The sequence below is a fragment of the Diceros bicornis genome, chromosome 22 (assembly GCF_020826845.1).
Source record: "Diceros bicornis minor isolate mBicDic1 chromosome 22, mDicBic1.mat.cur, whole genome shotgun sequence".
Classification (NCBI taxonomy): domain Eukaryota; kingdom Metazoa; phylum Chordata; class Mammalia; order Perissodactyla; family Rhinocerotidae; genus Diceros; species Diceros bicornis.
Genome location: NC_080761.1, coordinates 18,640,346 through 18,762,241, shown reverse-complemented (window position 1 = coordinate 18,762,241; position 121,896 = coordinate 18,640,346). Strand labels below are relative to the sequence as shown.

Below are 121,896 nucleotides of genomic sequence, written 5' to 3'. Positions count from 1 at the left end.
TGGATCAGATGGCAAAAGCTAGCATTTTGTATGGAATTAGGAGCAATGTACCTGAGCTACATAATCAAGGCTCCTTTCATTTTTATCAGCAGGTAGATCACGTGGCCACACTCCAGTGGATGACTTAGTCACTAAAGGAGAATCGGAGCTAAGCACTGGCCATTAACAAAAGGATGGAAAGGTATATGTGTCCAGTGGCTGAAATGCCCCTGGAAGTATCTCATTAGGGCCAGAAAGGAAGCCAGCAACTCGGAGAGAAGAGGCTCTGGCTCAGGTGCTATCATTTATGAAGGCTGGGCCCCTCCCTTCACCCTACGCTCTCTATATCCACTCACGCCAGTGCCCTGAGCTTCATTACAGGAGGCCTGCCTTTCATCTAAGTAACAGATGGCAGGGGGTAGGCAGGCATACCTAGCAAGGATTTTCAGTTCCACTTAAAAGAAGAAATTTAAAAACGGTCCTAAAATTTCTTCAGATAGGCTCATGCCTACATAAAGGACTGACCCTGAAATTGGGAGTGTGCAGGATCAGTGGGCTGCCTGGCTGGGCTCAGTCCCCTACTCAGATAGGAATTTATTGAGGACATAGGAAACCTAATTCTTATTGAGAGATGATGACATTTGGACCAGGGTAGTTGCTTCTCCCCAAAAAAGCATGTAATATTCTTCACCGCTGGAGTGACTCATCCTGTCTTCTCTTGAGCCAGCTGATGACTGCATTCTGCATGCGTCAGCCATGCAGCTGGATCTATAGTTTTGTTCTCCTAGCACGCTTTGTCATCCTCCTTCTTATGGTTTCTACTTCCTGCCCTGCTTTCCCTTTGGGTAATTTCTCCTCTTAAATCAGGAGGCCTTAGGAGAGGTATTCAATTACAAGATGTGTACATGATCCAGTCCTAGCCAATCACGCCATCCCCCTGGCCACAGTGACTGGTTTAGCAAACATCACGTGACCCAAGCAGGACCAAAGTCTCCATGGGACTTTTCAGTTGGGCTAAAATGGAAAACTGCTTTTTAAAAAAACTGTTTAAAATAAAGAATTTTAAACATATGCAAAAGTAGTGAGAATAATACACAACTCCCTATACCCAAAACCCAGCTTCAATATTTATCAACTCATGGACAAGCTTGAAAAAGGATAAACTGTCTTTTTCCACTGGGGCTGTTGGACCGAGGAGGATGGTGCTGCCAAGAGGCATCATGTCTGTCAGTGGAGAGAGCCTGACTTCAAAATAAACCCACAGAGAGCGGAAGTGAGGCAGAGCCCCGAGGACTCCATCTGAGCTCCTGAATCCAGCTGAGCCTGAAGCCACTGCCACCGCTGTACTTCTTTCCGCTTAAGCCAGATTTAGGAGAATTTCCGTCACTTGCAAAATGTGTCGTCCAATATGAAAACCTTAAAGGAACACTTGATAAATAATTTTTAAAATCTTGGGTTTATTTTTGAGGTATCTGGGAAATATAAATTCATGGAAAATCTTTAAGAGGAACAAAGGAGAAGGGGAGCTCTAGACATGAAAACAAGATCATCAGCATTTTTATTTCACTCTGTTCAAAGGATAACTTCAATCCCATTGAAGTAACAGCCATCTACTAAAAAATTTGAACTAAATGACACAAATATTAGTAAGAGATGCAACAAAGGGTGAACATTTTTACCCTTAAAAAACTCACAAACAAAATAATCAAGTCCCCAAACCCATTCAGAGTCTCTGATTCTGAATTATCTTCAAAGCAATGGATGAATGAATATAATCGCTCCCACATTAGCATTATGCTATGCCACTCTTGGGTATGCAATGAACCATTTTCCTGGCTGTTCCTTCACCATCCACTTCGACAGGACAATACTTAAACTTTTGCTTTGCTAGTTCTTGTACTAGATCTTCATACACTTGTGAAAAGACATCCTCTTCAGATTTTGTTCCATCTAGGTAAACTGAGAAGGGCAAAAGAGAGCAGTTCAAATGCTAACAGGATTATTAGTAAAGGATGCTTACTCTCGCACCTGACATCTCTTGGGAATACCAATAGGTTTCACCAAAGAACATAACTTAGAAAGAAATTAATAGCCATTAGAGAAAGAAATAGATCATAGCCAGGTACAATAGGTAAAAAATTTTGGTTTATTACAGAGAAATTCACACCAGCTGATGTGAAAATTATTAAAGAAAAAAGAAAGAAACAGTTAAGTGGCATTGTGCACGTGACACTTTAGGAGCACGGAAGAGGTGCCTTCCCAAAAGAATCATTTAAGGGAGTAGTACTCCAACCTACTTATGCAACAGGATCACCTGTGAAACTTCTGAAACCATGCAGGGGTCTGGGCTCTGCTTCATGTACTGAATTCGAATTCTCCAGGCCCGGGAGACATGTTTTTAACAGAACTGACAGAGTCAGTTTTGGAGATAAAGTAGAAGTTATGTAGGTTAAAGGAAGGAAAGGGCCTTCTAGTCAGAAAATCGCAGAGGTAGGGAGGTAGGTGAGAACTCTGCCTGTTAAGGAAAAGATGCAAAGTTTGGAAAGGCTAGAATGTGGGGAGGCAGAACAGTGCAGAGAAGAGACTTGAGAGCAAGGCTGCGCCTTAGTCTTTAGAGATTCTGATGTCTGGCTGTTTTGGTTTTATCCTGGAGAGCTGGAGATTCTTTGAGGGTATTTAAGCAAGGTAGGAGCATGGTTAGATTTGGATTTTAGATTGAGAGGGAGAGAGGGGCAGCAAGAAGAGGATGTCCCTGAAACCAATGGTCCAAACTGGAAGTGGTGTGGCGAGAACGTCAGCCGCGGCTCCGGGGATGGGGAGGACGGGTGGAACTGGACTGAGGAAGGGATGATAACGGCTGCCAGACCAGGAGGAGGCCCCCTGTGCTTTCTGACATAGCTCCCATGGAGGCCACGGAGCTTCTCACAATATGGCCAATTCCTTTTATTCTGAAAAGTATACATCAGTTCTGATTCCTCTGCCCCCATTCCAAAGCATTCTCTCTCCAGCTTTCTGTATCTTCTCCGTGTTGAGCTCTGGATCCCAGCAATCTGTTCTTAGCCCAGGCCCATAGATCCAGGCATCTCAACCCCATTATGTGCAAAACAGACCTGCAGTCCTCCCTTACAATTCTGCAACACCTTCACTTTCTTCTGTTTTCTGAAATAACACCTGCCAGTTCCCAAGGTGTTGTCCTTGACACCTCAATTTCTGGCACCCTCCGTATCTATTCTATCACCCAGTTCTATTGAGTACATACATCTAATATTGCACCCTCTACACCCACCCTCCACAGAGCCAGAAGGATCTTACTAAAATAAGAATTTGATATCTACCACGTCCTTGCTTAAAACCTCTCTGTAGAGGGCCTCCCACTTCTCTTAGGATAAGAACCCAAGTCCTTAAATGGCCTATGACCCTTCCTGTATCACCAGCATCACTTCTCGCCCATGGTTATCTCTACCACAAACACACCAACCTTCTTTCAGGTGCTGCTCATTTCTTCCTGCCCCCTGGCCTTTTCATGTGCCAGCCCCACTGTCTGGAGTGATATTCTATCCCCCCAACCCACCTCCTTTTGTCCAGTTAAACCTATCAGAGTGTGTGGTTTAAATGTGGCTTCCTCAAGGAAGCCTTCCCTGATTGCTGGGACTTGGGCAATCCCTTGGAGCTCAGTGTCACAGTCAGCCCAGCTAGAAGGACAAGCTTGTGCAGCTAGTGTGTTTGTCTGTTTCCCTGGTAGAATGTAGGCTCATAACAGCAGGGACTGGGTCTGCCTTATTTCCCTTGATATCATGAGGGCAGTGCCTTGTACCTGGAAGGCGTTCAATCCATATTTGTTGAATGACCAGCTAGAAGGTGACAAGCTTTGACAAGAGCCATAGAGAGAAAAACATAAACCAGGAAAGCCAGTTGTGGAAGGGGGGGAGCCCAGCGTGTTCTGCCTTAGAGTGTCCTTTATAATCTAATACATGAGAAAAATGCCTCCTAAGGTCCTTTCTTTTGTGTACTTTGAGGCAATGACAAGTAAAAGGCCCTCCATGGAGGGAGAAAAGGGTACTTACCAATTTGCCATGTGACGTCCTCTATCTCTTGTCTGTGCTTTAGATACATGGGCCACACATGGCCATCAAAGTACCCTGGGGGGTCTGGAGGCTCGTAGACCCTGGTACTGTCAAAACACGTAGGAAACTTTACATTGACGGAAACACACAATTGATAAAGTAAAATAACGGTTAGGATAATGGAAAATCACTTGGAGATTGAATCTAAACAGGATTAAGACTACACATTTTAGACTCAACGCCAGTTACAAAGACATTTCAACAGATTTAACTCTCTGATCCACAAATTAACTTTGTAATTCACTGACTATCACTCATAATTATCTTTTTTTCCCCTCTAGTGCTTTATAAAAGAATTAGGAGACAAATATCAATGTAAATAATGATAGAGATACTGATATGTTGGCTTAAGCTTTAAACTAACCAGTGTTCTTTGTGGCTGTGGCAGAATACAGGGTCACTAATTTAAAATCATAATCAAGATGGGATTGCTTCATATGAAGATTTAGGGAGATGAGCCCAATAGCTTATATAAGGGCCTTTTCTCAGAAAAGTAATTTGCAGTACTCCACATGGATGACCATTTATGGAAAAACGTTTTGCTCTTTGTGTGAAAGAATCGAGGCTTCCCTTGTCTGAAAAATGACATATGTACATCGCTCAATAATGTTGTTTCCTCCTTTTTCCTAAATTTTGTCTTTTGAGTTGCAATCCGCAAAGGTGATTTCAAAACTTACCTCCTCCTCCTCTTACATTCTTCATATGGAATGGTCAGAAAATAGCTTCTATTCCATATGGTGTCAAGGGGCCTAAAATAACAGTATATTTAGTTCACAAGGTTTTTTCTCCATTCATTCAGTGTCAATATTATAGTGAAGAAGGCTTACTTGTAATTAAAGAGAAGGAAACCTTCGACGATTAAAATGGGAACTTCCTCAGCACTTTCCCAGTCTGTTGATACCGGAGAGTGTCTTGATCTTTCCACCCAGCAGGAAATGGCGCACATCATTTTTTCCATGTTAAGCGCTTCAAGTACTTCACACAAACAAATAAATATAAGAAATCAATACAACAAAAGTTTTATGATGCAGCTTTTTATGATGAGTATATTCAGGGATCTATAAATGTATAAAATAACACTTTTATTTAACCTTCAAAACACCTAATAACAAATGTTTTAGATAAATTTAAACTCTAATATTGATAAATTGGTACGTTTGAAACATTTTTATTATGGAAAATTTTAAACATATAAAAAAGTAGAGAGTAAAGTATAATGAACTCCCATGTCCCCATTACTAGTTTTGACAATCATAAACTCATGGCTAATCTTGCTTTATTTAATAAGACAAATAAGAGGTGGAAAAATTATTAAAAGAATTTACAAAGGTCACGAATATGTCATTTTCAGAACTCTAAAATGTGCATATTTTTAGAGCTTACAATTGTAATTCTAGAAAAGCATCCTATCACAGTGATTCTCAAAGTGTGGTACCTAGACCAGCCGTATCAGCAACACCTGAGAACTCAGAAATGCAAATTCTCAACCCTACTCCAGAACTACTGAATCCAGCCATCTAGGTTTAGGTTTTTTAGTGGGAGGTTTTAAAATTATGGATTAATTTGTCTGATAGATATAGGGCTATTAAGATTTTCTCTTTGTTCTGGTGTTTTTGTAAGTTGCATTTTTCCAGGAAATTGTCAAGTTCATTTAAGTTTTCAAATTTATTTGCATAAAATTGTTCATAATATCCTCTTATCTTTTTAATGTCTCTAGGATCTGTAGTGATATTACCTGTTTTGTTTTTGATATTTGTAATCTGTGCCTTCTTTATTTTTCTCTTGATCCATCTTGTTTTACCTGTTTGGGGTTCACTCAGATTCTTGAATCTGTAGGTTTATGTCTTATGCCAAATTTGAGACATTTCACACCATTACTTCTCTGAATACTTTTTCAGCACCACATTGTTTCTCCCCTCCTTCTAGGACTCCAATAATATGAATGTTAGATCTTTTGTTACTCTCTCACGTTTCTGTTCATTTCTTTTCAGTCTATTTTCTCTCCATTGTTCAGATTGAGTAATTTTTATTGTTCTGTCTTCAGGTCCACTGATTCTTTCCTCTGTCATATTTATTCTCATGTTGGGCCCATCCAGTGAGTTTTAAAATTTAGTTATTGCATGTTTTCAGTTCTAAAATTTCTATTTGGTCCTTTTTCACATCCTCTATTTCTTTATTGAGGCTTCTATTTTTCACTTGACTCAAGAATGTTCACAATCGCTTGCTGAAGGCTTTTTATGAATGCTGCTTTAAAATCCTTGCCAGATAATTCCAACATCTGTGTCATCACGGAGTCAGTGTCTTTTGCCTGTCTTTCTTATCGTTTCTCATTCAAGTTGACAGTTGCCTGGTTCTTGATATGACGAGTGATTTTCAGTCTCATCCTGGAAATTTTGAGTATTATGTTGTGAGGCTCTGGATCATATTTAATCTTCCTTTTTTGCAGGCAGTCACCCTGTTCAGGTGTAGTGTCCAGGTCCAGGTGGCGGTGGATGTTCAGCTCCCTGCAGGGCCTCATCAATACTGGAGGCGGGGCTGCCATGGGGGGAAAAGGGGAAAGCAGAGTGCTAGTGTGGCTTTCCTGTGGCTCAGTGAGGATGGAAGCTCAGCTCTTACTGGGTCCTGCGGACAGTAACTGACACTCCCTGGGTGAGAAAAGTGGAGTGCCAACTCGCCCCACCTCCCGTTGCCGCATTCTGCCCTCTGCTGCCGGGCGGGTGTGAAAGCTCAGTTCCCAGCTGGGCTCCACTGATGTGACCCCTGTGGATGCTGTGGAGGGCCAACCCCCACCCTCCTGGTGCCAGGTGGGCCCAGTGGTATAGCGCCCTACTGGCCCTGCTATCACCACGAGGGGAGCATGGTTTTTCCTTTTGTGTTTGGTTAGAGTAGGGTAGACATGATCAAAATGATTTTCTATTCTGCTGGGCCACTTTTTTCAGTCCTTTGATTATAGAGAATAGGTTTCTTGGGAGTCTTCGTGTGTACCTACTGATGGTTCCATGCTGCACACTTCTCTAGCACCCCTTCCCGGATATATGCGAGGCAAAAAGAAAGCACAGGGAACTCACAGCCATGTCATTCCTCAACTCCCCTCAGTCCCTAGTCAGTCTGCTCTCTTCTTTTCATCTTTCAGAGTTTTTCCTTGTTTGTTGTATTCCATCCAGGGTTTTCAGTTACAAGAAGGAAGAATAGTGAGGAATGAGGCCAATCCATCTTGGCTGGCACCAGAAGTACCATTAGTTTTAACATATTTTCATTATCATTCTTAAAAATATTTTCTAATTTTCACTGTGATTTATTCTTCGACCCGTGGGATATATAGAAGTGTTTTGCTTCAGTTCAAATGCGACAATGTCTGGGATTTGCTTCAAAATAATATAGAAGGAGAAAGTGGGTGAGGGTATACATGAAATATAATTGGCCAAGAATTCATCGTTTTTAAAGCTGGATGGTGAACTCCTGAGAATTCATTATACTTTTTTGCCTACTTTTGTATATGTTTAAAATTTTTCATAAGAAAAAGTTTTTAAAAATCAGAAAGAAAGATACTGATTAATTTTCCAACACTTGGGAATTTTCTACTTACTCTTTTGTTATTGATTTCTAATTCAGTTCTCTATGATTAGAGGATATCTCTGTATCACTTCAATCCATTGAAATGTATTAGGACTTGCTCCATGTCCTTGTGTATGTCTTCCATTTTGGTTAATGTTCCATGTGTTCTTCAGGAAAAAAATGTGTATTCAGCTGTTGTACACGTTCTATATATGTTAGTTTGGTCAAGTCTGTTAATTGGGTTGTTCAAATCTGTTATACCCTTATAATTTTTGTTAGCTTGTTCTATTAGTTACTAAGTATTAAAATCTCCCACAATAATTATAGACTTGTCTATTTCTCCTCTTAGTTTTGTCAGTTTTTGCTTAATGTACTTTGAGGTCATATTATTAGGTGCATACAAATTTTATATTGTTTTATCTTCCTGTTTAATTGATCCATTTATCTCTCTTTTCTCTAGCAATACTCTTTGCCTTAAAGTTTACTTTGTCTAATTTAGTATAGTTATACCAATTTTCTTTCAGTAGGTGTTTGCATGGTATATCTTTTTCTACCCCTTTCATTGTCTACTTTTCTATATCCTAATATTTAAATATATCTCTTATGAGGAGCTTTTTTTTTTAAAATCAGGTTGACAATCTTTGGTGTATTTTAGTTCATTTAATTTAATGTAGCTACTGATATATTTGGTTTAAATCTATCACCTTACAATCATCTTCTAGTTTTCTACCATCCTTTGATTTTTTAGTTCTGTTTTTTACTTATTTTGTATTTATCAACTATATTTTAATGATTCCGTCTATTTATAAACTTGATAGCTATACATTTTTAAACTATTCTTTTGGTGGTTATCATAAAGATTTCAACGTTACCTTGACTTACTTTAAATGTGTACATTTACCTAAAAAGTTCAGATTTTTCCTTAAGATAGATTCCTAAAAGTGGGTCACTTGAACACATGGCATGAATATTTTAAGTTCTGTGGGACGTATGCTCAATCTCCTTTCCAGAAAGGTTGTACCAATTTATACTCCCACCTATGACAGTTTTTGTTTTATTGAGCCTGTGCCATCGTTAGATAATTATCATTGCTTTAAAAATCTGTTTACTAGCTAAATGGGAAAAAAAGTAAGTTATATTTCTTTGACTACTTCTGAGGTTGACTTTTTATTGTACATTTATTAATCAAATAATCTTTTGCTTCAGTGAATAACTTACTCATATCATTGGACGTGTTTCAGTTGGGATAGTAGTGTTTTTCTTATCAGTTTGTAAGAACTCATTTTAATTAGGAATAATTCTTTATTAATTGTTGAAAATAGTTTTTCCTTGTTTAACTCTTACTTTGTAATAATCCTCCTTACTAACCTTTAGAGGAGGGGAAGAGGAGAAAAAAACATTGCTGGCTGCAGCTCAAGACACAAGAACAACCAGCCAGTCAAGAATTTTGCCTCTTAAGACTATCATGTGTCTGTAAGAATTGATTGCACAACATTTCTCCTCCAAGGTTATTAAAGTTAAAAATAAAGAACATATTTTATAACGTTTTAAGAGAACTCTCTCTGTCGCTAGCTTGCATAAGCACTCAATGATCATCTTATAAAAGCTGATAAGACCATTAAATATAGTTTATTAGCATGATATTCTTTACAGGAAAATAGACTTTTTTTCTGACGGACTTTGATCCTTTGGCTTCAAAGCAGTGTTAGACTGGGCAAAGGAGTGAGGTGAACCCATGTAAAAAATATTCACTAACCTTTTTGAGCAGTGAAAAGAAAAAAACAGCTTTCCAGTACCTTGGTCACTGGAAAGGTAAGCTCAGAGGATGGGCCTTAGAGCGTGCTCCAGGCAAGACCGGGGGAGGGGGAGGGGGGTAGAGTTATGTATGCCCCAGGCAGGGACGGGGAGAATAACTGCGAACCCACCCTGCCCCAGCTTCAGAAAAAAAATCTGTTGTTCTAATGTTTTCAGTTTTAAATATAAAACTGGGGAAAAGGTATCACTTATTTAAACAGCCGAACATAAATCAGAAACATGTACAAAAGCAGGTTTAAAGTACAGCAATATATTTAAGCACATTTTGAGACTGTCTTCATAGACAGCGAAGTTATTTGGGTTTGAAAAAGAAAATGAACAACAGCGCATAATGTTTACAAGCTCAACTACTTACCATCATACTGCAGAAATCCATTTTTATCTATCTCTATCTCAGACTCTGGCTGGAAAAATAATAAAGTATCTATCAAAACTGTGCCGTGCAGAAATAATACAATTATAGAATGAAGAGGCGATAAAACTTGAATAAACGCTCGTTGATGAGGATTAATAAAATCAAAGATCAGCACCAATAAGTGGTGCCATCTAGTGGATAAGTAACACTACTGCATTGAGCCTCCCTTCATGGCAAAACCTGTATCACTCAGCAAAGGCTTTTTGGATGTAATTCAATTACTTTGCTACTAGAACTTTTTTGTGTTAAATAAATTATCTAAGAAGTTTTGCAGATACCTTAAAGAAATCATCCTGAGATATGACACTGCAATTTGGGAGATGTTTCTGCAAATTCTTAGCGAGTGTTGTCTTCCCACCATTTGTCACACTGAACCGAAAAAGAAAAGAAAACTTGAAAATACCAGGAAGGAAGATGCATTAAAAAACATAAAACATTTTAAAATGATCTTAGAAAACGGATATTTAAAAAAATATTTAATATTTAAGAAAAAATTACTGCTTTCATAAATAATGCTTTTTCTGTTGGTAAAACCATAGGATAAGAAGATCTGATGTACTAAATGACGAGAAATAAGCTGGGAAACATGGAGGAGAAAGGTACTACTGAGCAAGTGAACTGGGTAAAACTAACACTTAAAAATACAGCTACTGCGTTGAAAGCAAACGAATTTTTTTGTGTATGGTGAGACAGTCACAGGATTCACATGCAACACAGAGAATACGAGCAGCACGTTTTAGTGCCAGTATATAAAACTGCACATGGTCCTGTGATTTTGTTTCAGTGTAGAGGCGGCTTATTGCAAGCTCATCTATCCTGAATTCACATCTCCTGGGTGGTGCCTGCTTTTCCCCTAATCTCTCTTCACTTTGGGGCTGGACGGGAGGTCCACTGTAGTTTATCATATCCGGTCAGTTATTTGTTCTTTCTGGCTGGACTGTGACATCGAGGACAATGGGGACCCTGACTATCTCCTCTGTGTATCCAGTTTTCCAGCATCTGGCACTGTGCATAGCAGAGGGGAGGCACTTCTACAGTCAGTCATTCAACCCAAGAGTTCTTTTACCTGGGCTGAGGCTCTTCCAAAGAGTCTATGGACAGATTTGGGGTCCTTGTGAACTTGAATGGGAAAGAAATTACATCTTTATTTTCACTAAATTCAAACAGAATTTTAGCATTTCCTTTAGTTATAAATATGTCACAAACAACAGTATTATTAATAGTACCTGTGACTTTGTCACCAATAGAAATCACAGATATTTCCATATCATGTTGCAGTCGGGCAGACATCTTGAAGTATTACTGACACTCATTATTATTTCAATTTTACGGCAGGTTTTAGACCCACCACTGGACATTGTTATGAGTTAACAAAGAAGTGTATATATTGCAATGCTACAAGTTTGTTTTTTAAAATATTTTTATAACTATATTATCATAACTAGTTTCCTTTGTATTCCTGTATTTTATTTTGTGCATTTAAAACCACTACTCTGAGAAGTCAAGACTTCACCATACCACCAAATGCCCACAGCACAAAAAACTCCTGACTGCACGTTTACTTGCAAGAACTTGTGCTTAACCCCAGATAAAATGAATCGCAATGATTATAATCTAGAAAAGGGAAAAAGAGCTAATATTTATTCACTGAAATTGTTTATGGGATATAATTCAATTATTACCCAAATACCTTATATCTACAAAGTAGAAGGAACTTGAGTCACAAGTTTTTTTTCATTTAACCTTAGAACACACATGGGTAGGATATAGGAGATCTCCTTGAAAACAGGGAAAAGGGAATAGGTGTTACCCTGTACATCGAGAAAATACTGTTATATATCTTTCCCCCTTTAAAAAAATGTCTATAATCCATATTGAATGTCCATAGTTCAGTTACTGAATTTTGGCTTAAAATAAACAGTAAACAGGGGTAACTTTATTACAGTATGAGCAATCTAGCTAGAAAATGTGTCATTTTCTAGACTTATTTCTTTGTTAAGATCATGTAGTCGAACCATTAGTAATTAGACCCCTTCTCACTGACTTAACCGGAGCCAATGAGAAATAAGCACCCTATTTTTGTAGATTTGGAGGAGATGGACCAGCTAGAAGGCAGTCCAGGTCAGGGGGACCGGAAAGGAGGGAAAGTGCTATTTAACAGTCTGAGCCTAGGATCTATACTTGGAATGTAACCATCCTGGTCAGGTGACACCTTAGAACTCAACTCTTCTCCTCCAGCATGCTCCAGCAGGCTCACAGCCTCCCCGCACGTGCCGTCCACCCTCAGGGGCAGCGTGCCCCGACAGGAGTATCTTCTAGCCTAGGATCTGGGGAAGGAAAATGGTGACTACTTGGGGCCACTTCCTCCTTTGTTCACAACACCCAAATAAATGCAACTCCTGGCCCCTTGATTTTTTATGTGCCAGGTGACAAGACGGGTCATTGTATTTGGAACATGACAGTTGGCTAGGGAGAAGTTAAAAAGGCTGTCTGTAATTACTCAAAAAAGTGGAGAATCCATACTGCAATAGGTAGATATTAATATTCCCATTTCCAGTTGAGGAAACTAAGGATTGAAAAGTTATATACTCATAAAACTTGCCCAAGGGAACACCTAGCAAGTAATAGAGATGGGATACCAAGTCTAACTCCACCGCCCAAGAATCTTACGTTTTTTTAACATCATAGAATTTTACAAGAATCTGATGAAGGTTATAAACCCTTTCTCCAGAAAAACGAACATCTTCACACATGCACTAAATTTTCAGGAGGTTCACGGATGCCCCTGAATCCTTTAGAACCCCTACTATCCCTTGCAGTCTCAATTGAATCATCACTTCACAGGGCAGCAAGCGGTGAGTACATGAGAAAGATACAACATAGCGAGTTTGGAGGAAGGAAGAAAGGCAGGAACTGCAGCTGAGTCTGGCAGGGGCTTCACAGCAGCAGCAGCAGCACTAAACTGAGATCCTGGCACTTGCTGAGGAACAGGCAGTGAAGAGGAGGCTTTCTCAGGGAGTTATGGGTAGTGCCTCATGCACATGGCAGGTTTCTAGACAGAGGGCACTGTACTGGAATATTGAGAAGAGGGGACTTTTACTCACACACACGCAGAAAGAAAGTCAGAGTGGATCCTGTAGTGGACTTGGTCGCTGCCTCCCCAGGTTCCACCCGTTTTTGAGGTCTGGTTGGAATCCACCCCACTCTCAACTCCACAGTTGAGAGGGCCCCACTGGCCTAAACCAATCAAGGTCACCCCATCCCTTTTGCCACAGTGACTATGGGTATGTGACACAGCTGGTCCAGTCAAAGGGAGACCCACAACCTAGGGGAAGAGAAGCACTTTCTTCCCCCGAGCTGGTCACAGCTGGCAGCCCCTTGTGACCAAAAAGTAGAGCCAACTCTAGGATGAATTCAAACGGAGGAAGATACAGAGAAGAGACGGAGAGAAACTGAGTCTTTGGTGACACCACTGAGCTCCTGTATCAAACCTTTCCTGCAGCCTGCCTGCTCCTAAAGCTCATACATTTCTTTTATTATTTATGGGTGGTCTTCATATACCAGGAAATTCAGATTTCATTCTAGATAATTGGGAACCACTGAATATTGTTCATCAGGTGAAAGACTAATTTAAAAATTTTATGTGAAGATTAAACTGGTAGAGGTACGTAGGAAAGACTAAGAAGGGGAGCCTGGAATTTGGGAATGAGGGCCTGAATTAGGATTGTGGTTGTGAGTGTGGAAAGGAAGGGACAGATAAGAAAAGCAATGCAGAGAAAAACTGAACTTCAGTTCTGATTAGCTGGGAGCAAGACAAGGCAGAGTTCTGACATTTAATTCATTCAATTTTACTTCTCATTACTTACTATAGTAATATAATACAATGATCTCCCCCAAATTACAAACTTGTAATTTCAGTAGTCTCAAATATTTTATTAACTGGACCACACATAACGTGAAAGTACTCAGAAGGAAGATGAACCTAATACAGTAGCAAAACAAATAATGTCCTTTTGTGTTGTTGTTGATGCCTTATTTGCGTGCCCACCTCTGGTACCATAGGTACCATGTGATTTAGGACACTTTTGAGGGAGAGGGGCAAACGACTAATAATTATGTCAGGGCAACAAGGACTAGCTCAAGATATAAGGTCACCCTAAGGATGGGGAAAAAGGAGTGGAGGTGAGGTGGTTCCTTATTCCTCATGTGCAAAGCTGGGCATAACAGGAAAGAAATGATAGGTGTTCTCCTCCTTTCACACTGGAGGAGCAGCCACACGGGGAATGACAAATCGCCCCCAACCAAGGTCCCATCTGACCAGGCCTTGCCTCTGGTGCCTGCTCCAGAAAATAAATGGTAAAGCAGGCAAACCTGCTTTACTGACTCGCCCGTTTCTCTGCTTTTAGGAAACTCTCCCATCTCCTGTTGGCATTTACGTAGCCAACGCTCCACTGTTTTAGATCTGACAGTGGCCGGCTCTCTTCTCCAGGACTCAGGAATCCTTCTCCATGCTCCTCCTTCCCCAACTAGGTCCACATGGAGACACCCTTTGGACATCCTGAGTATGTCGACCAGCTGTCTGTAGCAAAACTACTCACCCACTGATTCCAATGACAAATGTTTTCATAATTAGCTTTGAAAATCACGTCTTCCTAAAATATCCTAAAATTAAAAAAAAAAGAAAATCAAATGCTTACCATTTAGATGTCTAAAAGGGCAAAAGAAAGATCCTAAACTAGGAGGGCCAGCTGAGGGGGAAAGATGACTGCGACCCCTGGGTTACCCCATCCCTGGATTACCCACACGCCACGGAAGAGCTTCACACTGCACGGGCTTCTCTCTGCCACACGCTCCTGCTAAGTGCCAACAGCTGGTGTGCGCCCAGGGCCTGTAAGCCGAAGCCAAGTGAACTGAAAGGCCCCCACGGCCAAGCATATACCTCTGAAGATCTGTTTTCAAGGGCGTGGGGGAGTTGTCAGGCCACAGAGCACACTACAGTTTCATGCTCCCCTTGGCTTAGCCACGGCGTCTCTTCCCTGCAGGATTCAATTACCCAGGGATGCCCATTCGCCCCATGGCAGGGAACCTGCAGAGCTGGCTTGTCTCTTCCCTTCTGAAATGGGCAGAAAGTCACTGCTGGCCAGAGGCAAAAGGAAGTTAATTCCCTTTAAGGGCGCTATTTCCTTACCCAAAAGCCTAGGTCTAGGGCCACAGTAGACGAACTTTTTCAGAAATGGGCCAGATAGCAAATATTTGAGGCTTTGTGGGACAAGAGGCAAAAGGAAGGTTATTATGTAGGTACTTATGTAACGAGAGAAAACAAATTTTCACAATTTTTTGATGAAAGTCAAGACATAATAAGAATTGAGTATAATTCTTTTTCGTAATGCATGTCTACTAATGAGAAGAGTGGAATTCCTTTTTTATGGGAGAACATTCCCTTATTGGATCTCAAAGTGAGTGTTCCCCATCATGAAACTGATTGCAAATGTTCAGGTGGAGGGCCAGGTTTTAGCCACAGGTCAGCGTCTGCTGACCCCTGGTCTAGAGAGTGGAGGGCAGTTTTGCACATGCCCCCTAAGGCTCACCAAAGCAGTCTTGTGGATATTCCAAGGACCATTTTCACCTCCTCAAGTGAAAACGTGAAGCTCAGCTGCAGGGAACCTTAGAGTAGTGGTTCTGAAGGTGGTCTCTGACTGATGCTGCTCTCTATTTCCCAATGCTCTGGCTGGGTGATCAGGAACCCAAGCTGCGGCAGGTGGGGTGAGTGGTGGCTGAGCTGGAGGCTCCCAATTCCTACCCCTGACTTGTGTCCAGGCTCCCTTGGGAGTAAGGAGTGGGGAGAAGAGCCTAGTGGAGATAGCGTTGTTGTTCCTTGGCTTCTTCTCAGTTTATCCAGAATATTCCAAATCCAATTGCTTAACGTTTGGTTCTACTTTCATTAACAAGCCTACGTAAGACAAGACTTCAGTAATGACTGCAATAAAAATAAAATAACAGAACAAGTTGGACATCTGAGTTTCACCCGGAATTGCACTGTTGAAGATACATCTCCATCCAAACTGCCAAAGTGTATTAAGGAACAACTGCTTACGATGAGTATTGTAAAATAAACTTTTACATTCTAATTTTTCTTCTTTTGAATTTTATCTTACCCTATTCTTATTTTTAATATGTCAGTGCAAGGCTGCCAACCACCTTTTTTGGGAAGGGAAAGGCTGCCCTTTATCTCGAGATGGTGTCTTTCTTACTTTCTTGGTGGTAAATGTCCTTTCTCCTATGAAATTATGTTGGCAGTAGATAGTAGATTGATGTCCTCCTTTGGCCAAAAAAAAAAAAAAATCATAAAACATTGTCACTCCTTGCCCCCCCCTCGCCTATTTTTGGATAGTCTGTCAGAGCACACACTCTCAAGCCCAGAGAAGGCCAGCCTTAGCGATCACTTAGTCCACTCCTTCATTTTGCAGAAGCCGAAACTGGCCCAGACAAGGGAGCGTCTTGCCCAGGGTCAGAAAGCTAGTAAATGGAAAAGCCAGAAACGAAACGAAACCAAGCAAGTTAACTTCTTTCCTCTTTCCGAGCTGCTAAAGAGCGCTTTCTTACCAGCAGCAAAGCAAGGATGTCGCACACGTGCTGGCTTAACTGTGAGGCTCTTGTGTAGAACTGATGCCATTTTTATTGATGTATTATTGATGGGTGTGTATTTGCAGTGTACACTGAATGGCAAGCACTGGTCCCCTGTGCTTCTTGCCACATCTGTGCCTACATACACATGAGAATATTGTATCAATTACACCACATGTAAACAACGAATGTGGTTGTGGCACTGGAAACAGGCTTGAGGGGGTTATTTAGGGGGAAACTCTAGCAATTCAGAAACCAGGAGTGAGGGAGAGTCAAGAACCTACTTATAAAATCCCTTGGGCTCAAGAGGGAACTCCCATAGTCAAATGCAAGTTTTTACCAAAACAGGAACCCTCAGTTTTATGTTAATCAGTAGTCTCAGCCTGTCCAAGACAGTGTTTGGGTAAATGCTGTGCACAGTCCATTAGCAATGAACAGGTGACAATGTGGTGGGACGGGGGGAGAACTGGGAGAAGCAGACATAAGACGTGTGGCTGGGGTTAGGGTGGGCGTAGCAAATCCAGAAACCGTTTATTTCAAAAACGCTGTTGGATACACAAGGCAGCTTCAGATGAACTCCAAGTTCAGGCTGTTATTTCACTGCCTGTTGCCCTCTTTAAGAACTATTTTAAAATCACATTTAAAAAGCTTGCAATCAAGAGTTGCCAGGCTCCAAATACAGCAGCAGCAGACTCCATGAAGCAAACACAAGCTTAATCAACTATAAATCGTAAATCACTGCATGTCTCCGGAGGGACAACCATTTGGACCTTCCAGCCTCATCAATCCAGGGCACCCAATTAATAGGAATATATGCCACTTCCAATCTCGTGGGATATCTATGTACTCTATTCTCCCAGTAAGTGCAAAGCTTTCCTCAACAGCAGAGAGCCTTTGCATAGCGGGAGGAGAACAGACTAAGATTAGCCAAGAGCAAACCCAAAATGAGTAATTTTAATATTTTTATACTATTTTTTACCCTAAGTAAAATATGTGGTTGAGTGCTTTCTTCATAACTGCTATGTGTTTATTATATTTAATTTGTTTCACTACTAAACATGGTACATTTTAGATTCTAAACTGCAAACGGTCAGAGGTGGCATGTGCAGAATCAGCAGGTTATAAGGAAGATTTCAACTCCCTAATACAAATGGATGACAACACGCTAACAAAATATTGTGCTTTTCAACGCGTCTAATGAGCAGTCTGATATTTTTAAGAGAGAAACGTTTTCAGACTTCTTATTTATCTTACTCAATAGATATTTTGATTATCTTCTCCCATGCGACAGGGAAGTCTTTTCCTGCTGTTGTTTAAACTTTGCTCCCTTTTGGTAAACAGAAATCTCCCAAGGATGGAGTTTGTGAATATGCAACCCATGCCCCCTTCCGTCAGAATCACTAGATCTTTCACTAACCCCTAGTAGAAACTCGGTAGCTTCAGTTTACATAAACTCTTTTCCTTTCCGTTTTTCTTCCTCCTAACACACAACTGGTTTATAATATTGACAGTGCTATTGTAAACTTATGCACCCTGCATTTCCTGTATGCTCCAGCCTTTGCTTCCCAGTGCAGAGTCAATCTGCTAGGTCAGGGGTCCGCAAACTCCTGTGAGGTGCCAGGTAGTAAATGTTTTCAGCTTTGCGGACAGCCGCTCAACTCTGCTGCGGTGAAGTGAAAGCGGCCACAGACGACACATAAGCCAAGGAGCGTGGCTGTGTTCTAACAAAACTTTGTGGACACTGAAATTGGAATTTCATATAATTTTCCCATGCCACAAAATATTCTTTTGATTTACCTTTGGCCAAATAAAAATGTAAAAGCCATTCTCAGTTAGCAGGCCGTCGGCGGGCCATAGTTTGTCAACCCCAACGCTAGAGGAATGGAGATCAAGATCTGACCCTGTCCTAACAGGGTGACTTCTCCTAACAACCTGTACGTACTCTTGGAGGCAGACTCCCATTTTAAGGATTATTACGGGGCGTTAAGGCACTAGGCCATCACGAGTACACATGCTCCTTGGCAGGCCACGTATCAGCCCTTTCAGAGCGGTAAGAGTCCCAACAGGGTATGCGAGACGCAGCAGGGTCGGGCTCCAGCGCAGGAACCCTCTGGAAACACCTCCAGGCCCCAGCGAGACTAAGCGGCGCGGCGGGGCCAGGCAGGTACTCACCGGCCGCCGGTTCGAGTCCCCGCAAGCAAAGCGGCACAGGCGACGGCCAAGCACGCGCCTGTCACTAACTCCCCGCAACCCCCGGAGCTCGCTAATGAGAGGCCTAAAGCCCTTTGCTCCGCGCCGCTTCCGGGTCAGAGGCGGCCCAGACAGAGGGCGCCAACCGAGGGCTCCATTCCACCTGGGCCGGACGCGGCGACAGCGGCAACCCCGTCGGGCGGGGCGGGACTCCGGCGAGCGTGGCCCCGCGCGCGCCCCTGCAGGCTCCGGCCCTTCCTCGTCGGGGGCGCGCGCGGCCGGGTCGGCCGGGGAGCAAGCCCGCGACGCCCTCGCTCGGCTCCGGCTGGTTCCGCCGCCGCGCGCGCCGCCGTGCGCGCCGCCCGCGCTCCCGCCGCGCCGAAGCTGCCAGCCGGGGAGCCAATTAGCGCTCGGCGAGGCGGCGGCCACTTCCTCGTCAGCGCGGCCGCGCGCTCGGGACGGCTCGGGCGGCCGCGGGGCGGGGCGGGGCGAGCACTGCGCCGGGCGGCTCTGCCTGCGTCCGCTGGTCCGGCAGCCAGGGATCGGAGCTGGTCCTGGAAGGCGCACCGCTGCGGACCAGACAAAAAGAAACTTCGGAGCGCGCGGAGTGCCGGCTGGCGGGGCGTTTGGTCGGCTTTTCGTGCGTGGTCTTTGGGCTCAGCCTCTCCAGGAAGCGACATGTCGAAGCCGCCACCCAAACCGGTCAAACCAGGTAAGGGAGCTGCTCCCCGGGTCCCCGGGCGCCTCGGTGCCCTGCGCTTCCTCTGCCACTTGGCAGGGCAGACCAGGCACGTACCCGGCCCCGAGCCTCGCTCTCGAGGTCCGACTCCCCAGGGTGGGAGTTGTTAGTTTTGTTGCGTTCACTACAGGGGAGGGATCGTTTTGGATAGCAAGAGGATTTCGAGGATTTTTAAAAATTTTATGTTTCAAGAGGAGTCACCCTCGTTTTGCAACCCTGTCATTCGCTGCAGCTTTCCAGCGGGTTGTGATGGCTACGTCCCTTTGAAGCTTTCCTGGAAGACAGACCCATTGATCTCCCTTTAAAAAAAATTTAAAGAAATATGTCTTGAAATGTTCGGTCTTTTAGCCACTTCCTCTTTTATTTCAGTGTGTCACTGTCAAGTTAGGGTTCTTGACTGGCCTGAGCGAACGGGAAGTGCGCTGCTTGCAGGGTGGGGTGGGCGCTCGAGTCTCCTTTGGGACTTTTGAGAGGAGCGGCGTTTAAAATTGACCTCGGGATCTTGGGAAAAGCATTTAGAGGACTCTGTACTCGAGCTCGTGGCGAGAAGAATCTAGGCTGCGGCAGAGCAATCTCGGCTGTTACATTCGGAAGTGTCACTTTATCGTGCAACTCAAGTCCTCTGCCTCCGCTCCCGCCAATGAATTTGGCGTGGTAAACTGGAGAGGGTGAGATTACCAAGTTCCTCAAAGCAGTTTTCTTGGCCGGTAGTCCTTGTTCATTTTTGAGTCTATTCTTAGCCTAATTTCTGTGATATGGAGAAAGGAGAATTTAAAAGGGACTGACGCATTTCAATTCAATACTCTAACAAACTCGTGCGTTCATTTGGTAGGTAATTACGGGAAACCTAGGAAATGGAAGATGAATGGCTCTGATATAGTTAGGTTTTTTTTCCCCAATCTCATGTAACTTCAGTTATAGCACAGGCTGAAATTTATCCATTTAGATCAAATTTCGAAGTAACCTCAGTTGTAGGAGGTAGAGTTTCAGTAATTAATTTTTTTCTTGATTTTTCTAAACTTTAGTCAAGCGAGTTTCATGACTATCTGGTTTCTTTCTTTGCCATCATACAGTGGCAGTTTCAAGTCATTTTACTAGAAAATTATGCACATACATATGTGGCATAGTCATTCGCTGAAGATTTAAGTTTTGGTGGGGTGGAGTGGCTGTGAAGGAAGTTGCTGGGACTTTGGCTCTGCTGTGAGCAGAGACAGAGTGGGGCTAGAATCCGGCTCTCCACTTCTCTAGAAGGGGAATCTGATGAGGAATTTGCATTTTAAGTGCTTGTGTGGGAGGTGGCAGCTTTCTAAACTCATGTAAATCAGGACGTCAAGTATCCAACAGAGCAGAGTTGTTTTTTGATAGCTAAACAAAGTACTTTATTTTAAAGAACGTCCTGAGAAGCTGTTCATGAGGTTTTTTCTCTCTCTAGACATTAAGTGATGTCTGTGCTGCAGCTGGAGGGACGTTGACAGTGATGTGTGTGCGTGTGTGTGCGTGTACTCATGCATACAAGGGTGTGATTTATCGATCATACTGTTACCAGTTGGGGATACACTCCCAGGAACCATTTTTATCTGACACCACTGCTTTCTCCTTCTCTTTAGCGAAGCAGAAAGCAAACAATTGAAAATGACGGCTGTTTAGAGAGAGCTTTGAATCCACGCTAATTTATAAATGAGATCCAAACTCAAATAAGGTCACCATAGAAATCGGTTTGTTAGTTTACTAATTTACAATGAGAAATATTACTTTCATTTAGACTTGACCCTTTGTGTGCCCTGGCTTAATTGAAAACAAAATTGTCCTATTGTAGTATTGTCCCACGTTTACTGTGTGCCAGGCACTGATCTAATCACTTTTACGTGTATATTAACTCGCATCTCACAACAACCGTATGAGATCAGTACCATTATTGTTCCCATTGCACAGGTGGGGAAATGGAGGAAAGCACAGAAAGGTTAAGTTGCTTGCCCAAGGTCAGCAGCTGGATGGGGAGGAGTGGGCAGGATTAGAACCCAGGTAGTCTGGCTCCAGAGTCTGGGCCCTTGACCATAGTGTTACTTTGCCTTATGTCACTGTGCACCGCTCACATGCATGGTCGTGTGTATTCAGAGCCGGTGGGCAGGAAGTGGAAAGGAAAGTGCCTCTGGTCCTCAGTCACGCTTTCTTGTCGCAAATGCGCTTACAAGCTCACCCCCTGGTTGGTGGCAGCAAGGAGAGTGGTGCTCAGCTTTACTTTCTTGTCCCGCAGGCAAGCTACATGGGTAAAAAATGTCTGAAGCAAGCCTGAAATTAGGGGTAGGGGGATGTATTTAATTTTTGTTCTTTGGGTGTGTTTATACCCTGCGTCATCCCAAATGAGAGTTAAAAAAAATAAAAACGAAGATAAAGAAAGCAGGGTCATATAGAAGGAAGAATAATAAGAAGAAACCAGAGGAAAAGTTAGCTTACAGACATGCATGTCGTAAGGTCCTCCTGAGTTTCTAAAGGATCCTAGTTTTTGTAAAATTAACATGTATTACTTGCTCTGAGAAGAGTTATTTTAATGGCACTGAGATGTGAGACTAATTTCTCCCATGGGTTCTCTGAGAGTGTTGAGCTGGACTGGACATCTCTACAAGAAACACAAGTGGGACCTCATAGTGGTGGTCCCTAAAGCTTCCTGCAGAGCAAGATCCCGGCAAAACAGCGTGGCTCCCTTCTATAGGCAGTGCTAAAAGGAGGGGAGCAGGTGAGGAGGAGAAAGGACTTACTGGGAGATTTTAGTAGCAAGGGACATTAAGCTATAATGTGGGCCAATGTATCTATCAGGATGATTGGCATATGCCCCATCAGGGGACCGATTTTGAAAGGAATGTCCTTTCAAAGTCAAATGTTGGTCAAATGCTGGCTGGAGAGCCCTGCCACTTCATTTCCCTTTGCATCCTCCTGAGATTATACCAGGATTTGGGTTTGTGGCCACATCCAATGTTCATTTGCTAAACAGTTCTTAATATGTTCAGCTAATATATAGGCCCTGTGCTAGACATTGGGGTTCCAATGAACAAGAAAATAAAGTCTTGTCCATGAAAGTCTTGAGTCTAATGGGGGAGATTTGTGTATCTACAGATAATATCTTAGATTGTCCCATATCTACAATTGGATGGCTGATCTTACCATTTCATTAAAAAAAAAATCTTGTAATTAAAGATAAAAGTAATATATTTTTTATTATAGAAACTTTAGAAAATATAGTACAGCAAAACAATACATATATAGATAAAAATATAAAAATCATTCCTACCTATCATCTAGTGATAACCACTGTTTTCTCTCAGAGTTTTTTTTTTTTTCCTCCTTCTTCAAATCCATTTCATTCAAAAAAGAAAACACAAACAGCTATTCTCAGAGCAGTGTCTCAGTTTCGGTCTTAAGTGTTTTGTTGTTGGTTGGCTTATGTTTCCTATGGTCTGTATAGTATCGCCTACACTCTGCTTGCAAAACAGTTCTGTCACATTTTGACCTTTCCTAGCTTACTGATTTTTTTCTCTAGGGTCACTTTTGGCCACTCAAGGTCTGTCATTGAAACTCTCCCCTCTAATTGTTAGATGTGGCATCATGGTACTCAATCTGCTAAAATGGGTCACATTTCGTGGGCTTCAGCTCATCATTTATGGGACCCTCTTTTCCTTCTGAATCCTTGCAGCCTCTCAATTTTATGCATATAACACTTTTGTTCCTTTCAGCCACCCTCCTAAGCCTTGAGGTTCAATTAAGGTGCACTCGCCTGACTTGTCAGAGTGTAGAAGACCACTTGTGTTCTTACAAAGACTTTTTCAAAGAGACTTCATTCTGAAACTTGATGTAAAGATGGGCCAAAGGATATTGAATGCGATTTGGACTAGAATTATCTCAGTCTAAGCGATTTGATAACCCTCCACTGTAGTTGGAAGCCTACTGCCTGACCTTGACCAGTTCTTTTAAATGGCTCATCAATTTAGGTGGTGGAAGTACAGTGGCGTAAATATTTCACGTGTCTTATGAAAATAAATTCATGGGACTTGGAAGAAGCAAATGTCAGTATTTTGGGTTCTTTTGTATTCACAGTAAAAACATCATAAACTTCAAAGATGTCACACATATGCTGCTTATATAACACCTTTGAGAGGAAAAAGGTCTTCATCTAAAATGATCTGAACTTCTGTGTAATTTCTTCCCTCTGAATAAATGAATTAGTCAAAGGTGAGAGTATGGGGTTGGCTTGAAATATGCATGTGGATAGTTTTCCTTCATAAACTTGATGCTCCATTTATACCTAATGGTAGAATAAAGTTTGAGAAACATTTTGAAAATTCCAGAATGATGATAATAGTAGTAATTAACATTTATTTGGCTGTAAGTGTCAGGCATTGTGCTGAGCACTTTATATGCTCTATCTCATTTAATTATTCTAACTTCTCTATGAGGTGGATCCTAATATCCCCATTTTATGGATGAAGTAGGACTTAGTCAGGTTAAGTAAACTACTTAAGGTCTCAAAGCTAAGACGTGGTTGGTTTGACCTGGGAATGGAACACGAGCCTTACCTGGAGTCTGTGCATTTGGGCAGAAAAACTTGTAAGGATTCTATAAGGTTGGACCAACCCTTGTTGGGCAGCCACCTTTATTACCTAATGCAGTTATATTATTTGCGTTTACTTTGTATAACTCCTCTCTTTCGTTGGATCTGTATTAGACTATTAGACGCTTTTTGAGAGTAGAATAATCTTTTATTTCTTTGTAACTGCACAGCAAACTAAACTTTTTATGCATGATAGATACATAAAAAGTCTTGATACATAATAAAGTCTTTGTCCGGAAGAAGGGGGGAGGCAGTGGTCCGGCACATCTTGTAGCTTCACTGTAAAGTAGCAAAGGCTGGAGGCAGTGTTCATCAGCACTACTTCTGGAAATAATGGGGTCTCCTCCCTCTTGTATTTCAACATTCCCATGGCTTGATTTCAATGTGACTAGTGCCATGAGCTTTTCTGACATGCCTCTGTAAGGGAGGAAAAAAATCTTTCCTCTGCCCTGTTACATTCTGCATGTGGGTCCTGCGAATTTAACTGACAAAAAACCAGGGTAACAGGAGAAGAAGGCACACAAATTTAATTGATGTTTTAAATTTTGCCTGCATAGGGGCTATACAAAAAAGAAGTGAAAACCCAAAGAAGTGGTTAGACTTGAAAGCTAATATACCATTTTAACAAAGGGCAATATATTGTGGAGAAGTGACTAGACAAAGGAAAGGGGAGTTTGGGCTTCTAGCAGCAGTAAATTGTGGGAAGGTAAATAAATATATGGGGAAACTAATGGAAGATAAGGGTTATTTTAGCAAGGGTTAGTTATTTTAGTAAGGGTTGTTTTAGTTTGTTCATGCAGACTTATCTAGGTGCTGTCTCCATCACTGGTGATAAGGGTTGTTCTTCTCCCCCCCTTGTCTGGTGGGCAGGTCTGGGGAAACACCTTCACAAGGGGAATTTTTGCCCTGCTTCTAGGTGGATGGGGGAGGGCGGAGAGTTCTTCTTGTGTCTACTTTTTCTCAATTGCCTTCAGCTGAAAATCATCCTTATATCAAAGCAGCGTATTTTGGGTTGACATATTCCAGTCCCCTTTACGTCATCCCTCTTGCCCAATAAAAACCATTGACAAAGTTGTTCTCACTTGCTTAATGCCCAGGGGGAGACACAATACATTAGAGAGAGAAAAAGGAGAAGAAACAACTTTCAGTGGGCTAATGTAAGCTGTCAAGTCAAGATTCTCTATCGATCTGTCAATCATACCTCAATAAAGCTGGAAGAAAAAGATTCTCTATCAAACAATCAAAAGGAGGTAGAGAAAAAAGTTGCAGATATCAGTATAGAGAGAGCTTCGTGGTGCTTTTGAGCAACTTCATGGTATTCCTTTGCATTTATTTAACCAGACCCATATTAATGCACATTTAGATTATTTCCATTCTTTTGTTATAACAAATAGTGTTACAACAGGCTTGTTGCTTACGTCTGTGAGTAAATCCACAGGAGAGAGCCCTGACAGTGGGATTGTTGTGTCAGAGGGTATGTGCATTGTCATTTTCATAGACATTTCCAGAATGTTCTCCAAAGAGGTTGTACTAGTTTACCTTCCTATGAAAAACGTGTGAGCGTGCCTTAAACAGAAAAATTACAATATGTGGATAGAAGATATTATCAAAATGTGGTCAGAGGGCTGGGCAGTGCAAGGCAAGGAGCTTGAGGAAGCTGAGACGGTATCACAGAAGAGGGGAAATTTAACCAGGATCTTGAATGCTGAGTAAGAGTTTGCTAGGCAAAAAAGGGGGAAAAGTCATTTGGCTTGGGCAAAAATAGAGACCTTGATATGTCCTCCTATCCATGCCTGACTGCATAGGAGCTAAGCCTCTCCCAGAGAAGCCAGAGAGACGCACATGGAACTGTGAACCAGAGAAATTTGTCCCAAATTAAAGAGAAAGACATTTGCATAGTGTAACAGTGTGTGGAAAACGGTACCTCCACCCAGAAATTGAGAATTTAAATATCCACCTGTCAGCCATCTATGTATCTGCATATTTGTTTGTCAGAGTGTAACAATGGCTGTGGGTGTTGAGTTTGCAGCCGTGGGTGTTGAGTTTGCAGCCGTGGGTTAAAGATGGTCACAGCTTCAAATCACTTTAACCAGTCACTGGTGGGACTGCTGTGGCCACCTCCTTTTTATTAATTCTTGCCAGTCATTTGTCACTTTATGTTTGGGCATCTGTAGAATTTTTGGAAAGTCACAAGGCAAATTCCTCAACTTACTTTGGGGTAGGAGTTGGGGGAGAGTTTTGTATTTGTGCATTTTGATTAGCGTGGGGTTTTAAAACTCTTTAGCATCCCTTAGAATTTGATAGCTACTTTGGTTTTATATTCTTGGGACCAAAGAATGCACAGTGTGGATCTTTTCTGCCTCCTGCTCCTGATTCCTGATTCCCTGGAACCTGAAGGCAATTTGTATTCAAATGGAGGAAGACCCTAGAGACCCACTCAGGTTATACTGCTGCTAGAGGGGCTGCCTCAGGCCCCTCAGGAGGATCTGAAGGGAGCCCTGGAGAGTCTCTCTGGCATCCCTACACCACGGATTTTGCTTGGTTCTGAGAAACTCATGGGTTCTGTTTCAGGATTCCCTCATCTAGGAGAACTTGAATCTGCTCACTTGCATGAGACAAAGAAATGACTCCACCTGGAGAATATTCTGGAGAGGTTGTGTCTTCTAGGAACCTCCTGACCAAATCCATATTTGGGTGGAGGGCGCCTCCAAATTCTAGCTCTCTGGGCCTGGGCGAGGGCAGCGAGGCGGAGAGGCCCCTGCAGCCTTTTGGCACAGTTGGCGAGTATCTCAGATTCCAGATTTGGAAGATTCCACGGAGTCTCATATTTCCTTCCTTGAAAACCGGTCTCTTATGACTAACTCTGAAATGTTGCCTACCCAGGTTTACACGGTTTTCTGGCTCCTCTGGGGTCTATTTTTTTGATGAGTCAGTGTAACTTTGTCGACAGTAGTACTGGAAGGACCTAAACAGAAGGTATTCTGACTTTGCCACAGACAGCATTTTCTCCAAAGTTATTATTTTGAGTGGGTCACCAGGCTTGGGATTGTTTTCAACCTTATTTTTCTGTTGGGGAATAAATCATTCTCTTTTATTCCTCTGCACTCAGGTTCTAAGTCTCAGTCACCCAAGCAACTGCCACCTAGAACCTGGGCCTGTGTTAATCTGAAATGTGAAGAAGGAGTCGCTGCTTAGGATGACTGCTGACTTCCTCTGTCAAGGAGCTGGTCCATCCACAGGGCTACTTCTCATCTTTGCCTGATGCCTTCCCACTCTCCAGAACCAATTCTATACCTAAGTATTGGGGCTCTAAAGGGTCCCTAGGGCTTGACACTGGCTTGGTAGGAGCTCTGTTCTCCACAATGGGCTCCCACCCATGTCCTGATACTTGGTTGGTATGAGTCTGTCTGACTAGACTTGGTTCTGGCACTTTCTTGTTGACTGGCACTGGGATGTCTGCTGCCTGGTCTGCCCTGCACCCTTGCCGTCGGTCTGCTTTTTCCCTGTGCTTGGATACATGCCCCATATTGTGTGGACCTTTGGCTAACATACCTGTGCCTTTCCGATGTACTATGACCCCAAGATTGGTCTGGGTCTGTGTCTGCTCTTGGATGGATTTCCCCTTGGGCGCCCTTCCTTCCTCAGACCTAACCTTTGGCAGACCTGACTGCCATAGCCAGTTGTTATTTGAGCTCTGATTGTGGCATCTCAAGGGACCAGGGCCACATGCCCAGAGAGCCTTACCAACAGTATCTCGGTCAGGACTGTCCTGACATCCCGTGGAACTTGGTTTCCTCTTCTCCGTTCCACAGGACTCTGAGAACGAGCTCACTGCTTCACGTCTGATGAACAGTTCACCTTCTGTGTTCAACTCTTCCCAAACGTGCTTACTTAATATAAGCTAAAAACAAGATTCCTGACAAGAATTCTGTTTTCAAATGAGCTAGTCTTTAATGACAGAACTTTAAGGCATAAAGATGGACTAATAGGGTGGATCTTCTAGGACCAAGCTGTGATTGGGAGGAGGGGGAGACAGAATGTAGTAATGGGAAATAAACATTGGTCTTGGGATGAAGTTCTGGCCCCAATTTTTTGTTAACTTGTTAGGTCACCTTGATAAGTCAGTCTCTAGACCACTCTGAGCCTCAGTCTCTTCATTTGATTCTATCTCTGATTCTAAATCTCATTGCCCTCAACTGGCTTTTCACATAATTTCCCAAATTTCTACATAATTTAATCCTGTGCTTCTTAGACAGTCCTGGGATGTTTTCGATGATCCCCTACCTATCTTCCTGCTATTCCCAATACTCACTGCCACGTGGATACAAACATATGGAGGAATTAAATACTTTAAGGGCTTTTCATAAGTCCAGAGGAGAAAGAGAGGAAAGGAGGGGGTGAGTGTTAGGGTGGGGATGTAATATATTCATAATTAGGTCTGATCTGATTTCCCTGAGGCTCTGGATACACAAGGCAGTGTGTTTTTTTGCAGCTGCCTAGAGGGAAAGAACACTGGGGTCGCCCTGCGGAAGCCCTCAAATCTGGGCTCTACATGCTTGGATTCCAGGGAGACCCTTGCAAAATGTGGTCATTTATGAATGGTTATTAAGGCCCTTTGTGTTTGGAAAATGTATAAAGTTGATTATAATTCAGTGACATCAACTCCTTAGACTTGACATCTAAGAATATGTCTTCTGCTGGTTTTTAGAAATTAACTCTCTGTGCAAAATATTGTTCAGAATCCTGCTTTCTCCCATGTTCTTTTTTCCTGTCTTTTTTGGAGGTGACAATTTTAATCCATGGATTCAAGTTCAGACCTTGCTTTATAGAAATTCTCATCTTTCATTCCAGGAAGGAGGGTTTTCAGTGCTTCTCTTTGGAAGAGGGATGACAGTTCTTCCTCTGAGACTGGTTCTCAGCCCACCCATTGCTGTCAGTTATATAGGTCTCACACAAGGAACCAAAAGCCTCTCTTTTTTTAAAGAAAATAACATTAATATATTTATAGGAGTTCCAATATAATGAGAATTTTAAGAACATAGAATTGTACTGATGGGAATAAGTTTATTGCTATAACTTTAGAACAAAAAAAAATTCTGTTCATAGCTAAAAATTATTATAGTGTTCTTGATTATTAATTTTCCACTAAGAATCTTTAAGAACCTAGGTAAAGAACTGCAATTTGTTAGGACAGATGACAAGAGAAGGCGTGTTACTTCTGCGGCTGGACATTGGGCTCTGAAGGGGGGCACATTCCTAGTCATTATTATGAAGCCTGCAATTTCCCCGACCACTGTGTGTGGGTGGAAAGCCACGGCCCTAGAGAGCGCTGAGTTTTCTCTCTTCTGTCTCTGTGGGCAGAGAGATTATTTTCACTGTCAACCCATCCACATCGTAAACAGCAAATAGTTCTGCAGGCTCAAGGGTTTGGGAGGGGACCACGCGTATTCCTAGAAGTTTAAGGGCAGATTCCAATGTCTCAATCCGTTGCCTTCCCCCCACCCATGACTCCTTGTTCACAAAAAGATAAGTGATCTTCTGGGCATACATGAAAGAAAAAGAGTTAAAAAAAAAAAGTCTGTGAGCAGCTTGCAGCCCTCAGGAGTGGGTGTGAAAGATGCCTTTGGCCTTGGGGTGGCTGAGCTCAGTCGCTGAATGTAAGTGTATCAGGAGTGCTGTCACTGCTCACGCCCAGGCCTTGAGAGGAATCGCCAGCATGGTCCTGTAATTACCCTATTTTAATTCCAACCCCACAAAACCACAGCTTTTCATTTGTCTGGCCTTGTTCTCTAGGGGAAATCCTAAGGACTCCATTCTCTTGGGCCCCTTTTCCTCCTCCCATATCTGATCTCTTTTGGGAAAATACCTGAACATTTCTGTGGGTTAAGGTTCTCCCCTGATCTTTTCAGGGAGTCGCTTGGACTCCTTGGGTCTTCCCAGACCCTCCAGACTTCTGTCTAGCCCCTCCTTTCCGTAAACAACCTCGACTTTCAGGACCAGGCAAGTTGGGAGAAGGAGCTCATCGGTGGGGGGCATCCTCCTGCCTGCGCTGCCTGGGCCGAGGCTGCAGGGAGATGCCAGGTCTGGCCCTGGGATGGCCGGTGGGTGTAGCTCCCACCAGAGGTGTCGTGTCCAACATTGCCAGGGCCACCAGGCAAGGCTCACCGCTCTCATGATAGGAACGTAACTCTTAGGAACACTTTGTAAACCTTTTGAAGGAGCACTGTTGTGTGACTTCTCTGAGGATGCAATTAGGGAAACAGTTTCCAGTTTAAAGATATCTTAGTCTTAATGAGTAGATGATCGTGAAAGAAATGAATGTCTTAGACATCTTGCTGGTTTCCTATAGTGGGTTCCTCTCTGAACCCACTTTCCTGGTTTTGGGTCTTTTATAATTTTGGAATGCGGCCTTTTGCAGAGTCTCTTGGATGTGCTGCAGAAGAAAATTGGATCCTTTTGTTTTCTGAACTGAGAGGGGCTCAGTTTTCAAAGTTATTGCTTCTTCTTTACTCTCTAATTATTTTTTCCTCTTGTGTTTGATAATATATCTTACACATCCAGAGCTTGTATTTATTATACGAGAGTTCTAGTATTAACTAGAAATAGTAAAATGCCCTCAGCTACAGGTTTGGCCCCTGTGTGTCCATCAGGTAGGCTTCGAGTGAGCGCTCGCTTAAGCTCAGTTCTATGTTTCTAGAGATTCTCTTTTCTTTTTCTTAGATACAGTGTATGTCCTTGTTCCTATATCAGGTTTTAAAGAGGTTCTGCTTTAAATAAAGGAGACCTTTTTTGTGTGTGTGTGAGGAAGATTAGCCCTGAGCTAACATCGTTCCCAATCCTCCTCTTGTTTCTGAGGAAGATTGGCCCCGGGCTAACATCTGTGCCCATCTTCCTCTACTTTATATGGGATGCCGCCACAGCATGGCTTGACAAGCGGTGCCTTGGTGCACGCCCGGGATCCGAACCTGCGAACCTCGGGCTGCTGAAGCGCAGCACACAAACTTAACCGCTGCGCCACTGGCCCAGCCGCAATAAAAGAGACATTTTTATCATCATGTTGTCTTGCTAACATGTGTCTTTATAGAGGGCTAAGACCAAGGACATTTTCCATATATTCTGAGAGCATTTTATTATTGCCAAGAGTACCAGACACCTAAATCTGAAACATTTCCATTCGGTCTCTAAACATGGTTTACACGCATTCATATGTTAAATGCTCTGGCCTGGTGTTTTTTCAAACTGTGGGTAGTGGCCCAGAGAGAAAGAAAGAGAGAGAGAGGGAGGGATGGAGAGAGAGATTAGAACAAGAAGAGAAAATATCAGAATCACTCAAAATAAAGATAAGTATTTTTCGTGAAATTTTTCTTAGTTTCATGAGAGAATGTGTATGAGTGTTTCCTGGGTCCTGATGTGCAATGAATTTCTTACTGTGGGTCTCAGAAAAATTTGAGAAACCTCTAGCCTCTCTGTGCTCATGTCCCCAGCCTCGTCTCACCATTTCTCTTGCCAGGCTTCAGGCATGTTGATCTACTTGGCATTCCTGGACCACCGTTCCTGCCTCCAGCCCCTCAGTCTGTATAGTGCTTTGTATTCTGGGTCTGCCCCCCCCACCCCCCTCCCCAGCCCGCAGCCCCACCTCTTTGCATGAGTGACTGCTGTTATCTTTCCAAAATCAAAGTCCATGCCACCTTCCGGGTATGGCTGGCAGTGACCTGAGAGTCTCCCGCTGTCTGTGTCACTTACAAGTCCCCGGCATTCTCGCTTTTGTGAGCGTACTTGGCATGGCCATTTCTTATTTCCCCACTGATTTATTTATTTATTTTTTTCTGTTGAGAGCAGGGAGACAAAGAGGACCCATTTAAGAAAACTCTCTGCTGATAAATGAAGTAAAAATAACTTGTAAGTTATCCTTCGATAGGGCATTAAAAGAGAACATTTTCCTGGTTATATGTGGAATTCTTATTCTTTGTAGACAATTTAGAAACTAAAGAAGAAAATAAGCATGACTCATAGTTCTACCATCCAGAGATAACTGTTAACATTTTAATGTTGTTTCCTTCCCGTTTTTCTTCTATGCATATCTTTGTTTGACGTAGTTGATTGTGTACATAATATTAACCACCAGCCTTTTTTACGTAGCTATAAAACAAGTACATATCCCCAAAAGGCTAATTTTTGAAGGATATGATAAACCTTTTTTATTATTATTGCGGTAACCTGTATTCCAACATATGTATATAATTACAGGTTACGCATTTTTGTTTTTTCTGTAATTCTAGGTTCGTAGCTGTTATGGATTGAATGTTTATGTCTCCCCCGAAATTCATATAATGAAGCCCTAACCTCCAGTGTGATGGCATTTAGAGATGGGGCCTTGGGGAGGTGGTTAGGGTTAGATGAGGTCATGCGGGTGGGGCGCACATGGAATGAGTGGCTTTGTAAGAAGAGGGAGAGAGATCTCTGTGTGTGTTCCAACAGCAAGGAGAGGCCATGTGAGCTCATGTGTGAATGCAGCCTTCTGCAAGCCAGGAAGAGGGTTCTCACCAAAAACTGAACTGGCCAGCACCTTGATCTTGGACTTCCCAGTCTCTAGAACTGTGAGAAATAAATGTTGTTTAAACCACCCCGTCCCTGGTATTTTGTTATGGCAACTAGAGCTGACAAACACAATAGCTATAGGTTTCAAAAATAACAACTAAAAACTCACATTTAATTCTTTAATAGCCACTAAGGGATATAATATTAGATGTTATGCTTTGTTTGCTTAACAAAAGCATTAGGATTTCTCTGCTGGGGTATTGTAAATGATAAATTCCCTAATACACAGGAATAGGATCTTGATAATGCTGTCTTGTCAGTGAGGACAAAGACACAAGGAATAAGCTCCCAAATAAGGTAAAAATTTGCGGTAATTAATAATAGCTAACACGGGCACATACAGCGTCTCTGGAACTGTACTCAACACGTTATGTGTATTAATTTGTTTAGTCTAATTTAATCCCAGGTGTCAGCATTAAAAGCTCAGATCTCTGAGACACATCCAGAGTGTTCAGAGAATGGGTCCTGGAGCCAGACGGCCTAGGTTTAAACTCCATCCTTGCCTCTTCCTAGCTGTGTAGACCTGGCATAGTTGCTTACCCTCTCTAAACTCAGTTTCCTTGCCTAGAAAATAGGGTTAATAATGTATTTATATCCCAGGATTGTTTTGAGGATTAAATGAGTTGCTGCAAGTCAGCACTCTGCATGGTGTCTGGTGCGTGGTGAGTGTCCCGTGAATGTGAGTTTAGGTGGGTAATTCAGTTTTGGATTAGAGGTTTTAGTGTTAGGGAATTTTCTGTCTCAATCTTGGAGGTATGGACTCACTTGCCCAACCAGTCATTTCACATAGGACGTGACCGAGACCCAGATTGCCTGGGGGTCAGTGAGAGGCAGATTTGGACCCGCAGCTCTTCATGCTATGGCATAATGCTCCTTTGGTCTGACTTGTTACTTATAGGAAACGGGAACCGTAGGATAGGGGTCGACAGACTTTTTCTGTAAAGGGACAGATAATAAATATTTTAGGCTTTGTGTGCCACAGATGGTCTCTGTTGCAGTTACTCCACTCTGCCATTGTAGTGCGAAAGCAGCCATAGATAGTACGCAAATACTAACTGCGTCCCAATAAAACTTTATTTATGGATGCTGCATTTTGAATTTCAGATAATTTTCACGTGTCTCAAAATATTTATTTATTTTTCTTTTATGAGGAGATCAGCCCTGTGCTAACATCTGCCAATCCTCCTCTTTTTTTGCTGAGGAAGACTGGCCCTGGGCTAACATCCTTGCCCACCTTCCTCCACTTTATATGGGATGCCGCCACAGCATGGCTTGACAAGCAGTGCGTCAGTGCACACCCGGGATCCGAACCAGCGAATCCCCGGCCGCCGCAGCGGAGCACTGGCACTTAACCGCTTGCGCCCCCGGGCTGGCCCCAAAATATTATTTTTTTGATCCCCTCCCAACCATTTAAAAATGTAAAGCCATCCTTAGCTCACGACTCATGCAGAAAAAGGCATCGCTGTGATGGATCGGCCCGTGGACTCATCTTGCCTTTTGCAGAGGGAGGCATGACGAGTGTAGCTTTTTTGTAAAGTTCCAGTGACTGAAATAAAGGGTTTTGTTCCATTCTTCCCTGCGGTCTCCTCAAACTGACTTTGGAAGCAGTTCATCTGGGATGAGGGGGCTTTAGGGGCCTTTGCTCGCTGTCTCTAATTTTTAGCCAGTCAAGACATAGTTGGCAAGGAGCTCGTTGTTTGAAATTTTGAACCCCGCTCTTTGGGACTTTTATGTTGTACCACAGAGAAGAAATGAAAATAACCAGCAGTTATGGCCCCTCAAGATGTAAAAGTAACCAAGTTTGCTGAAAGGCCCTGAAAAGTATAAGCAAAGGAAAAAAATGGATAAGAAAGGCACACTGTTAATAAACAGACCCCTCTTGTCAGAAAAAACACTGGCTACTGTTTTTAACGAGTCTGCCATTCCTGCAGCTGAAATCAAGACACGTTTCAAATTCTTTAGGTTTTTTTTTTGGGATTGCATAAGGGGAGGTGGGAGGAAGAGGTAGTGTTGGAGTAAGGAGACAGGAAAATATTATTACGTTCGCAGGCTTTTTTCTTCTTTTTTTTTTCCCCCAAAGCCCCAGTAGATAGTTGTATGTCGTAGTTGCACATCCTTCTAGTTGCTGTATGTGGGACTCGGCCTCAGCATGGCGGGAGAAGTGGTGCGTCGGTGCGCGCCTGGGATCTGAACCCGGGCCGCCAGCAGCGGAGTGCGAGCACTTAACCGCTAAGCCACGGGGCCGGCCCCGTAGGCTTTTTTCTTAGTTGTATGCTTTGAAGGTATGTATGCAAATAGGATTCACTGGATTTGATTTAATTAATCCAGGAATATAAATATGAAGAAAGAAACTTATTCTTTACATCGGAAACTCTTGGACATTGTTGCTCTCACATGATGATTTTCTTTGGAAGGATTATAGCCTCGGTGTTTTATTTTCAAGAGCAAGTGGGCTTTTGTGCAATGATGTGAATAGAGATCTTCACCAAAAAGCCTGTTCTGAGCTAATCATCTCATTTATGGGCGATGGAATCCACAAAGCCCAAGGGAGCCCCGTGTTGGCCCAGCAGAGCACAGCTGTTTCCTTTCACCCTAGCAATCGAAATGATGGCCTTGACTCTTGGATACTCTCCATAGACTCCTTCTGTTTTGTTTTTGAGCAGAAAACATCCTGTTTCATCATGCAAGTTTCATAAAATAATTTAAATAGGCCTAGTAGAAATAACATTAATACTTTTACTTATCCTGAGACTATTTGGAGGTGATGACACGTGTTTTTCAAACCATAGGATATAAATTAAGAAGATTAATGCTCCCTGCGTTTTCTTAGACAAATGTGAAAAATATATGTATATAGTAAATTCTTATTTTTCCGTGATTCTCCTTTGTTCAAATAATTCTCTTTCTCTTCTTTCTTTTTGAAAGCTCTAATATTGGTTATAACTATTAACTTTTGGGGGAGATGGGAGAATATTACTTTTTATATGCCAGCTGAATTTTGAAATTCACAAAGTGGAGGAAATATTACCCATTCTTTAGAGAGTCCTGTAGCAAATCTCTAGTTTGATCAGATAAGCCTAGAGCAGTGGCTTGCAAACTTTTTTTGACCTTGATCCTCTCATAAGATGTATATTTTAATTAATGACCTGGTACATACAAAAATATACACACACACACACAGACATATACACACATATGACCATAGAGTACTGAGAAGTTCACCTTTGCCTCAAATTTCTTCCAAAATCAGCCATTCAGCTTTGGCTGACTGGCAAGATGGTGAAATGCCTACTTCAGTGTCATTTCTGGCACATCAAGACTTGTACTTGAGCAAGGATTGCAGATTGCGTAGGTAGCCCTCGTGTAGCAGCACCAGTAATGCAAACAAGGCATGCTGTTTGGATTTATTGTTGTCTTTATATTCCCTTTGAAAGATAGTAAGGACTCTAAATGAAACTTATTCCAAATGACCCCTTTTGTGCTTTATGTATCAAATTCTCTTAGTCAATTGAAGTATAATGTATATTTATTATTAGAGAATAAAATATTGCAATAATTAATGATGATTATGAGGCCATGAATTTTATATGTCCAAAAATTATTATATAAATAGTAAAAATCATAGATTGAGAATTAACGTTGAGAGAGTGCAATCACTAATAATTTTGGGGAAACCGTGGTCTCCTTTGTGGGATTACCTTCAGTGAAATTACATCAGCATTAAGTAAATCTTCAAGCCCAGGAGACGAAGAGGAGATAAGTCAGTTTCTATTAGGGAAGAAGGAAAGCTTACTAACTTGGTGGCAATATCACTGTAGGCAACAGCCATGCTGGCAGAGCTAGCACCAAAATATCTTGCTTTTTTGCAGACCTCGTTTCAGAGAGAGCATTTATTTCGTTTTGCAGAAGTCTTGGCAGGCTGCAGTTCATGGTGCTGAGGAATTATGGTTCTTGCCCTGTTATGTAAAACTTTAAAAAGGGATCTACCAGAATTTTTTTTTTTTAATTTTTTTTTTCCCTTTTTCTCCCCAAAGCCCCAGTAGATAGTTGTATGTCATAGTTGCACATCCTCCGAGTTGCTGTATGTGGGACGCGGCCTCAGCATGGCCGGACAAACAGTGCGTCAGTGCACGCCTGGGATCCGAACCCAGGCTGCCAGTATCGGAGCACGAGCACTTAACCGCTAAGCCACGGGGCCGGCCCCAAAATTTTTAATAATAGAATTGTAATCTTAATTAACTTTTTGAACAAAATTTCAGATTTATTCTTGTATCCCAGGTATAGTTCATCAGATGTATTCTTTTTTTTTTTTGTGAGGAGGACTAGCCCTGAGCTAACATCTAATGCCAATCCTCCTCTTTTTTGCTGAGGAAGACTGGTCCTGGGCTAACATCCGTGCCCATCTTCCTCTGCTTTATATGGGACGCCGCCACAGCATGGCTTAACAAGCGGTGGGTCGGTGCGTGCCCGGGATCTGAACCTGCGAACCCCGGGCCACCTCGGTGAAGCATGTGCACTTAACTGCTGTGCCGCCAGGCTGGCCCCTCATCTGATGTATTCTTATATCTTGTATTTCAGATGTATTCTTGTATTTATTCCTGTATTTTATAGTTCATTCTGTAAAGGCAACGTTTGACTTTGGCAAATATTGATTTTAATATTTGGGTTTTGGCATTATGCCAACAAGTGAATTTGGTAAATTTCTAAAATAAGCATCCATCTATCCATCCATCTGTCCAGTCCCAATGAAACAAAAATTTCACAAAACTATGATTATTTCTATCATGTACAGTGTTACGGTGTACTCTGATCTTTTCTATTGTATTTAATATTTTTTAAAGCCATTAAGTTAGTTTCACAATCTACTCATAGGTCATGATCCACAGTTTAAAAATGTTGAGGCTCACTGTTCTCTGGAAATAGTGACACCATTGGGAGTGGTCATTTTCTTATGGTCCTTTTGTATTTTAGTCCCACAAAAGATGTGAGGAGGGTTTACTAGTTACGTTCCTTTCCCAGAAATGCAATTTAAGATCTCAAAGGCATGGTAAGACTTATAAAAAATGAATTGATGCTACTGCCAAATATTTTTCTATAGTGCTTGTACCAGTTTGCACACCCACTGGTAGTGTCTGAGAATTCCAGTTCTGTGTCCTTAACATTAGCATTGTCAGGATAGTTAGTTTTAACTATCATAGTGGGTATGTAGTAGTTATCATAGCCATTTTAAATGAAGTCCATCTAAAATGTCTCATGCCTCTGAATATTTTTAAGCAGAATGTAAATGAAATAGTTGATCTGTTACAGAATATGAAGGTCTGATATTTTGAATAGTCATCCCGCTTGCTGTTTATTCTGTGTGTATCCATTATAATGAGCAGTCCCTTTATAATGTTGTCTTGGTGGCTCACTCTAGAAGCTTATCCTCCACTCCTCCACCAACAGAGAATAAAGTAGATTAGAAATTGTATGTTCGAGTTTGTAAGCCCAGTGGCTTCTAAGTGGTATTTCAGGGCCTTAGAGGTGCACTGATACATATTATGTTTGCAAACGTCAGAAACAGAAAATTCTTTTACCCCTTGCCTCTGTAAGACCCTGTCCCTCCACCTACCTCAACCGTATGGACAGGGATCAGTTTATAGGAGTCTGGGGTCAGTCTAACTCCAGAGGAAAATAAAGCATTTGTTTGGTGACTAGTGGATTCAGCCCTTTTCTATAGGGGCAGGGTGGGGTTGTTGAGAAAAGGGAAGGGCGTGCCTGGCTAGGTGAGGAGCCAGCAAAGTGAAAAGCCAGCAGGGGCCCGCTGCTGCTCCTTGAATGGGAATTTGCTTATCTTGCTTACGTCAGGAGGCCAGCCAGCCATACTGAAATCCTTAACACCATTCACGTGCTAGTTCATGTGAGCGTCACAGAAAGACAAAAGACTGGACCTCTTTCCAGTCTTAATTCAGGGTGAATTCCAGGGTGATTTCAGGTAATTTGTACAGTCTTCTCAGCTCCACTTTCTCTCTTTGTTATATGTAACCAGACTTCCATGAGAAAATGCTCGAGAGGGAGGCGCCTGAGGAAGGCATCTAATTTAGCCTCCCTGCATATACAAGAACACAACTATTTCACATTTCTGAATCTGCCTTCTTTAAACAAATTTGGAATTGATCAGCGCCTGGTACTGATGATTTGTTAAGATGTTTATTATGATTTTTTAAGATGTCTGCAAGGACAATACTGTAGAAACACTGAGTACCCAGGTTTCTTCCCTTCAATACTCTGTGTAAACCTGTAGACCTATAGAACATCGCTCGCAGTTGAATTAAATGTGATGTAAAAATGATTGATGAATTAAGTATTATTTATTTTCCTCTTGAGAGACTATCCAGGGTTGGTAAACTATAATCATGAAAGTCATCTGTTTTTCTTTTTTATGCAGTTCTTTCATAGCCTTTTCTTTTCATATCCATATTCTTTTGCATTCTTTCATTTCTACTTGACTCAGGTTTGAGAACAGAGTAAATTAAGGCCCAGAACTTTTATAATATATGGATTACAAGGGATCCACAAGAGACTAACATCCTAACATTAATCAATAAGTAGGATTGTGTATGTGAAAGTGTTTTCTACAGCCTTACACAGGGAGAATGTTTGCTTGTGTAAGAGCCTGGAGAGTTGCCTGCTGTTCAATATTTAGTATAAATCAAGATGCAAATAAATCTCCCACTTCCTTTTAGTTGTGAACATTTTAAGTAAGACAGTTACAAAAGATACAATTACAAAAATCAGTGGCTTAGTCACACTCCAAGTATTTTTTTTCGGATTCTTTAATTTATGTTGAATTTTTTCTTAGGTCATTGAGTTGACGTTGGATCTTGTTTCCAAAATTAGCTATGGCACATCTCATCGCTGCCATTCCCTCAAAGGAGCAAGAAGGTTCTTTCATTATAGATTTGGTCAGGAGTGGGCCGGCTCCTTGTGTACCTTCTTTTTGGAAAGTGTGAAGTGATCAAGATAACTAACCTCCCCTCTCAGAGACAACCGGGTCAGCAGAAAGTATTTCTCCCAGTGGCTCTTCCTTCCGTTTGATGTTTCTTTCTCAGGCCCACTCGTGTGGGTAAAAAACAAAGTCAAATGAAAAAAAAGTTTTCACTTTTGCTTCTGCTGCTTAACCTCCCCGCAGTAGAGCAGGAAAGATGTGGCACTAGAATTTAGATCGAAAAAATGTTTTCTTGCAGACCCGCTAAGTAACCGGGGATCTGAGCTGCTCTTCTATATTAGCGCGTTTAGAAGAAAGAATGATTCCCACCTCCACCCCCATGAAAGTATCTTCACTGTTTTCATTGATTGTAAAAATAATACATGCTCAGTGTAATGGGTATAAACAATACATGTAAAGGAGAATGTGAAGTTTCCCCGTAATTCTGTCACTCAAGGCGTGTGTGTGTTAACATAAATGGGGTGGTACTTGGCGTACTGTTCCATAACCTGCTTTTTTTACTGAATATTTTGCAGGCTCTTTGCTACGTCAGTGTCTGTGGGGCTGTCTGCAGCATTCTTTTTTAATGACTCTATCATGTGGATGGGTCAGAGTTGACTAACATAATCCCCTCTTAATGGATATTACATCATTTCCCATTTTCTGATGTTCTAAACCTGCGTCATTCAGCATGCTGGCCACCAGCCACGTGTGGCAGTTTAACTTAATTAAAATTAAATAATGTTTAAAAATCAGTTCCTCAGTCACACTAGCCACCTTTCAAGTGCTCATCAGCTACATGTGACTAGCACAGATGTAGACCTTTTCCATCAATGCATAAAGTTACGATGGACAGTGCTGTTCTTTTTTTTTTTTTTTTAAAGATTTTATTTATTCATTTTTTTCCCCCCAAAGCCCCAGTAGATAGTTGTATGTCATAGGTTCACATCCTTCTAGTTGCTGTACGTGGGACTCGGCCTCGGGTTGGTCGGAGAAGTGGTGCCTTGGGGCGTGCCCGGGATCCGGGCCCGGGCCGCCAGCATCAGAGCGCACGCACTTAACCGCTAAGCCACGGAGCCGGCCCTGACAGTGCTGTTCTAAACTACTGGTTTTCAGACTTTTTTGCGTTCACGTTTCCACTCCTTCATTCTTCATTCATTCAACAAATAATTGTTAAGTGCCTCCCATGTGCCAGGCACCATGCCAGGTATTTGGGTATCTCATTTAAAAAACAAAAACACCTGTGCTTACAATGCTTCCATTCTATCAGCAAAAGGTTTTGAGGACTCACTCCTGATAAATATATATGTAGTTATAAGTTGTATATGTATTCTATTATGCTGTTATATTGTAAAAACGTGTTAAAGTAGGAATGAGAAAGAATAAGATAGAAAATGTAAATAATTTCTGAAGTAGTCTTCCTATATCCCACCTTGGGGGCCACTGTTTTGAATGATGCTCTTATACTACATGGTCATCTCTAAAAGTTCTTCTGGAGCTGAAACTGAACTGTTATCACATTTTGAGTAGGTAGTTTTTATTTTGATATCCCTTCTAAATCTGTTTATTTCATAGAAAGACTTTTTTTTTTTTTTTGCTATCTGTAGGCTTTTTCCTATACTGTTTGAATTTGTTCTTTTACTTACATTTCATTTAGGAAGCATTTATTAAGTTCACACTATATGCCAGGTAAGTGCTGGGAAATTGGACAAGTTAGGTAGGGTTCCTGCTCTTAAATGAGATCGGCGGGCAAATCAGTGATTCTGAGACGCGGTGTTACAGAAATGCAGCTGGGGAGCGTATAAAGAGAGGTACTTTTTGGCAGAATGGAGGACAGCTTTCGTCTCGCATGAACATGACCTCTGCTTAGTTACTGCATTCTTTTCTCTGTTTTGGGACTTAATGGAATCACAGATTTCTCCAACAAGTACTCTTTTTCTCCATGATATTTTCTTTTCTTGTGGAAAATATAAAATCCTAAACCATTGATTTAAGAATATTAAACCACTGTCAATTGTCATGTTAAGTATCACTTTATGTGAAGACACTCATCTTTCTATTTTTAAACGTCGATCTTAGGTTTGAAAGGGCTCTATATAGGACAGAAGCTAAGTATAAATAATTATGTGGCTCTTGTTGTTTGAGAGGGGGCAGCAAAATCATCCCCCAGAGATGTGTGTTTATTCATGCTTTCATTTAACAAATATTTAAAAAATACCTCCTATGCGGAAAAATTACTTAATTCCAAAATAAATTTCCCACATGGGCTTTTAATTAGGGAATTTTTAATAAGGAATATAATGGATAATACCACTTAGAGCAAATTTAGAAATGAAAGAATTGATCACGTGTTGGTTTTTTTCCTCTCTTTTAGGGCAAGTTAAAGTGTTCAGAGCGCTGTATACGTTTGAACCCAGAACTGTAAGTATTCAGTTTTTAACTTTAGAATTGGCATAAAAACCTAAGGTGATTTCATTTAGATACTTCCTCTGGCCTAAAAGGTTCGCCTTTTCTTTAATAGATGTAAATAATTCACAGGAATGGATGTTCGGTCACTTCCCACTGCGGTCCAGAGATGTGAAAACTAATCTCTTGGTTGATCCGCACATCCTCCCCGTCTGGAGGTCACGTGGTCATCTTGTGCTGCTTGTCCCCGTGTGGTGACACCACTACCCACTTTAAAATCACCAAGTGACCTGCATATAAAGCACGTGACCCTGTCTTAGTCATCTTCCTCTGAACCTCACGCTAACCTCTTACGCTAATCTTCCCCTTGACTCTCTACCTCAAGCTACATTTTAATAGCAACTTCTCTCAACGGCCCAGAGCAGTTTTTTATGTTTCTGCTGTATGAGTTTTCCATTGTTATAGTTTCTGGTATCCATCCATAAATCCACCTATTATGTGACAGACGCTGGTCCAGGTCTTAGGGATAGTACAGTGACAATGGAAAGGACGGTCTCATGGAGCTCACCTACCAGTGGTGGGAGACAGATAGTAAGTAGACAAATGAATGACTGTCGGGGCCTGATAAGTGTTATGAAGAAAAACAAGGAGGGTAAGGGGCAACGAGGTTATGGAGGAAGAGTGTTATTTTCAGTAGGGTGTTCAGGGATGGCCTTTCTATAAAGGTGACATTTGAGCAAAGATCTGAAGGAAGTGAGGGAGCAGAGGGAACAGCAAGTGCAAGGAGATCCTTGGTGGATTTTAGAAACAGCATGGGGGAGAGTGGGGCTAGGAAAGTAGTGAACTAGGGAGAGGGAGGTAGGAGATGAGTTCAGGGAGGCTGGGTCTTGTGGGTCTCATTTGGATTTTGCTTAAGATGAGAGGCAATTGGAGGGTTTTGAGTGCAAAGAGTGATTAGATAGTTAAGCTTTAGAAGAATCACTCTCTCTGAGGTGTGGAAAACCATGTAGCAGAGCAGGAATGGAAGAATGGACTCCCCTTATGGGAGTCCAGACACTTAGGAGACAGAGGAGAAAGAAATTAAGAAGGAAACCTGCTCTCATTGACTCTTCTCTCTTACTCACTAGAGACGAACACCATCCCTCTGTGGGCAGCCAGCTGCTGCGGCTTCATCTGGGTTTGCCCTAGACCCTGTTGTCCCCAGAGCAGGCACCACAGAACAAGTGGCACTGAGCATTGATTCACTGCCATCAGGTTGGGGCCTGCCCTCAAATCCCAAATCTGTCCTTTACTCACTGTGCAAATTTACCTAACCTCGTGGCCATCTTTCCCTCATTTGAAAATGGGAATAATATTAACCATCCTACAGTAGAACCTTGCTGTGAGCATGGAATGAGATCACTGTTTAAGTCCTACCACATGGTGAATGCCACCAAATGGCAGCAACTAATGCGGCTTATGTAGGGTGTGCGTGTGTTCAGATGGGTTCTCCCAAGAGTTTGTAAACAAAATGTTTCTGGAACAGGAAAGGGATTTGGTGGGTGGAGATAAGTCTCAGTTGTTTATTTTTTTCACCAACAGGCTCCAATGACATCTCTCCTGAGTTGGTGTTGGTGGGGAATGGGCAGTGTGCTATACTGCTAGGGCTGCTATAACAAAGTACCATAGACTGTGTAGCTTAACCAACACAAATTTACTTTCTCAGAATTCTGGAGGCTAGAAGTGTCAGATCAAGATGTCGGCAGGGTTGGTTTCTTCTGAGGCCTCTCTCCTTGTAGATGGCCATCTTCTCCCTGTGTCCTCATGTTTTCTGTACTTGTCTGTGTCCTAATCTCTTCTTAAGAGGACACCAGTCAGATTGGATTAGGGCTCGTTCTAATGACCTCATTTTAATTTAATTACCTCTTTAAAGAACCTGTCTCCAAATACTGTTACATTCTGAGGTACTGAGGGTTAGGATTTCAACATATGAATTTTGAGGGGACACGAAAAGGTAAGGCAGTGTGAGGCCCAGACAGTGTCTTTGTCCTCTGCTCACAGGGAGGGCTATTATTTCCTGCCTCTGATTGTCCTCATCAGTTGTTTCATAGGGTGCATGACCTCTGAGGCAAATAGGAGTGGGAGAGGGGAGGTAGTCATCAGCTGCCCTCTGGATGGTCGATGAATAGACCGTTCTCTGCCGCCTCCCTAACTCTAGAATGGGACCTGCGTTGACTCAGTTTGAGACCTGAGGTGACTCCTGACTCTCTCCTGTCTCCCCCCAGTATCCTGTCAGTCGTCTCCTTTGTCCTTTCTCACTTACCTCCTCCTCCTCCTTTGGTTCCTGTGACCTTTAACAAATATTTTTGATTGGTTGATGTATTGATTACTTTAGTTCACCTCCAGTTCTGTTCCAGATGGAGTCTCTCCACTGCTTTTTATCTTAGTTATTATTGAATGAATACATAGGAGAAAATAGATATTTATTAGGTTTTTTGATTATTCTATATTTAAAATGTTATTGTATTTTTTAATATCCCTGGTCCCAAGGATCTTAGGCTATAGAGCGGTGCTGTTAATTCATCCTGTGTGTACTGGATGGTCGGTAATGACTGCCACACGCCCTGCTGCCCCCGACTCTGCCTCTTTCCACCTCCCCTCAGTCCAGATGTTAAAGGGGAAGTGTCTGGCCAGACGGGAAGCCTTTTCCCATGGGCCTTCCTGACTGGTTAAGTGCCCGTGCTGTACCAGTTATTCAATATTTTGAATATCATCCCAGAACTAGGTTAGTCTTACATTTTTTTTTCTGAAGGGGAATTTCCATTGGACAATGCTGGAAGCTCAGTTTGGTCTTTTTCCCCTGGACCAGTAGCCATCTTCTCTGGTGGGATACACGTACCCCAGTACATCCTAAACTGACGTGGCCTCCTTAGGGTCGTTGGGACCAGGCTAGATGGAAGGGCTGAGCTGGACTCTGCGAGATGATTGCCGACAGGTGCAGCACCCCGGAGAGGCCTGGGTCCAGTTTTTAGCTACTATTCCACCCTCAGGAGACAGGGACAGCAATGCCCATCTCCAGTCTTGGTGTCCACTGAACAAGTAGAACACTGGGCGGCTTATGGCTCCTGGTTCTTCCTGCCAACCCAGTTCTCCTCTGTCTTGCTTGAAGGCAAGGTAGTGCTGGCACCACCCAGTCCTGTTTGGTTCTTATTTCTCGCCCAACCCCCACTTCAATAAAGTGCCATACAGAGACCTGGCTCGACTGGATAGACCAGTGTAAAGATGTGTTGATGGAGAGAGAACGGCATTTCCTGTGTGCTGGGGGTGTATTGATTTCCAAAGGGAAACCAGCAGGACCCTGCTCTATCATGTAATGTTTGCTGGTCTTCACAGTACTATGTGTAGAGGAAGGAGCCCTGGAATGGGGTTCCAAAAGCTGAAGTGGGAGCCCAGCCCTGCCACTCACTCACTGTGTGATTTGTGGCAAGTTCCTTAACCTCTCTGAGCCTGGTTGTGAAATGGAGATTATACCCGTGACCCAGCCCTGCCAAATGGGTTGTTATGAGGATCAAATGAGGTCAGGTATGCTTTGCAAGTATGAGGTGCTGCTGCTGGTTTTGTTGTACTGTATTATGTGGGCATGGGGGGAGTGGGACACAGGTATTTTCCTCAGCCACCACCTTTTAACCTGGTCATGACACCATGATGACTGATAATGGCTATGCATGACCCTTGTGTATGAGAGAAAGCATAGGTGGTGGGGATGAGCAGGGACTCCAGAATCTGACTGTCATGGTTCAAGTCTAGGGTCTACCATGTACCTGCCCTAAGGCCTTGGACAAGTTTCTCGTCTGTAAGAATAGCGCCCACCTCCTAGTGTTGCTGTGAGGGCTAAACTAGTTAATATTTGTAAATTTTTCCAGACCAGTGCCTGGCACATAATAATACTATAAAGTGTTAAATATAACCATGTATGGAGAAGTTGATTTGTTTTTATTAATTTTGGGGGCTCCAGGTTGACAAATCTGAAAAATTTCAAAAGTATCTCACAATCTTTCTAAAATTTTTCATAAAATATATATTTGCATAAACCAACAAAATTAATGCCTTGGGAATTATATGTTACCCAGAATATATGGAACAGGAACGAGAATACACGTTACCAAGTTTGTACTCATTGCTGTAATGTCCCCGTGGCCGACAGTTTACTTGTTCTGATACCCTGTGGTTCTTCAAGGAGAGAGGAAAGGAGGAATGTGGTTAAAAACCAGAGAACAAGCTGGAAATAGAGAAGTGCTTCCTTGATTGTGTCACTATTTTTCCCATTTCTGTTCCATGAATGTGATGCCAGGAATTTAAAAGTAAATCTTCATTTCTTCATTGAATAATTTACATTGCGTCCTGCAAATGGTTTCTTAATGGAAAATGTTCATATTGTAGGCAAAATCTGTTTTAAAATCAGGAATTACCTTGTTGTCTATACTGCCACCAATAGTCTGAAGAATTTGGTAGACCACTTCCTTGGCTAGGTTAGGAAAAACTGCCCCCAGTTTCTCTGGAAGAAGATATTTTATGGGTAGTAGCATTGTGTGTCTGGGAGCTATTGATTAAAAAGAGCATAACAATCCAGTCTCCTTTCCCAGGATGAGAAAACAGTGAAACCTTTTTTTACCTGACTGAAACTGACCACCTGTTGTTGCCTTAGTTGAAAAACAAGTCTGACCTAATGGGCGGCTTGTGGCAGACACCGCTATTGAACGGCAGCCATCGATTTTAAAAACCAAAATAGCACTGAGAAGTATCGAAATGACTGGACTTACCGCTATTGAACGGCAGCCATCGATTTTAAAAACCAAAATAGCACTGAGAAGTATGGAAATGACTGGACTTAGTGGTATTTTCCTAATGGTGCACTTTACCAAACCACAGAGGACATGGATTACTTAAAAGATGGTGAGTTTAAACTGTCCTTGGCTTTACTGCCTTTTTAAAAAATTGAGGTAAAATTCACATAACATAAAATTAACCATTTTAAAGTGAACAATTCAGTGGCGTTTAATACATTCATGATGTTGTACAGCCACCACCTTTATCTAGTTCCAAAACATTTTTATCACCCCAAAAGAAAACCCTGTACCCACTAAGCACTTCCTTCCTATTCTTCTGGGCTTTGTTCCTTTTTTTATGAGAAAGACTAATCAGAGGAATTGTGTGTGTGTGCTTTATTTTCGTAAGTTACTTGTTTGGTACTTTTTCAAAACGTGCCTTTTTGTTTCAAGGGTGAATGATCGAATGGAAATTTAGACAGACTTGACTTTTGCGATTTTAGAAGGAGGCCGTATCTGTAGGGAGAGATGAATCCTTAACTATGATGAAAGCACTGACTGAGGAGGATTCATTGTTAGACGTAAGTGGGCAAGGTTAGCTCCTGGACAAGTACGGAATGAGAATGGCCCAACATGGCTCTAAGACCAGAAAGATCTCTTCAAGGCATTGAACTCTTCCAAAACTGCCGGAAACTCAGATTCACTCCAGAAAAATGCTAAGTTTTCACAGATATTCTGTTTTCCTTGCTTCCTTACATCCTACTTTTCCACTCCCATCCCTGGCTGTCATCTAAAGGAGAGATAGTTAAATGCTGTTAAAATTGCCAGCGAAGGCCAACTTTCCTGTTATGGATGGCCACTGCGTCTGGCTGGGATGCTACGGTGGTGAGTGAGTCCCCTTTCCATCCTCTCTCAGAGTGATCCAGTTTGCAGCAGAGAAATACTAAAGGAAATAGTTTGATTCCCTAATCACTTTCTATATCCATCACATATTGGTAGTAATATTCAAATGCTTCAGGAAGTGCCTTTTAAAGGGACTCAGCCATTTTTGGGTATTATTAATCATCATTTGCTAATTTTTATGTTTGAATTCATAGTGCATCTAAATATCCGTGTATTGTGGTTGTTTAAAGCATGATATAGCCAATCTAGTCTTCATTTATATTCGGGGGAAATAGTAATAATAATAATATAGTTCAGCTTTGAAATTAAATAAATTACTAGTGCAGAGTCGTATTTACTGCCCTAGTCTGCAACTGAGAGAGGAGATAGACAAATGGAAAAATGAATGGGTGAAATAATTTGTTTCACTAGCATAATTTTTATTTGTATGGAAAAGTAACTATCCAGTAACAACAGTAACAAGGTAAACATTTCTCAGTATCCGAAACTCACTCTCAATAGACATCGTCCTGTTTACTCATAAAGTTATGCTGATAAGTGTTATTTAATGATGAGAAAAAGAAGATACTTAATTAAAGTGCTTGGCTTTATTCTGAGTTTGTAGGACATTTGGCTGGTATAGGCCAGAGCACATATTGACTGTGTAATCATCTAACCCCTTAGAGCTGCTTGTGGTCTGGACTGTCGAGTTGCTGCTTCATATCTTTCAGCTCTTTAGCCTTATTAATGGTTGAATTATGTATTAACTCTTCTCATATATGAAATGTTCATTCTCTCTGAACGTGAAGAGGTGGGATAATGGTTTTCTCAAAATAAGCAGATAGCAGATGTTGATATAAAAGTGTTTAAGGATTGAAGCCTAATCATTTAGGAGAGAGAGCCAAGCTTTTAGTTGTTTTTCATGGTTTTAATTCTAGACATTTATCTTTTGTGAAAAATATATATCACCTTTTAAAACTCTGCAAGGAAGAATCTTCATTAATATTCTATTTTGATATAAAAATGCCCTGCTTTCATTATGGAAGAATATAAGATGTGTATGTGTGGAAGGGGAGACAGGAATCCTTATTTGTTATATGTATAATTCCTTGAAGTTCACTATGGGAAAAATTCAGCTTCCTATACATGTATTAAATTGTTAATAATGTTTTGTTACGTGGTTTATGTGCTGATTTAAGTATATAAAAACCACATTGTCTATAAGAATAGTCTACAATTTGGAATTTATATACTTATTATCATAATTGTTGTAGTCTAATTGATGAAAAAATCACATGGAGTCAAACTTGTAAAAATCTTTTTCTTTTAGCCAGATGAATTGTACTTTGAAGAAGGTGATATTATCTACATTACTGACATGGTAAGTCCAGCTAATATTTTGGAATACCATGAATGAACTAAAGATGCATAATATAAGACTATTTTCTATAGCTGTAATATTGTCCATTATTTAAATGTGTATCTATATAGAAATACATATGTCCAAGTCTATTCTTTAGCACAGTTTGTAAGAGCGTAAGATTAGAAGTAGTCCTTATGTCCCTCAATAAGAAAATAGTTGAATAAACTTTGGTATATGCATAAATGGAGTATTATGCAGCTATAAAAAGGAATGAGGAATATCTCTATATACTATTATGGAGTAATTTAAGTGAAGAAAACAGGGTGAAAAAATATAGATAGTTTGCCTTAACTTATCTAAGAAAGGGTGAGAGGATACAGATATACCTATTTTCCTCAATTTAAAATAAAAAATCAAAGGAAGAGTCATAAAATAAAATTTAAAAAATAGTTTCATCTATGGGGGGAAGGGAAATAGAGTAGAGGGAAAATAGATGGAAGATAGACTTTCAAAAAAAGTGTACCTTGTTTTGGAGATCAGACTTTGGAATCATGTAACTTTTGCATAGTTATAAAATTAAATTAAGTGGTAAAAAGCAATTCCTGAAAATTAAAAGCAGAATGAATGAAATGAACTTATTGTACTCCAGGTAATTGGCATAACCACACAGACAGGAACTATTCCAAGGGACTTTAAAACTCAAGAGCTCAACTAAACTTCCCTAGTAGAATATATATGAAGGACAAAAAGAACTGCCAAAAAAGATTGTGAACTGTTTTTAGTCATGATCTTGTTGGAGAAGTGATGGTATTGCTCCTCTGAGATTGTTGCCTGTGTATAGTGGTTTAGAACAAATGAGTCATTAGGTCAATGATGTTGAAAATTGCGATTTTCAGCCTGCGAGAAAGCATATGCAGATGTAAGATCAGTGAGGCTAAGTAAAAACCCTGTAGCTTTGCATTTGAGTTGGAAGTATGTTGTAGTTTATCTAAAATAAAACAAAACAAAAATATTTCCTGCTCTGTCCTTTGATAAGGCCCCTCAAAAACGACCAACCCAATAATAATATGTTGTTTCCCTTTAAAAGGAACAAGGCTCCTTTGAGAAATGTCTGGTACCAGGTCAGGGACAGCAAAGGGGCGAGATAATCCCGGAACATCTTGTTATTAGAAAGCAAGGAAGCTACCGAAGATTGCTAGAGTCACGTTGGACAGACACAGAACTAAGTTGAAGGGGCTGCCACTAGCCAAAGATTGGACAAGTTGAGCAATCACTCAGGGCAGCACTTCTCAAGGATCGACACATTTACTATGTTTAAAGTCATGAGTTCCTAATGATACTTCAAAACAGACATCATTGACCACCCTGAAAGAATGCGAGGGAACCAACTTTTTATTCTGAAAACTAAGTAAAAGAATCAGAATTTATTCTTCTTTTTCTCTATGAATTTAATCTCTGGGTAACTTGCGAGTTGATGAGGGAAATTTTCTCTTTAAAGAGATATTCAAGGCATTTAAATGAAGAAAGAATGATAGAATTAGAATGTCACCCATTTTGCAACCTCTATGAAATAATGGATCCAGATAATGCTCATCAGTGGCTACTAACATTACAAAAAGAGAGACCACCAGACATCATGGGTCTCCTAATGGAAGAAATCAATACTACTTATGAAATAGACTTGCCAAAAAAATTGAATCTGAATCTAATTAAGCCCCTAGAACTAATAACCAATTTATAGGCAATATGGGGAACAGAGGAACACATTAAATGTTAACACAAGGATGAAACAGGCAAAATCCACACAGGTTGAAACTCTACAGAACAAACTGGTTTCTTCAACAAGTATATTGTGAAAGAGTGAAAAAAAAAATGGAGGAGGAACTGTAGATTAAAGAGACTTAAGAGGCAAATCAATCAATCATTTTGTATGGCCTTTATTTGGATCCCAAATTATGGGACAACTGGAAAATCTGAGTATTGATCTAGATATTTGATGATATTAAGGAATTATTGTTAAATTTTTTAAGCTGTGATAAAGGTATTATAATTATGTCTTTGAAAGAATCTTTATCTTTCAGAGATACATAGTGAAATATTTACAGATGAAATAATAGGATATCTAGAATTTATTTCAAAATAATGAACAGGGGAAGGAAGTTGTGGATGAGGGTATATCTGAAACAATATTGGCCATGAGTAAATAATTCATGCATTTGAGAAATGGGTAGATGTTAGGTTCATTATACTGTTCTTTCTACTTTTGTATAGGTTGGAACTTTTTTATAATAAAAAGTTACCAAAAAATGAGGGTGAAATAAAGAGATCTTAAGAACCCTACCCCCTACTACCCTGCCCCCACAATCTTGAAGCTAAGAGAAATTAGACTCTGGATAAAGGAAATCTTATCGAGTCTAAACTAGGTGTAATTTTTTTTCTTCTTTTTCATACGCTGTTTGATTTGTTTAATTGTTGAGGCTCTGTGGTGAAGCATATTTGATGCGTTACAGGTAGATGTGTGAATATTTATGATTTAGTGATAAGGGAAATGGACCTCTGGAGCTAGGGAGTGAGGATGCTTGATCGATGTGACCAGGACTGATGGACATTTTGTAGAGCAGGTGTATTCCATGAACCAAATGGTTTTAAAAGTGATTGAATGTCAATTGATTTGGTATTGAACTTTTCTTTCACCAGAGTGATACCAACTGGTGGAAAGGCACCTCCAAAGGCAGGACTGGACTAATCCCAAGTAACTATGGTAAGCACGGCCATGGTGGCTTTACTTGGGTGTACTTTGTGCACTGTTGGTTGTCTGGCTCCTGAGGCGTTTCTGCTTGCTGCTGTGGCTGAGAAATGAGTGGAGTTGTGGCCAGTCTATGGCATTGTCTATTCCATGAGCCTCCTCTTAATGAAATGGTCACGGACGCCGGTGGGACTTGAGCTTGACTCCTTGGCTTAAGAAAATGCACTGTAGCATTCTTGAAAGAACCACAGTGTCCAAGGAAAGGTTTATGGTTTTACTTTATTCAACTCTTAGAACATTTTTCTTTCTTTCTTTTTTTCTCTTTTGCTGTTAAACCAAATTTCAATGATGGTTTCTTAGGCTAACATTTCTTTTGTGGTGACGTAACCCTGCCTTGTTAATTCATGTTTGGGGCAGTGATGTTCGTTAACTGCAGATCAGGGCGGTTCAGGGAGCTTGAGCAGTGGGATGCGGCCCCTGCAATGAAGCTGCTTCTGGTTGGAAGGAGGACAGAACAGACTTACTTAGAAGTCAGCAGAGTAAGGTACAACAGAATGCAGGATTGGTAAATGAGGATCCTGGGTTTTAATCCGTTTTCTTCCACTTCCTAATAACAAGGGATCTTAGTGAAGGCACGTAACTGCTACCCCTGGGACTGTTTGCCCATCTGTATAATGAGAGGGTTTGATTTAAATCACTTCTACAGGTCTTTTGAACTTGAGCATTAGATGAATCCTTAGACCGATAGGGCTGGTATCAGACACTGGTTCCCAGCACTGGAGGGGGACTTAGAAAATTTCAAGAAGGCACTGCAAAGCTCCCAGGGGAGGGAAAGGGGTGGAACAGAGGGGAGCCAGGGCTGAGGCCTGGGGCCCAACACAGGGGCCCCACTTGCCCTGGTCTAAAGGTGATAAAAAAGACTTCAAACGTTTCTACACTCTTCTAACCTTTGAAATCCCTCATATACCTCTACCGTGCACTCCATTTCCTTCTGGTCATAGACACTGAGGATGGAAAATGCTCCTCTGTTGTTTGGTTCCGTGGTAGCCAAGGGAATGTCCAGTTATAGCCCTCTATGGAAGGTAGGGGGTGGGCCTGAAGTCGAATTTGAAGAGTAGTCTTCTGGCCACTCCCACTGATTCTAGGACAACAGTGAGCACTCCTTCCTTAGAGGCAGGTGGGTTTGCTGATTGCCCTTTCGGAATACAAGAAGCAAACTATTTCCCCCTCACTCACCTCCCACAGGCACACACACAAGGGAAACAGAATAATTTTCAGCCATCTTCAAATTGAAGTGGAGTGTTTTACAGAACGTAAAAATGAACATCAAATACTTTCTCTTGCATTCTTGTGACTAAGTTTGTTTATTTAGTACTTGAGTAAACTGGTGTGCAGGCCCTAGATCTGTTTGGTTTTATTTGTACTTCTAGTTAATTGCTGTCTGTTTTTGTTTATACCTCCAGTTAATAATGGTGTTATTGCCTTGTTGCTAAGGTTTTATGTAACACACAATTCAGCTTCTTTTTTTTTTTTTTTTCTTTTTTTTTGTGAGGAGATCAGCCCTGAGCTAACATCCGCCAATCCTCCTCTTTTTTTGCTGAGGAAGACGGCCCTGGGCTAACATCGGTGCCTATCTTCCTCCACTTTATATGGGACGCCGCCACAGCATGGCTTACCAAGTAGTACTTCGGTGCGCGCCCGGGATCCGAACCAGCGAACCCCGGGCCGCCGCAGCGGAGCGCGCGCACTTAACCGCTTGCGCCACCGGGCCGGCCCCCAATTCAGCTTCTTTTAAAGCAGGAAACATCAGTTTGAATTGCTGCTATTTCTTGTCCACATTGAGTAAGGGAAGCTGTATGGTGGAAGGCCCTGGCGCCCCGGAAGCTGGGGACTGTGAAGAGGGCGTGGCTTCAGTGTATCATTTGGGTGGCACGTCCAACATTGGGTTTGCACTTTTTCTTTTCAATCTAGTGGCTGAGCAGGCAGAATCCATTGACAATCCATTGCATGAAGCTGCCAAAAGAGGTAGGTGTGATTCTTTTTGATTGAGTAAAATGCTCAGATTTTAATTATATAGTTTGATGACTGTTGAAAAATGTATACATCCATGTAACTAACACCCAGATCAAGATCTAGAATGTTTCTATCATCCCAGGAAGAATTTCTGCCTCCCCCAAAGGCAGTCTCTATTCTGCCTTCTATCATCCTAGTGTGATTTTAATTTTAATTTTAAAATTTCAGTCAACAAACACTTTTGAGTGCTTTATCTACCCCGTGCTCAGTGGCAAGTGGAAAGGCTGGGTCTGTGACTCCCAGAGCTCAAAGTCTGGCAGGGGAGAGATGTGTGTAACAGATCATTAGAAGATGGTGTGATGAGTACAGCAGTTGAAGTGTGTTTATGTTGAATAGGCTATAGAGGCCAGAATGAGTAACTGGAGGTCAGGATGGTGGAGACTTCTTGGCGGTACAGCATGTAGAAGAGTGTTAGTGTGGTGCGGGTGTGTGTGGTAGGGTGGGGCGGGGGAGGCAGGGAGCATCAGGGATAGGCCTTGTACCTGAGGCTTTATCCTATAGATCCTCTCTCCAAACCCTGGGACTTTTGGCAAAATCTAGAGACATTTTGACTGTCATAACTGGGGGGATGCTACTGGCACCTTTTGGGTAGAGAGGCCTGGACATTGCTGAACATCCTACAGTGCACAGGACAGCCCCCACAACAAAGAATTCTCCAACCCCAAATGTCAGTAGGGGCGCTGTTGAGAAACTCTGCCATCGATAATAGGGAGTTTTTTAAGCCCTCCCTTTCGTTCTGTTTTAGATATTTTTGAAATCTGAATGTGCGAAAGGAAATTATTGGTTTAGGATGGTGCATGACTAGAACTACTAAACTGACATTTAAAAAATTCTTCTTAAATTAGATACTTAGGTCATTAGCCAGAGGATTTTAAATTAATAGTTATACTTTAGCATATAAGAGCAGCAGTTTTGAGTCGGTTATTCAGCGTATCTTTTCTTGTAAGAACTAAAAACACATTTTAAATATGAATATGAGTAGTGTCTGCTTATCCTTAGGTTTGTTTTTTTCCCTCCAAGTTCTGAAATTTGATAAAGGAAAATAATATATATAAATTTTTTATAGCTAAAAATAGCCTATGTAGATCCATTTAGGCAACTCTTCCCATTAACCTACCTTTAAAAATTGATGTTAATGCTTTCCATTAATAAACTGGAAGGCAAAACGTACTGTAATAAATGCATTACTGGGCAGGTCTTAATTTCAAATTTGCTGATTAATCCATTGCAAATGGAAATTTATGCAGGATGAAATTAATTTAAAAGCAAAACAAAAAAATAAGAGCTTTCTTCTTGTGCTTTTATAAATGTAAAATTTTTTCAGGCAACTTGAGCTGGTTGAGAGAGTGTTTGGACAACCGAGTCGGCGTTAATGGCTTAGACAAAGCTGGGAGCACTGCCTTATACTGGGCTTGTCACGGGGGTCACAAAGGTACTACATTTTGTTTGTTATCATAAACGTCTATGCTGTTGAAAATGTGCTTTGCTAGGGGATCCAGAATTACAAAAATGAAAAAAAAAAGTGGATTTTTTTTTCAGATCCTTTAGAACATCAGCCAAAAGCCTTGTTTCTGGAAGCTCTGTAAAAGAGTGGGTAGAATGTAGTCAGTCAGCCTCACTGCATGGACCTCTCTCCCTTGAAAGAGTGGAAACTTCCTTTCCTCTCTCCGGCTTGGAAAGGTTAAGGAAAACAACAGTAATATAAAAACAAACCCCGCTATCTAATCTTACAAAAGAAAGGGGCAGAATTGACTCCTAGCTTAGCTTTTCCCGAGATATGCTTTTATGATTTACATTTTAAGTTTAATGCAAACTATTAGATTCAGGAGAAAGACAGCATTTGCTTGAGTTAGTGATTTGGTCGATAACTTTCTCTGTTATAATCAATAATAATGACAAATGGAATTTCTAGATATATTTCAGCCCGGCCAAAAATCTACCAGACTCGCTCTCCTTTTACCTCTCTCTACAACACACCCAAAAAATAAACCCAATAACAATGAGAAACAAGGAAACAAACAAATTAAATGGCATAGCCAAAGGAAAATTACGGCTTCTCCCAAGAGAAACCTATGTTTTTTTAGCTAATAAACAAAAATTTAATTAATGAATATTATAGCAAAAGTAAAAATATTCCTGTGATAGAGATCATGTGAAAATGCAAAAGCCAAATTATTTGAAAGACATTTTTCAGTAAATAATTGTACCTTTTAGAATCTTAAGTCTTCTATTTACATGAATTTTGAAAAATTTGTTATAAGGATTTTTTTAAGATTCTTCCAAAGAATCCTCCTTTTAAAAATTATTAAGCCTAGTCTTATCAGACTTTTACTTTTCATTCTTAAAAAATATCTTTTCTATTTGCATTGCAGATGTAGTGGAAATGCTATTTGCTCAACCAAACATTGAACTGAACCAACAGGTGAGATTGCATACATGGAAGTCAGTTAACACACCTGCCTTGTTCTCTTTGTGCAGCTTATGGGCATGTAAAATCCTATCTCCGTGTCTTGAACTGACTTTTCCCCATTTATTATCTTTTATAAAGTTTTTACTCAAAATACTATATGTGCATAGTTAAAAAATTATTTTACTAAGTTCATATCGTATAAAGCCCCAAATGCCTGCTGCATTCCTCTTCATGTGTCACTTTCAGCTTTAAGCTCCTGTTTCTTCTTACCTTCATGTTCCTAAGGACGGTGCTTATGGAGCTGTGTCATAATTCATCATCTTTATACGTAGTTTGGCGTCCTATCTGGTGGGTGAAGGTTTAAGCTTGTCAGCTGCCCCATTCTCCTCCTCTGGTCCTCCCAGTGTATCATAGCATAGTTTTTGGTTATATTACTATATAATGCTTATACTGTTAGGGCTATTTAAATATAGTTCACTGCTTGTATAACTTTTTTGTTTCTGTACTTATTGACTTTTATTTAGTTTGTGTGTGTGTGTGTCTCACTAAGACTTCTACACTGTCTTATACTCTCTTGGTAGACTTTTCCAAAATGTGTAAGATAATCAACTGCTTTCTTTTTTCTCCCTGGAATGATACTTGCTGAAGCCCTCTATCCTCATTCTCTAATCCGAGCGACTTGGCTCTGCTGCCCTTGGCTGTCTTCCTGGGAAACCCTTCACCTCTCTACTGTGTCGTGTCTTCACTTTTCTGGATCCTGTGTCTTACATCTTTTGAAGAACATCTTCAAGTAGATTCCTGAGAAAGTGGGGCTTGGGGTTGATTATTTGGCTGACAGAATTTGAGGTTGAAAATGATTTCCCAGCCTTCTGCAGGCGTGGCTCTGTGCTAGTCTAGTTTCCAGGGTTGCTTTTGAGAGGTTGATGCCATTTTGATGCCCATTCTTTTGTGTATGATCTGCTTTTTCTCTCACTCAGAATCTTGACTCTATCTTGGTGTTCTAAAATCTCACAATGGCGTGCTTTGTGGGTCTTTGACCAGTAATGATGGCGAACTCTTTTGGTTTGGAAAAATATCTTGTATTTTTTTTTACAGCTTTTATCTGACCATTTTCTTTGTTTTTTGGTTCCAGAATGCCCTTTAGTAGTTACTTATGTTGGACTTCTTAGATAGAACCTCCAATTTTCTTAATTTTTCTCAGAGATTTTCTCACCTTTATCTTTATGTTTTATTTTGGTTATCTTTTTAATTCCCCATAGCTCTGTATTCAGTTTTTGTTGCTATGTCATAAATGACCACAAACTTAGCAGCGTGAGACAACACCCATTTGCTTATACTTTCTGTGGGCCAGAATTCTGGGCAGGGCATAGCTGGTTTCTCTGCTCAGGGCCTCACAGGCTGGAATCAAGATGTTGGCTAGAGCAGGATTCTCATCTGGAGCTCAGGTCCTGTTCCACACTCATTCTGGTTGCCAGGAGAGTTTCTTGCACCTGTAGTATTGGGGTCCTCAGCTTTCAGAGACCACCCCTCTCCATAGATAGTTCACAACATGGCTGTTTGCTTTCTTCCTCAAGGCCAGCTAGAGATTGTCTCTCTGGTGCCACTCCTTTTCTTTTGGAAAGGGCCCACCTAGGGGCCGGCCCGGTGGCGCAGGCAGTTAAGTGTGTGTGCTCCGCTGCGGTGGCCCGGGGTTTGCTGGTTCGGATCCAGGGCGAGCACTGACGCACCGCTTGGCAAGCCATGCTGTGGTGGCGTCCCATATAAAGTGGAGGAAGATGGGCACGGATGTTAGCCCAGGGCCAGTCTTCCTCAGCAAAAAAAGAGGAGGATTGGCAGATGTTAGCACAGGACTGATCTTCTTCACAAAAAAAAAAAAAAGAAAGGGCCCACCTGATCAGGTCAGGCCCACCCAGTATGATCTCCCTTTTGATGAACTCAACATCAACTGGTTAGAAACCTAATTACAGGAGTGATATCCTATTATATTTACTGGTTTCACCCACGTTCAAGGGGAGGGAATTATACAGGCGGTGTATACCAGGGGGCATTGGTCTGGGGGGCCATCTTAGAATTGTCTACCACAAGCTCTTTCTTTTACTCTGTTTGTTACTTTTAAATAGCATCTTTTTCTTGTTCCATTAGGTTATATCATCTTATATCTCTGATATAGTAATTATAGCTTTTTAAAACATTTTCGGCTATTCACTGTACTGTGACATTTTCCTCTAAGATGCATTTATTTTGTTTATTTTGGTCTTTCCTCAAATGCCGAGTGTCTTTGCTGTCCACTCAGGTGTAAGTGTGACTGGAAGGTCTGTGTGTCTATGGGGCTTGTTGGCTGGCAGGCTTCTCCATAGGGTAAAGTAGTAAGGCCCTGGCTGTTTTGCTGGGTTATACCCAGAGGCCCATATGAGTTCTCCCTCCGTCCCCACCACGTGGGGCTGTTCAGCTTCACCAGAAAAGCATCCTCCAGCCTCCTGCCTGGGGGTACACGCTAGATTGTACACACTGGGGCAGTGGGGTAAATAAAGGCAGCTGGGAGAGGGGTCTTACTGCTCCGTTTGTTGGTTTTTCAGCTAACCCTCTGCTTTTAGTTCCCGGCCTTATTGCCATTTCTCTTGTACCCAGTGTCTATGAGCTTGGAAACTATCTGGTTAATTTCTCAGTGGAGTAATTCTACCGCCTTACTTGGTCACCTGGCGGCAAGGAGAGAGGAAGGTGATCTGGGGTTCTAATTACTCCTTATAAACGCTTTTACCCAGTACCCTTGTTTTCACCCCCATGCCTCGTTCCTGCTCCAATGTCTCCAGGCATCTCCAATTCCTAATTCAGGGCTAGGTGTCTGCAGGGTCAGATTTGGTTGCTTTGCCCTGGTGTCTCCCTCTGTAGGCATCTGCATTTCTGCTTGTGCTCTGCCAAGTCAGTTTCTACTTCTCCATCCCACTGCTTCTCCCAAAATGACTCATCTCTCATCTCTTGAGTCTTCTTTCCCTTTTTGAAATTTTATATGATTTTATGACTTTGTTCTCATTTTAGGTTTACTTAGATTAAACCTAAATTCATGTGTGTTTTCAATCCACACTCTATTTAAAAAATGCTACTTTCTCTTTTTATCACCATAGAACAAGTTGGGGGACACAGCTTTGCATGCTGCTGCCTGGAAGGGTTATGCAGATATTGTCGAGTTGCTTCTGGCAAAAGGTGAGGTGTGTGCTGAGTTTATCTGGTCTTTGCTTACCCTGAAAAATAGACTACATCAAATTATACCATGTGAAGTAGTAGGAAGAATAATAGGCTCTTTATTTTAAAACTGGGATTTTAACCTCTACTCTGACTGTATCAGAATTGTTATGATAAGATGAAATTATTGAGGTTGATTTGGGTAAGTTTTTAGTTATAAATTAAAACCTTGGTAAGCTTTAAAATTACATATATTACTTTTAGTAAGAACGTATTGTACATTTCTGCAGGATTAAAGGGCCTTAGAAGGAAGGCACACACGTCCACGTTTTGTGTGTGTGTGTGTGTGTGTGTCTGCATGTACGGAGGGGATCCTCTCTGAGAAGGCTGTGGGTAAAGTTGCTGAGGCCCCTGTTCACACAGGAAAGTCTTGATAGATAAGAGAGAAAGCTGTGGCTGCAGTGTCCTGCTTTGAGCTGAGCAGGTGCTAGATGTACAGAGAAGGAAGTGCTAGGTGTAAAGAGAATGAGAGAAGATCCATTGATGCCCTGTTTTTACACAAGTCAGGGAACAGTGAAGTTATGGACTGACCATCCATGCATTTGTTTGTCCCACAAATGTTAATTAACCCTTACAGAAGGCCAGGCATATCACCCTGTACCACACCCTGGTCCAGAAGGCTGTAATATAGGATGCTTGAGTCCCCAAACCACAAGTCATATGGCTGCACTATCATTAGGGGTCCTTGGAGCAATGTTGTGGGGTATACGAGAGGAAATGTTTTTGATTTAATGTATATCGATAATGTAGACTCCAGGTCTAAAGGGTCAGACAGCATGAGAACCACTATCGTGCCCCTCAAAGGCTATGCCAGGAGCTGTGCTGTCTGATGTGGCAGCCACTGGCCATGTGTGCTGCTGAGCCCTTGAAATGAGACTAGCCTGAATTAAGATGTGCTGAAACTGTAAAATGCACATCAGATTTTGAAGACTTAGTGAACAAAAAAGGAAAATATCACAATGATTTTTATATTGGTTACATGATGAAGTGATGACATTTTGGATATACTGGGTTAAATAAAGTATATCATTAAAATGAATTTCACTTTTTTGAAAATGTGGCCACTGGAAAATTTAAAATTACATATATGGCTCACATTGTATTTCTATTGGGCAGTGCTGGTCGAGAGGGACGCGGGGAATGGTCGTGTTTCTTCTCTAGCACCGCTGTCTCTGAACATTTCCTTTTGGGGTAGAAATCATGTATATGAGTTCTAAAGTGGAATTTAATGTAAAATATGATTAGTCACAGAACTCTTAACCCTCAGGATTTTTGACCTGTAGCACAATAAGAGAATGAGGATTTCTATAGAACCCCAGCTGTGGATAGATGTCAATCTGCTCAGGAGAAAGAGATTTTGGCACACAATCACCATATTCCTAATTAAACATACTGTTTTTTTCTTGATTCTATATTTTTGTGCCTTTGAGTTTTAGAACATTTTTTTTTGTTTGTTTATTGAAGAGGATGTGGTTGCAAAGGAAATGGCACTCAGACACTGTGTTAGAAAGTGTAAATTGGTAGAGCCTTTTTGGAAAGCAGTCTGACAGCAGCTAGCAGAATTAAAAATGTGCATATCCTCACATTTCAGCACCAATTCTAGGAAACCATCCTTCAGAAATACATATAAACAAAGATATTGTTCAAGGAGGTTCGTGGCAGTATTGTTTGTGATAATGAAAATTAGGAACAGCCTAAGTGCCCGTCATTTGAGGGGTGATTAAATAAATTTTGGAACGTCCATAAAGTGGAATGCTTATAAATGTTTAAATAGATTGCGTTGTAAGTCTGCGTCCTACTAAGGAATGAGGACCATTATATATTAAGTTAAAAAAAATATTGGGTCAAAAGGCACAAACTTCCAGTTATAAAATAAATAAGTCACGAGGATGTAAGGTACAGCATGGTGACAATAGTTAATAATACTATTGTATTGCATGTTTGAAAGTTGCTAAGAGAGTAGATCTTAAAAGTTCTCATCACAAGAAAAAAAAATTTTGCAACTATGTGTGGTGATGGATGTTAACTAGACTTATTACGGTGATCATGTCACAGTATATACAAATATCGAATCATTATGTTGTACACCTGAAACAAATATAATGTTGTATGTCAATTATACATCAATAAAAAGAATGAAATTACAAACCAGTACATGTATTATGATTTTGTGTGTATGTACATATGTCTGTGAATGCATTCATACACATAGGGAAGACGAGAACTGACAACCCCTTGTTGGGAATGGTTACCTCTGGAGAAGGTAGAAGATGGAGGAAGGAGGGGGTTTGTTGCAGTATGAAATGGGACATATGCTTTTGTTTAGCATACTTCTGTATTTTCGAATCTTTCACAATGAGAATGTATTCATGAATTCTGATGTAATTTTTAACACAAAAAAGATAAGGAAAAGAGTAGGTAGAAGATGGGCTATGGGAACAATGGATTGCCTCTAGGTTTTATTGTATTACTATTCTGCTAATTTACACGAGAGTATTCTTACAGACATTTTCCCCTCAAGCTTAACCTATATGGTCTTTTCTGAAGATCTTCTTGAACAGAAGAAGAGGCAAAGGCCATGTTGAATTTAATCTCCAGAAACTCTTGCTGAGGCCCATGTACCATTGGGCTCTAACTGATTTAGGATCTGCCAAGGGGCACTGAATTCCTGACTGAGAAGTTCACATGCAGCTCTATAGGAATTTGAAAGGAAAGACTATATTTTAATTGTACACCATTATTACAAGTACAGCAACAAGCTCCCTGATTACAGATGCCCGAATATACTATTACTGTTTTGAAAAAGTCTTCCTGTTTGGAAAAGCTTATTTCTGGGCCAGAATTGTTCTCTGTTCTCAGTTAGTTTTGCCAGAAGTGATTAGTTTTGGTAGAATGAGGATTGGCTGCTCCTATAGAGTCTTCAAACACCTAATTTACTTTTCTTGTGTTGGGGAAGGTGCTAGAACAGACTTAAGAAACAATGAGAAGAAGCTGGCCCTGGACATGGCTACTAATGCTGCCTGTGCGTCTCTCCTGAAAAAGAAACAGGGAACAGGTATTTGGTTTTAGTTCGCTTTCTCCTCTGGTGCCGTCATGACTAAGGTTTATTAACTTAGTAGTGGGAAGAAACTTTTCTTGATAAACTCTTCAGGTGATTCTGAAGTTAGATTTTATATCCTTGGTCTAAATCAGCACTCCAGCATGGAAGAATACCCTCATGCAAACAGAAATTTGAAGAGATACTGATCTTTTACTACTTTGGATGTTTCTTTTGTTCCTTGCAATCAAGTTCTAATCACCTTGCTTTGCATTACAGTCCTTATAAGAGAAACCGTGGTCTCCATCTCCTCGTTCCAGATATGTTTTTATGAGTGGTTATCTCTAAACATTTTTTAAGTTAAGCACTCAACAGCTCCATGATTATATTTTGTTTCTGTTTGAAATGAGAGTCTCAATAAACTGTAATCAAAATTGTTCTAGACTTTGTAAATATTTTGGTATCGATTCACAGTACAGGGGGTGGTTTTTAAAGATAAAGTTTAGGTATACATTCTTAAAGATAAAAGTCACTATTGATGTGGGACAACAGGTTTGAAAAAAATTGAAAAGTTTGTGTGGTTGTTTTGAAAAGGTGTTGAAGAAAAGGTGTTAAACACACTTGCATCATTCATGGTTACTATTCAGAGACTGGCTGTTTATTTGACCTCTCAGTACGTAGCCTATTGAACATGTGTCCCCAGATTCGTTCTAATGTGATGATTCCTGAAGGAAATGCTGGGAGGGTGTGCCTTGAGCTCTTCTTCCCATCCTCCTCCCCTATTTCCCCTTTTCGTTCATCATCAGCCTCCTGGCCCAAGAGAAACCCAGAGATGTAGGAAAAAGAAAGGTAGAAAATGATTTGGTTGGAGGGAACATTCAGTCTCTTTTTCTCTCACTTCTCGAGCCTTTCTCTACTTTATTATCTTTATTATCTTAAAGTTTGGCACTTTAATGCCATTTTGAAGTATAAGCCAATAATTGATACTTTTTTCCCACCATTTTTCACAAAGGAACTAGCGTAATGGAGGACTCACTTTTTGCACGTCTTGCATTGCTGCTCATTCTTCCAAACCTTTTTAGTATTGCTTTAGAGTCTAAAGTTTAGACCGATCCATGTTAGTGGAGAATCACCAAAACAACCTTTGAGAAATTTCCCATATAGAGGTTAAGTGCATTGGTTTCCATTTTAACTTGAGGGTGTTATCACTTTCAGAGTTCTTGAACTTGTGTAATGAGATACTGCTTTTATCATTTGAATCGAATTCCCATTAATTTTTGAACTCTTTGAAAACTTATTTCTCCCTTAGGAATCCTTTGATTTATGAGAAGAGACAATGTTATGCGGTCCCATATTCCATTCCTAGCAGAAGCAACAAATCAAGTCAGTTTCTAATTTGCTGCTTTAGTCCATCAAAAATAGCAAGCAGTCCCCCTCTCTTCATGGTTCACCAAGGGAGCCTCCCAGAATTATCCTCCTTACTTGTCATCAAATTCCCACCATAGCCTTCCTCATGAATCTATTGTGTCTTTTGTCAGTTATTCCAGATATGTGTTTGTTTCAGATTTTTATTTCTTTTAACTTCAGATGTAGTGTAAACCATTAAGCAGTTGGGAATTCCTTAGTTATTTAAGCCATGAACGCTCACTGGCAGAACAAGTCTTTCTTTAAAGTAATTACTCACGCACAGGAGGATATAAGTTCTACTAAATGAACCTGGGGTGGTGCTCCCCAGATACATTTTAACTGAGCAGCTGTATTTGCAGCCGTGTGGGAGAGACATTTTGACTTGAGGTGGCCCTCCTCCTCCCTGCTGCCTTGGTCGGATCAGGAAGTAGGACTATGGCCTAACTTCCTTACTCTGCCACTGACTTCCTGTTGCTATATGGGTGCCTCCAGAATGTCCTGACCCAGGAGTAAGGTTTCTTATGGGCTAAAGGTTATCAGAGTCTCATGCCTTGCATGAGCTTGATTGTGATAGGCAAGGGAAATAGCACACCTGCTCAGCCCCCAGAGAGCTGCACCCAGAAGCCCCCACATGAGCAGCTGGAGCAGGGGGAAGCAGGTGCTGAACTCTTCTCTTTTCCCCTCACATTTCTACAGTCTTTGTAGAATAGGGCCAGGAGGTGGGTGCTCTCTTTCTCTGCTCACTTCAAGTGTCTTTAGTCTACCTGCCTAAATTTGTACTGATTAGATAATGGATTCTTTAATGAGGTAATCTTGAGGCCTGGCACACAGAGCCAAGAAATGAATTTTCTTATTACCTTTTTCTCTCTTTTTTCTTGGTTCATTCCCCCAGTCATCCAGTTACAGAGGTTTTAATTTGTATTTTGATCTGAGTTGGAATGAGAGTGTGAATATTGGGCCATATAGCTAATTGCCAGCATGAACTCTAAGCTGGAAAAGGTATATTCTGATATTGTTGTCCACATTTAAAAACACATCTTGGATTTCTTATAAGGACCAAATAATTCATATGTTGTAGTTACCATCAAGGGTAAATTTGGGATATAGGGGTGGGGTCAGGGCTATGCTTGAAGGTTGAGCCCTTAAATTCTTTTTCCAATTTTTAAAAATTGGGGTATAATTTACATTAAGTAAAGTACATAAATCCTAAGTGTTCAGCTTGATGATTTTTTTTTTCTGTGCTTACACTTACTCACCACAACCCAGATCAAGATAGAGACTATTTCCCACACCCTGGAAGCCTCCCTTAGCATCCTTTGCTTCTCTCACCATAGATTCGTTTTGCCTGTTCTCAAGTTTGATATAAATGGAATCAAACAGTATGTACTTTTCTGTGTCTAACTTCTTTCACTTAACATTATGTCTGTGAGATTTATCCACGTTATTATGTTTATCCCTCCACCATTTATTATTTACTTATTTATTGTTTGTTTGTTTTGTTTGTCTTAAGTGCTGGTATCTGACTTGGAACATGTAAATCCAGGGCAGTGAGCTTGAGGAAAAATGGGAGTGAGGTAGGGGAGGATGGGAAGTGCTCTAGGAGATACGGTACCATGCTGGTCATGCCCCAGTATGGGCTGTGAAGAGATACAGCTCAGCACTCAGCACTTGTCCATGTGAGAAGTTTCCAGAGAAACTGCCTCAGAGCAGTCCATGGAAGGAAGGAAGGAGAAGGAATTTATTTGCCAGGCTCATTCCTGTCTCTTGATTTCCATTTGGTCAGAGTTTGCTCCATGGCAAGTCATCTTTCTCTTGCTAACAGGAGAAATGAGGTTAAGACAAAGTGCGGAAGTAACCATTGAAGGACAAAATATCCCAAATGCACAAGACACAGGATTGTAGTAGCAAAGTAGAAAGGGAAGGAGCTTTGCTATTTGTCTTTTTGTCTTGAGCTTAAAAAGCTACTGTTACCAAGTTCACAGCCAGTCCTGCAGGTCCTGGGTGTGTGTGGGATAGAAGAAATATATTCCTCCCGGTTCTCCAGATGTCCCCTTAAGGAGAATGGAGAAGAATATAGTCCACCTGGAGACTTCTGGTAGCTTGCAAGCTGGTGTGAAATCGTTGAAGCTTGCCTCTGTTCTGCTCACATCCACTTGTTCATCTTTTATCTTTCCTTCTCTCTCGTGTAAGATAAATCGGCTTCTACCTCTCTTTACTAACTCTCCCTTGTCCCTTCCTTTTTCTCAATAATCCTTTTCCTAAACTTGTAAAGACTCTTAAAAAGACTACAGTATCATTAGCATACCTAAAATTAATAGTAAGTCCTGAACATCATCAAAGATTTTGTCATTGTCCAAATTTGCCATTTTTCTCGTTCAGGTTTGTTTATTCTTTGCTTTACTTACTTATTTACTTCGTTTCTTTAAGTCAGGGTCCAAATAAGGCCAATTTCTAATCGACAGATATGTCTCTTAGTTTTTTTTTTTTTTTTTAAGTCAATGCTTCCTTTCCCCTCCCTCTTCCCCTTTTTTTAGCCCGGCAATTTATTTATTAAAGAAACTGGGTCATTTTACCTGAATTTCCCAGTCTAGACGTTGCATGTATGCATTCCCATGGTGTTTGTCGTGCTCCTCTGTCCTCTATATTTTTGTTAATTGGTGTTAGATCTAGAGGCTTGATTAGATTTGGATTTTATTTATCTGTCTATCTATCTTAGGGGTAGAGGAAGAATACTTAATATAGAAAATCAGGTTCTTCCATCAGAGTCACATAATATCTGATTGTCACTCGTCCTATGATGTTAGCATCCATTGATCATGTCTAGATCCATTATTTCCGTAATGGTTGCAGAATGGTGATATTCTAATTCTGTCACTCTTTGTCAGTTATTAGCTAGAATATTCTATAAAGAAAAATTTCCCCTCATCAGCTGTTTGGTTACTCAGAGGAATAGTTCATGTAGTAGGGACAGAATAAAGGATGGATTTTTGCCCTTTATTTAAGAGTTTTCAAAATAGCCCTCTGGTTCCCCATCATTCCCTGAAGGGGACCAGTGAATTCTCCTTGGTATGTGTTCAAATATTTGCTATATTTTATCCACTATAGTTAGTATCTGTATTGATAGCCCATCTTTGGCTAGTGGAGGGCTCTTCACATTGGATCCTGAACCCTTTTAAAATGACACTATCTTTGATAGGATCCTTGCTTTAGGGCATGACAGGAGGTTCCAGGTCCCTCTTTTACATTTTCTGACCCAGACTTGGAATGAGTCATATTGAGCATGGGAATGTAGTATTTAGAGACCATCACCTGGATGCTATAACGTGCATTTACTGAGCTCTGACAATGTGCTTATACTTGCGTTTGTTTTCCCCCTAAAATGGTACCTAGTGTAACCTGTTGCGATAGGAGTTTGACGAGGCAGTTGAATAGGTGAACAGTTAAAGATCAGATGTCTTTCTTTTGAGCTCTGTTCGAGGTTGATTTAACATTTGATGGGGTTCAGCTTTTTCTGTTTCAAAACTTTCATTTATTTATTGTTCGTTTCAGTCTTTTGCTTCTGAGTATACTTTATTTATCAGTGTTTTCTAAAATGAAACTGAAGCTTCTGTGTTTTTTTTTTTTTTGTGAGGAGATCAGCCCTGAGCTAACATCCGCCAATCCTCCTCTTTTTTTTGCTGAGGAAGACAGCCCTGGGCCAACATCGGTGCCCATCTTCCTCCACTTTATATGGGACGCCGCCACAGCATGGCTTACCAAGCAGTGCGTCGGTGCGCACCCGGGATCCGAACCAGCGAACCCCGGGCCGCCGCAGCGGAGCGCGCGCACCTAACCGCTTGCGCCACCGGGCCGGCCCCTGAAGCTTCTGTGTTTTCATTCTCTTTCTTTTCCTTTTCTCCCTGTATTAGTTGTCTTTCTGCCCAGTGACCTTGCCTTCAGGTAAGGCCGCAGGCTGCCGACTGAGTGAAGCCACATGTGCGCTTGTCACTGGGAGAGGAGGTTGGAAGCACAGTTGTCAGAGTGGAAGGGCTTCTGGTGTGTTCCACATTGGCCATGGTGCATGTGGCTGGTCGCATTTTGTGCGAGATGGACTAATGGTCCCTCAGCACCATGTGCTTTACTTTTTGGTATGTCTAAGGAACATGCAGACAAATGTATTTGTAGATAGATAAATCTGTGGCAGCAGAAACTGAACAGTTAGCCTGAAAAGCAAAAGTGGAAAAAGATCCTCAGGGAAAATACAATCCTGGGTCTGAGGAAAGATTACAATTTGTTGAATTGTCAGGAGCTTTGAAAGTGAAAACAAAATCCGAGCGATTTGTGATTTCTCTGTTTTGCTTTTTTCCCCCTATTTCTTTCAGATGCAGTTCGAACATTAAGCAATGCCGAGGACTATCTTGATGATGAAGACTCAGATTAATTCCCTTTCAGAGCTTTAAGATCTAAAACTTCTGTTGCTTTTGCCATTCCAAAACGTTGTCTTTGCCAGAAGAGTGTTGGTAACTGTTTTTAAAAAAAAAAATCTATATGAACGTGGCAGTATTGCACTGTTTGAGTAGAACGTGTAAATAAATAGTTCTCACCTTCGGTTTGCCGATAAGTGGCTGGATACTTTGCTGTATAAAGTACATTGCTGTTCACCAGAGTAGAACAAGAAGAGATTATTTCTATTTATCAAGCTAAAGGAATTTTAAGACTTTTTTTCTTTGAAAAAAATCGGGATGGTTTTTTTAGTTAAAGTTCTTTACCTCAAGGATTAAGATATTTTGAATGGATTTTTCAAGGGGGAAAATGCTTATTATAATAATAAACCAAAAGACTTAACAGAAAATCGTCAGCTATTCTGACAAAAATAAACATTTTAAGAGACATTGTTCCTTTTGTCTGTTTTTCTGGTATCACTCTTTGCTGGTAAATAAATAAAGCTTTTTATATTTATATTTAGATAAAGACTGGTTTTATTTTTTTAAATTATGTTTTGTATTTATTAGCACAAAAGAATTATAATAGCCAGATTTCTCTTCAGTCTCTTATATCTGCTTTGATTAAAGTCAAGACAATGATCTTTGAAAAGATACATTTCTAATAAAATAGATAACTTTAATAATTATGAGACTTTCACTTTTATCTCCAAGGTTATACATAGGGTGAAGAAACCCAGCAACTCATTATAGTTTGCTTAAGGTTTGAAAGATTAAAAAAATTGATTTCCTTATGGAAGATGGTGTAGTTTTCCATAATGGAGTGAGGGACCAAGAGCCGTGGAATTTTTTTGCATTTTGATAACATTTGTTTTCTTAAATCAAGGCTCCAGCTCATAATGGTTCAGATTCTTTTGCTAAAACATCAGTTAACATTGCAGGGAGCCTTCTGTACGACTGAAGTAACACTTCATTTGAGATGCTACTGCAATGATGATATTAACAATGACATGGCCATTGGCATTTATCTAGATTCCAGGCCCTAGGCCCAGAAGTATATTTTGTAAGAAGACTTCGATACTAATTTCAAAAAACACATTGGTGAAGAGAAGGAAATGTTTGAAGAAGGAAGTGGGTTAGCTCAGGAAATGAATAACTGCCTCAATAGAGTGTCCTCTGTCTGTGTCTCTTCGGTTTTTCTCTCCGAGGGTGCCTTGAGAAAGGATACCCTGAGAAGCCTGTTCAAGGCCTTTCAAATACCCCAACTCCGTTTTAGTAGAAAGAAATCTGTATAAGCAGTGACAGCAAAGGATGAGCACAAAATCTGAAATTAATAAAAATTAATTTCTTATTCTCAAAACAAATACATTATTAGATTTGAGTTAAACATTTATATTTCTTCATAAGCATAAACTTGAAGATATGAAATCCTTGTTGAAATTCTGTCTGTTCCAACGGAGGCTTTGAGGCTTCATTCTTTAAAATGGGGTTTGTGTCTTAACAAAACACTTTTGGAAATCTCTAACTTTTTGCTCTTGTGTACTTTGCACCTAGGGTAATTCGGATAAATGCCAACTAAACAGTCTTAATTTTTTAACATGGGCAGAGATAATACAGTTTGTATGAATATAGATACTTTTTATGAAAGCACTCCATGCTTGATGTAGATATATTTTTTATGTATTTGCGGAAAAGAATAGTGGAGGCTTTACTGTCATTACTTTTAACATTATCAAACTGTAGAAGTCTAGAAAATTGGCCAACTGTAGTTTTTTTGGGAACGGAGGGCAGATTTAGGTATATGCACGAATTTTTGGTGAAACAGGACAACACATTTAGCTGTGGTTGAAACTCCATGGGAAAATTTACTTTTGTTTCTTGTTTATTCAGCCTAGCTGATCTGAGCTTTCTCAGAGATTGTCTAATGCTGAACTCAGCAACCAAAAGCAGTTCTAAGAACGTGCCACTGCTCTTACTCTGTGCAGAGGAGAGCTTTGATTATGTTCTAGAAATGATTTTGGAGATTTTGCTGGAACCTGAGCTTTCTGACAGTCACTGTGGCCTGAACTCCTTCCCAGCAGATGCATCATTGAGATAGAAGTTGCCTTCCAGCCCCCTGGGCAGTGAGATACTTGTCTAGCCATCGGCCTAGTAGCCTCATGCAAAGAACAGTTTTTATCACTTTCCCATTTCAGTTTCCTTATGGGACTGCTCTGTTGCAAATTATTTGTTGTCGGACTGCCATCCATTGTGGTCGTCGGTTTCTGTATTTCTTTAGTGAGCCCCCCATTGGCTTCTTTTTTCAATAGACTGGCCATGTTGTTACTCAAAGGAGAATATTGAGCAAATCAGTCATGACCCTATTTTCTTCTTTAATCTTAAAAAACAAACTGGTAATGCTGAAAATGAAATCTCAGATAATTTTAGGTAGAGGGAAATATAATGTTTCCATATAAGCTTTCTTCATAAATGTTCTTTGTTGTGTAGAATTTCTGATTTAATCGTATTTCTTCTTATTGTAAATCCTGTATTTCTCATCTTTGTAAACGACGATTCCTTTTCTGAGAGGCTTTAGAGCCTAACATTCACATCTGATCATGAGCATTTCCCTGTTGACTTTGATTTTGTGTTTGTTCTCCTGAATTTTATATTGTAAATATGTATGGGGCAGTAAGACACAGAGCAGCCATATGTTGTGCACCACACTTTGAAGTGTCTGATTACTAAAAGTTGAGGTTTTGGTGGGAGAAGTATTGCGAAAGATTCTGCTCTCCCTGTTTTAACTGAAAATACAGCTTTGGTGAACAGTTTTCTTAAGTGAAGGAAAAATTGCAGACCACAAATTCATGGTTTCTGTCTCCTTATTTCTTAATAACAAGCCTTTACATTTGCCCCTCCCTTAAAATGACATAAAATTAAATAAAACTACCGTTTATTAAATGCCTACTCTGCCAGTTCCTGTGCTAGACTCTTTCATAGACATGATGTCATTTCATCTTTACAGCAGCCCCAGCAGTGAACATTAATGCCCCTATCTTTATACAGAGAAGCTGAGGTTTGAAGAAGTTAAGTAACTGGCTCAAGGTCACACTGCTTGAAGGTGGAAATGCAGGTCTGTCAACTTCTGAGCTCATGCACCTGCTGCCTAGGGCACTGGCAGATGACGCCATTCACATCCTGCCAGAAAAATACGCAGAAATAGACCGGCTCCTATTCCAACTCAATCTGTGGATGTAGCATCTAATAAATTCAGCATATCTGCTAATTTAATTAAATGTGTTATTTAAACCAACCCTAAAAGCTTTTTTTTTTTTTTAATAAAGAATCTCCTCCCACTTCCAGAAAAATTTTGGCAAAACTTTTTGGTTCTTGGTAACCCTGAAGAAATATGATTTAATGAAGCAGTTTGTACTCCCAAGTTTCCAAAATTTCCAACTCTATGCCCATGAAACTGTGAATAAGTATTAAAGAAGGAAAGCCTAGATTAGCGATTGTTCTTGTGCTGAGTTTGCATTGCTAAATTCAACATTTCCCTCCGACAGTCTGAGAGCTCGTCACATATTTCCACGTAACCATGATGATAAGTGCATCTCTGGGAAGGGTCAGAGAATGTTGTCTTACCCAAGTCTGGGAGCTCATCATGGACATGTAGGTAACTCATACTTCCCAGGCAGCTCTGTGGTTGCCTTCTGCCAGTGGCCATCTGCTTGGGGTTCCCAACAGGCTCAGCCTCCCCCCTAAACTTGCATCTGTTGCCAACTGGGAGCTGGAGAGATGCCAGGTTGTTGGCTGTGGCTGGAAAAGACAACTGAGGAGATCCAAAGGGATGAGTTAGAGAGCCTGAGAGGAAGTAGGAAGGAGAGTGGAGGAAGAGACAAGGAGGAAAGAGGTTGAACAGCAAAGGAGAAATGGTGACCTTTTTAAAATTACCCATAGTTCTGATATGAAATCACAAGAATGATTCAAGAAGTGCTAAGAGTATGGGGTTTGGAGTGGAACTCTCTAGTTTCAAGTCTGGCTCTGCTGGTGATTGCTGAGTGACCTTGGACAGATAATCTAAAACACTCAGATTCCTTAGCTGTGAAATGGGGAAAGTAATAGTACCTACTGCCTAAAGTTAGGAGGATTAAATAAAATGATCTATGTGAATGATTTAGTGTCTGGCAGAGTAATTGCTCAGTAAATGTTGGCTATACTCATAAGCCTGAAGGAGGAGGTTTTCATTAAAAACAAATAAATGCATTATATGAAGGATGTTCAACAAATGTTTTTCAAAGGCACCCCCATTATTGTGAAGTGTAGGATTTCCTAAAATACTTTAAAAATGAATGGAGGACAATGTTGTTTCCTTCCAGTCATTTAGGTGTGTTTACCTGTGGTAGTAGCATTTTTCAATGTAAATATACTTTTTGTGAATTACAGAGAAGAGGTATATAACTAGAAAAGACCTGGTTGTTATTGTTATTATTATTAAAATAATTGAAAGGTCAAGTGAAGAGATTGTCTCTGTCACTGTTTCAGTTTTACGTTGTTACTTTGGAGTCATTTGATGGGCTTGAAATACCATGGGTCCAATATTTGGTTTGTGATGACTTTAAATCTGATGGGTATTTGATATTACCATCTTGCTCTTACATGTCTTCAAAATGGAAACAATCCATCTATTCAAATAGATTAGCTTTGCAACTTCATACATTTACCCTAAAAGATATAAGCTTCAAGAATTTAGTCTCCCAGTGTCAATGAGATAGAGAATCTCAGACCCTTAGAAGTTAAGTATCATACAGTCCTCACTAACTTTGAACAAGAAGGCCACAGAACAAGAGTTACATTGGATATTTCATCATTCTCCATTCCAGAAGGGGAACTCCTGAGGCCACAAGGAAATGCCTTCTTATACCAGGAGTAAGTCTAAGATGGGGAAGCAGAGCCTGTTTGCACACAGGTTGGTATGAAGAATCAGCCAAAGCCAGTCATTGACTGAAACTAGAAATAGCTTCAGAGAAATCTGTACCCCTGGAAAGCCCTCAGAGAGGATATATCACCACGACACCAGGGCTCAGGGGACACCTGGCCTGCAGCCCTCACCCTGTCATTTCTCAGCCCTGTGAGGATCAGGTGATGTTGGCTCTTTGTGTGAATGGAAAGTGTCATTGCTGCATCAATTTTTTAGAGGACCTTGATCAAGGACCTGATTTTTGGGAACCTCAGATTTCAGCATAACCCAGTGTGGTTGCTGTGTCAACTTTTCAGCGTGTGGTACCCCTCACCTGCAGCAGGACACGTGAAGAACCCCTGCACTTATTCTCATAACTGGGGGTCAGATGGTGGGTCTCAGGATGAAAGGGTGCTTGGGGGTCTTCTACTCTCACCCAATGAGTACGTGAGTCTGGTGTAGTGGGAGGTTTTTGCTGTGTCTTTAGATCTGCATTTGTCAGTTCTTGGGTTATTGCTCTTCTGTGAGTCATATCCTTTTCACATATGTTTAATCTTTTGTCACCACTTACAGACACTGAAATTTGTAAAGGCCTTTCTTCTCTTTCTTAAAATTGGAAATTGTGCCTTATGTCTCCCTCGCCATTTTTTATTAGTAGTGAGCCATGGTTTCTTCTGTACTGTAATGTGAATTCGTTAATTAACACTACTGCCTCTAACTATGAAGCATTTATTCCCCACTAGGAAATTTCAGCAAGAAAACTATGACTGCTAATATGAGAACTGTTCCTAAATTTTGTCCTTGTACAGTCCTTAGATGTTCTTTGTTCAGTGCAATGTCTGACCCCTCTCCCCCTGTTGTAATAGATGGAGCCTGAGGCCCAGAAGTGACTTCTTATTAGAAACATAGCCAATTAGTGACAGAGCTGATCACCAATGAGGAATCAGATGCAAGGGATTTGAGATAGTCACCATGGGTATTTCTTTCTAGATTGTATTGCTGTGTGAGGGATCCTTTTCCCACTGTGGGCGTTTTTTCCTTTAGTGAGTTGTCCAGGTCCTTTATAATTCAGCTCTCTCTCCACCCTCCCTTTTCTTTGTCTTCAACTACATTTAGCCACACACGGGGGAATGGGAAGGACCTGATCAAATCAACTAATTTTTTTTTTTTTACTTTTATCTCCTGATAAAAGGTTAATAAGGGAAGAAATTAAAATGCTAGCTAAAATGAAATTTGCAATGACAGAGTTTATTATCTATGTTTTGTGGCTGGCCTAGGATATTACCTATCCTAGATGAAAAGGAGTTGAAACCCTTGTGTCCTAATTTTTATGGCGTCTGAGCTACTACAATATCAAGATGGTGCAATTCCACGGAGTATGTCCAATCACAGAATATCAATATTCACTGTGCTGTCTCTCTATTTCACTTATCAGGAATGAATATTGCTGAATATTTAGCAAATATTCATGAACATTTTTATGTTTAAGGTGCTTTTTTAAGTTGAAGAATAATAACTAAAAATGTTGAATGGTTTTACTTAGTACTTGTCTAGCAGTTTTGTCATTTAGACCCACTGAAGAATCCTAAGAATGAAACCATGGTAAATAGGTAATGTTTCAGTAAATACTTGTGGCTATTATGTTTTCCTTTGACCCAAGAGCCCAGTAAACTTTGTCATGACTTCAAATGAATAGCTATACAAGGCTGGTTTCATTTCTTCAGTTTTTATTGATGTGCTTTGCTTATTTTAATGGCTTGCGTATATTTTTATTGCAGTGTTAATAATGATTTCACATAAATTCATACCAATAGGAAAAATCTCAGTGTGTTCAAATTAGTTTGTGGATCTCTTCCGTTGCATACAATTGTGGTTTAATACTAAAACTGTAACAATATACATCTAGTACTATCAAATTTTCCTTTTTACTGCAAGCAGTATAACAAACTTTATTCTCCATATAAGTCATTTTTATTTCTCTTTCAACATAATTTCTTTACTGTGAGAAAAGCCACCAATACTCATTTTTTAAAGAATCCTTCAATCATATATTATTTTCTTACTCTCTATTTTGTAAAGTCCATGAAGGGCTGGCCCCGTGGCTTAGCGATTAAGTGCGTGCGCTCTGCTACTGGCGGCCCGGGTTTGGATCCTGGGTGCGGACCGACGCACCGCTTCTCCGGCCATGCTGAGGCAGCGTCCCACATACGGCAACTAGAAGGATGTGCAGCTATGACACACAACTATCCACTGGGGCTTTGGGGGAAAAAAGGAGGAGGATTGGCAATAGATGTTAGCTCAGAGCTGGTCTTCCTCAGCAAAAAGAGGAGGATTAGCATGGATGTTAGCTCAGGGCTGATCTTCCTTACAAAAAAAAAAAAAAATCCATGAAAATTCTTCCCTCATCCACACCAATAAGAAGTTTTTAATTGTGATCTGAGGGACTGTCTATTATATGATCTTTTAGAAAATTGGATTACATCATGCTGTTGCTTAAAATACTTGTAAGTTTTTATTTAAAGTTGGAATGGCCTGTTCTCAAATATTGTTTTATTGCCCTGCATGTATTTTTTTAAATAAAGAAAAATTGATTTCATTTATAAATTTTGATTAAGGCAAACTAATCTTTAAATGTCATTGTTGGACAGGAATAAAATAATCACTAGGTACATTTCATCCTTTTAGATCTTTGCCTCTAAACCTGTTTGGTATTTTCTTCCCTGTTCCTTCATCCCTAACATCCAATGTACAATCTAGTCTTGTCAATCCTGACTCCAAAATGATGTTTCTCAAATCTGTGCTTTCCATTCCGTTTCCACCACTACTGCCTGGATTCTCAAGGGGGAGTTTGTATCTTTGTTTGGGAGGTCCCATCTGAGTAGAGGTTGCTGGAAAGTAACCTAAGCTGGGAAGGGATGTTCTTGGAGATTTGAGGATAAACTGCAGATAAGAGCATAATTATAATGAGGAAGAGCCAAAGTTGTAGCAAGGAAGATGAAGATGTGCCCCACATTTGTAAATGAGGCAAAAAACCTCAATTGGTGGGAAAAAATGAAGAGGTGGACGAGGCTAACCTTCTACGTGGCCTCCAGGGCCTGCTGCATGTGTGGGTCTAGCTGCCTGGGAAGGCTTGCTGTGACAGATGGCCAGCACCCCAGCTCAGGCTCTCCCCAAATTCCTTATCTTCCAACTGGGCACACTTTCTACCCTCAGGCACTTTCTGTTCCATTCCTTCTGACACACTATTGACATGATAATCTATCTAAATGACCATTTCCACATGGAATGATCATCTGCCTTCTCTTTCTCTTGAAACTGAGATCCAGTGCAACCTCTGCTCTGAAGCTTTTTCTGTTTAGTTAAGCTGGAAATGATCTCCTTCTCCTTTAATTTCCTACATTTGCTGTTTTTACTTTTCAGTTATTATCTATCAAATATTTTTGTGCCATCGTTACCTTGTGTTTATATTCATGCCTTATCTCATTGAGCTCTTTGAAGATAGGGTTCATCACTGCTTTTGCCTCAGATAGCATAATGCCTAGCATAGAGGAAGTGCTTAAATTAAAAAAAAAAGTCATACAGTAAAATTTACTCTCCTTCCCCTTTCTACGTTAAGTTCTATGAATTTTAACGTATGTATAGATTTGTGTAACCACCACAATAATCAGGATACAGAACAGTTCCACCACCCCAAATAACTGTGCTGTCCCTTTATAGTCACACCGTCCCCCTACTTCACCCCCTGTTATTCACTCCATCTCCTGTTAATCACTGATCTCCATCCCTATAGTTTTATCTTTTTCAGAATGTCATATAAAAAGAATCATACAGAATGTAATCTTTGGAGACTGACTTCTTTCACTCAGCATAATGCCTTTGAGATTATCCAAGTTTGCTGCATGTAGCAACAGTTCCTTTTTTATTGCTGAGTAATATTCCATTTTATGAATGTAACACAGTTTGTTGCTGAACATTTGTGTTGTTTCCACTTTTTTGGCAATTATGAAAAGCTATAAACATTTATGTACAGCTTTAGTAAGTGCTTTTTTTTTTTTTTTTTTTGACTGAGAGCATATCAGATTTCCCTTTGTATCTGTCATTGCCAGGGCGCGAGGCTGCAGGAACGGTCCAGGTGCCTGGATTCTAACCTCCCATGTCTGCTTGCACCTGTTCCCGTGCCCATGCCTTTCCTGCCTGACTCTCAAATGTCCCTGGGCATTTACTCCAGAAACACCATCATTTCTTCTGCAACACACCCAAGGCCCAGATGCACAGATCTCTGCAACAGCCTGGATGATAACCGAGCTGACTCAGTAAATCTGTGATTTTCTGCAAGCATTCCGTAGCTCAGCCTACACCGGGGAACAGGATGCGCCCGCATGAAACGCAGGTGTTAAGCGGAGCTCTGAGGGGTGGGGCGGCCGGAGCACTGCGCAGGTCTGGACAGGACCCACAGTCCTGCGCTGGCCGCGTTGTTCCACGTCTTGCCGCCTGAGCCAGGCCATCTCGCGAGATCTGATAGAAGCGGTGCCGCTTCACCACGTGCAGCTTGGCCTGGGCGCTGTTGCGCCGTTGTTGCTTCAGCAACTGGAACACCATGTCGCCCCGTGACCAATGTCGCGTGATTCGCCGTGCCCCTCTTTAGCTGCGGCGAGCACCCCTGCTCCTGCAGCGTTTCTGACAGGGAGTCTCCCGGCCACCGGTTCCTCCTCCTTCGCGTCCTCCGCCTTCCCAGACCCGAGCAGAGGCCTCCAGATCCAGCGCTGGAGGTGTGGCTAGCCACCCAGTAAGTGCTGTTTGAATGAATGGGTGAAAAAATAATCAGTATAGTTTCCAGCACTTGGTCTTATGAGCTGCCATATGTAAGCAATATTTGTGATAGGCCTCACTGGAGGCTGAAAAGGAAAACTCTGTTTCCTTCTACTGTACACACTTCTGACACCAATGTGTGGGGTTTCCACACCAAGCAGTTCTCCAGCTCTCTGGACACCAGCAGGGTGTCCTGTAATTCAGTTTAATTCTGACACTGTCTGTCTGGGGTTATCAGACTCCACAGGTAACTAAGCCCCCTTCCCCGGGGGGCTTAGTCCCCGAGACTGCTCCCCCACCCACTTGAGACACCAATCACAAGTCCAGGTTGTCACCAGTGCTTCTGACCTGCTAGTTATAAATCGGATGTGCCTATGACCCCTCATTGAGTTTGATAATTTGCTAGAATGGCTCACAGAACTCAGGAAAACAATTTACTTAGTAGTTTTACAGCCAGATGGAAGAGATGCATAGGGTAAGGTATAGGGGAAGGAAAAGGAGCATCCATGCCCTCTCTGAGTGCACCACACTCCCAGCACAAACCCAGAAGTTCTCCAAATCCTTTTGGGTAGGGTTTTTTATGCAGGCGTCACTATATAGGCATGATTGATTAAATCATTGGCCATTGGTGATTACCTCAACCTCCAGTCTCTCTACCCTCCCAGATGTGGGGGGTGGGGCTGAAAGTCCCAACCCTGTAATCACATGGTTGGTTCCCCTGTCAACCAGCCCCCATCCTGAGACTCTCCAGGAGCCCCCAGCCACATTAGTCACATTATTAGCAGACAAAAGACACATCACTTAAGAGATTCCAAGGGTTTCAGGCACTGTGTGTCAGGAAAGGGGGAGGGAGACCAAATGTATATTTCTTATGATGCACTATATATATAATATTAATATGTTATATATGTAAATATAATATATAAAAATATAGATATATATAAACAGTAGTTCTAAAATAGACATATAATGTTCTTTCAGATTTCAGGAAAAGGTAGGATTACTTCTGGGTAGTTGGGGGTGTCACTGAGGCATAACCAATATTATTTGGATTCTGAAATCAAATAATTGCTTCCCAAACAGAGGCTTGATGCTACAAATCAAAGAAATGCATGAACATGTATAAAAATTTGTTTATTTTGTGATTTATATAGAATTGACCATTTTTGAAATACCTGCAAGAGGTCCAAAATGTCAGTTTGTAGCATTGACAGAATTGTTCCCTGTGATTCAGAAATACAAGACACTTTAAATACAGGTTTCTTAAGAAGTTGTCACTGTAGACATTCTCAGAAATTTCAAATAGACCAAGACAGTCTCAGAAAAAGTCAGATGGCACAAAACGTTCTGACTTACCCTTTTACTAACAGAAGGCAGTATGTTTTACAAAGTATGGCATAGAGAAAAATGTATTCATCTTGAGAGAGCTGAGTTTTAGTCCTGGATTAGCTGCAAACTAGCTGAATCAATTCAGGCAAGTCACTTAATCTCTCTGAACCTCTTGTTTCCTTGTCTCTAAAATAACAGTACTATTGGCTACCAAGCAGGATGGTGGTGCAGATTTCAATGCACAGAAAATGCTTGTCATATTATTCATTCAATAAAGGTTTAAGTTCCTGCATTCTTTCCTTCTCTGAACTTTAACTTCCTTATCTTTAAGATTTTATTCTCACTTGCCGATCTAGAAATTTGTGTGCTTGAAAGATATACCTGTTCACAATTTACCCAATCAAAAAAAAAAAAAATCCAGAACTAGAAAAATTCTATAAATCATCTGGTCTTAGTCCCACAATTTAAAGATGAGGAAGTTTTTGTATTTGAAGTTACATTGGGGAGTATAGTGGGGGAGGTTAGGCATGGTGATCCAGGCTTCCAAATTAAGGAATGTACTTCATGATAAATAGGGAATAATGACATTAAATATCTCACCGTGAACTCAAAGATTCCCAGCTGCTCTGTAGAATTTAGTTTTTAGTCTGGAACTCACTTTTTAATTTTTTTTAAAGACTATTTTTTTTAGAGTGGTTTGAAATTCACATCAAAATTAAGAGGAAGGTACAGAGATTTCTCATATACTACCTGCCTTCGCCATTGTCAGCATTTCTCACCAGAAGGTACATTTGTTACAATTGATGAACCTACACTGACACATCATAATCCATAGTTTACATTAGGGTTCACTCTTGGGTTTGGACAAATGTATAATGACATGTATCCATCATTATAGTGTCATACAGAGTATTTTCACTGCCTTAAAAATCTTCTGACCTCCATCTATGCATCCCGCCCCCTACGTCCACCCCCACAAACCCTGGCAACCACTGATCTTTCTACTGTCTCCATAGTTTTGCCTCTTCCAGAACATCATATAGTTGGAATCATACAGTAGGTAGCCTTTTCAGATTGGCTTCTTTCACTTAGTAATATGCATTTAAGCTTCCTCCATGTCTTTTCATGGTTTGATGGTTCATTTCTTTTTAGTACTAAATAATATTTCACTTGTGGATGTACCACAGTTTGTTTATCCATTACCTGCTGAAGGACATCTTGGTTGCTTTCAAGTTTAGTCACTTATGAATAAAGCTGCTGTAAACATCCATGTGCAGGTTTTTGTGTGGTCATAAGTTTTCAGTTCCTTTGGGTACATACCAAGACGCATGATTACTGGATTATATGGTAAGGGTTTAGGTTTGTAAGAAAGTGCCAAACTGTCTTCCAAAGTGGCTGTACCATTTTGCAATCCCACCAGCAATGATTGAGACTTCCTATTGCTCCACAACCTCACCAACATTTGGTGTTGTCAGTGTTTGGGATTTTCACCATTCTAATAGGTGTGTAGTGTATCTCGTTTTAATTTGCATTTCTCTGGTGACATATGATATGGAGTATCTTTTCATATACTTATTTGTCATCTGTATATCTTTTTTGGTGAGGTGTCTGTTAAGGTCTTTGGCCCATTTTTTAACCTTGTTGGTTGTTTTCTTATTGTTGAGTTTTAAGAGGTCTTTGTATGTTTTGGATAATAGTCTTTTATCAGATGTGTTTCTTGCAAATATTTTCTCCCAGTCTTTGGCTTGTCTTCTCATTTTCTTGACTGTGGCTTTCACAGAGCAGGAGTTTTTAATTTTAATGAAGTCCAGCTTATCATTTATTTCTTTCATAGAGCATGTCTTTAGTGATGTATCTAAAAAGGCATCACCATGGCCAGCTCGGTGAAGTAGTGGTTAAGTTCGTGCACTCTGCTTCAGCAGCCTGGGGTTCGCAGGTTCAGATCCTGGGCACGGACCTATGTGCCGCTCATCAAGCCATGCTGTGGCAGCGTCCCACATAAAAAAATAGAGGAGGATGGGCACGGATGTTGGCTCAGGGCCAATCTTCCTTAGGAAAAAGAGGAAGACTGGCAACAGATGTTAGCCCAGGGCCAATCTTCCTCACCAAAAAAAAAAAAAATTAAAAAAGGCATCACCATACCCAAGGTCGTCTATGTTTTCTCTTATGTTGTCTGCTAGGAATTTTATAGTTTTGCATTTTACGTTTAGGTCCAAGATCCATTTTGAGTTAATTTTTGTAAAGGGTGTAAGGTCTGTGTCTGAAGTCCACTTTTAAAATGAATTCTTATGCATGTTCCTAAAACACAGAGAAGAGGGAAGAGCCATAGAACTCTAATCAAGGTGTCAGACAAATGGTCAGGAGGAAATTTAGAACTGGTTATTGAGCAACTAATATTGCTAGGAGTCACTTTGCACAAAGGGCCTTATTATCTCTCTGAAAGGTCTAAATTTGATGGTAGCAAACATCCTTATTTTCCAAAGAAGAAAACACTGAGTTGATTTCAGAAGCTGTAGGTAAAAGGACTTCACAGAAATCATTGCTAAAATTATGGAATGAATTATAAAACAAATGATGAGTTTCTAGAAGAGTAAAACATTCTCCTACGTAATCAGAACACAAACAAGATGCTCAGAAAATTTAACACTGTTATAATACTAGTTCCCCAGTTGTCTTACTAATGCCTTTTATAGCATTTTTCTTCTTAAATCCAGGATTTTGCTTTCTTTTGTTTTTACACAAATCGTGTATTATTTATCTTGTCTATTTTTTGTTGTTGTTATTTAAAATTTTATCTTGGCAATAGCTATTTCTCTTTAAGATCTCCTCCCCTCCCTTTTTTTTTTTTTTTAACGTAAAGAGTGTCATATTTTACACCTTTTTGGGGGGAGGTTATTTTGTTTTTGTTGTTATTGTTTAAAAATTTATCTTGGCAGTTATTCTCTATATGTGCATGAGAACTTTAAACCCTTTTTTTTAATTGCCAAATAGTATCTCAGTATATGGCTGTACCCTAGTTTATTTGACCAGGCTGCCACTGATGGATATTTAGGTTATTTCTAATCTTTTATGGTTACAAACAGTGCAGTGATAAATAACATTACATGTATGCCATTTTACACATGAGTGTATCTATCTTGAGTATATCTATCTTGAGGATGAATTTGAAGAATTGCTGAATATGTACATTTATTTCCATAAACTAAATTCAAATTACCCTGATAGGAAGATTGCTCTACATCAGCAGCGGATGAGCATGCCTGTTTATCCAAAGCTTGCCAACAAAGGATTTATCAAACATTTTTGTGATTTTGGGGTATTACTGATTGATCTTCTGTCTCCTGAAGATTTTTCTTTTAAGCTCATAGGAGTGCCTGAATTCCTCTATTTAGTTTCACCACCCTTAAATCCATTCTGTATAGAGCTGCTCAAAACTGTATTACCACTCTGCTTAAAATCCTGCAGTGGCTTCTCTATAGAATAAGATAAGGACTTCTCAGCCTGGCTTCCTGTGGTTTTTGTTTCTCTCTCTAACCTCATCCCTCACTACTCCTTAGTAACCACCACTTCTTCCCCAACTCTGCTTTAACCTTGCCCAGTCACTAACGGTTCCTCCCTGAGCCCTAGTGGTTGTCTCACCTCCAGCCTGTGCAAAAGCCGCTGTGCTTGCCCAGAACACTTTGAACCTTTTTAGTCTTATTTCTTTACCATCCTCGTCTGGATCAGGTGCTCTTTTTGTGTGCTGCCCAGCTTCTCAAGTTTACATCTCTCCCTGAATTTGTGAGGGCTGGCATTACCTCTTCTTGTAAATTCCTTGAGGTCAAGGACCTTGTCTTAATGTTTGTTGACCAGAGTGGTAGCACAGAATCTGGACCAGGAAATGTTAGTTAAATAAATATAGTCCCCTACTACAAGGCGTATATTCCCAAGATATATGTCTGCTCACAATCTTTTGTTAGTGTACATGTGTTTTTATTTATTTATATATGTATTTTTTTTGCTGTGGTAAAATATATAAAATGTAGAATTTACCATTTTAACCATTTTTACATGTACAATTCAGTGACATTAATTACATTCATGCTGTTGTGCAGCCATCATCATTATCTGTTTCCAAAACATTTTCATCACCTAAACAGAAACTCTGTAACCATTAGGCAATATCTCCCCATTCTCCTCTTCTCCTAGCCCCTGGCCACCTCTAATCTACCTTCTGTTTTTATGAATTTGCCTATTTTAGATGTTTCGCGTAAGTGAAATCGTACAATGTTTTTCCTTTGTGTCTGGCTTATTTCACACAGCATAGTGTTTTCACATTTCATCCGTGTTGTAGCATGCGTCAGAACTTCATTCATTTTATGAATGAATAATATTCCATTGTATGTCTATGTTTGTTTGTTTGTTCCATCCATCCACAGACGAATGGAAACTTGCCTTGTTTTCACCTTTTGGCTGTTGTGAGCGGTGCTGCAGTGAATGTTGCCGTACAAGTATCTGAGTCCCTGTTTTCAGTTCTTTTGGGTATTACCCCTAGGAGTAGAATTGCCGTGTCATTTGGTAATTCTATTTTTAGCTTTTTAAAGGAAGCACCAAACTTTTCCACAGTGGCTGCACCATTTTACATTCCCACCAGCAATGTATGAGGGTTCCAATTTCTCCACATCCTCACCAACGCTTATTTTCCATTTTTTGTAGACATCCTAGTAGGTGTGAAGTGGTATCACACTGTGGTTTTGATTTGCATTTCCCTAGTGACTAAGGGTGTTGAACACCTTTTCATGTGCTTCTTGGCCATTTGTATATCTTCTTTGGAGAAATGTCTATTCAGGTGCTTTGCCCATTTTAAAATTGTGTTGTTTGTCTTTTTTAGATTGAGTTTTAGGAGTTCTTTATATAATCTGGATATTAAAACCCTACAGATATATGGTTTGCAAATGTTTTCTCCCATTCTTTAGGTTGTCTTTTCACTTTCTTGATAATATCCTTTGATGCACGAAAGTTTTTAATATTGACGAAGTCCCATTTATCTATTTTTTCTTTTCTTTTTTCTTTTTTTGTGAGGAAGACTAGCCCTGAGCTAACATCCGATGCCAACCCTCCTCTTTTTGCTGAGGAAGATTGGCCCTGGGCTAACATCCGTGCCCATCTTCCTCCACTTTATACGGGACGCCGCCACAGCATGGTCTGACAAGCGGTGCGTGGGTGTGCGCCCAGAATCCGAACCTGCGACCCCCGGGCCGAGGAAGTAGAGTGCGCGCACCTAACCATTATGCCACCAGGCTGGCCTCCTATTATTTCTTTTGTTGCTTGTGCTTTTGGTTTCATGTCTATGACTCCATTGCTAATCCAAGGTAGTGAAGAGTTACCCTAAGTTTTCTTCTAAGAATTTTATAGTTTTAGCTTTTATGTTTAGATGATTGACCCATTTTAAGTTAGTTGTTGTATATGGTGTGATGTTGTGGTCCAGCTTCATTCTCTTACACGTGTTAGTCCAGTTGTCCCAGGACCATTTGTTAAAGAGCCTGTTCTTCCCTCATTGAGTGGACTTGACACCCTTGTCAAAAATCAATTGGCCATACATGTATGGGTTTGTTTCTGGACCCTCACTGCTATTCCATTGGTCTGTATTCTACCTTGATGCCAGTACCTCACTATTTTGATTGCTGTAGCTTTGAAGTAAGTTTTAAAGTTATGATATGTGAGTCCTCTGATCTTATTCTTCTTTTTCAAGATTGTCTTGGTTATCTGGAGTCTATTGAAATTCCATATGAATTTCAGGATCAGCTTTTCCACTTCCGCAAAAGAGGTCATTGGACTCTTGATAGGGATTACATTAATCTGTGGTTTGCTTTGTGTAGTATTAACATATTAAGAATTTTAAATCTTCCTACCCATGAACCTGTGATGTCTTCCCATTTATTTAGGTCTTTAATTTCTTTCAGCAATGTTTCGTAGTTTTCAATGTACAAGTCTTTCACCTTGCCCAGATTTACTTCAACTCCTAAGTATTTTATTCTTTTGGATGCTATTGTAAATGAAATTGCTTTCTTAATTTCCTTTTTAGATTGTTCATTGCAAATGTATAGAAACACAACTGATTTTTGCGTGTTGATCTTGTGCCCTTGCAACTTTGCTGAATTTGTTTGTTAGCTCTAGGAGCTTTCTTATGGATTCTTTGGAATTCTCTGTAATTAGGATCTTGTCATCTGTGAATAGAGATAGTTGTATTTCTTCCTTTCTAATTTGGATGACTTTTATTTCTTTTTCTTGTCTAACTGTTCTGTCTATAATTTCTAGTACAATGCTGAATAGCAGTGATGAAAGCAAGTATTTTTTCTTTGTTCTTTGTCTTAGGGTGAAAGCTTTTGGTCTTTCGTCATTTGGTGTGATGTTAACTGTGGGTTTTCCATAAATGCCCTTTATAATGTTAGAAAGTTTCCTTCTATTCCTAGTTTTCTGAGTGTTTTTATTATGAAAGGGTTGGATTTTGTCAAATGCTTTTCTGTGTCAAATGAGATGATCATGAGGTTTTTTTGCCCCTTCATTCTATTAATGTATTGGTTTCCTTATGTTGAATCAACTTTACATTCCTAAGATAAATCCTACTTGGTCATAGTATATAATCCTTTTAATATGATGCTGAATTCTGTTTGCTAGTATTTTGTTGAGGATTTTTGCATTAATATTCATAAGGGATATTGGTCTGTAATTTTCTTTTCTCATGATGTTTTTGTCTGGCTTTTGTATTGGAATAATGCTGGCCTTCTAGAATGAGTTAGGAAGTGTTCCTTTCTCTAATTTTTGGAAAGGTGTGAGAAGGAATGCTATTAATTCTTCTTTAAATGTTGGGTAGAATTCACCACTGAAGCCATCTGATCATGCACTTTTCTTTGTTGGAAAGTTTTTGTTACTGACTTAATCTCTTTTGTTATAGCTCTGTTAAGATTTTCTATTTCATCTTGAGTCAGTTTAGGTAATTTGTGTGGAATTTGTTTATTTCATCTAGGTTATCTAATTAGTTGGCATACAGTTGTTCATAGTATTCTCTTATAATTATTTTTATTTCTTTAAAGTATAGTAATGTTCCTACTTTCATTTCAATTTTAGTTATTTGTGTCTTTTTTTCTTTGTCAGTCTAGCTAAAGTTTTGTCAATTTTGTTGAACTTTTCAAAGAACCAATTTTTAGTTTTGTTGATTCTCTCTATTATCTTTCTATTCTCTATTTTATTTTTCTCCACTGTAATCTTTATTATTTCCTTCCTTCTGCTAGCTTTGGATTTAATTTGTTCTTCTGTTTATAGTCCCTCAAGATATAAAATTAGATTATTGACGAGATTTTTTTCTTTTCCAATGTAGTTGCTTACAGCTATACATTTCCCTCTGAGCACTGCTTTCACTGTATCCTATAAATTTTGGTAGGTTGTGTTTTCATTTTCATTTGTCTATAAGTATTTTTAAATTTTCTCTGTGATTTCTTTGATCCATTTGTAGTTTAAGAATGTATTGTTTAATTTCCACATATTTGTGAAATTTTCAGTTTTCCTTTTGTTATTGATTTCTAGTTTCATCCCAATATCACAATCAGAAAAGATACTTTGTATGATTTCCATCTTTTAAAATTTATTGAGACTTGATTTGTGGCTTATTGTATGCTCTATTCTGGAGAATGTCCCATTTGCACTTAGAAGAATATGTGTTCTGCTGTTGTTGGGTAAGGTGTGGTATATATGTCCGTTAGATCTAGTTGGTTTATAGTGTTGTTCAAGTCCTCCATTTCCTTACTGATCTTCTGTCTGGATGTTCTACCAATTATTGGAAGTATATTAAAGTCTCCAACTATTATTGTAGAACTGTCCTTTTGAGCCTTCAATTCTGTTAATGTTTGCTTCATATATTTGGGGCTCTGTTGTCTGTTGCATATACGTTTATAATTGTTATATTTTCTTGATGAATCAGCCCTTTTATCAGTATATTGTGTCCTTTGTTTCTTTTTAACAGATTTTGACTTAAAGTCTATTTTGTCTAGTTTTGGTATAGCCACCCAGCTCTCTTTTGGTTAATATTTCTGTGGACTATTTTTTTTCCATCATTTTACTTTCAACCTATTTGTGCCTTTGGATCTAAAATGAGTCTCTTGTAGACAGCATACAACTGGATCATGTTTTTTTTCATTCATTCTGCCAGTCTATGCCTTTTGAGTAGAGAGTTTAATCCATTTACACTTAAAGTAATTACTGATAAAGAAGGACTTACTTTTGTCATTTTGTTATTTGCTTTCTATATATCTTATACCTTTTTTTGCCCCTCATTACCTCCATTACTGCCTTCTTTTGTGTTTAGTTGATTTTTTGTAGCAGATTGTTTTAATTCTCTTCTCATTTCATTTTGTATATATTTAAGATATTTTCTTTGAGGTTACCATGGGGATTACATTTAACATCCTAAATTTATAACAATCTTATTTGAATTGATACCAATTAAGTTAAATAGCATACAAAAACTCTGCCCCTATACACCTCTGCCTTCCCTCTTTTTATGTTGTTATGGTCACAAATTATACCTTTTTTTTTTTTTTTTGGCTGAGGAAGATTTGCCCTGAACTAACGTCCATTGCCAATCTTCCTCTTTTTTTTTTTTTTTTTTTTTTTTATGTGAGCTGCCACCACAACGTGGCCACTGACAGATGAGTGGTGTGTTTCTGTGCCCAGGAACCGAACCCGGGCTGCCAAAGTGGAGTGCACTGAACTTTAACCACTAGGACATAGGGGCTGGCCCCACAAATTATATCTTTATACATTGTATGTCCAGTAACATTTTTTACTATGTCCAATGTAACATTTTTATTTTTTTAATGCATTTGCCTTTAATCCTGTAGGAAATAAAAAGTGGAGTTATAAACCAAAATACAATAATACTTGCTTTTATATTGGCCCTTGTGTTTACCTTTACTGGAGATCTTTGTTTTTTTATATGGGTTTGAGTTACTGTTTAGTGTCCTTTCACTTAAACCTGAAGGATTCCCTTTAATATTTCTTGTAGGGTGAGTCTAGGTAATGAGCTCCCTCACTGTTTGTTAATCCAAGAATGTCTTGATTTCTCCACCATTTTTGAAGGACAGTTTGTTGGATTTAGAATTCATGGTTGACAGTTTTTTTCTTTCAGCACTTAAAATGTGTCATCCCACTGTCTGATGCCCTGTATGGTTTCTGAAATCAGTTGTTAATCTTATTGAGGATCCCATGTACATGCTGAGTCACTTCTCTCTTGCTGCTTTCAGGATTCTCTCTTTGTCTTTGTCTTTTGACAGTTTGATTATAATGTGTGTAAGTGTGGATCTCTTTTGGTTTGCTGCTTGGAGTTGGTTGAGATTCTTGGACTTGTAGATTTGTGTATTTCATCAAATTTGGGAAGTTTTAGCCATTATTTCTTCAAATATTCTTTCTGCCCCTTTGTCTTTCTCAGGCTGTCATAGTACGTATATTGATTCTCTTGATGGTATCTCATAGGTCCCTTAGGTTCTGTTCACTTTTTAAATTTTTTTCTTGTTTTTGGACCTCAGACTCAATAATTTCAATTGTACTATTTTCAAGTTTGCTGATTTTTTTGCCGCTCACATCTCCTTTTGAACTCCTCTAGTGAATTTTTCATTTCAGTTATTTTACTTTTCAGCTCCAGATTTTCGGCTTGATTCCTTTTTATAATTTCTGTCTCTCTATTGATATTCTCAATTTGTGCCTATATCATCTTCTTGCTTTCCTTTAGTTCTTTGTCTGTGTTTTCCTTTAGCTCTTTGAGCATACCTAAGACAGTTGTTTAAAGTCTTTGTCTAGTAAGTCTGATGTTTGGGCTTCCTCAAGGACAGTTTCTGTCAGTTTATTTTCTTCCTTTGAATGGGCTATACCTTTGCATTTATTTGCTTTATGAATTTTTTGTTGAAAACTGGGCATTTGAATATTATAACATGGTAACTCTGAAAATCAGATTCTCCTTTTTTCCCTAGGGTTTGCTGTTCTTTTTTCTTGGTTGTTGAAGGCTGTAATCGTCTGCTTAGTTTGACTTTTTGAAACTATTATTGCAAAGACTATCTTTCTTATTGTGAGAGGTCCCTGAAGTCTCTGTTCCTTAGCTTGTGTTCAGCTAGTATTTTGACAGATTTCATTAAACGCCAGGAGCTAGAAACAAAACAAAACAACAAAAAGAGAGAGAGAGGAAAAAACCACCTCTCCCAGTCTTTGCAGTTTGACTCTGAGCTGGTGCTCTCCTTTAACACTTAGCCAGGCTGGCTCCTAACCTAGGGATCAGCCCAAGGTGAAAGCGTAGGGTCTTCTTAGGTTTTTTGTCTACATGTGTCTTGCCTTGGGCATGCATGTGGCTTTCTAAATTTTGAGTGTACATTGCTGCTTTGTATGTGTGTGTGTGTGTGTGTGAGGAAGATTAGCCCTGAGCTAACATCCCTTGCCAATCCTCCTCTTTTTGCTGAGGAAGATTGGCCCTGGGCTAACATCCGTGCCTGTCTTCCTCTACTTTATATGGGACGCTGCCGCAGCATGGCTTGAGAAGCAGTGCATTGGTCCACGTCTGGGATCTGAACCTGCAGACCCCAGGCCACCAAAGTGGAGTGTGCAAACTTAACTGCTATGCCACCGGGCTGGCCCCTGTGACTGCTTTTTAATGTCCTAATTTCCCCCCAAAATTTTCCCTCACTTTTTCCTTAAGCAGTCTATTGTATGCTTAGACTGTAATCTTTTGCCCCAGGTATTTGAGAGTTGTTAGTTTGGCTTGCAGTGTTTTTGAGCAATGCTTGCTACTTTTCTGGCCTGATTTCAGAGTCTGAAAACAGAGATGATTGCCTTGCATCAGTCCTTCTGGTAGTCCCCAGACTGGTTAGAACAGACACACACAATTTGTGAATAAGGTCTCCTCTGCTCCCTCCTGAACCAGGGAAGAGTCCTACACTAGGAATACAGGCAGCCACTGCATGAAGACCAAAACCACTGCCGTGCCAGGGAGGGGGTAGGCAAGAGCAAGTAAAATTGCCACAAAATTTAGCTAACATTTTGAAGTGCTTTTTTCTTGATTCAGTTTTTGTTTGCTAGAATTCTGACAAAGGTGGCTCTGACAGTTTCTGCTTGTTTTCCAGTTTTTTATGGGAAACAAGAGTTTGGAGCTGCCTACTCATCCATTTTGCTGATGCCACTTAGTGCACATGTTTGACTCTTCAGTTAGACTGTGCGTTCCTAGAGAGCAGGAGCTGTGGTTAATCTTTATAGTTATCTGCTTTTTGGCATTTAGTGCAAAGTTTTGTGTGAAATTGGATTCAGTATGTGTTCGGTATATGTTCAACTGTGTGTGTCTGTTCTAACCAGTTCTGACTTGAACAGAGCTGTAGATATCATTTGCTGAACACTCAAGTATTAAGTCATTTGTTCATTCAGTCAATAATGTTTGTTGACCTCCTCTTGTATTTGAGGCAGTGCTCTAGCTGAGTTATAAGGATGAATCTGAGAGACAAGGTCTCTTCTGTGAAGGAGTTTAAATATAAAGGACAGAAGACAAACCATAAATCCTTAAACTGAGCAACAGGTTGGTTAGTGTTTGTTTTGGGAAGAGTTTCTTTTGGTGGTGGCCTCTTGCATAATGGTAAACTGAGACTAGGCTCTGGGGAAAGACCTGGAGGCAACCCCTCTCTTCTCCCTCATTCCCACCTGGACCTTTTGACCCTGGAGAAGGAAATTTAGACATTCAAGAAAGTGCTGAAGAGGGATTTTTTTCCTAGTTCTCCAACTCCTTTATTATTTGGTTGGAGATTCGGAAATCTAATTCTTGGCTTATGCTCATCGTTTAGCTTTGGCTTCGAGGCTTCTGCCGTTTATCTCCCACACTTCCCCTCTAGCCCCTGCCCTGTGAATTGAGGGTATCCTAATCCCTTATTTAGTGTTTTAAATGTGGATGATTGTATCTTCAAAATTTATTCTCTGCATGCCTAACAATTGAATTTCTTCAGGATAACAGTAGGGAAATTAAATTACCTTTTAGTTTTTTCAGAGTAGTTGGCCAAGGTACCACCTGTTTGTCAAGGCTTTTTGTCAACAAAGGTTTCAGGATTTCTTATATGTTTGGAGAAGAATTTTGTTTTTGATTGACTTCTCTTTCATATTAAGGGCATTATACAACAACCTACAAATAAAAGACAAAATAAAAAAATCATAAAACAAAACTGCTGTGAAACAAATGAACAAAAATCACAGTGTTGGTCTCCCCTCCTCCCTTAGTTTTGCTATTTTAAATCCTAACTTTAAAATGTTGACTCCTGTGGGTTAATGCTATTATCTGAGTGGAGTGTTAATGCTACATGGTTACACTAAGTGAATAAAAGAGTATTTTTGAAGTTATTGAAAAGGATGGAAGAGACTGATTTTTCTTTTGCACAAAAGCACCATTAAGGTCAGTTAATGGCAGACAGTTGTGTCATTATGTAATAATTTTGGATTTAGTACTATCCTTCAGGGAATTTCAAATTTAAATAAACCGTTGGACAAAACCATGGAATAATGTCATACTTTCGTAGTTTGTTTTGATTGGGTTCTCTTGGCCCAAATGCTGAATATTTGAGGGTAGATAGCTTGGCTATTAGTGTCCTCTGTCAGAAGAGCTCAGTCATTTATTTATTCATTCAACAAATATTTATGGAATGCCTACTGTATGTCAAGTATTGGTGGTGAACAAAGATGACATGATTCTTGCCTTTATTGAACTGAGGTCTAGTTCAGGAGACAAATAGTAAACAAGTAAACAAACAAATAGTATGAATTATGATAAGTGGTGTGCAGAAATGGACTGTGTGCCATGTTAGAGGATAACAGGGCTACTTACTTCAGTGAGGCAGTCATTTGAGAAGATGGACTTAAAATGAGATTGAATGAGAAGGAACTCTCTAGGCAGAGGAGTGATGGATGGTGAAGCTTTCAAATTCAGGGGAAGGAATGTGCCTTGAAGCTGGAAAGAGCTTGTTCTGTTTAAGGTATAGAAAGTAGGGCTGGCACAGAGTGAAGGAGAAAGAGAGTCCTTAAGACAAAGTTGGAGAGTTATCCAGGAGCCAGATCATCTAGTCAGTGCCAGTCCTTGAAGTGGCCCATGATGGGATAAGTACAGAAATTGACAAAAAGCGCTTAAAACCTTTTAAACGATCTGACAGAGTGGTTTTGTATCTATTCCATCTAATACAAAAATTAGGCTTTTATTTTGATGTTCTTTTTCTGGTTTTATTTTTTCTGGTAATTCATTTTTATTATATCTTATAAAAGTATCCATTAGAGAGGGATTGGAAATTTAAAAAAATGCGAACTGGTCTTTTACCATAGATAGTTTGAGAAGTACTGCTGTGAGAGCCTTATAGGCCCTAGGAAAGAGTTAGATTTCCTTTTCAGTGCAAAGGGAAGTCATTGAAAAGTTTTAAGCAGAAGAGTTACACGAATCGATTTATATTTTAAAAAGTTGACTATGGAGCTAGTTTGGCTAGCACGCTTGTCAAAAAGTAGACTCCCTTGGCAGATGGGGGATATATTCCTAAGGCATTTTATTGACATATGAACAGGAAAAGAACAATAGAAAAGAAGATTAACGAGAACAGAAACATTGCCTCTTAGAAATAGTAAGGATTGATACCTAAGCTGTTACAGTTGAATAAGAATTCTATAAGCCTTTTTCTTCTTAAGCCCTTTGAGGGAGGAAAAATGGCAATATATATGTAAGAAAGACAAATTGTTTTTGAAAAGAGCTATAGTAGTTGCTGTGTGGAGAGTGGATTGAGAGTTATCAAGGAGGGGATGGGGAGACCTGTTAGGAAGACCATTGCAATGTCCAGGGTAGCTTGCACTAGGTTTCTGGCAGTGAAAAGGTAGGTAGTGGATGGATTCTAGATGTATTTTGTATATGGATGCAACAGACCTTGTAAATGAAGATTGGATATGGTGGAATGAAGGAAAAGTAGGAGTCAAGGATGATTCTTGAGTGTCTGAACAACTGGTTGTATGATGGTTCATCATTTACTGATATAGGGAAGACTCAAAGAGCAACAGATTTGGGGGTGGGGGCAGTGGGAGCACAAGGAGCAGTGTGGGTAGGGGCAGAATCAAATAATGTGTTTTCTACATGTTGAATTTAAGATGTGTGAAATACACAAGTATAGATGTCAAGTAGGCAGTTGGATATGTGATGGTAGAGCTCTGAGGAGAGATTCTGGTCCCAAGATACACATTTGGGATGATAAGTGTGCAGGTGATATAGATGGTATATAATGATATAGAAAGAGCATAGTTGCCATTACTGGAGTTAGAGGACCTCCAACCTTTAGAAGTGATGTCAAAGAGAAGGGCCAGCAAAGGAAACTAACTTGGAAGGAGTAGACAGAGAGAGGAGGAAACAAGAAGAGTGCAGAGACATTGAAACCAAGTAAGAAAAGAGTTTAAAGAAGGTGAGAGAAATGGTTTTAATTGTGTGAAATGCTGCTTAAAGAACTAATAAGATTAGGACAGAGGGTGGTGACTGGCTTTGGCAACATAGAGGTCATTGGCGACCTCATAGTTGAGATTCTAATTATTCTTCTTGTAAAATAAGACACTGTTCCTGTAAGAACGACCTGTGTGGAGATGGTGATCTTCAGTCTTGTGATAGCCTCTCCCTTAGCCATTGAAGCCCTTTCCCGGTCTAAGGATACAAGCACTCCCATCAACATGCCAAGACTGGCTATTACTTAGTCCTGGCATGCCCAAGGCAGAGTTTTGTAGGTACTGCATAAATGCTATTAAGTTCAAGGTTCCTACCAGACTCGTCTACATTTCTTCTGCTTTAAAATACTGTGGCTTGTGCATCAACTTTGCTATGCCCCCAAACCAATAGATGTCACATCTTTTAGTGTCCAGTTCCTGTCTTCTCCATTTGCATTTGCCTGTTTGGCACCTTTAGACTTTTCACCTTGGCACAAATGTGGAGGTTCTGTAGGATGGTTCTTCCAGTAATTACTCCTCACTGGCACATATTTTAATTCCTGGAAAGAGTTGCTTCCCTCCCTAATTCTGCTAGATGCGTCTGTTGAACCTCCAAGCTGTTGCCCACCTGGGAAGGAATGGTTAATAGGTTATATACTAACATGGTTTTTGCATGTAGATTATAGAATTGTAGATTGCAAAAGAAGTCAGAAAAACAGGCACTGAATTTTATTCACACTTTACGTTATATAATCCCAGAGTGGGAGGATGCTTGATATCATGTGAACACACTGTTCCTGACCACCAGTCACAGGAATCCCGTCAGTAACATCCCCACCAAGCAGTTGCCCAGACCCTGCCACCAGCCCTCCCGGGAGTGCTGGTGCTGCTTCCTGAGGCATCTGCGCCATTTTTGAACAGCTCTAAGAGAAAGAAAATGTTTTTATTGAGCCAAGATTGACTTTCCTATAACTTAGACACACTGATTAAAGTAAAAAAAAAAAAAATTTTTTTTTTACATTGGGATTAAGTCTGCTTTTCTTATGTGACAGCCCTTCAGATATCTGAAAGCCAATTTTATTGTTACCCTAAATCTTCTTTCCTTCTCTTTCAAAAAATGGGACTGGAAAATAATCCAGTAGGTTGGCACTGTTCGCTTAAGGCTGGGCACTGTCCTCCTGCTCTCTCAGGCATTTAGATCACCAGTTATTTAGCTTTTTCCTGTGGAAGCAGAGAGTACTGGGTGGGGGCTGGGACGAGAGAAAAGGGTTTAACTTAATGTTTGAGGAAGCTCTTCCCCACCTTCTGCCTGACAGCCATTGTAAGAGACAGCTGGCACAGGGAATGCTTTATAATACGCCTCTTGAGGAATCTGGACAAGTGATTATTTAAAATATGTTTCAACAAGTTCACACATCTCTGAAAAACTATCATTAGCACCTGTGGTGGCTAAGATTATTGAAGAAGCCTGGGAAAACATTCCCTGAAGCAATATAGAGTTAATAAAAGTGATGAAAGGAAATTAAAATATATATTTACTTTTTGTTCTTATGCTGATTTTAGGAAACTGAAAGCTATCTTGTGTCCTATATTTGGTCCAGTAGTAACTCTAAAGACTGTAGCAGCTCAAAGAGTGTCGTGGTGGTTACTATGTTAAACACTTCGCATGTGTGGTAGATTCAAGACGACCACAGACTTTTAGCACTCCACCCAGTGGTAGGTAGGGTTTAATTCTCCTTCCCATGAATCTGTCCTGTCTCTTGTGACATGCTTCATCAGCAGAATGCAGTAGAAGTGACTCTCTGGGACTTAGGCTATGTTAAAAAAAGGCTTCCAGCTTCTGTTCAGGCCTCTTGGAACATGAACGCTTGGAATTCAGTTGCCGGATTGTCGGGAAGCCTAAGTAGTGCTGTGGAGAGGCCTGCTGGGGAGGAACTGAGGCCTCTGGCCAGCTGCCCTGGGTGATCTCCCTCCTGACAGCCGTCCTGGAAGTGGATCCTCCAGCCTCAAAGGAATCACCTCGGCTCATGCTTTGTGGAGCAGAGATGAACACTCAGCCAAGCCTTTACCAAATTCCCCACCCACAAAATCATGAGCAAAATAAAATTGCTGTTTTAAGCCACTAAGTTTGAGTTATTTGTTATGTAGCAGCAGATAACTAGACTACATTCATTAACTTATTTAATTCTCACAGTCACCTTTTGAGGGAAGTACTGTTATTTATGCCATTTTACTGGTGATGAAATTGACCCAGAGGTGTTAAATAATTTGCTCAAGATCCTACAACTGTGCCAGGGAGATAGGAATTGAATCAAGGTCTGTCTGACTCCAGAGCCCCGCTTCTAGCTTTTGAGCTAAATTGTTAATGTGATCCCACTGTTTGGATTCAGTTAACATGAAAAAGTAAATTTATGTTAATTGGGTGTGTTGAACTTTTAGTTTTTCACACACTGGGTACCTCTTTTTAATCTAAGGATCATGGTGGTTTGTAGACAGATAAGGAATTTTGGAATACCAGAAAGTAAGCATAGTTACTCTCCACGGATCCAGTGCTCACTTATCCGTGTCAGCTCTCTGGATTATATCTGAGATCACTGAGATAAGCACAAAGAGGTTCTGAGTAGTGAGAAATGAAACAGAGACCACAACTTGCAAAACTGTACCGTAACTTGCAGAACAGATAAACTTGTACCAAACCGTGACACGCCACAAACTATCTAAGCTCTGACCCCTTTAACACCAGCTCATTCAGACCCCTGTGTTCAAGATAAGTCACAAACTGGACCTAAGAGTATCTGTATAAGGACTTGTATCTTTAAGAGATAAAAACCACTGATAGTTCCAGTAACTCATCTAGTTTACATATTCTGGCAGATCGATGCCCAGACCTTCCTCATTATCTTCTGCCCTACAACCACCTGATGACAAACCCAGTCCCCCAAACCCTGTAAGTCGCCTTCCTTAACTGCCGTAGTTTGAGATGTGTCACAGATCTCATGGCGTGTGTTCCCCTTGCTGCAGGAAGCTAATAAACCTAACTTTTTTTTTTGACCACAGGTGGTTTTTGGTGATTTTCGGTGAGTGGACTTTAATAGCAGAAAAAAAGATATGAGTAAGCCTAGCTTAGGTGACAGAAAATGAAAAATCAGACGTCTAACCTTGAGGAATGTATTAGTTTGCTGGGGTTGCCCTAACGAAATATCACACACTGGGTGGGTTAAATAATAAAAATTTATTTCCTCACAGTTCTGGAGGCTGGAAGTCCAAGATCAAGGTATTGGTTTCTCCTGAGGCCTCCCTCTTTGGCTTGCAGATGGCTGTCTTCTGTATCCTCACATTCTATGTGTGTGCGTCCCTGGTGTCTCTGTGTGTGTCCAAATTTCTTCTTCTTAAAGGGACCCCAGTCAGATTGGATGAAGGACCACTCTAGTGACCTCATTTTAACTTAATCATCTCTTTAAAGGCCCTATCTTCAAATACAGTCACATTCTGAGGGACTGGGGCTTCAACCTGTAAATTTGTGAGGGGACACAATTCAGTTCATAACAAGGAATGCAGATGTTTGGGGGCTATTTCAGGTAGGTAAGCTGGCTTGGGTTTGAGGATACTGAAGGAGTGGTCTTTTTTTCCTTGATGCTCTTCTCTCATCATTCACTAAGTGTGGGCCAGACCTTGCTTGACCCTCCCTCAGCTGGAGGATTGTGAACACACTTCAGGTGAATCACCAGGACAGGCTCCCTGAGAAAATTTCATGAAATGTATCATCCCAGATTTTTTTCCCACTGTGATACGTATGATGAATAATATTCCTGAGTACAACACACCCTGTGGCCCGTTCCTCTCACCCTCAGGCTACCTCTAACTGCCCCTTTCTTTCTCAACCAGCGAAGTGTATTAAGTGCAAGTGAATGATGGTGATATTATTGTAGGGATAGCAAGACCATTCTAATTCATTTAAAAAAAACAAATAGTTTGCAAACTTTAGCTATTTGAAACCCAGCAATTTGTTGTCTGGGTGTCCTCACATCCTCTAGCCTCAGGAGATTGCCTGATCCTTTAATAACTAGTAGAATTGCTCCAACATTAGTTCCATATGCTGTTGGAAATCCAGTGTTCTCCCAGTATCTCCAGAAACTTATATTTCTTCAGGTCACAGCCTGCTCTAATTTCCTGCTGCTTCTGCATCCTCCTAGTTCCTTTCCTGCTAAGATCTCCTCTTCCCTAAGGACCTCTTCTTTTTGTGAATACCAACACAGCCTTTGGAAAACCCTATAATAACCACAAGCTCGCATGCCTGACACGAATCCTCTGTACACATACTCCATACATTTTGTCAAAACTGCACTTTCTTGTGGTCTGATGATGCTACCTTTTCCATTAGTCAACTCTCTACAGATTTATTCTCATGTTTATGTTTCTTTTATTATTGCAGTGGAATTTGGGGAGGAAGGAGAGGGAAATGTTTATGTTCCTTTAGTTATCTTGAACTAACTGCTTGTTTTCAAAGGCGAAAAGATATATAACGATTACATTATAAGCAAAGGAATTTCAGAGTTAAAATTTCCATATCAACATGCATGATTCGTTAAATCACACCCAGCGTTTCTGATTTAAGTTACAGTTATAAATTTCAGTCATTTTCATACATATAGTTTCTCGAATTCTTTTGGACAAGAAAAATCTTGGTCTCTAGAGCAAGTCACTCTAATGAATGTGAAATAGGTTTCATAGACTTTCTAGTGAAATAAATATTTCAATCATATATTATTCTAGCATTTCTGAAATAATGTGGGGAAAAGTTGAAGAACTGAAGGACAGAATATGTAGTTTATTTGTCTAGGTAACTCATATAGACATCTACAGTGTCTGACATACATTAGATGCTCAATATATAGTAATCAGTGAGCAAGAAGGATTTGTGTTTTTTTACTATCGGTTCCTACATTGGCCACTAGAGAGCACTAGTTGCAATGATTAAAAAATTAGAATTCCTAGAAATTATATACAGCATTTGTTACCTGTCTTAATTCTAAAATCAGTTTTAATCACACTTTATGTGCAGTATGATTTCTTTTTTTTTTTAAAGATTTTATTTATTTATTTTTCCCCCAAAGTCGCAGTAGATAGTTGTCTGTCACAGCTGCACATCCTTCTAGCTGCTGCATGTGGGACACGGCCTCAGCATGGCCGGAGGAGTGGTGTGCCGGCGTGCACCCAGGATCCGAACCCGGGCCGCCAGCAGTGGAGCGCGCGCACCCAACCGCTAAGCCACGGGGCCGGCCCTGCCGTATGATTTCTGATATTTCATCTGAGAAAGGCAGCTTTATTTGGGGGCTACTCTGAATTTTCTGCTAAAATAGAAATGCAGAGTTTCCAGTGTGCATAAGAATAAGGAGAAGAGTCAAGGAATAATGGAAGATTCTTCCTCAGGGAATGTGCAGAAGAGAAGAAGGTTAAATAGTGGAAACGAGATTGGAAAAATTAACAATCAGATAAAAGAAGAGAAGGGAGTGAACAAGACTGTGAAGAGGAAAAAGTGAAGAGTGGAGGATTGCTGTGAAATTAAAGTGAGTATCTTTTGACGTGGAATTTCCTCGTTCACTCTTCCTCTACCAGCGCTTCTCAAAGTTGAGTGTTGTAATGGGTTGAATGGTGCTCCCCCACCCCCCAAAAAAGATATGTCCCCAGAGCCTGCGAATATAAGGGGAAAGGATGTCTTTGCGGGTGTAATAAAGTTAAGGATCTCCAAGTGGGCCCTAAATCCAGTGACAAGTGTCCTTAAAAGAGGCAGAGAGTAGAAGACAGAGACACTCAGAGCAGAAGGCCCTGTGAAGATGGATGCAGAGCGACAAGGAATGCAAACAGCCACCAGAAGCTGGAAGAGGCAAGGAAAGAGGAAACCTTTGCAGGAAGTACAGTCCCCTAACACTTCCAGAACTGTGAGAAAATAAATTTCTGTTTTGTTAAGCTACGTGGTTTCTGGTAATTTGCTGTGACAGCCCTAGGAAACAAATACAAGTGTGCCTCAGACTCACCTGGAGGGGTGGTTCAAGCACAGATTGCTGGCCCCAGCTCCCAGAGTATCTGGTTCAGCGGGTCTGAGCCAGGACTGAGAATGTGTGTTTCTAACGAGTTCCCAGAGGATGTTGGTGCTGCTGATCTGGGAACAACACTTGAGAATCACTGTTCTAGACCTATGGTTTTCAACACCAGCTTTACATTACAAACTCGCTTGGGATGCTTTTAAAACACTCAGAGATTCTGATTTTTAATTGGTTTGTAGTGGGACTTAGGGAGCAGTAGTTTTAAAAACTCCACAGGTGATTCCAATTCATAGCTGGCAAAGAACTCCTATTTTAGACCTGCAGTTTACTTTAAAGTTCCTCCGAAGTAGCCTGCAATATGAAAAATGGCATTTCTGTGAGACTGTATAAGCGGTGGCATTGAATCATTAATAAAAAGTTAACGATTATTACTTTATTTTTAAGAAGTCAGGAATGAGGATAATCTATTTTAAAATGATTTCCTAAAACTGTAAGATGATCTTGGTATTATAGTTCGTTCTCAGAGGATGTGAGTCAAAGGATGTGCTGCTGTTTGTTGTTAGCATATTATACTGACAAATGGTTTAGTACAATTCTTCTCTGCAAGAAGTTCTGAGTAACATTCCTAACATGATGCTATGTGGGACTCGGTGGTGTTAGAAATGGAGGTCTTGTAGAGTAGGATTTTGCATGAGCACAGGTTTTGCATAACAGACTTAGATTGAAGTCCTACCACTGTCAGTACTACATGTGTAACCTGCAGCAAGTTATAATTTAAAAGCATTTGTTTTATTATCTGTAAAATGGATCCTCATGCTTAAATGATATTGCTTAGTTTTTTAGTTTTAAGTATATTCTATTGATTTTCTGCTGGAGAAGTTGATGTTTTCTCTCTCTTGTACTGCCTCAACACCAAAGCTCCCCACCAACCCATCTAAGCTTCTCCTCCCATCCTCCTAGTATAGTCATATTATACATTTTTGGTGAAATCAGTATTCATAGTTTACATTTTTTTGATTACATAAATATTGTTCACAGTATTATCATTAAGTGTAATATGATTACAGTTTCTTTTTTAATCTTTTGGGTTTTTTCCCCTGGAGTTTATAATTGCTGGGTTTTTTTCTTTATATTTCATTTCTGTGTGCCTATCATTACTTCTTCCCCAAACATTCTGACAGAATGGTAAATGTCCTTTCTGAATAGCCACACCCATCAGATAATCTATTAGCTGGCCCCTCCCCCATGGAAACAACCCGCTTGGAGCCGTTCATTCTACTGCTCTAATCTGGATTGATTGATGTCTAGGCTGTTGCAGAGCTGCCATGTAGGAACCACTCTCTTCTAAATTCCCCTCACCTCTCTCTTTGCTTAACTTCTTGTTTTTTGGATCTTGTGACTTTTTGGTTTGCATCCTTCTTTTGCTAGAATGAGGGGTTTCTGGGAAGTAATGCTTGGGAGATATATTGTCTGAGGAGTACCTTGTATTCTAAAAAGACTTTTTTTGTTTTGAGGAAGATTGGCCCTGAGCTAACATCTGTTGCCAATCTTCCTCTTTTTTCTTTTTTTCCCCCCAAAGCCCCAGTAGATAGTTGTATGTCATAGTTGTACATCCTTCTAGTTGCTCTGTGTGGGACGCGGCCTCAGCATGGCTTGATGAGCGGTGAATAGGTCTGCTCCCAGGATCTGAACTGCCGAACCCTGGGCCACTGAAGCGGAGCACGCGAACTTAACTGCTCTGCCACTGGGCCAGCCCCTAAAAATATCATTTTTAATCTTTTGTTTGATAATGTGGGTGTGAAAGAATTCTAAGTTGGAAATAATTTTTCCTCAGAACTTTGATGACATTTTCTATCCCTTCTCTTGCTTTTTGGACATCTGATGACGTTCTTTTTCGTGAGTCTTTGATGTGTCCTCCTTTTTTTGTATTTAAACTTTTAGGATCTTCTTTTTATTCCTGGTGTGTTAACATTTTATGATATTGTGTGTTGGTATTTTTGGGTACTTTCATGGGTCTTTTCAAATGATAGTTTTATTTTCTTCAGTTCTGAGAAATTTTCTATTATATCTTTTATAGTTTCCCCTCCACTTTTTTTGCTTTGTTTTGTTTTCTTTTTCTGGAATTTTTGTTATTCAGATGACAGAACTCTTCAAAAGCTACTCTAATTTTCTTGTCTTTTCTCTACTTTCTATTAGTATTTTTAAAAAAGCTAAATGGAAGGTTTTTTGACCTAATCTTCCCAGCCTTCATTTGAACTTTTATTTTTAATTTTGGTTATGACAGTTTTAATTTTCAAGAACTTTTTTTTTTTTGTGAAAGTTCCCTTATTTTACGAGTGTCTTGGGGCCGGCCTGGTGGCATAGTGGTTAAGTTCACGTGCTCTGCTTTAGCTGCCCGGGGTTTGCAGGTTCGGATCCCCAGTGCAGACCCATGCACCACTTGTCAAGCCATGCTGTGGTGGCGTCCCATATAAAGTGGAGGAAGATGGGCATGGATGTTAGCCCAGGGCCAATCTTCCTCAGCAAAGAGAGGAGGATTGGCATTGAATGTTAGCTCAGGGCTAATATACCTCACCAAAAAAAAAAAAAAAAAAAAAAAGAATGTCTTGTTCTGTTGTATGAATGTTATACCTTCTCTTATTTTTTTGAAGTTGTTAATTATTACTTCAAAAGTTGTTTTAGTTAATGTTCTCTGTAACTCTGTAATGTCAGTGTTTCCTCTGAATTCCTTAATTGTGTTTTGTTTTTCTGCTTCTGTTTTTTGCTTTAGAAGCATGCCAGGTATTTACCTGTTGTCTCTAAGCTGAGCACCCGCTCTTCTATACTTAGTTCTGTACTGCTACTTCTGGGAGTCTGCGGACATTTCCCAGGCTCCTTTGCCAACTTGGTTCCTCATAGGTTCTGTTATTAAGAGACATTTGTGAGAGTTCAGAAGTAGGAGGAAAAGATACACTTTCTACTTCTGGTTTCCAAAATAGCAGATAGTTGCTGGAAGTTGCTGGTGCTTGCTGTGGAGGTTTTGGGCTTCTGGGGACATACTCCCGTGGTCCATTAAGCAGCAGTAGCATCTCTTTGGCGTTTCTCCTATGTCTGGGGAGACTTTCACTGCCCTAGGCTGCCTCCTTGTAAAGGGAATGAAGGAAGGTGAAATGGTCACTGATTTGCTCTTTATGAAAGTTACATCCAAACACATTTGTTTTTCAAGGAAATCAACTCCAGAGACAGTCAATGGGAAATCAGTTCACCTCACCAATTCTACACTCTGTTGACAGAATTTACATCAACGTTGCTCTATCCCTCTTAAACAAGATGGATAAATTACATTAATATGGTATATTTTTTATATGAGCTACAGGAGACAGAGCTTAGGGAACTTTTTGGATTTGAAGCAGATTGGTAACATCTACAGAAAACTTGTTTATGACATGGCATTCTGCTTGGCCAGGAAAATGTCACATCAGAATTGGAAATGTGGATTTGAGGCTGTTTATTTCTCTGTATATGAAAACACATTCAGTTTTACTTTTCTATCTATACTAGACTATACCTTTCAAAGGTCATGGAGTCTAGCTTCAATTACGTTTGTCACCAGGTTCATTTCTGCGTCTGTATGCAAACCCAGATAATGTGTGTGTGTATGTGTGTGTTAATCGTTATGCAACATGATTAGTGCTGAGCACTGTGGCCATGTGGCTCACCAGAGTTTTTCCATATTAATTGCCTTTATAAGTCAATAAAGAGACAAAGGTAAAGGTAGAAGAATTAGAGCCAGACCTCATTTTTTTTTTGAAACACAGTTTTCCACCTACTTAGTGAAGTAAGGAAAGTTGGAAAACTCTCAAAGAGGCTCTGACCGACAGGCATTGAGTCGTTGAATCATTAAGAAGGGATTCCCAATCCAAGCTGTTAGGACAATGTAAGTTGGACAAGAACTACTTTTTTTTCTTGACCGTATGTCTCGAAAGGCATGTTATTTAATAAACTGTCAGTCAGTTGCTTTGGAGTGAGAGTTGCATTCACTTGGATTGGGCAATCAACATAAACTTCTGTGTGTGTGATCATGGAATCTTTGTGTGTTTGTTTCCGTGTTTGTGCAGAATCCATGTATAGCAAATCTAGTGTGATCCAAGTCTCTCCAATTTGGCATACAGAAAAAAATATTAATTTGGGAATCAGAAGAATTGGGATCTAGCTCCAGGTCAGAGCTAATACTTGCACATAAAGAACCTCCCTGGAGTCTTAACCATAAGAATGTTCATCTATAGTATTGTTTATAACAATGAAATCTAAAAAAAATCACTAAATTTCTTAATTATTAATTGCTTAAATAAATTATGGTATATTTACATAATTGAATTTATGCAGCCATTTAAAATATTGTTGTAGAATCATAGTAACTGGCATGAAATGATGTTTTCATATATAGATTTTCTTCATATAATGACTGTTAATTTAATTATTTTTTTTGCCATAATGTCTGTTTAATAGCTATGCCACTTTTCATACAATTTTAAAAAAAGGTAACTATTTTTCACCCAAGAAACACTAAATAAATATGCTATATGAAATATGGTTTTAGGCTAATGAACACTCACTGATTTTCTCAACACAGTAGTTTCTAATCAAATAATACAATATGAAACAGTGAATTTGGGCACCATGTTTGGTGATTCCAAAATGATTGCTTTGTGTATGTTTACTAATCAAGTGGGATAAAGATATAGCATCTCTGTGTGCTCTTTCCATACGTTACTAAGCACTGGCAGATTTAGCCTTTATTTTGCGCTAAAAGTGGTTTTCAGTGTTCTAACTTATTTCAAAGTCCCATTTCAGTGCAAAATTATTTTATGCAAAATAATAACCGTGAATCCCCAAAAGTTTGAAAAGTTGGTAAAGAAAATGGTGCATAGAGAATTCATCTTCCAAAAGAATGACTCCCTCACAACTGTCCCAACCAACACCCACTATTAAGACTCTTCTTCCTTATTTTGTGAGAATAATAAAACTTTATTATATTTTAGTCAATGTACAAACCATACTCATATACTTTCATATATTGTTGTCTATTGCTTATGTAACTTGTTTTCATTTTTCAGTTAGCAATGTGAAAATTGTTTGGGTATCACAGATTGGGATGAAATGTATCATAATTTTTCCCATTAAAATTAATGGAAATTTAAAAATTACTGTTTTCTCACTTAGTAAGGTTTACCAGAATTAAAAAACGTTGTTATGCAAGGGGTATGTGAATGATTAAATAAAGCAGGTTGCAACTTACAGGTAGCAAAAGATAAGCGTAGTAGAAATATATACATATACATATAAATAGATAATAAATTGAAAAGATATGTACCAAAATTGTCCCCAGTGATTATAGTGTTGGATGATGGGTGCTTTAATTTTTCTTATATCCACTTTCATTTTTCCCGTCCTTTCCTTCTTTTATTTGCTAAAGTGGCAAGATAATATTTTGAGATATAAACTGTGTTCCCTCACTTTCCCCCATAGATTTTGTACCTCTGTGTCAGTCTGATGCATTATGAGATTCACTTTTATGCCCCAGGGATGGGCTGACAGAGCTGACTGCGGATAAAAGAAGAGATGATTTTTACCTTTTCTGTTTTTGAAATCCAGAACTGGTAAAGACAAGTGGTTTGGAAGACTACAAGAGCAGTTTAGAGCTGGTTTCTCCTGCATAAAGACTGGATAATGTCCACCTGGGCTTGGGTGGGGCAAAAGAGAATCAGAAGGAAGTGAGAAGGTGATGGGTCCTAAATGGGCCAAGTTCCAGAATTTGGAAGGAGGAAGAGAGTGACTGAATCCTCCAATACATTTGGGGCCTTGAGAGCGGGAAAGGACTTCTTGCAGAGGAATTAAAACTCGCAAGTAAGCTGAGTCAACTCAAAATAACACTAGCTGTGGTCTTGCCAGCTGTTGATTTAGGGCTCTTCACATTTGAATCATTATTGAGGGACAGGAAGAGGAGGAGAGGGAGGGACAGGATTAGTTTCTTCCTAGACTCTTACCATAATCCAGAGATTTCTATTTCAGCAATAGATTAGTAAGGTTCTGGGTCAATACAGATCATTTGATTATAATAATGTACAGAATATTATCATCTCCAGATAATAATAATAGCAACCAACATTACAATACACAAAGATAACTTTCTTGGAATTTGCCTGGTTTCAGAATGCCTTTATAGTTGCTCTCAAGACACTTTACAAATAAACAAAAGTAACGGTTTTGAAAGCTCAAAGATTGGCGAGGGTTTGTTTCTATTAAAACCTGATCTGAACAAAATATACCGGTCTAGTTCCACATGAGGTTAAAATGTGACTTCATTTCTAACCTGCCAAATAGCCTAATTTAAAAAATAGCATTGCACAAATAAAGTATCTCTTTATGCCTTCTAGTAATGAATTCTGTCTTACTATTTACGTCTCTTTAAAAAAATTACAACACAAGGATAAAAAAACTTGTAAATATGCATTAACCTTATTTCTTGTGTTATTTTGCTTCCCTTGCTCTCAGAGTTTATTCTGCTAATTCAGCCCTTAACTCGCTGCACCCTGGCTGGGCCCCCACCGCTCCACTGCAAGTCCTCTTTTCCAAGTCATCAGCATCCTCCTTGCTGCTAAACCCGTGGCCTCTCTCTGTCCTTTTCTAACTTAATCTCCCATTAACATGTGACACTATTGCTCAGCTATACCTTCTTGATAGTCCCCCCCTGCTTTGTCCACCTTCTTGGATTTTTTTTTTCTTTTGCTCTTAAATGTTTCGTAAGACCTCTTCTTTTTTCTTTTTCCCATGCTTTAAATATTGGCGATCTTTTGGTCTTTTTTCTTTTCATTCATCCTCCTACTCTTCCAGAGAAATCTTATTTATTTTCAAGGCTTTAATTATCACCTATATGCTACTTATTCCCAAAGCTACGTCTTCAGTATAGTTTTTTCTCCTGAGCTCTAGACTTGATGTATGTGACTGCTTAATGGGCGTCTCCACAAGGATACCCATAGTCTCTCAAACTCTATCTTCCCAGAACTGAACTCATCCTCCCCCTCAAGCCTGTTTCTCCTGTGCTTCTCTATCAGTGGCTGTGCTTCAAGCCATCCAGTGACCAAGCTAGAGGCCTGGATGTTCCATTGGACCCCTTCCTCTCCCTGCATTCCCATGCGTGTTAGCCTACTTGGGCTGCTATAACAAAATACATGGCCTAGGTGGCTTAAACGATAGAAATCGATTTTCTCACATTTCTTTAGGCTGGGATGTTCAAGATCAAGGTGCTGGCAAATTCAGTTTCTGGTGAGGACGCTTTCCCTGGCTTGTAGATGGCTGTCTTCTTCTATGTTCTCACATGGAAGGAAAGATGGAGAGAGAGCGAGCAAGTGAGCAAGAGCTCTCTACTGTCTCTTTTTATAAGGATGCTAATCCCACTGGATCAGGGCCCCATCCTTATGACCTTATTTAACCTTAATTACTTCCTTAAAGGCTCCAACTCCAAATCCAGCCACAGTGGGGGTTAGGGCTTCAACATGAATTTGGGGAGTGACACAAACGTTCAGTCCATAACACCAACCATCAATCACCAAGGTCTGTTCAGTTCTTCCTTATAAGTAGTGTTTGAAACACCCACTTCTCTCAACTCCTGTGGTCATTAATTTAGTTCTGGACATCATTATCTTTTACCCAATTGACCACAGCAAGCATCTTTACTTGTCTCCCTGCTTCCAGTCTATCCTTGTCCCATCCAGTGCCTGTGCTGCAGCTGGGATGCCCTTTCTCAAATGCAAATCTGACCACATCACTCTTCTCTTAAATCTTTTCTCTGCTCCTCCATTACTCTCATGATAAAGCCCGGATCCCTTAAATGTCTCACAAGGCCCTTTGTGAACTGGGCCTTACTTGCAACCATAGTCTCACTTCTCACAACTCCCCACCTTGTGATTCATGCTCCAGCCTTAAAAACAACCACAGTTCCCCCAAAGGACCACACTTCCTTCCCCCCGCTCTGGCCTTTGTCCTTACTGTTCTTCCTGCAGGAGCAGCAGTTGTGCTCTCCTCCCTTCCTTCTGCCTCTCCTTTCTTCTTCCCTTCTCTCCTCCCCAGCAATTCCAGAGTCTCTAATGTTTACTCATCCCTCAGTCTCAGTGTAAACACCACTTTCTCTGGAAAGCTTTTCCTACTCTCTCAGGCTGGTTGCTGTTTTTCCTCCATAGGTTCCTTTATTTACCCCTCTCATTACTGTGTCACCAGAGTCTAGCGCACAGCCTGGCACATAGCAATTCAATCATTACACTTCAATCATTACACTTGTTAAAGTGAGTGAATACACCTTACCTAAACTTTAGGCAAGTTAATCAGTCAAAAAAACTGTTGTGTTCTGATGACAGTCTCTTCCACCTCTGAGGGAAAACGCAAACAGATCTGCATAATGTCAATGTGTTGTCTTAGGGGAGTTGGCTGGAGATACTGTAGGAAAGAACTCAGTGGGGTAGGAGGCAACAGCCATGGATGTACCCAGGTCAGGTCAGCCACTGTGTGGGAGGAAGTTTGTCTTTGCATACCCTCATTCGCTGCCCAGGCTCTCCCTGACAGCTCCCTGTCCCCTTGTGGGTGAATGGCTGCAAACCTGAGTGATATTTAAAACATTCAACAAGTGCTCTGCTTATATACATAAGTGAATAAGAAAATGGGAAACGTATTTCTTTTTTTTTTTAATTAATTAATTAATTAATTATTTATTTTTTTCCCCCAAAGCCCCAGTAGATAGTTGTATGTCACAGCTGCACATCCTTCTAGTTGCTGTATGTGGGACGCGGCCTCAGCATGGCCGGAGAAGCGGTGCCTCGGTGCGCGCCTGGGATCCGAACCTGGGCCGCCAGCAGGGGAGCGCACGCACTTAACCGCTAAGCCACTGGGCCGGCCTGAAAATGTATTTCTTATTCTCTAACTAAATTTTTTGTCATAAAACAAGTGCAAAAAATGCTAGTGTAAATCATTCATCCAATTATTCTAATAACTTCCAAATTATTTGTTGGTTTTAGAAAAAAATCATTTTCGTGGCTGTCACTGACTACATAATGTTCCTTTCTGAGCCCTGATTCTGCACAGGAACTACATCAAGGTCTCCCAGGGACTTGCTCATTGGCTTTGTTGCAGCCAGAGTGCCTGGTTTGGATGTGCATCTAGATGCCAGAACCTCCCACATGGTGGGACTTGGAGAGCCTGTGATCCAGCCTCACCCACAATGCCCCCACCAAAGGGCCTGCCCACCACTTGTTCTGTTGTTTCAACCCAGGTCCATGTAGAGCAGTGGGGGAAATGGGGGCACTGCTGGTTCCACCACTGCCTGGTCCACTGAGCGGCCACAGTGGCCGCCCTCACCTGCACTACCAATGCTTCCAGACTTTGACTTGCCTTTGTGGTCCCAGCAGGTAACAAAGCCTAGAAGTAGTAATGGCTTGAATGGGTGAAGTGTCCCTGTTGCTCCAGGGACCCACCAGCAGCTTGAATGGATAGCTTTGGCTGGGGAGGAGGATTTGAGCATCATGGCCCTTCTCTGCTCAAGAGCCTTTCCTTATGGTAGGAAATACTTAAGTGTGGATTCCTTGGCTGGCATGGGGAGTCATGGGTGTATGTTCCAGTCTGCCTCATGGCCCTATGTCCCTTTGATTTTGACACATGCTCTGTGTTGCAGGCAAACTGGAAGACACACACCCCACATACAGGGTCTTGCCTCTCTTATTGCACTTGGACTGTTGCCTCTTTCTGAATCGCTCTCCCTTTCTCTTCCCCCTTAATTCTGCCTGTTAACATTTTATCCCTCCTTCAAGGCATATTGGACATACTGCCACCTCCTATGAAAGAATTCTTGATCCTTCAACCAGATTATAACCGTTCTCTCATTTGAACTTCCTTTTAGTCGTTCTCTTATGACCTTGACCCTACTGAGCCTTATATTTTTAAATTATCATTTGCATACTTTTTTTTAATCTTCTTCCTTTTCCTAGACTGAAGATCCTAGAGAGAAATGTCTTCTATTTTTCCTTTTTATCCCTTTAACATCTTTTATAGTGCCTTTCACATAACAGATACATAACCCTTTTTTGGTGAGAATTGGAATTATTTTTATGTGATATGTAAAAGTGTTGTCAAGGAAAAGTTCTAGAAGCAATATGACAGCTCCTAGAAGAAATGTTTCTGGTTTCTGTATTTCTCTAAGCCTTAGATGCCTCTTCTATTGGAATGTGGGTGATAAAGGTGTATGTCTCATAGGTAGTTGTGTGGATTAAATGAGATCATATATTACTTAGCACACAGTCTGCCATGCAGCAAGTGATCAGTAAATGGCAGTGGTGGTGGTTGTTGTCATTACCTTGCTCCATAGTAAGATCTTGCTAATAGAGCTGTCCAAAGGTGGAGAAGTCTACTACACAATTCTTCTTTCTTTCCCTGGGGCTATTTGCTTATTCTTTCATTCAGCTTATATTTATGGAGGCTTACAATGTGCCAGGTCTGTTCTTGGGGCTGGAAGTCTCATGCTTAGAACAAACCAGATATGGTTCCCACCTTCATTGAGCTGAGTCTAGAGTGGGAGATGGATATTGATCCAGGAGTTATGCAAGGAGAGGTACATGGCCCTGCAGGAGCCTGGTTTAAGGAGCCTTGACCTAGTGAGAGAAGGTGTCCCTGAAGTGTTCAAACATGCCGTCAAACGACCTGGAGAAAGTACTTTAGGAGGTGATTTGATCAGGGCTGGGGTGAGGTGAGTGATGGGCTCATCTCAGGTGCAAAATTTAAGGGGACACAAAAAGACTGAATAATCAAGATAAACAATATTTCAATGCAATATTTAAAAAATCAAAATTAATGAGTAATAATCCATGGTGAACAAAAATACCACAATTTTGAATAAAGACAGGATTAGTGACAGTGTTGTGCTGAGCCATAGTGGAGCCTTAGGCAAGAGGAAAAATCAAATACTGATCCTTAGTCTTAGCCCTGGGGTTTGACTAGATAAGAATAACTAAGTCCCTTCCTACCCAGAGAGTCTGGAAAATTATGTACATTCATAATTCATAATTAGAAATTTCCTAATTATATCCAGCAGAGGGCAGTGATACCTAAGTAAACAGTTGCAGGCTTTTGCTATCTCATCATCATTGTCATCATCATCATCATCATCAAATTCTTGGAATTACTTTAAAGGTTAAAAGTTTTTGCAGTGGAAAGAGGATGTGCTGTAGAAGCTTAATATAACTCTGGTGTTGGAGGACCAGCAAACTCTTATAAACTGTGTTATATCAAGCTTTCTTTTTGATAGGTATATTTTTGTAGATTTGGTTTGAAATGTAGTCGAATCTAGGACTTACAAACCATGTGGTAAAGAGCATTCTGTAATTTTGGAGGGCAAATTTTTGGAAGCAGCAGTTAATGTTTGGCTGGTTTTCTCTTTATTCCTGCTTTTCCTTCTTTCAATATTAGGATTAGAGATTTGGAAGGGCAGTTAGACATCATGTAGAAAGAGATCATTTGCCAGATGAGAAAACTAATGCAGTAGAGGCTGGTTTATTTACTCGTTAATTCATTTGTTCGTTCAGTCATTGTCTCATTTATTCAAGGCTTTCACAAGCATTTCTTGTCTACCATATGACGAGTACTGTGATGGCACCATGGACATAGAGACTAACATAATCACAGTTCTCATCTCTGATGAGCACTACTCAAGAGTAGGAAACACTGGCAGGGATAGACATTTAGGATACTTAGGGTAAGAGAGTGTGCAGAGATATGTGCCAAGTGCTCTGGGAAGTTTGTTGAGGAGCAGCTAACAAGGATTCATTTGTCTACGTTACTGTTAGGAATACTTTTAGGGCCTAAGACATGAGGTATAGTACTTTGTTTTTAACTATGACTTTGACACAAAGCGTATCTCTAATTAAACTTCATAAATTTCTCAGGTTCTAGTTCAGTGGGGGCATCCATCATATATGTTTATTGATGACCATCTGAGAATCAGGACAGAAAGGCTGGCTTCTAGAGAAATCGTCTAGGCACATAGTTTTTAAACTGTGCCCCTAGGAAACTCTAGGGCAGTGCTTCTCGCATTTGGTCTGTATCACCTGCATCAAATGCTTTGGAGTACTTGTTGAAAATTCTGATTTCCTTTCTTGAGACCTACAGAATTAGATGCTGGAGGAATGGAAGGAGGAAGGGGAACATGCAGGTACACAGGTCTTCCAGGTGATTTATATGCGTACTGAAGAGCCCCAGGAACTGTTGCCTCTTGCCTCTCCCAGCTCATATATACCCTTCAACCAGAGCACCTCCTCTTCAAATTGTAACCTCCATGAGGTCTGAGGTTTTATGTCTATATTGTGTTCACTGCTGTATCTCCCGGAGTTTGAACAATGCCTGGTGCACAATAAATATTTGTTGATTGAATAAATGAAGATATATAAATTGGGTTCCTACCTAAGAGTTCATTTTGAATAAAAGTTTCTACTGTTAACAAAACAAAAGTTCCCAGACCATGAGTTTGGATTATCCTCTTTCTTTAAGGAAAACAGATGTAGCTGAAGGCCAACAGGTAATTACATTGGATACAATGTAGAACAATTGGATACAGTAGAACCTAATTAACTGCATTTTCAAGGCCAAGTTTCCATTTCATTCTAATAATAATCTGTAAGGCACAAGTCTCACCCCAGCATTTATTCCAGTAGAGATTGTGATTTGCCAGATGTCAAGTGTCAGTTACTGGTGTGCTTGATTTCTGGTCCAGCTGTCCTGACTTGTGGGCCAAGGCTCTTAATGCTGGCATGTCCTACACTCTTGATTCAAGCCAAGCGAGGAGGTAATGTTGTGTGTGTTACATTGTCAGTGATGGAGCTGGAGCTAAGCTCTTTTACTTGGACCCTTACATTCAGTTCAGTGGCCTTTCCAGTTTTTATCTTGCTTTCGTGACCCCTGTGCTCAGTTCTACAACTGGAAGTTAGTCATTCATTGATTCCCTTGTCTGTTCATCCATGAATAAGTATTGATTGAGCATCTCTGTTTAGGAATGCCTTTATTATTAATTTAGCTTTACAGATACAATCGGGTAGTCTTTTTATACTTTTGAGAAGAATCTACTTGTTATTTTATAATGTGACTTCCAGGTCTGTGTGAGTGATTATGTAGGTGCGTTGCTAAAAGTGAAGTCCTTGGATAGCAAAGGGCATGGTCTAGCATTCTTGGTTTTCTCTTCTCAGTGGAATAGAGATCAACTATTTTTTAAAAATGAATTATAGAGATAAACTCTTTTTATACAAATTGGGGCTTGAAAGTAGGAAGGAGGTAGCAAGAAGGGAAGGGAGCAATATGGAGTAAAAACAACCTGCTTTGAGATGGTCTTTGTTTAGGTTTCCCAAAAGCATGTGCTGAGACAAGGATTTGGGTGTAAGTAGTTTCTTTGGGAAGTGACCCCCGGAGGCACTGTGAGGGAGTGGGGAAATGAGACAGGGAAGGGAGAAAAGATCAGTAATATCCTTAGAGATGACATGGAAGGAGGCTCCCTGAGTCACCCAGAGCGATGAGGAATTTGAGATTATCTACCAACTCCCACCCTCATTAGTTAAGGGTCGCTCCTGGAGCATTCACTTCCTGGTACTTCCAGCCTGTGCCTTTCCTCCCTTGTGTGGTCAGAGTATGCCCTCAAATAAGAGGATGCTGCAGGGAGCCATGGGGGTAAGCCATGGGAGGCTATCTGAGAACTCTCTTCAGATGGCCTCTGGGTGTGTGGAGGGGATAAGGGACAGGGCTTTGAGATGATGTATGTGTGCATATGCTTGATTTCTTCTGGCTAGGGATCAAAGCAGTAACTGCTTTTTGACATAGAAGGCAAAATTTTGTTGGTTTTACATGTTTTATTTTAATTATGAAACAGCCATTCTAATAAGTTTTCTGAAAGGGGTAAAACATTTTGCTTAAATATTTTTTAAAAGGTAACCGAAAGTACAAACCCAGACGACTTTAAATTCTTAAAACCAAGTACTGCCGTTGATAGCAGGGGTCTCATTTCAGGAGCGTCTTATCATGCATGACGGGTATACAATGGTATAACTCTGTGTTTTTGTTGTTTTTTTGGGGCTTCTGAATGGAGGCTACAATTTTTTACAGTGGTTTAGCTCACAGGACATTCTGTCCATGAAACGTATTACTGTTGAAGGTGTGTCTGGTCCTTACCTGTTTAGTGCTACCTGGAGTATATAAAATCAGAATGAATTTAGCATTTCTTAGTAAGTACTAAGGTACCTTGTTTTTATCTCTGATTCTTTTAGTTTTTAGGTCCCTGAAAACAACTCTTAAGAATAACTCTGGATGCAGGATGACAAAATAAAAGTACTCTTGTTTGCATAGTCTGTAATATCTCTATTACATTTACTGCAGTGTTTTGCTGCATGTCAGTATTCACTTGGAGTCCCTTGGACATCTAGAAAGGCTGAGCCAGATAAGAAGCATTAAATATGATCTTATTTTCTACATTAAAAAATGAATTTTAAGAGCAGCAATTTGTATGAAGCAAATAATCAGATTATTTTCTTTATCTCTAAGTATTTCCCAGATGGAACAACCTACATAATAGTATATTATGGAGCTTGAGTTGGATGTACATCAAAACCATTAACTTACTTTAAAAGCTCCACTGGGAAGATGAGAACTAGAGTTAAGATGAAATTTACTTTTTGAAGAAGAATTCCAACAAGGTAAGGCCAAATATGTGGAAAAAGCATCTTTTGAAAAAATATTATTGACTGTATTTAATATTCTTGGATTTCTGTTAGGCAATCTAAAGCAGAGAATTAGTGATGGAATAAATTAAGTAGATGAAATTGGAAAGAGAATTTTTATTCTTAGCTCTTCCTTTTTTACTTATGACATCTTGCCTATTATTAGAAGAATAACAATTGCTGCCTTTATTCATTAAGACTGTGGGATGTAAGTGACAGAAACCCAACCTTCGGCGTAGCCAAGCTACAGGAAAGGGGGAGCCTGATGGAGGGATAAGTGGAACCAGGGACTTGAGCAATGTCAAATTTCTCTTAGTCCCTCCCTTCAACTTCTCTTTGGATGTCAGCTTCATTCTTCTTTCTCAGCACAGACTTTCTCCATATGGCAGGAGAAATGACCATAAATAGTTCCCAAAATTTACATCTTTAATTTCTTTCACTGGAGAGTTTGACTTAATGTGCATAGACTCAAGTAGTTATGCAACACTCTCATATACACAACCCTCCCCGCACTGAGTGAAGGCACTCTTTGATTTAGTGTGAGACTCATCAGCCTTGGCCAGAGTCAGGTTCCATCACTCCAGAGTCAGCTACCTACCACATTCCGGGCAGACTTCACCTGGGGCTTCACATACATGATCTCTAATCCTGGGACTCTTCCAAGGTAAGTCTTACTATTCCTCTTTTTCAGATCAGACATTACCCAAAGTCACACTGCTGATAAATGAAGGACCTTGGATTTGAACCCCGAGTCTGTCTATGTTCTTTCCTCTGTGCCATGCTGCTTCACTAAGGTTTTTTTGACTACATGATGTTTATAATGCATTTGGGTCACCAACATGCCCTTTTGCCTGTTAGATACCCTCAGAGTTCATCAAATTCATTCTGTCCCTGAGCAGTGGAAGGGAGTTCATCTAATTTTTTTTCAACTTCTTTAAGTGGTAGAATGCTCAATTCTTACTCAGGTGAGTTTTACTTCTAGAGATTAACTAGTTATACCAGCCTATGTAACCAGTGATATCACGAAGTTGTGTTTTTCCTGTGAGAGTTTCAGGGACTCAATTTTTTTTGCCTTAAAAGTTCGTTGAGCCTGACAGTGTTGAACTTCACCTGAGCCCTGCAAACACTGGCAGTTAAGATATTCCCTCACCCTTTTGTCTTCTGGGAAACAGCCTGCCACTCTTCTCCATATGACTTAGATAAGACTTACTTCCACTCTTCACTCTTTCTCATGACTCCAGTAAGACTCACAGGTGACTCCCTTGTTTACCTGGGACAAGGCCAAACATAGACCTTTCCCCTTTTGCCTAAATCTGCTGATAATGTCAGATGCAGACTCTCCAACTTTCTATGTTTTGTCTCATAAATGATTAGCTCAACTGTTTTGTTCCCTTGAAAGTAGCTAGACACAGAGATAAACATTTCCTAGTCCATGTGGGAGAAAAAGTTCATGTGTGTGTGTGCATGTGTGTCTGTATGAGAAAAAGAGTCAGTGTCCTAAAAGGAATGTTGGGAGTTATCCCAAATATGAGTAGCATACCTCAAATTCTAGAACAGAAAAGTCCAGTATATTTTGGTGCTACTGTCATATAGGTTTAGAGGCATACCAAGTCTCCTTAGATGGAAACTTCACCAGTTGTTGTTGCCATTAAGATTCATGCTGAGGACCAAGATGGTTTTATGTCCAGATTCATCTAAATTTTCTTTCATTTTTAGAGTCCTTGTGTAATTAATGTGCTCTGTGTCTTGCTCCCACCACCTGTATGGTTGGAACCTATATATATCAGGAGCACCCTAAGGTCCAGTCTTTATTAAGTATAAATTCAAAGAAATAGCAGTCTGACAAAAAATTATAATTGATTACAATCAAATGTTAGAGTTTCTCAAAAAGTATCAAAAGGAATCCATTTTATAACCCATAGTTACTCTTCATAAAACCTTTATTTCCCCATCCATCTTTTAATCACCCAAAAACCTTTCAATTGACTTCAGCTGTTCTCTTCTTCCATGTCCTTCCTGCCCCCCACCCAAACACCCAAGGACACAGTGAAGACAAGTAGTTAATTAATGCATAAATATACATAGTGTGTCCTCCTCTCCCATCCTCTAAGGAAAGTTCTGTCTTCACCTGCTCAGTTTCTTGGCTTTTTTGATGCTGAATCAAGGTGAATAAGAACTAGAAAAACCAGGAATAGGGCTGAGGTTTACTCATGGGAGAAAATAGAATAGTGATTAAAGGGAAGTGGATGCACGGGTGTGTATAGGAGGGGAGTAGAACAATAGGAAATCACAGCCTCGATGTGACTCAGTTTTCTTAACACAGAACTTCCTGTATAGTAAATTCTGAGAAACTATCTGAAATAGATTAATGGCTTCCAGCCGATTTTTTTAAATCAGTAGAACCATTTTTTTAAAATATTAAGTGAAACTTTATTAAACAAAATAAAACTGAAGTTTGGACAAGGAGCCTGGGTATCTGCATCCTTCTCTCTTGGAGAAGACAGTTTGAAAACCAGTTAGAAATTCCAGCTCAGTGGGAATATATGCTACTGATTTTTAAAATTAAGACACAAATTATCATTGATTTTTCTTCTATTACAAAAGCAATATATGTTCTCACTCATAAGTAGAAGATAAAAAAAACAACCACAACAAACACATAGATACAGAGATTAGATTGGTGGTTACCAGAGGGGAAGAGGGGAGGGAGGAGGGTGAAAGAAGTGACAGGGCACATGTGCACGGTGATAGATGGTAATTAGTCTTTGGGTGGTGAACATGATGTAGTCTACACAGAAATCGAAATATAATGATGTACACCTGAAATTCAAATAATGTTATAAACCAATGTTATCTCAATTTAAAAAAAGCAATATATGTTTATTTGGGGAAAAATTAAAAATACAGATAAGTACAGAAAATACTGTAATTTCAGCACCCCAAGATAACCTTGATTAACAACACTGTCAACACTTTCCTGTATACTCACTGATTTTTAAATATGCCAGTGTTTTAATATGGTAATGCCATAGATTTTTGTTTCTGTTTTATAGAAAGAATTACATTGTGTCATTAAAGGCTCAAGAGCAATCTTATGTACTGTCAGAAGCACATTAAACTGTGATCTCCAGATTATTGAAAAATTGACTTCCCCTTGAGCTTTTTTTTTTCTTAGAGTTTCCTGTTATCTGTCACATCAAAGGTAATGATCTTTCTCCTCATTTCTTACACCTGGGTAAATTCTCTGGCTCCATTGAATTTGGTTTATAAATACCCAAGCCAATGAAAATCCACATGGTCTAATTAAATTGTGCTGCATTCAGCTTCCCCTGTCAGAAAGTGTAGCACCAGGCTCCAAATCAAGGGGTCCATTAGCAGCAGGGACAAAATGGCAGGCTCAAAACCGTACCATGGAACCTTGAGCTGTCTCCACAATTTTTTAAGGTGCCATCACTCTGAATGAATTAGAAGATTATTTGTTTATTTTTTTATTTTTTTATCTTAACCTGTGGATTTGGTTTAGTCAGTCTATTAAGTGAGCCTCAGACACTAATGAAATGGGGCTGAAACTGGGGTTTGGGATTAACTGTGAAATTAATTTATCCTTGTTATGCATGATTCTCATTTGCCCAGATAACTGAGAATTACACTCTTTTCCTAAGGAAATAACAGTTCTGGTTTGGAGGAGATAAGAATGTTAATGACAGAAGAGGGGACATGGAATTTCTTAGCAACACTTTCTCCCCATTCCTACCTCAGTTAGGACGGAGAGAGGCTAGGGTCTGCAATTGCAAAGCCAACCTTCAAATCGCTTACTTGACTTTAAAAAGTGCAAATTGCGTTCCGCTTTATGTTTTAAACTCTTGACCCCTGATCATTATCAGGTAAGAACCATATCAATTACCGTAACTGTAATTGCATTGCTTTTAATATTATCTAGAAAATCATGCACATTAATAGTGGAACTTTTTATCTCTGCTGAAGAAAATTACTCCTAAAAATTTATTATACTATGAAAGTAGATGATTTTTGTTTCATTTTTGTGCAAAAGAATCCCAGGATTGAAGTACATTTAAAAATTGTTTTTGGGAGAAATACATTAAGTTTCTTCAAACACATGATCTTTTAGTGCAGGAGTAATTTTGCATTATAGAAATGCAAATGTTCCTTCCTTCAGGATTAATGTGCTTATTTCTTGACTGATGATCAGCCTCTTCATCTGGCAGGGGTGTGATAAGGCCAGTTTGACTACTTACATGTTTTGTTTTACAGAGCTTTATAGTTCTTATGCTATTTCATTATGCCTTTGGGCTCGAACAGCTTAAAATAATTATTTTAATATCTGGAATTGATAAGAGCAGTCTAAAAAGAAATACAGCATTGTTTGCATTATATTTCCGCTTAGAAGGTAATGGCTGTAATAAGATTAAACTCGTATATGAATTAATCATTTTGCCTGCTGCATCTTTCCAGCAAAATTCTATCTTGTGTACAGCATACAAAAGAACACAGCAAATTTGTAGGTTATATTCCTTTTATATCTTTCCTTGTAATACATTTGTTGGTTGAACAGATAGCAATTATCTTTATTGAGGACCACCATGCTGAAGTAATATTTTTAAGATTCTGGTTATAAAATGGATTTCTGGTTGTTCTGTAGTTTCCAAGGCCAGCTGCTAGAGTGTATTTCTTTTCCTTGATATATAAAAAATTCTTGATGAAAAGATCACTTTCTTAAGTTAAGAAACAAAGATAATTTTTTTCTTTTCAGGTCTTTTTTTTCCTGTAGGTTTGTTTCTTTTCAGCAACCTCCCCCTCAACCTTATTTTCTTTCTCTGAAAACCATCCTAATTGGGTATATTTTGGGTTCTATTCTCAGTGATATTTTGTCCTATGAGAAATAATAATCATAAACATGATCACAAATCATCACGGTTGACTCAATTTTATGTTTGAGTATAGCTACTTAATATCAACTATGTTGTGAATAAATATCTTCAAGGTGGAGAATTTTTTCTCTAATTGAGGTGAAAATCACATAACATAAAATTAACCATTTTAAATTGAACAATTCACTGGTACCTAGTACATTCACAATGTTGTGCAACCACTACCTCCATCTAGTTCCAAAATATTTTCATAACCCCAAAAGGAAACCCCTGACTTTTTAAGCAGTTACTTTCCATTTCTTTCTCCTCCCTGCCCCTGGCAACCACCAGTCTGTGTTCTGTCTCTATGGATTTACCTATTCTGGGTATTTCGTATAAAAGGAATCCTAATATTTGTCCCTTTGTGTCTGGCTTCTTTCACTTACTTGGATGTTTTTGAGGTTCATTCACATTGTAGCATGGATCAGCACTTCATTCATTTTTATGGCTGAATAATATTCCATTGTATGGATATACCACAGTTTGTTTATCCATTCATCCATTGAAGCACATTTGGACTGTTTCCCCCTTTTGGCTATTTTTATATGTATAAGGCCATTATGAACATACATGTACGTGTGCTTGTTTGAGCAGCTGTTTTCAAATCTTTTGGGTATATATCTTGGAGTGGAATTGCTGGGTTATATGGTAATTCTATGTTAAATTTTTGAGGAGCAGAATTTTTTGTTTAAAATTTTGGGCAAACATTTATATCAGTTGTCTTAGAATAACTGTGCTTGATTCATCTGATGACTCACTAGGCAAACTTAAGTGAAAAGTAAGCTTATAAAAAACTACAAAATTTTTCCAAACTGAGAGCAGAAGTGTATTTTTCTAATTAACAACAAAAAAAGGGTGCTCAACTGAAGACTGAAATGAATGAGATATGTAAGAGACTGTGAACAACAGTACTCACCTTAGACCAGGGCAAGTAGGATGCCTGCCTGGGTCCCAGGCCTCAGGCTTTGGAGTGCCTTCATCAAAAATCTGTAAGACCTTCTTGGGCCTGGGATTGGCCAGGGCCACAGTGCACATGGGATGACCAGATGCCCCAGTGAACTCATGCCTGTGGGATTGTCCTGGGGCTGTGCTGGTTCCAGGAGAGGAGCAGATTGCTTCCACCACAGTATGTTTTTTTACGAGATCACGTGAGACCGGGCTACCAGAATGATGCTGACATGCTGACTTTGGGTGACTTTCATCACATCAGAGTCAGGGTCAGTTCTGGGATCTGGGCTTCTGATGGTCCATCTTAGGCTTGAGTCATGTGTGTGGGCTTGTGTGTCTTCTCTTGCTCATCCATGTGTCTTGACCACAGTGCTACCTCCAGTCTACAGATCATGATCATGGCAGGGGTGGGGCCACGTGTTCTTTACCCTGGGTGCCCCCCTCCATTAGCACCCAGGGTGGTCACTCCACCTTTCTGCAAGCTTCCCACTGTTTGTCAGACAATCTTCCAGGCGCATGATGTGCCTATTTCCTCCATGGGCTTTCAAGACCTTTGTCCTGTGACATCAGTGGGCCCTTCCAGTCCCTTTCATCTCTTGCCTCTTATCAATATGGTGACATTGTGTTCTCTTAGGCTGGTCATAGCCATGTTAGACAAGGGATGAACATTCTTTGCATAAATGGGTCTGCTCCTCTTATAGCACCCCGGGGTCGCTGCCTATCCTCATTATAGGTGGCAATGTATGGAAGCCAGGTGTGTGGTTAACATGGAAAGAGTTCACCTTCTAAAAATGCAGTGATTACAGGGAAGACATAGTTGGAAGATGTGTTTTTCTATGTTTATGCTATAAAATTTTGAATGATAAATTTAACATGGTCAGGAAACAAATGATTGTCCACGTTTTCCCTTATTACTCTAGGTAAATCTTGTGTTTATAGTCTTCACAGTGAAGCACAGTAACAAACTTTGAGAGAATCCTTAGAGGCCAGTTTCACAGGCAGTTCGGTGGATGATGCGGCGTTATGAGTACAAAATAACCAGCACTAAATAAATGGTTTTAGGGAACTGCAAAGGCAAGAAGACCTATATTGTTTCAATACAAAGAGATTCTGAAGAGCTAGACGTTGTGAGCAAGTGTGTGGCTACTTTTCCTCATGGTGGGAGATAGAACATTTTCTATTCGTCACACATTTGGCAATTTAAAAAAGAAAAGAAGAAATGATGGACCTGAACAGGAAGAA

At 40.2% G+C, this 121,896-nt stretch overlaps 2 protein-coding genes across 3 annotated transcripts; one reads left to right on the top strand and one right to left on the bottom strand.

Moving 5' to 3' along the window:
* Window positions 1-1,511: 1,511 nt before the first annotated feature.
* Window positions 1,512-18,769, bottom strand: NMRK1 (nicotinamide riboside kinase 1). 2 transcript variants are annotated; one of them, XM_058565634.1, is made up of 8 exons: window positions 18,685-18,769; window positions 14,487-14,550; window positions 10,167-10,257; window positions 9,829-9,877; window positions 4,931-5,078; window positions 4,781-4,852; window positions 4,044-4,150; window positions 1,512-1,938 (listed from the first exon to the last, which is right to left on the bottom strand). In XM_058565634.1, exons 2-8 carry the CDS (start codon window positions 14,513-14,515, stop codon window positions 1,772-1,774), a joined length of 663 nt encoding a protein of 220 aa, XP_058421617.1. In that variant the 5' UTR covers window positions 14,516-14,550; window positions 18,685-18,769; the 3' UTR covers window positions 1,512-1,771. The 2 variants fall into 2 exon arrangements, with proteins under 2 accessions (XP_058421617.1, XP_058421618.1); XM_058565635.1 differs by lacking the exon at window positions 18,685-18,769 and having other exon boundaries at window positions 14,487-14,581.
* Window positions 15,361-68,849, top strand: OSTF1 (osteoclast stimulating factor 1). The gene is made up of 11 exons (XM_058565369.1): window positions 15,361-15,409; window positions 18,656-19,414; window positions 41,984-42,030; window positions 49,033-49,083; window positions 51,763-51,826; window positions 53,783-53,836; window positions 55,209-55,316; window positions 56,257-56,306; window positions 59,417-59,495; window positions 62,491-62,589; window positions 68,340-68,849. Exons 1-11 carry the CDS (start codon window positions 15,361-15,363, stop codon window positions 68,396-68,398), a joined length of 1,419 nt encoding a protein of 472 aa, XP_058421352.1. The 3' UTR covers window positions 68,399-68,849.
* The last annotated feature ends 53,047 nt before the right edge of the window (window positions 68,850-121,896 follow it).

Excerpts from the sequence above, each read along its gene's own strand:
- NMRK1 (XM_058565634.1), bottom strand. The coding sequence starts at position 14,515 with ATGAAAACATTTGTCATTGGAATCAGTGG. Across the intron at positions 9,878-10,166 it reads CTCAGGATGATTTCTTTAAG|CCAGAGTCTGAGATAGAGAT; the intron begins GTATCTGCAAAA and ends TTATTTTTCCAG. Across the intron at positions 4,151-4,780 it reads GAATGTAAGAGGAGGAGGAG|TACCAGGGTCTACGAGCCTC; the intron begins GTAAGTTTTGAA and ends GTGTTTTGACAG.
- OSTF1 (XM_058565369.1), top strand. The coding sequence starts at position 15,361 with ATGAAACTGATTGCAAATGTTCAGGTGGAGGGCCAGGTTTTAGCCACA. Across the intron at positions 51,827-53,782 it reads ACTAATCCCAAGTAACTATG|TGGCTGAGCAGGCAGAATCC; the intron begins GTAAGCACGGCC and ends TTTTCAATCTAG. Across the intron at positions 53,837-55,208 it reads GCATGAAGCTGCCAAAAGAG|GCAACTTGAGCTGGTTGAGA; the intron begins GTAGGTGTGATT and ends AAATTTTTTCAG.